We start from the raw sequence: 144,179 nt of genomic DNA, 5'->3' as shown, positions 1-144,179 counted from the left end.
TTTAGATAGTGGCCTTTTTGGATACTCTTTTTATTTAGAGAGTGGCCTTTTGGGATACTCTTTTTTTTAGATAGTGGCCTTTTTGGATACTCTTTTTATTTAGAGAGTGGCCTTTTTGAATACTCTTTTTTTAGATAGTGGCCTTTTGGATACTCTTTTTATTTAGAGAGTGGCCTATTGGGATACTCTTTTTTTTAGATAGTGGCCTTTTTGGATACTCTTTTTATTTAGAGAGTGGCCTTTTTGAATACCCTTTTTTTAGATAGTGGCCTTTTTGGATACTCTTTTTATTTAGAGAGTGGCCTTTTGGAATACTCTTTTTTTTAGATAGTGGCCTTTTTGGATACTCTTTTTATTTAGAGAGTGGCCTTTTTGAATACCCTTTTTTTAGATAGTGGCCTTTTTGGATACTCTTTTTATTTAGAGAGTGGCCTTTTGGGATACTCTTTTTTTTAGATAGTGGCCATCTTGGATACTCTTTTTTAAATAGCGGTCTCAGCTGATACTTGTCATTTTTTATCATATTCGAGTTCGCATAATCGTGATTTCTTCCAGGAGATCGAAATAATTAATATTATAGTACCTACAGGCCTGAGAAACCTGAGATTCCTCGGTCTTACCAGACTTTTTTATTAAGGCCTGTGTTCGATTACCAGTTGAGAACGTTATGTTCCATGTTTCGCTTGAATGTTAATAGTTGCTTTGTTACGTCAAATGAGCGGTCCGACGAGTGTCACCAGATCTGGCGCCCGAAATCTGCCAACGGCGATATTTAATATTCATAACTAATCATATTTTCATTCAAAAGCTTCGAAAGCTCGGATGATTTAGTGTCGGGCGGAAGCTTTAGCGTCGCTCGCGCCCCGCCCCGGAGTTTGGCGCGTAAAGAGAAGAAAGAAAAGAAAAAACTCCGAAATGGGCGGCGGCGGGGATTATTAATCATAACTTTACCGCAGATAGGCGTTGAGGAAACAGACGTCTTCATTTCTTGATGCCACATTTCGTCTTAGCTCGGATTTAATGACTCGTAATACTACATGCAGATATCCTCCCAGAGCATTGATGTATATAAATATATGTTACATGTTTAATGTTGATATAACCTACTTAAGAAAAAGATTCTTTATTTATAATTATCTAATCTTTTATTTAATACCAAGATTAACATGGTTTAGTTATTAGAGTTGACTGAGCGTAGCTAGTAAGTCCTGTTTTACCTCAACGATTTGGCATTTCATACGTCCGTAATTTGTTTTGTTTAGTTTCGGTTCAGAATCAAGATACTGCCCTGGTTGGACACTCTTTTATTTAGTTAGTGGTCTTGTTGTATACTATTTTTTTCAAATAGTGGCATTATTGGATACTCATTTTTTAAACAGTGGCCTTGTTGGTTAGTTTTTTTTAGATAATGACCTTTTTGGATACTCTATTTTTTTTAAATAGGGGCCTTGTTGGATACTCGTTTTTTATCACGCTCGAGTTTGCATAATCGTGATTATTCCTGAAAGATCAGAATAATTAATATTACGGTACCTAGTGGCCTGAAAAATGTTGAAAAAAAGAATTGTCTTTGAAATTCTGAAATTTCTTTGGACACATTGAATAAAACGTCATTTGAAAATTAAACAATGTTAGGTAAATGCTTTATTTCAAACGAGTAGTAACTATTTTCACCATTTTCGCTTAATTATAATAGTTTTTTTTTTTTAATTCTCACGTTCCCTATAACATTTTTATTTATATATCTCCCTTTCAAGCCATCTTTGAACGCTTACTATGGTTTATAATTAAATAGGTATGTACTTTTGCGGAAATGTTGGTTTTTTTTATTTATTTATTTCACGCCTATTAAGGCTTTTACATACATATATATATAAAAAAATATTTACGAAATTATACATGAAAATAGTGCAGGAAACGACTATTTAAAACAGTTGCAGAAAAATAAATATAAAGTCAAAATATCACTGAACTTGATCTACACAACTTGCAGGCAAAAAACATAAAAAAATCCAAAACATTTTTTTCTGTTTCAGTTGACAAAATTATTATGTGTTAGTCAAATCAAATTAAATAGCTTTATTAAAATATTTCACTACTTGATGAAAAAAACTTCAATAAGGTATGCTTATATATTGAAATTGATGTACTAAATATATCAACAACATCGGAGTATTTGTTTCCTAGCTGTTGAATCCGTCGCATAGGAGTGTGATATTGGGACGTTAAAATAGAATTGCTACAATAATATGGTAGGTACTGTCTTGTAACCGACCTGCTTGGAGTATGAAAAGAGATTACATATAATAAATCAGGGGTATCAAACATTGAATTAATAATTTAATACAAACAGGTTAAATCGGAAATAATTCTGCGATCAGATAATTTTATTAAATTTAATGAACAAAGTACGTTATCGTAATTTAGTTTTTCTTGATTTGTTAAATTTTTAGGTTTTTTTATTTGTTAAATAAGAGAAAATTATGGTCATCTATTTTTGATGTGAATTTTGTTTTGTCAGTTCACAGAACAACTTGATAATTATTGAATAGGTTGTTCATTATTGTGAGAGGATGTTTCTTTTAACTACCGTGGGGGACCACGAACGGTAGTAGGAAGATAGTGTCTCTATATATATATACTCAAAAGTTACACCATCTGAAGGTACCTACCTAGTTACAAAATAGCTTCATTTCATTATTTTTTAGGTACTTTCTTACCTACTTGCTTAAAGCTTTTCAAGTGTTTAAATTTACTTATAATATCTTATCTGTTTTATTTTTATGTAATATGCCAAGGTTCACAGAGAATGTGTAAAATATATTTTCTACGAACCGTGGTAATACACCAAAAGTTTTATTTTTAAATCTTGAATAGATAAGTACCTACCCGAAAAATGTTTTTTTTTTCGTTAAGTCCCTGCTACTTTTACTTGGTGAAATCAAAATTTTGCCGCCACAATAATCCACTTGTATCACTTTTTATTGTTTTCTGGTTTAGCCAAAAATAAGACGACATTTTTTTAAAATTGTATATACGAAACTAATTTTCTAAAGTAAAGTTTTAAAATTTCAACCTGAAAAAAGGGATATTTTTTATAAACCAGAAAGACCGAACAAAATTTATGGGTGCAAAAAAAAGAATTAAATAGCCAAAAATCATTTTAAAATAAGCCAGACGCGGAATTCCTAAGAAATTAACGAGGGGAAAATGTGGGGATTCTACAATATGACGGAAATAATACCGATTAAAAGAGCATTTCCTGATTATCAAACAATTTCGAAAATAATAAATAATAATATTTGGATGATTTATATAGCGCCGTTTTTGTGCAAAATCGCCTCAAGGGCGCTGTACAAATACATAATACACTTCTACAATGATCTACTAACTATATATGGAGATAATATACAGTACCATACTGACCTGGTAGGTCACTTGAGATTAACACTTATGTTTATTAACGAAATTTAGATACAGGATTTAGTACATAATTGGAAAATTTGATAAAATTAGACTTTGTCTCAGGGATGATATATTTAATTTAAAGGCTGTCATAGCTTAAAAAGGTAAGTTTTTAGTTTAGACCTGAATTCAGTTGGACTTAGTTCCTTCGGCCCAGATGCTCCGAAAGCGCGATCAACAAACTTAGTATTTGGCTTGCTCTTAGTTTCCATCAGTCTGCCTACAGCTGCCGATCATTTTATTTTTATTTTTTAAGCATGAACGAAAGAAAATTCGGAAATGGCTAAAAAATAAAATAAATAAACGCTAATCTCAATAGAACTTCGTTTCATTTTTAGGGGTAAAGGAACTTGTAGAGAATCTGAACATCTATTGTGGGTATTTTACAATAACCCAGCCACGGCAACCTTGCCTCAGATGCCGTACGGACCAAAATTCAAATTGCTGGGAGCGCGGACGCCGTATTTTATTGTTTAAAAATGAATTCATATAACTACCGCAAGGTACTATTAATTATTTATGATTTCGTAAAATCTAAAAAATGTTGCTTTATAATTTCTTAAAACAACGTTTGCTGGTTGCAAACACAAGTACAGATGTTAAATGTCAACTTCAAAAAGTCGACGGAAATCTCAATAACGTGATATTAAAAAAAGGCTATGCGGAATTTTATATAAATAAAAGCAAGATAATCGGAGAACGGTAATATTTTTCTAGCGAGCCAAAAGCTGAAAAACGGATTTATTATTAAAATAACTATAATATTACAAAAAAAATTAACTCTTTCGAAATCTTGATTTTAAAATGAATTCAATTGAATCACACCAAGATACTAAACCAACCATTAAAACAGAAGCCTTTGTAAATTATAGACATCCTCTGTGGTCGAGGGGTAAGGCTCTCGACTACGAATCCGAAAGTCGCTGGTTGCGTATAACTGTGGCACGTTTCAGAGAGGAAGATACTTTCAGTATCGCTCTGGTGTAAGACCACCATTCAGATTTGTAACGTTGCTTAAAATGGTTTCAGCAGTATTTGGTGACCAGATCTGAATAGCCAGGTACTCCACCCACCTTTCTCTTCCCCATCTCCTCCCCCTCCCCAATACCAAAACCACCGCCTTACAACATACCCCAATCGGGGATGAAGTAGTCACACATGTTCCAAATAGTTGGAAGCAGTTGGGACTCTGGTAAAATGCAGTAAAGGAGGAAAGCAATGATTGGACAACAAATGTTAGTCTTTTTTTTATCTTCACAATTAATTATTTTTTCTTATGCCGTAGTTGACTGAACTCTCAGGAAATGTGATTCGGAAATGTGACTGTAAACAATTCATAGCCCGGCCCCCTCAGGTTGCCACTACGCCACTGGTGAAATAATAAACAATGCTCACAACAATTACGTATTGCGGCAACAACTTGAACATAATTGTTTCGGAATGAAATGGCGGATTTTTTTATTATCCCATAAGCAATAATAATATAATTTATTGTGATCATTAAGTGGATTATTGTTTGCACTTAGCGTGCAATTATCCAAGCAACTATGTAAACATTAAAAAAAAAAACTGTTTTACTAACAATTTTAAGCGAAATTAATCGTTATGATGCTAATCATGGAAAAACTTATTGTGAAACATGGAAGTGCACAAATTAATGCTAATACGAAAAAAATAACATTAAAAAAACACCTGTCCTAATGTAATGCTGTTTAGGCACCTTACTTTTTTTATTTTCAATTTTGGAAGCGGGGATGGGTACCGCCGCCCCGGGAACCATTTATTGGATTACCAACACCCCTGCCATAAGTCACCTTAAGTGATTCGCTACGTTTACGTGACGTAGCAGGAGTGCCCAGTTTCATGGGGTGAGGTTTTTCTAGGTCTTGGTGGCGGTTGCCTTTGCCCACCTACTCCTGGCGGGCCAAATCGGGAGAAACAGGTTGAGGTAGACCTTTTGACCTCTCCAGTCGGGCTTTCTCGATCCATCGCCTTGTACCGCATTGCTAGGGATTTCTATCCACACCTCATATTTTTTTAAAGAAGAATATGACTAGTTGACGCCGAAAAGGCAAAAGAGCTTAAGCGACAATTTAGTCAAAAATGAGTTCATCGTACAGTTTTATTAGCATTTTTGTCTAATCAAAACTGTATGTTTAACTTTTTTATACTTAATTTTCGCTTACGCCCTTTTGCCTTTCCGACAGAGATAATATGTTGTTTTTTGCATTAAGGCGAAGCTTAATGCCAAATCACTATTATGATTAATCTTTATAACGAATTGGTGAACATTATGAGTACCAAAAAATATGCTTTAGATAAATTGAAGTTTTCCTATCGTTTCTCTTGAGGAGAATATAAATAAAATAATAAATTACTCAATAAAAAATATAAATGTAAGCTACTAAAATTTTTTTTTCAATATAAATGTCTGAACGCATAAAGGAAACAACTTTAAAAAAATCGGTATTATAGCTAAGATTATCTGTGAGAATTTCACTTGATTAACTTTGTTGCTTTCTTATAAAATTTTTTACAAAATAAATAAAAACCAGTTTTGTGCTTGAAATCGAACGTTTCTAGACTCAGTTTGTCAAGAGATTTTAATGCCTATAACCTACGATATAATGTATACCAAGAATATACACATTTTTGGCTTGTAGCTTCCTAGATGTAAGTGTAAATAGATTATATTGTCAAACAATGATTTTAAAGTATCAATTCTTCACTTGCAAGTTTGTTAACTAGTTCTCATTTTTGAAATTTTACTAATAATTTAGTATCATTTTCATAAGAGATTAAATTACCTTAAATTTTCCGTTGGAAAATAACGCAATAAAACAATATGTGTACACATATCAGGTAAATATATACAATATTTACTAAATAATCTCATTATAAAAAATATATATGTACATTATTGTCAAAACACTGATACATAATTTTATAAAGTCCATACAATACAAAAACACATAGGTATTTATCACCTCTGAACACAATTGTCAATTCTGTATTAATCTGTACTTTATTTATCAATGTTATCGATTATTTTGTAATCATCCAACTATATTATAAACTTATAAACTACCCTTCCCATTTTTTCTACCTTACAACTCCTTCTTTTTATTACTACTATCTGGCTGTTATTTACTTTACCGGTTTTGTTTTATATTAAGTGCTAAATTATAATATGAACTAAACTTGTCAATTTGACTGGCCTAAAACAGGATCCATTCCTAGTTGGCTAGTCAAAGTTTCCGCATGTTTTATTAAATGATTTTTATGTGAAATAAATTTATTATTATTATTATTATTATTTAATGTTATGGTATATAAAACTACTTTTTAAGTTTTAATTTACATACGAGCATTTATAAAGAACCAATCATAACTTGGCTGGTGTATACACACGTGTAAGCAAGCAGTAGAAAGCACGTGCCCTGATTCGAGTTGGGTGTTTTTTTTTCTGGATTGGTTCGTTAGTAAGCAAATGTATTTGCAGAAACTTCAAAACTTCATTAAAACTGTTCGAGCCGTCTGAAGCTAGAAAGTTTGCAATTCAGCTGAATCTAATAAGCCATTTCGAAAGGATTAAATTCAATGAAGTCACCAAAATCAAATCACCAGAGCCGGACCGACAAGAAAGTATAAGGATTGTTCATATTCGTTTATCATTTCAGACAGATTGGCAATATTTAAATCTGATATCAAGTATACAAATGTATATGTTATTTAAATCCTACCAATAGGGAAATCTTGTATATTGACGCTATTCTTGATAAGTAATAGAATAAGGAAGACTCATAGAAGTATTTTCGAGTATATGAATTTAATTTCGCAAATAATTATATTATTATTCTTCCTCAACTCCTTCCCCTTCCCACTACCTTCACCCTCACAACATACCTCAATTGGGGATGCCATAGTCTCACTGGCTACAGAAGGTTGGGAGCAGTTGGGATTATTGTTCGGTAATCACATAAAAACAAATTATCTTAGTATACTTATTGGCTACCATGTAGATATACCCAATTTGTAGAAATGTTCATGTAACAATATTGTTCTCTTATTATATAATCTTGTGTTATATTTATTATTTTGTAAAATTATTAACCTCAACACAACCTTGTTCTAGTGAATAATTAATTCTCTATTGAATTAGATAGTTAAGTTAAAAAAGAAAACATTTTAAAGTAATTAATTTATGGAACATTATGTTTTTCTTCTGATAATCTGTCATATGTATGTATTTCAAATAAAATAAAAATTTAAAGAAACAATTCTGATAGATCTGATAAAAAAATTATTTTAAAAAAAAAATTCCAACTTATACAGTTTTTTTATTCCAGAAAAAAGTATTTTAACTATAATGGTTATGCATAAAATATTTACACTAGAATGTTGATGAATACAAATATTTTAACTAGAATGGTTATGAGCAAAACTATTTTAACTAGAATGGTTATGCATAAAAATATTTTAACAAGAACGGTTATGCATTAAAATATTTTTAATAGAATGGTTATGAATAAAAATAAATACCTGCGTTAAAATAATACATAGCTATTAAACACTTTGTCAATAATAATCCTAGAGAAGCATATAGGGGAGTAAACTTCTTCAAGAAGGGTTTCAAACCGAATACAACACTATGCAAAGACGCTGATGGATCAATTATATCAGATAAGGAACAAATAAAAACAGTGTGGAAAAACTACTTCTATAAACTTCTCAACCCTAATAGCGACCTGAGAAGTCACCCTACCAACATCCCCACTGAATCAAGTAATGAAGAATCAGCGAATCCACCAACAATGCAAGAAATAAATGCTGCACTAAAGAAACTTAAAAACAACAAATCACCTGGGAAAGACAACCTCCCGGCAGAGTTGTTCAAATATGGAAATGAGCATCTGAGAAATCTGCTACTCAATTTAATAACTAAAATATGGACACTGGAAAAAATCCCAGAGGAATGGCAAATAAGCATAATATGCCCAATTCACAAGAAAGGTGATAAATTAAAATGCGAAAATCATAGAGGCATATCACTCCTATGCACAGCATATAAAATCTACACCATGATACTGAAACAAAGAATTGATAAATATGCAGAAAACCTACTGGGAGAGTATCAGGCAGGCTTCCGCACCGGTAGATCCACAACAGACCAACTGTTCACCGTCAGACAGATCTTGGCAAAGTGCTGGGAATTTGACATAGACATACACCAACTATTCATTGATTTCAAGCAAGCATATGATAGCATAGATCGGGAGTGTCTATATGACATACTACTACAATTCCAGATTCCACCTAAATTGGTTAGGCTCATAAAAGCCACAATGTCAGACTCAAGATGTCAGGTCAAAATAGACGGAGAATTGTCGGAAGAATTTACAGTATCACAGGGACTTAAACAGGGGGACAGTCTGGCTCCCACTCTCTTCAACATTGTGCTCGAACATGTAATACGAAAAACACTAATAGACACTGGCTCCAATATTTGTTTCAAGAGCAGTCAAGTTGTCGGATATGCGGATGACATCAACATTGTCGGAAGATCAATTTCAGCCATTAAGGAGGTCTTCGACCCTTTAGAAATAGCGGCGCGGGAAGTAGGACTGCGAGTTAATGTTGACAAAACAAAAATGATGGTACAGAGCAGGAACCCTTCGCACAGAAGAAGAAGTAGTGCACTATTTAAAGACAACTACTCATACGAAGTGGTCGATCAATTCACCTACCTGGGCTCCAGCCTGACAGAGAACAATGAGGATCCAGCAGAAATCAGAAGAAGAATCACAGCAGCCAACAAAACATACTTCTCTTTGGTGCCAGTGTTTAAGTCACGTAGTGTCCACAGAAAAACCAAAATAACCATATATAAGACCATTGTAAGAACTGTATTGGCATATGGATGTGAGGCGCTGACACTGACAGTAAAGATGGCTGAAATGCTGGATACTTTTGAAAGAAAGGTGCTGAGAAGAATATGTGGACCGGTGAAAGAGGACGAACAGTGGCGTATCCGGCACAATAGAGAATTGTACGATATATATAAGGCCCCTAGCATCTCTGCACACATGAGACTCCTCAGGCTGAGATGGGCTGGTCATGTACAGAGAATGCCGGATACACGCGTCCCAAAAAGAATTCTGACTGGTCACCCAGGTGGAAAGAGAAAAGTGGGAAGACCCAGACTGAGGTGGGAAGATGAGGTAAGAGGGGATGCAGCACAGCTTCTCCAGGTGACAAACTGGAAGTCAGCCGCTGAGGACAGGAGGAGTTGGAGGCGACTGTTGCAGGAGGCCAAAGCTCGATATGGGCTGTAGCGCCATCGAAGAAGAAGAGAAGAAGATTAAACACTTTGATTGTTTTGTTTATGACAGTTTTTTTGTTTATGTTTTCAGAAGGTATCTTTTTTGTTATTTAATTCTTAATATAAAATATAAACATGTACACTCATGTAGGTTCATATATGTGTATGACATTAAATTATATAACAACATTACATGTAACATTTAACAAATACACATTTTACTCCAATTTAAACCATAATTAAAAACGTTCCTTTTAAACAAATGTCACTACACCTGAAACAATTTTCTTAAATGTGAAACCGCTCAAGAGTCCGTTGGAGCCAGTGTGACTATGGCATCTGCAATTGAGGTACGTCATGAAGCTGAAAGTTGTGGGAAGGTACCGAGGAGGAGGAAAAGTACCTAGCTATTCTGATCTGGTCACCAAACACGGCGAAAGCCATTTCAAGCAAAGTTTCATTTCTGAATGGTGGTCTTACACCAGGGCGATACTGAGAGTAAAAGCTAATGGATTGCTTGCCATATTGTGTGGGTATGTATGTTAAATTAAAGTTATCAGCCAAGCAATGCCATTAATTTATTTAATACTCGAACTGCTGTTGACTAACAACAAATTAATGATTATTTGTTTTCGAGCTGCCCCTGTCTTTTCACCCGCAAAATACGAAATAATATGCCAAAAATAGTGCGACGCGATTTACGTCGTTTGGTTGAAGTACCCTCACTGCATAGCGAAGTGATTTTTGTCGGTTTCGCGGTGTTAATGAGGTGCCCCTATTGATAAACCTAACATTTACCATATTATACATACCTATGAAAACCTCCCATTACTTTATTTAATAATAATAATAATATTTGGCTAATTTATGTAGCGCCGTTTTCGAAAAAAAATATCACCTCAAGAGCTCTGTACAAATATTTTTATTAAATTATTTTTTTTATTATTCTTTTATTTCATTATTTTAATATTACATTTAGTTACAGAAATAACTTATTGCCCATCTCACTAGGTGTGAAACGCCTGTGTTGAGATGGGCAAAATTTAATAAATAATATTAAAAGCCAAAATGTATTTAATTTTATCTTTTTTAATTAATACTAGAACTATTGACTTAAAACTAGTGACTTACATCTAGGACTTATATCTAATGACTTACGACTAAGGCCTAAGGGATAAAAAATTGCATATAATAAAATTACAAAATACAGTGCCCAGTAGTCCGGCTCCAGGTTGAAAATTGTATTTGATATCAATTTAAATGAATAATTTAATCATTTCTATTAATGTACTACGCAACTCAAAATATTTTTTTTTCTTTATGTATGGGAGATTTTTGTGATTTGTTTTGAAAATCTAGGAAAACTCAGGAATAAAACCTATATACTGCCGTGCTAAATAAAAACACAGAGTTCTCCTTGAGTCTCAGGGAAGATACTGTGTTTTTAGTTACCGCGGCAGTATAGCAGAGACGTGCAGTTCAATATGGCTGAAAAGCTGTGCCCACCAAGAAACAAGAACCATAAAAAATGAACGCCTTTTTTTTATTCTATAAATAGGTAAAAAAAAACTAATAAATAAATTACATTACAGGTACCTACCTACGTTATCTGAATTCTTATCACAATATTTACAATTTTTAAGCTTAACTTAAATTCAAGACAAATTTGTGTTCCGTGAACTAATTTTATGCAGATCTAACGGACAGTACAGATATCTTAAATTATTAAGTTTGACGATATATAATAGTAGCGTCGCCTCCTGAAAACTCATGAGAATTCTTGACAAATCAGTTCCAATATTTTAAATTAAATATTTTTTATATAATAGGTAAGTATTATCGCTTGTTTGAATTCTTCAGACATCAGTTGTAATTTTCAAATAAGACACAAATTTAAAGCAAATTTGAGTTCTTTGAACCAGAGTTACAGCACGGACACTTACAACCTAGTTACTGGAATGAAATATACAGTCAAATTTATTGAAGTCACCACATTATTGAGCGAATACTTTTTAATACAAGTATAGGTATGTTCAAAGGTATTAGGAACTAACACGAAATTTTTTGCCTCAACACAGGCTAGCCTAGTGAGGCGGTATTTGAGAAACCTCAACTGTACTTTTATTTTCTTCTTACCTTCACAATATTATGTTTGTATTAATAGTTCTTCATTTTTGTAAATTTTATAACCTTAAATATAAAAGTTACAAATCAATGTAATTATTATAAATTATTTATTATCAATTACATAGAAACCGCACAGAAAACGATCTTAAAGGTAATACTAAAAAACAAAAACTGACTGATATAGACCAAATATTCAACAGCTATGTCGTACTAGATATACGCCAATTATATGTTAAAACACTACTAAACTACATGTTTGACAAAAAAAATTTCAAATTACACAAAATAACACTAACAGACCAGTTAGACAAGCGTACAAAGAAAACTTAAAAACTCCGACAGTAAATTCAAGCTTTGGTCAAAGACACTACCAATACCATACTATAAAAGCTTTCAACAGTGTAAAACTTGAAATTAAAATTGAGGAAAATAAAAATAAATTCACACACAAAATCACAAAATGGATTAAAGAACAAAAAAGACAATATTACCAAAATGTCATAGCATAAATTAAAAATAAAACCTACACGTAACACACAAAACCAATATAAACACACATCACTCTCAAACACACAAGATTATTTTCAATGTTATTATTTTTTAATTTTAAATATATTATTATGTATTATGTATTTTTAAATTTAAATGTATTATTTTCTCTTTAAATGTATTATGTAGATTATATTTTCATATTATAAAATGAAGGCCTCAGCACGGGCAAGCCATCCAGTGAGGCCTATATTACTGGAAAACTTATAATGTAAAAAATATTGTACCAAATAAATAAATAAATAATAAATATACGCCTTAATATGTATTTATAGTTGTAATGTGTAAACTTTCCTAAATAAAGATATTATTATTATTATTATTATTTATTACTGTCGACATAATATTTTTTAACAGTAAAATGTGGATTTCGTGATATTACATGGAGTGAATAGTAGAAAAGATACAATTGTGGTAAAGTGAGACGTACGTAAAGAACGAAGAAAGAGGTGTGAGGGCGATGTATGACTTCTAAATGAATGTTTGAAGAAGTCTAAGACGCCCGAGGAAGCGATGGCAGGACCAAGTGTAACAAATACTAATTAAAATACAATAATAGTGTGTTCACTTTTAAAATGCACACTAGAACATTTTATCCAAACCAATAAATCCGAGAGAAACGCCGGGTACCCGTCAGGTGGTTGTAAATTCTTAAAATTGCGGACAGGCATGGCGGCAATCCATGAATTATGCTTTCCTAGTTAAATCTACATTTCAGATAGGCAGTGCCTTATTGTGTGATAAATCATTTAGACACGTGGTGAATGACTTAGCATTGTTTTCATTTTTCGCTGAAAAAATATACCAAAAAAGTGTGTTTTCCGTAGTGGTCGCTAACTAGCTGGTAGCCACCGTGAATTAAGTGGATTACAATCGAAGGAGGCGGTGGATTGAGTGTGGCCATTCCTCGGCCGCATTATGCAAATATGTCGGACGTGAGTGAACGGCGTTTTGTCATATTCAAATTCACGGAAGATAACACGAGAGATATGGTCAATAATTATTATTGCGGTCCGCCCGCCCCGTAAGCAAACACGGGAGCGTCCCACTCTGCTATTGATCGTTATCTCGCCCGAATTTAGGCTCACCGCACACCAATATCTCGAACTTAGATTTGTTTAAACTTTTTAATATTTTTCAATAAAACACTGATACCTTGTACACATTCATTGGTTTTTCTAGTCCATTGTAAACATCATATAATTTAATGAGAATATGCCAACCGGTTTCGCACGACCATGCCTGAGAATGCACGGCTAATCAATTTAGAATCTCTTCAAATTATTGATAATCCGGTTTAAAATGGGACTGCATGCCGTCTCCTGATAAACTTAGTAAATTCCTAATCGAAATGTCTCGATAATATATAATGACGAAATGCGAAAATTTTAGGATTTTTATGAACAGGGGTTTCGTCATCATGACAATACATTGGTATTTTTCTAAAAGTTTATCAGAAAATCTATCAATTTATTCGTTAAGGGCCTGCAATCCCGTTTTTAACCGGATTACGAATAATTTTAATGGATTCTCAAATAATTTGCATTATTTATTAGTATTCTTTTTCTGCTTTTAATAAATCAGATATACACTTATTTCTCCATTTATGCGAAAAATTCTCATTCGCGATTAGAATTATTTCACGGAAAAATAAACCATTTGACATCCACACATAATGGAAAACTGTGAAAATCCAAATAAAAACCAAAAATTTCATTCTAAAGGATGCACGTTTTAATATGAAATTTAAAATAGAATATATTTTGAGATAAAAAAGATTGTCTTAAAATTTAAAAAAATAAATGGTTAGACTGAGGATTGAACCGTCCAACCCAGGAACTGGAGTGGATAACTTTACTAACCTAAAACATAAGTGAATATAGTATTTAAATATGTATAAACATTATTGTTTATGTATTATTAAATACAATATATATGTATGTATGTAGGAAACATGGAGATCCACAATTGATAAAATAATAAATAATTAATCTATTTAAAAGACCAAGCCTTCAAACTTAATAATAATTCAGTTAGATTTACAAGAAACGTGTAATAATTGTAATGTGTACTGACGTGGTGTGTTATTTAATAAGAGATAAAAGCTACATTTAAGTTCCATGAGAAGAAGCAAGAAGCAAGAAGCAACGTATCATTGCGGTGGTATTCTCGCCTCGCCTGACGGGTGACCGATGTGGAAAACGCAGTCACTTTTAACGAGTGCACCCGGCCTAGGCAATTCCTTCTAATTTAGACTGTTGTTCTCCATTAATATACCAGTATAAGTAAACATTTTATTTTTAATAAGCTATAATTTTCAATGAAATCATAAGATACACGGAATAATACGTATGGGAGCTTATCGCTGTACGTTTTATATTTTTGATGCACGTCCTCTTTTTAAAACCAGTTTCGACGCAGCGTTCCAGAACATTGCTGCTTCCAAGCGAATCCACCATCCCATGCTTGGCTGACTCTAGTTAGTTACTAATTCAAAAATGTTAAAATATTATTTTTATTACATTTTTTGACATGTTTTGAACGGATGTGGAGAAACGAGAGACCAGCTAGAAGGAAAAGTTGAACCGTTGCACCTTTATCGCGTTCTTGCCTCGGTTCTAAGTAGCGTGGGTAAGCGTATTTACAGGGAAAGGGTTGGATAAAAACACTTGCGAAAAACAACATTCGGATAAACACTACGCGAGATTATAATCTATGAATATATGCAACGAGCATGAAAGTGTGATATCAATCTCAAATATAGCAATTTTTATTATGCATAACCAGAGGTGGTCGATTGTCTGATGTATATAGCACGCGCATTTGGACTCGACTCGATCACTTTTTTTTCACGATTTTTACTTACTAAACAGGTATCTTCAATATAGTTTCTTTCCCGAAAAAATAATGATAATATAAGCGTGACGTTAAAACACAGCGTAAAATTCTTTCTTATTCCTTAAACACGGCTCTTCTTTCCACCGTTGTTTTATTTTCATCAACCGGCTTATTTAGTGTTATGAATATGTCTCTGGGGAAGCGTGGCGTTCTTTACGGGAAAATTCACGAGGTCGTGTTTAAATGAAAATTTTGCGTACAATTCGGTGGAAGAGCATTTCGCTTTGATTTAAACTAGAGAGCAGAAGTTTCCGTCATGACCTGCTATAATACTGTTATATCAGGAAACACCTGACGCTCGCTGTATTCGCCCCTGCCCCACCCCTCCTCACCACACCCCTCCCACCGCCCACAACCGTTGTCAGAATTGAAGCGCAGAGTTTCAGCATTTGGCTCAATGACGCCTTGACAATAAACCCGACTTATAGTTTTTAACTTATAGTTATCCAATTAATTTTGATTTATGTTATAAATAAATACACATTTTTATATTTTTGTGCTGATAATTCCATTTACTCGGGCAGTATCATATTTGAAACACACATTCCCATCTGACGCCTAATTTTCTAAAATTGCAATCCGTCTGAATAGGGGGATGTAACAAATGGATTACAATTTTCCATTCAGAATTGAGAGTTTTTTAACGGATTCCAGAACAGAGGTGGCCGCCTAAAAATAGATTTAAAGAAATACCTAAAACAACACGACGTAATAAAATGATAAATTTCACAGTAAGAATGTGAAAATTATATAATAAGATAAAATAGAAAATATTCCAAGACAACAAAATATTATAAGACATTAGATCATCACACACAAATTCAATGGTAAAATAATTAGTCTGAGAATAGTAAAATAATGTATGTTTAAAAAAAAAAACCTTCTTCAGGCTGATGACAAAACAGCCATAATATTTCCGTTCTGTTGAAGATAGGTGAGTATGATTGCTATCCCGATGCAGATTGGTCGACCATATCAATGCATTCGATCTTAACGATGATCGATGACGTATCCTCAGATGTACAAATATTGATCAACGTAAAATTAAAAAAACATTTTAGATTTAGGTGATTTAAGTGTTTGTCATCTCTGTGATTTTGTGATCTCTTTTTTTCTATTCTACTGACCTCGAGATAGATTTTGGTAAATCATTTACCATCCTTAATTTTAAATATTAGGTTCACAATGCAACTACGCGTAGGTGGCACGACACTCACTTACACAAACAAGCCGGTGTATTTAGGAGGATGATTGTTGCATTCCCGTAATCCTAAAAATATACTCGGCTGACACGTTATTAACATCAGGCTCCTAATCCTAAACACTTTAATCCGCCCCGCTTTCCGCAAATAAGGACACCAACCAATCAATCAACCAGTACCTAGAAGAGAATTAATCGTCAAAATACTCGTTGAATCCTATCTCCTTTCTTATGCAACATATTTCTCCTTGGTAGAATGGTTTGTATAAACACTAATTTCTTCATCAAATTTCCCTTTGATAAATAATTATTACACATCAATGTGGATGCAGAAGATTGTACAAACAAATTTTGGCTACAATCAGTCAATAAATGTAATAGTAGCACATGGCCGCAAAACCGTCCCCGGCTGGTATAGTCGGTAGGTAGGTACCGGCTAGCTGCAGTACTGTAGGTGGTTTGTTTTACCTTCGCCCCAACAGCTTCGCGCTTGGCCGGTCCCGCGCGGTCACTCGCTCATAATAATGTTTAATTCATCCCGCGCCGATGTAAGAGCGGACCTGCTTTGTTTCGGCGCGGGGTTCACCCTAAACCCGCATTACATGGGACAATAAATCGCGCTGGAACCTGTACGGAGAATTTCGCAAGGAATTGTCGAAACTTTCTGATCCGAACTCTGTAATTTTAGCAGCAATTAGGCTGAAAAATAATACAAATTTTATAAATTTATGAGAGGGTTTAGCAAACTTTTAATATAAAATTAACGATGGGTGATGTGAAAGGAATTTAAAAAACTATAAATAATTAAGTTACAGATACGGATTTAGGACCAGAAATACAAAACATTGAGACAGATTGTCAACAAGAAAACACAAATGGTAATTCAGCAGAAATTCTCAAATTGTGAGGGTATCTAATAATCATTTTTAATCATAGAATCAAACTAACAAACAATTAAAAAATCAACTTTGACCTGCACATACATATAGCTTTCGGCGACGTCTAGTCCTTGGTTGGGAATATGTTGCGAAACCTTGCGTGAACCAACAAAATGTTTTCGTGGTTATTGCTACAATATAGATAAAAGGAGTATTTATATTTTTAGAAACTATGACGAATATGAATAATTTAGTAGGTACTATATATAGGATTTGTCAAAGCGTACACGGAGTATTTTAACCCAGCGATTCCTGGGCATATTTGGATATAAAATGTAGAAGTCATTTTATTGACCGATAGTATATTTTTTTCAATTATAAACAAAATTTATATTTTTTATCACACGTCGCCACTTACATAGGATCACGTGGATATGATATGATCGCGACGCAACGGATCACGTGGTACACGATCTTTCTCATCTTCACGGTGCGGCTGGAATATCTTGTATCTCATAGGCTTAACACAATGAAATATGTAGATATTTTCTGTTTTTTTTTCCTTAAATCATAGGACAGCAAAATGAGATATGCAATAATTACTCCAAATATGTCCAGGAATCACTGATTAAAATCTTTAGGTTATATGCTGACACACCTGTATAGTAGGTATATTTGCACCTTCTTACCGAGTGGAAGATTTTCTTAAATTTTTTCTCCAAACTTTTGCTTAAATTAGTTCTTTTTGGTGACTGATCTGGTCAGTACTTACTTCCCGAACATGATCTTTCACTTCTCCTTTCGCTCCCCCATTCTCTATAACATCACAATATTCCCCAAATGGCAGTCATAGTTCTACTACAATTCTTAACTTTAACTCGAAGCAGGACGACTTAGTGAAAATAATTTAATAAAACTGTGTGTCATTCAATAATTTCCAATAAACTTGATAAATTGTTTTTTTTTTTTTTTTTTTTTAATAAATTTAAAATAAATCAAATTTAATAATGTTATAATAATTATTAAGTTCTGCAAGTATTTCTGTTATTTTTACAGTTTTTAATGTGACAGCTGTTTCGGCTTTTGAGGCCATTATCAAACTGTGGATATGTCCACACGGCGACGACTTATTTATATGATTTTATTTATCCCCACCCATTTAAATTTCTAATTTCTATCAATCAAATACTTGCAGAACTTAATAATTATTATAACATTATTAAATTTGATTTATTTTAAATTTATTTAAAAAATTAAATGGAGTTCTACGAATTAAACACCAAAACAATAAATAAATTGATAAAATTGTGTGTCATTCAATGATTCCTTGTTAAGTTGTTCATATTAGAATCTACACCATTATACTGACCCATGTTTTACCTAGAGGTTTGGGTGCAGGGTTCGCCCTTAAAGTTAACCCAATGTGCGCTTTATGTGGACTCACACCGACAATTATTAATCTACGGGAACCCTGTAATCTGTAACCGACACGCCGATTTTACTAAAGGGGGATTTAGGCTGTCATAAAATAGCAGGTAATTGCGAGCTAGAATGGTTACAGTTATTTGTGGTCGAAATAAGGAAATCAACTGTTAAAGTATATGTATATATCTTAATTTATTTATTATTTTTTGGCACATTTTCAGATTATTAACGCGATGCAGATATAAGATTATTAACATGATACAGATTTAAGATTATTAACATGATACATTAATAATAGAGTCACGTGGGGTAACCGTGCGCAATTTTTACATTGGGATTTTTGTATTAAAAAGCCTTAGGTACTTTACTCAATTTTTTTGTTTATTAATATGATCGATTATTAAGGCATCTCAAACAACCATAAAAACCTCATATGGTTCAAAAATCAAACAGTTATATAAAAAAGTTTACATGCATGTCGAATGCGTACACTTACCCCGTGTGCGGGGTAAGTATACGCATACCGTAGGGTAAGTGTTCGCACCGCAAAGAGTTACCCCCCATTGCAATTATCAAACTTAAATTGCCCCTTATCGTAGTCTGTGCAGTTCTCATGCCACCATGCTTTACACACAATACATTCTATCCAATCTTCTGTTGGTGGATCTCGATATTTCTCCTTGCATTGTGGGCAAAAATAGTCCTTAGAAGCCTGTTTTGTGCGCTCTTTATTTATTTATTTATTGGATGATTTGTATAGCGCCGCTTTTGTGAGATATCACCTCAGGGGCGCTTATATATTTATGCACGCTGGAATCTCCCGCCTTACGCTTTGTGGTGTGAATTTCTTGAAAAGAGGTGGTCGTCTGATTTCCATGGTTTTAAATATTGGTTTTCGGACAATTTTTGCATCTGCATCTGCCTAATTCTGCTGAAGTTTCTTTTTATAGGGACTTAAGATAATTTTTTCAGACTTGCAAGTATTTTTCAGTTTGCGTAAAACCGCCGAACTTGAACAACGTTAAACCCAATAGCTCTCGCAATACTTGTGGGAGTAGTCTGTCTTAAAGCTAAAACAGGGTTATGTTTTAGAAATCCATACACCCAATCCTTGCCAGCCGTTTTTATAATGTTTTCAAATCTGTTCTCGATCTTGTTGATTTCAGCATACTCGTAAACAATTTTTCTCATTATCTGCATAGTCAGGCCGTAGAACATTTCGTCAGTTTTTTTACAATAATCTACGATTTCGGCCTGAAAATAAATGAATAATTATTAGATCAATAGTTTCACAAAAAAATGATATCTGCACGATAAATTGAGTATCTATTTATCTCAAAATCTACTTCTTTATCTGGTGTAAATGTGGGACGATATCTCCCCATTGAAGTTGCTATTAATTTTAGTTTTAGGCGTTTACGCAGAGTGGCTTCACTGATCCCAACAATATCTGCACCAGCCCGCTGACTCTTCCCCTCTTTCATAAGCCTTTTTGCAGTTTTTTTTTGCTATTTAGTGCAAACTGACCTCTCCTGGTGCTTTCTCACGTACACACGTGGCATATTTCACTGGAAAAAAATAACGAGAGTTGAAATATTATTCTATTAAATCAATTTCTATCGGGGTAAGTGTTCGCACTCGTCCAACTGCGAACGCTTACCCCAGCACACTTACCCCATCACACCAAAATTCAATAATCTTTAAAAATCAGATTAGTGGTTATCTTTATTAGAATTATCACTTTGCACCCGTCTAACTAACAATATTTCACTAAAAATTATCGTAGACCACGTCGCTCTAACACAGCTGGTTACACAATAGCACACATCGGTAACAGAGATGAAAAATTTAAGAAAAGCACGAAAAAAAGTAATTTACCTACCAGTTTTTATTGACAAATCAGCATCCACTGTACACATGTCCTGCTTCAGCGCGATCCAGAAGGCTACTGAATTAAGGAACGCGCGGGCGCTTAACAGGCACAATCTTGTCGGAAACATCACTGCGAACACTTACACTCCGCGTACGGTTACCCCACGTGACTCTACTATTAACATGATATAGTTATAAGATTAATAAAATGATGCAGTAATGAGATTATTAACATGATACAGTTATAAGATTATTAACATGATACAATAATAAGATCATTAACATGATACGCTTATAAGATTATAAACATGATATAGTTTAACGCTGTGAAGAGCGTAAATATTAGTAATCCACCTTAAAATATTGGCAAGATGTAGAGTTTACGATTTGTTTTCTATTATGAAGAGATGATACTAATAATTAGAAATAATAAGAAACAAAACAATATTATATACACAAGCTTTTTACATCATCATATTAATTATTGATATAAAAAGAGAATACACAGTAAATATAGTAAACGATAACCATTCTCGTTCACATTAAAATTCGGCTTTGTTTCTGTAATGTCATAATCATATTTATTTGTGACACAAAGCTGTATCTCGTTCATACAGCCGTTGAATATACGAGTATGCAGTTGGTCATATAAGCATACTAATGTTCATTTGCGTTTATCTCAAATTAATGTTTTTTAAGATTGGCCCCTGTGATTTTAAACCCCCGCATTTATGTAAGCTGTAGGTGTATATATAATATGTAAGCTTCTAATAACGAGAAACTATAACAAAATTAAACCAAATTCATCATATTTTTAAGTAAATGAAGAACATTTCCTAACTTCGAAAATCCATGCAAAAATTTTCAATCTTATTTTTAGTGTTTTTTTTACATTAACATGAGTATGTCAAACAATGACTTTGACTTCGCAAATTTTCGTTGAATTCTTACGATGCACCTTTTTATGTGAACCGCACAAGAGTTCCAACTGCTCCTAACCTTCTGGATGATGACGTGAGACGATGGCATCCCAAATTGGGGTATGTTGTGAGGCTGAAGGAGGTAGTGGGGAGGGGAAGGAGATGGGACAGATGAAGGTGGGGAAGTACCTGGTTATTCAGATCACCAAAAACGGCGAAAACCGTTTATTTATTTTATTTATTTTATTTATTTTATTTATTTTATTTATTTTATTTATTTTATTTATTTTATTTATTTTATTGATTTTATTTATTTTATTTATTTTATTTATTTTATTTATTTTATTTATTTTATTTATTTTATTTATTTTATTTATTTTATTTATTTTATTTATTTTATTTATTTTATTTATTTTATTTATTTTATTTATTTTATTTATTTTATTTATTTTATTTATTTTATTTATTTTATTTATTTTATTTATTTAAAAATTAATAAAATACTTCGTTTTAACCACTTTTATTGTTTAATTACCAACATGTTTCATGAGCAACGCTCACTTCTTCAGGGTTTTTTATTTTATTTTATTTATTTTATTTATTTTATTTATTTTATTTATTTTATTTATTTTATTTATTTTATTTATTTTATTTATTTTATTTATTTTATTTATTTTATTTATTTTATTCCTTTAGATTTACACACAGTACAATATGATACAAGAAATAATTAAAATATTTTTAGTGATTATAGATTATTGTACCTTATCAGGTCGAAATTATGAATGGTGTTTGTACACCAGGGTGATACTAAGAGTATTTCATTTAACATTATTTATTAAAAGCATACATAGATATTAAATTTGAAATGTAGATTTCAAAAAATAATTTTAAAAAGGAATCTTCATTATTTGCAAATATTCTAGAGTTCAAAATGAAATTTGGGTATTATAATTCAACTATCCAAAAATCTGACGCTTTGCTACCGATGTTACCCACTTACACAAATGTTCAATTAAGCCCGCGTTCCCACTCTAATCTTGATAAGAGATTGTATTCAATTGAAATGTTATAAGCCTTTAGAGTAAACATACATTTGAGTTAAATTGTAGATATCATGTGCCGTAATCGTGTTAATCATTGCCCCGTAATACAACTTAATGAATAAATCGCTTCGAATTAAGTTTTTTTGAAAATCATCCTCTCCATGATAACGAATTTCATATTAGTTTGACTTACACGGTGTTCAGTGTGGTACCCCGAAACTTCAAAATATATATACATTTTTTTTAAGCTGATCTTTATTGACTGAAAATTTTACTTTTTTTTTTTAAGCTGATCTTTATTGACTGAAAATTTTACATTTTTTTTAGACAATGTATAGATAGTCCCACGAAGCTGCCACATGGATGCTTGTCTGCAGGTTCTATCTCAATATACAACTTTAATACAATATAAGTCTCCCGTTATATACAATAAATAACAGACTCTTACATACAATCGTAGAACTCACTAAAGCGTCCCAAGTATACTAACACTTTGAATGACAATACGATAACGTACATTCAAAAGTACATTACAATATAGCACACAGATAACACACATTCAAAAGTAAGACATATACTAAACATACATTGAAAGTGAATAACATCGTACTGTAGCACAATGCAATAGAATTAAAATTCTAGTTAACTTAGTGAAAAATGTTATTTTAATTTTTTTTCTGGAAATAGAAAGCTTGTTAGTGAAAAAAAATACACACATTTATATTAGAATTAAAATTTTCAAATAATGTCTTTCCTTTTCTTCTTTGTTTGCTCTATTTTTTATAGATTTATTTATTTATTTATTATTATTACATTTATTACATACAAGATATACAAATATAAAAGGAAGCTTTGACTGTCCAACTAGGAAGTTTCCCGTTTTAGGACAGTCAAATTGGCAGGTTGCGTGTACATAATTCCAGGTAGGTACATGTAAAATATAAAATAAAATTAAAATATAACATATAAATGTAAGAAAGAAAAATAGAAAGAAAATATTTTTTTAGGAAAATACAATTTAGCAGTAATAAACAATAAAATCCAGATAGGTACATGTAAAATATAAAATAAAAATATAAAATATCAATGTAAGAAAGAAAAATAAAAAAATATTTTTTAGGTAAATACAAAATACAAAATCGAAGAAATCAACTCAGACTACGTTTTTTAATAATTTTTCGGAATCTGTCAGATATGCAGATTTTTCATTTATAAGCCACATCTTTACAGTTTTCATGCTTAAACTCTTATTTTCTGAAAAAACATATTTATTTTTGAGCTTATTAAATATCACTGGTACACAGTACTCCAGCGTTCGGCTTCCATACTTATTTGTTATTTTAGGTATTTTCGGCCCTTTTTTTCTGTAAGACGTGTGCTGTGACTATGTACCAGTGGTTTTTTAGTACTTTAAGTACTATCGCCCCAGTTATCTTTAATGGTAAGGAACCAAAATAAACCTTTTATAGGGAGCAGGCCCTCAGCACAATATAAGAGTTGCACATTGTGTCTTTGTCTATATATATTAGGTGATACATTTTTTTTAATGATAGAGGTTTGCAAATTTTGTACATACTAAATATATGTCATGCTTGTATTTCCCCAGCTTCTAATTCCATATCTAAGAACAGATTCTACTAATGAGAAATATACTAGTTTGAGTGTGCTATGAGGCAAGACAAATTTTAATTTATAGAAACTGTTTGCTAGAGCTCTTAGCTGGTTACATATTTTAGTAACTTGCTTATCCCATTTAAATGTGTTATCTACTTTTAATCCCAGATAAGTATACTCGTTGACAAAATCAATTTTCTCACATTGGCAGTTAGATATTATTTTTCTATGGATGCATTCAAAGTTATGTGCGGTTAGTTTGGGAATATTCCACATTTTCAAACTTGGTGATCTGATATACATGCATTTTGTTTCTGATATACATGCATTTTGTTTATTTATTTTTATTAAATTGAATGTTGTATATGTTTGTCCCTATAGACTCCAAAACTGTTTAATCAATTTCCCATTTCAAAGTTTTTTCTTATTATTTTCAGGAGTGTTTAGAAATTGGTTTGAGTGGGAGAAGTCGGGGACGCTCGAGGAAGACTTAACGCTTTATATCTGCACTGAAATGAGATACGGAGTCGAATAACAGTCAGTATTTTTACTATTAATTGTGACAATTTTGTAAACAATAGTAAATGGTGAAAGTCGGGGGCGCCCAAGGAATACATGGCACTATCAACTGAAACAAAAAGTAAACGTATTCAATTGTTTAGAATAATGTTATTTCCACCTTATATAGAATCAGTTTTTTTTTTGTTCGTAAAACATTTTTTTCCATTTCATAGTTATCCAGTAATGTTGTCCTCACTGGGTGGCTTACCCGTGCTGAGGCCTTCATTTTATAATATAAAAAAATAATATGCATAATATATTTAAAGAGAAATATATATATATATTCTTGTGTGTTTGTGAGTTCTGTGTGTTTTATATTGGTTTTGTGTGTTACGTGTAAGTTTTATTATTATTAAATATTGTCTTTTTGTTCTTTAATCCATTTTGTAATTTTGTGTCTGAATTTATGTTTGTTTTCCTCAATTTTAGTTTCAAGTGTTAGACTGTTGAATGCTTTCATAGTATGGTATTGATAGTGTCTCTGTCCAAAGCTTGTATTTATTGTCGGAGTTTTTATGTTTTCTTTGTACGCTTGTCTAACTGGTCTGTTAGTGATATTTTGTTTATGTTGAAATTGTTTTTTGGTCAAAAATGTAGTTAGTAGTGTTTTAATGTACCTACACTTGAGTTCACAATCTCAAAACTTTACTCCAAACCATTCAAAATTGTGAGTAGCGACATATAAAAATTGCATTGAAATTTTCAAACAACAATTCTAGTTTACAAAAAAAGTTGTCTTATACTTATTGTGCTCGTAGTTTTATAATAATACACGCTTACTTAGGTACTAACATATGTAGGTAGTTCCGTACTAGTACCTAGCGGTCGTTCCATGTAGCCATTGGAAGCACTGCATAAAAAAAATCCTTTTTTTTGCTTAAGGCGACAGAAGACTAATAACGGGGATTTGCTCGACGCTCACATTATAATTATTTCTGATGAACGTATTACTAAAATCTCAAATGTTTTTAGATGGATCCCTACGGATGTAAGTTATTTATATTTATGATTAATAAAAACAGCACCTTGCCATTAAAATATTTGATGTAAAACGGTTAGATAATTAACGGTAAGCACCAGATTTTAATTTTCACTGAAATATTTGAGATTTTAGTAATACGTTCATGAGACATAAATACAATAAACCCAAACGAAAAGATCCATTTCCTAGGGCAAAGTCTACCATTGGTCCGTCCATGTCGCTGGGCCGCGAGCCGAATATTAATCGCTTTTGTCGTTAAGATTCCCATTTTGTTTTAAAGATTTGATAGGGCAAATTCAAACGCAGGTCTTTCCAACAAACCAGGACTGAGCGTCTCATATTTTTGTGCACGGCTGCTTCACTTATGTCGTTAAGACTCTGGCTTTATTCTAGAGTATTGTCTCGTCTTATGGCTCCGTTTCGACCGTTCAAAAATAAGAAGAACATTACTTAATGGTTTGAAAGGTAGACATGAAAATATTATTGATAGGAGCGCGCTGATGATAAAAACGATTGTAATTAATATATTTAAAAATAACGTATACTCCAATGAAAGTAAGTTATATGTCGGTATAAATCGGAATGCGGGGTCTTAATATGTACGTCCAAAATTTCTGGTTTCAAGACGAAATTACGCAGGCGTGAATTGTATGCGCCAATATCTCTGTCAGAATTACATAACGGCAGAATTACGCATGGACGAAATTAAAAACGGAGACAATTATACCTTCTGGAATTACACACATTAAAAAACCCCCTTTTTAACAGGATTAAATTTTTACAGTCTTATAATTTATTATATTCTTACACGCCCGTTCAACGTTGGCGTGATAAAGCCGGCCTCGAGCCTGGTTTAGGACAGTTTTAACCAAACAAACGCCATGGTAACAAGTCGAGTTTTCCACTGTTTCGATCTTACGCACCAGCTAATATTAACACAAGGTTTTAGTAAAGCTGTAAGTATTTTACTAAATATTGAATTTCTCATTTAAAACAAAACGTGTTAAGTTTTGTTAAACCTGCAAAAATTATAATTTTGGAATTGAAAATTAAAAATTATGACAAATATTTCAGTAAATATAATTTTTTTATTGAAATAATGTTAATAAAGTTCAAGCTATTCAATAATTATGCAAACGGAAAGCTAAAAGGATGTCACGTGCTACTGGCATTTGAAATTGGATCTTTCGCATGCGTTGCCACCGTGTTTACCAATGTGTGTTTGTCACCGTTGTCACCATTCCCCGATTATTTCTCTATTTGACATATGATTACAAATATGATGTAAGATAGAGCAAAGAATGAAGCTGAAATTCGTTGCTTCGTAATCTAGCTTTAATCAAAATATAAATTTTGTTCCTAAATTGTTTTCCGTTTTTCCTCATTTTTTGTTTGGGGTGTAAGGACGGGTTGTTTTAGAGAATTTGAACAATTCTTCAAATTTCAATGTTAATTTTCAATTTCTGTTATTATTTAAGTTCTGTGAATTAACTGGCCTATAATGATATAATAACAGTACTTGAATAGGACATTCACAGAACCCGAAAATAAACGTTGAAATTTGATAATTGATCAAATTCTATGAAACAACCCATCCTACCTTATTAAATGCTTTTATTGTCTGACATTTACGGTGTCTTTGCTCTGCCTGACGATGAGGTTTTTAACGTTTTTTTGTTGAAATATGGTTTAATTGTCAAAATTTACTTTAATGGTGTTTATTATTTGGCGTATCTAGTAAGTTAAATGTGCCGAATATTTGGTTTACTTCTCAATAAGATTATGTCTTCAGTGCTTGCCTAGCTCAGACTTCACCGACCGCCTCTGTTTACACGTATTACATTCCGGCGTTCACGTGGCGGGTTGTTGTCAGCCCAGTGGGCACGAATCGTTTGAATTTTTGTTTTGTCATGTCCGCGGAAGATAAATATTGAAGTTGAGCGGCGGATTCCGAAGATAGGCATCGCTGGGCGCCTCTTCCGCTCGCGGTTCTCATGTCGCGGCACGAGAGGTCTGCCAGCGGCCTCGACGCTTCCTGTGCCGTGCGGACCGAGGCATCGGGCACTACACTTACAGCGCTGGACTGCAACGCAGCACCGCACAGAGGAGCATCCGAAGAAAAGCAATGGTCAAAATCGAAAACATAAAGCTTTGATAAAAATAAAAACAATTTATTTTGCAGCCCGATAACCAATACATTGGCACTCTAGTACACCAATATCACCCATCCCATCTGAGAAATCTATTCCGCTGTTCAATTGTAATCTATATTTAATTTTTGACTTTAGTATATACTTGCTCCTGATGAGGTGAACATTTTTCATGAAACATGTTTAGGTTATATATATTAAAGTGATGTAAACAAAGTTATTTGTGTTTTATTCTAATAAATAATGACATCACAAAGTGATAAGCTTTCAGAAGAAATTTTCTTCGAAATATTAACAATTTCAATCTATTCTCATGTTGGAGATGGTGAGTAATATCACTACAGTTTTAATTTAAGTGTATAATATAATCGGATAGTAATGTTATAGGACATACATAAAATACGAAAGGAATGCAGATAGAAATGTAACAGTTAATTATTGTAAATTAAGTTCGAGTATAAAAGCACGTTGGTAACAATATATCGATTAATTGTATTATGAAAGTAAATGTAAGATTTTTAAAGATTATGTCTTTTTTATTTTATTCAAGTTTGTAGATAATAAATTAGTGTACGATTTTAAACCGAGAAAATAATAATGAATTTGAGCCGTAGTTGTTCTCATCACCGGGATGGATCCCTTTGATTTTAATCCAATGGGTGGATTTAAACAATATATATTTATTGAAATTTAGATTTGGAGAGTGGCATTTTGTTTGTTTAATTTTGTAACCGAAGGAATGTTAACTTCTCAAAATTTTAAGTAAAATTTTTTTTAGAATGATTTTAATTATTATTTTTTGGATAGTAATACTTAACTGTAAGAGCGATCGCACTAATCCGTAATAACACCATTTTAAATTGTTGTTTTGTCAATTATGTTCCGCAAGTTGTAGAAGATGTGGATAAGCTTAAGCAATCAATCCACAGTAGGTAAGTTTAATGTGGTCCTTCTCGTCATCAGCTAGTAAACTAAAATGATTAGCGTCAGGTATTTTCAGTGTTTTATTTTTTTAATCTTCGGAGACGGAGATTACAAAAATCTTTTCATATAAGAACTTATTTTTGATTTATGGAAAATAAAAACTATAATTCACGAAATCCCCAGAAACTGAGCATTTCGTGCTCGTTAAGGCGTGCTTAAAGTATTTCAAGTGTGATTTTTATTTTAAATGTAAAGCCGCCACAATAATGAGGAAATTGTTTCTCAATTAAACATAATCGCCTGAAACCTAAAAATTAATTTTGTCCAATTATTGGGATAAATACTCCTCTGTGCGCCGCTTCCCGCTGTCACTCACGATTGAGGAGCGTCGAAGATGACAAGAAGAATGTTTTGAATAAGTGCGAAAGGTCACAATATCAATAAGGGGATGGGTGACATCTGCAGCCTTAGTTGTAGGAGGGACGCCGCATTATTTTAGATGGCTTATAAGATTCTGAACGGTTTCTTGGCAATACCAGACAGTCTGGCTGAAACAGGATTCTAGAATGTCCTGGATAATTGCTCGCAAGGCCGCCAACACAAGTTTCCGATTCTTCTCAGGTGCAAAACTAAATTACCAATGCTGATGCCACTGGGAAGACTTACTTGGGTAATGAACTGCCTCACAGGAAATAAGATATTTTACACATGTCTTCAACAAATGCTTGAATATTATTTAACTCTATATGTAATATATGTAATCCTAAGTATATATTTATTATGCAAATATATTTTTCGGTTACATTCTTTATAGTTTTTGCTATATATTGATTTCCATACTGTAATTGAAAAATAAATAAATTGTATGAATATATAAACTATAATGAATAATACTTTTACCGACAATTAATACAATTGGATATGTAGAATCATTAATGGCAAAACCACCTCAAAAGCGATCTATGCATTTTGTGGTTCTTTAGAAAGTTATTAAAATGTCTTCAGGAATGTTTGGAACTCGCTTCGTATTATGTGATGGGTCATGTGTATGTACAATTACCTTTTAAAAATATATATATTACTCTCTTCTATATTTATATTTATATTTTTTTCTCTCTCTTATGATAAGAGACCTAAAAGCTTAAAGGCTTACTTTCCGACCTTACTCTTGCAGCCACCTATTCTCATTTAGCTAAGTTTTATCGCTTTGATTTACTTCACAACCTTTTCCAGGGATGATGTAATTGACTTCGGTTCGTACATAAAAATGTTAATCACATTCTTTTATGTATAAATAATAATAATAATAACTTCAAAATTTTATATTTTACCGAAATGCAATTCGATACATAAGTTCCAGAATTGAGTTTAATATGAGAAAGTTCAGACTAAACAATTATCAGTTCCAAAATAGCACTAATGCACTGAGCAAAGACGTAAATGACGGGCATTAGCTGTAGATTCCATAAAATATATTTTTAGAATAAAATTTGTTTTTCTAATTGCAAGCTAATCCACCAAAAAATAAAATAGTAGTGAGAATTTAAACTTTTACCAAAATCGGCATTGCCAACTGTCTAAGATGTAACAGTCTAGAATAGAACTAATGTATCAAACTCTAGAATGAAACTAATGAACCTAAGTAAGAACTGGAAAAAATAATGTCTTACTGAATTGTCATGAACAATTTTTGTTGTTATTTTACATACGTAGTCTGTTAAGAAATTAATTTATGTATTTTATATTCGGTCTTATCGGTATACTTAATTATGACTCCATTATAAAATAAAGAAATAGCAACAATAAAGAAATATAAACTCCATAAAATAATGTTTTTTCTTAAATGAGTGATTTTTTGTGTAATTTTGTTATAAATTAGAGGTAAAGTCACAAGGAGTAAATCCATAATTGATTTTAATTTTGGTAGGTTACCACTAGAGTCAATACACGAAGAAAAATTAGAAATGCTAATTTATTAAAAATCTCTTCAAATTATTCGTAGTCTGCTTAAGAAACGGGATTGCAGGCCTCAACGAATGAATTGATGGGTTTCCTGATAAACTTTTAGTAAAATTCAAATGTATTATCACGGTATCTAAACAAGTGTTCATAAAAATCATAATATTTTCGCATTTCGTCATTCAATATTATAAAGGCAAGTGCGTGCATGAACAAGTATTCCGATATATTTAGTAAAAGTTTATCAGGAAACGGCATGCAATCTTGTTTTCAACCTGATTACCAATAATTTTAAGAGATTCTAAATGAATTAACGACAACACTCATTATTCTCTGTGTACACGTGTGTAAACTGATAAAATGTAAACTATATTAGTAAATTACTAAAAATTTATTAGTAAAGGGCTTGCAATCCGGTTTTAACCGGAATACCAGTAATTTTAAGAGATTCTAAACAAATTAGCGATAGTCATTTTCTTCGGTGTACACGTGTGCAAACTGATAAAATGTAAACTATCGTTTTCCCAAAAATTTTCGTGTGACGCAATGTAGAAAATTACCAATTGACCTAAAACAAAATACCATCATGAAGCAATCAGCGAATTGGACACAACTCCCAGTTTCTTAGTGATTATTTTTATTATAGTAAGGACCTACCTACATACATAATTCCATAAAAAGCCTTAAAGACCTATCTCTGAGTGAGCAATTAAGTGTATTTATGGTAATATAAACGCCCTTGAAGTAATATTTCACAATAACTGGTCTATATAAATTAGTCTTGTGATTGAATGTTATTATGAAAACTGCTTCTGATCCCGGAAGTGATAATTTTTCATGGTAGGTACCGATGAAAGTTATGGGAACAAATGAACACCTACCGGTAATAGTTAATGTAGGCTCAAAATACTTTTTGAAATAAAACAATAAATTTGTATAAATTACAATGTGTATGTAACATTGATTTGTTGCTTACCGGTTTCGCTTATGCATAAGCTTCATCAGTTGAGTGTATAATCTCATATGTCAAACTTATACTGCCCCAATCAACCAAGTAGTTATGTAGGTAAGTACATAGTACATAATTACAGTGCATAATAATCTCTTCAAATTAGAGGTAAATCAGTTAAAAAGCGATTGCAAGTCTTACGAATGAATTAACAGGTTTCCAGGTAAAATTTTAGTAAATTACGAATATATTATAAAGATGTTTGAACACGTATTCATGAAACTCCGAATATTACACGTTTGGCTTGATAATATATCATAATTATTCATTATAATGATTTTCATGAACACGTGTTCCAGCATCGTGATTTATCTTTAATTATTGTCTGTTTTAACCGGATTACCAATATTTTAAAGAGATTCCTAATAAATTAGTAATACTATTTTTTTCCGTGCTCGCATTTATCACCTTGCTGATTATGGTGTTTTTGTCAAAAAACCAACACGTAAACCTGCGTAAAAATAAACAGCGGTCATCGACTTTTGTTTGGTTTTGCAAAGAAACACGGTTCTCTTTTAAAATCATAGACAATACGTGTAATATGGGAGATATCTATGATTAATTACCAAATATGTACTTTACATATTATTGTCTAAGCTTCTCATAACAACAAAGCGAGCTTAAAGCAACAACTGATATACCGACCCTGAGCTAAGGCTGAGCGTGGAGTAGGTATCACTTAACCTACCTAGCTAAATAGTAACGCAGCATGAACCCTGCCTGTCAATCTAATACCAGGGCAAACGGTGCCATTTAGCTTTATTGTTCGCTAATTTATTTAAATGGCGTAAACGCTAACAAGACGTGCGCGCTGAGCGGGTCCGAGCGTCTCAAGTCTCAAGCACCAGAGACAGGGGACAGGAGACCGTCCAACGGGAACGGAGAATGTCGGATACAAGCAGCAGGAATCACCCGTCGGATAGTAGTTAGAAAATGCGACCGACCTTTCACGCGATTATGAGTCGACATCGTCCAACTGAGGCCGGCATTAATTTGCCACATCATGCACAGTACCTACGTTCTGTTGGCGGTTCGTCTTTTTTTAATTGTTCCGGACGTCGCGCTTTGGAGCCGAAGGAATTTACGCAGACTATTTATTAGGGTACCTGCTGTGACGTTACGTTTTGACTTATGACCTTTGATGTCTTGTATATGACGGGGTGCGTTCAAAACGTTATATAAAAAGCAAGATAGCCTATATGTAATTACACCAAACTATATTCAATGTAATTTTCTATACATAATTAAATTTGTTATTCTGCAAACTATGAAATTAACCCCTGGAGACTATTTGTCAAACCGAGGCGGACTCATAAAAGTCGTGCTATCTCATATTGTATTTCACTGAGATATATGATTTAAGAGGAAACTACAAGCCAAAAATGTGTATATTCTTGTACACCTTAAATTGTAGGTAAAAGGCATTAAAATCGCTTGACAAACGGAGTCTAGAAACGTTCGATTTCAAGCACAAAACTGGTTCTTATTTACTTTGTAAATAATTTTATAAGAAAGCAAAAAAGTTAATCAAATGAAACTGTCACAGATAATCTTAGCTATAATACTGTATTTTTTTCTTTACGCGCTAATACATTTCTATTGAAAAAAAAAATTATTTGTTTACATTTATATTTTTTATTGAGTAATTTAATTTATTTGTATTCTACTCAAGCGAAACGTTAGGAAAACCTTCAATTTATCTAAAAAAATATTTTTTGTTATTCACAATGTACACCAATTCGTTATAAAGATTAATCAAAATAGTGATTTAGCATTAAGCTTCGCCTTAAACAGCGGAAGAAAGAAAGAAATTTTGTGAAACAACATTAGCATTTGATATATATTTTTCAAGAAATTTTATTATGTAAAACGAAAAAAAAACTTAAATGAATAACTTTTACAAAAATATTTGTATAATTATATTTTTTAATTCATTTAAAAGTGATAATAACAGTTTTTACGATAAAAACTATCGGTATTTTTAATTTTAATTTTGACAAAAAGTGATTTAACATTAGTCACATTTTATATATCTAGTATCTTTAAAAACAATTATTATTTAGAAAATAATGAAAATATCATGGTAGTAAAATGATGACTAAACCTATTCTTTTGTCTGAAGGTAGTCAGGTAGGTACCCATTTCAAAAAGTTAAAACGGGATTAAAGGTCGCGACCCTCCACTTAGGTCCAGTGCGTCAATCAATGATCAATGAAAGGTGAATACAAATCCGCGCCCCAAATTATACTGGCTAGTAGTGTGACCATATTAGCGCAAGCATTAGGCACCCGGCACCTGTGCGTTGCGCACCACTGGACTAATTTACTACTTCACAGATCACTTGGCATCGTCATTATTATTTCACGTTGATTTTTCTCGCATCATGGCCTGTCATGATTCAGGTACAAATGTACGTTTGTACCTTCCTGCATAAATATTTAACATTTTTTTCTGTACCATTAACCTAGGTACATATTCGAGCTTTTGCTATTGACGATTTTTTTGCAAAATTGTTGATGCTTTGAGCGATTACATTTTTTAAAATCTTTAAGTATTAAATTTAAAAAAAATGGGGTAAGCTGAATCTCCACACCACAGTTACTTTTTGCCTGTAAACGTCTTTGGTTCGTCACTGGATCTATATTTTGTTTTTCTGCTAAGCTTAATTTTTAGAAAACTTCAAGATCTACACGACGAAATACGAATAATTCGCTTAACCCTTTCAGTTGCGGAGTTGTAACCGATTATTTGGTCGAGAGTCAGAGTGAATTTCGAGGCTCTTATCTGACCCCCATCCCTGCTCGATGAGGTACGAAAAATAGTATATTATTAGAATATACAACCTACTTGGCGCCACAACCACTAGGCCACGAGATAAATTTAAACATTTGGCGACAACGAACTCTGGCAGGATCTTAACATAGGAGCCTTTTTAAAAATATGTTCACGTTAAAAAAACGTAATTATAATTTCGAGAGCTGGTTGGTTGGTTTTTCTGGCCATGGCTACGATATTTCAATTTTTTTCTTGGAATGATGATCAAATAAAATTCTATATAAATATTTTAAAATAAATAAGTTTAAAGTTTTTTTTTCAAGTAAAGTTTTTATGCATAACTAGCGCAGACCCGATACCCAGTCGAGATCGAGATCAGTTAAAATTTTGAAAAAAAAAAAGTTAAATATATATCATAAAAGATATTTTATCGCATTTCTGAATTCTTCACTCAATCATTTCCATTTTTTTTTTAATACACTTGAACCAGAGTTCCGTAGGACGCACGGTTTTTTATGATACATAATTTACTTCTACTTTATTACAGTGCAGAATTAAAATAATATTTGTTTACATTATATGTGGTAGGTAAGCTAACAATATATACATTCACACATTTAAACAAAATAAATGATTGCAAGAATTTTGTATTTTACTGGTCAGTGGCAGAGGTGACATCGCGTCTGCTACTCTTGTACCTACCCAGACGTTGCGAATCATGAGTTTAATTCATCGGTTACTATGCCCTCCATCGCGACACAATCACCATTTTACGTATTTTTCATATGTACCTAATATTTTTGTTGCATAATTTTACTTATATTTTTCTAAAAGGTTATTTTTTTGTATGCTTAGAAGATTATTATATTCTTAGAAGATTATTATATTCATAAAAGATTATTATATTCTTAGAAGATTATTATTAGACGTTAACTTTCCGAAGAAATACAGCAGATTCGGTAATGTTATTTAAAATTACACACAATTTAATCGATAGTCCTGATCTTCTTCAACGCCTATTATTCCATGTTCCCAATCGCAACAGCAGACAATCGCTTAATTTTAATCTCCCTCATTGTAAGACTAATTCCAAACAAAAATCATTTATCTACAGATCCACACATTCATTCAACTTAAATTATTACCATATTGACATTTTCAACTCGACTTTACGCGACATAAAACAAAAACTCAATAATCAACAAAACTCAAACTAGAAGTTCAATTCCTATATATTCCCGTCCTTTGCCTCTTAATCCTTATCCTATATTTCCCCTCCTCCCCCCACCCTCCTTTATTTTAATATTCTCTAACTAAACAAGAAATTAATTTAAGAGAACATCTCTATGACATTGTACACCTTACCATTAACTATTCATCAGTGGAAAGTTCATAATTGGCATAATTAACTATATTATTATTGTATAATTAAAGATTTTCTGTCAACTTTTCCTAAAATGTATAAATACATAAATAAATATTCATAAAAGATTATTATATTCATAGAAGATTATTGTTTAATTAGAAATTTATTTTATTCATAGAAGATTATTATATTCGTAGAAGATTATTATATTCATAGAAGATTATTTTAGAAACTAAAAAATGTATTAATTTTTTTATTGGAATAATTTTTGAAGCTTATACCAATCAATGTAATGTATCGTTGAAGAAGAAGATAATTATATCCATTGCCTAAATGGTTAGAGACGTTGTCCCTGTAAGACAGATATCCTGGGTTCGATTACTAGTTCAGACTGTTACTTTTTTATTTTTCTGTGTCTTGTTCTTTTTTATGTTTCGTTTAGATTTATTAGTATTATGTTCTTCTTCAACGATAAAAGATGCGTAACTATGAGATACTTATTTGTCAACACTAACTTGAGTATTACATGAATATACCACGCCATACCCAATCCATATTCCCTTTCTGTGCTTATTTGCAAATTGTCAAATTATAATATTTTTGTCCATACTTAAAATGTTACATCTATTTTTAACAATATCAAATCAAAATCTTAAATTATGTGAGCTTGCAGGTTTGATGGTTTCACTAATAAATAGCTTTGCTGCATTTCGAAGTAAACATTATCTTCTGTTCGAGCACCTACGCCCAGAATGTTTACATTAATAATGTATATTTAGCATAATTGTCCATAATTTACGACGTAACATGCAAAAATAACATGTTTTGCAAGTAGGTACTGAAGGTAGGTAGGTACTGCAGGTAGGTACTGGTAGGTTATGTAGGTACTGAAGATAGGTAGGTTTGTCAATTCAAATGATCAAATCAATTGCTAGTTCACTACGATGCAGAAAGTTTTCTTTGCATGAGGGTTCCAGCTGCCCGAAACCAAATATACCATGGCATTCAAGTTGAAGTTTGTTTTGGGTTTGAATGAAGTGGGAAGGTGAACGATATTATCAAGAAATTATACCTATTATAACTTTGGAGGCGATTTTGTTGAGAAGAGAGACCAACTTTACCAACCGACGCGGCCAAAGTTAGTTCTGCAGAAGTGTAAATACATTAATTTAAAATAATATTTTATTTTTCTCCTTTCGGGTTGGTAGTTGGTACCTAATCAGCAAGATGCGTAAAATGCAAATGTCACCAGGTAAGTAGGTATCGGCTGAATTAAAACCTAAGAAAATGTTTAGTAATAAAGTGTCGAATTGTAATATTGAATCGTTAATCGTTATTAACAACTCTCGAATAAAATATTTGAAAAAGAAAAATCAAAAAAAGATTCAGTCACATCTAGGAATTGAACTAAGGACATCAGCTTAGCCGGGATAGGGTCGAATTAGCTATGCGATAAAGCAAACCCAAAGAGGTTTTGGGTTTAATCCGTAGATGCGACCGAATCTTTTTCTGATTTTTCTGTTTCACGTCTTTCCTTTGAAGGTCGTTAATATTGTAATTAATTTTAAAACAAAAAAGTTGTTATCATTAAGCCAGTCTTTAAGGCGGTGAGTCACTTGTTAAATGGACCTAACTACTAAATATGTTACCTTAGTACTTATGTGTACTGTGTAGATATTTTCATTGTTAGTTTAAGTGTGATTGGTAAAAAGTAAGAAAATGTGAATTCAATGTCAATTTGAACAATTAATCAAATATCAAAGTAATTTTTTATGTTCTGTGAAAATTCTATAAAAGTGTTGTTATTTTTTCGGTACGCAAAACAACTGGTCAATAATGATATTTAATTTGAAAAATATTTAACAAAGTTTGTAATTTTATAAATTAATATTTTGGTATAAAACGAAAAAAGTGAAATGACTTAATTTTTCATAATGCCTTTGTCCAATTAAATATATGGTAATCACTTTTTACACCATAAAAACCAACGGTAAGTGAATCTAAAAACTATTATATTAAAACACAAATAACTTTGTTTACATCTCCTTAATATATATAACCTCTACATTTTTCATGAACAAAGTTCACCTCATTGTTTTAATATAATTAATAATGTCATCACAAAGTGATAAGCTTTCAGAAGAAATTTTCTTAGAAAAATTAAAAACTATATTTTTGTTTGCTTTCAAAATTTAAATAATAATAATAATATCTTTATTTAGAAAAGTTTACACATTACAACTATAAATACATATTATGGTTTACATTTATTTGTAACTTTTATTTTTAAGGTTATAAAATTAACAGCAAAATACAAACATAATATTATGAAGGTAAAAAGAAAATAAAAGTGCAGTTAGTTGAGGTTTCTCAAATACCGCCTCACTAGGCTAGCCTGTGTTAATATTTTGTACACGTTCATTTATAATAGTAAAATATAAAATAATCTTTTTTCTGCTTTTAAGAACATTATTTTATTTTTGAATTTCTTCACAAACAGCGAAATTATTTGAAATCGTACTTAACGCGATAATATTTTCCTACATTCGGATGGTTCTCATATAAGATGTACATAGCAAAATGTCAGAGGTTTTAGGATTTAAGTAGTATTATTACCGCAAAATAGTCCCAACTGTTGGGGACAATGACATCCCAATTGGAGTAGGTCCGTTGTGCGACTGAAGGGATTCTGAATCCTGAAGGGAGTCTTAAGTCTGAAGGGAGTCGGAAGACTGAAAGGAGTCTGAAGAAGGAAGCCTGAAGGAAGTCTGAAGAAAGTCTGAAGTCTGAAGGGAGTCTGAAGTCTGAATGGAGTCTGAAGTCTGAAGCCCGAAGGGAATCTGAATACTGAATCCTGAAGGGAGTCTTAGGTCTGAAGGGAGTCGGAAGACTGAAAGGAGTCTGAAGTCTGAATCCTGAAGGGAGTCTAAAGTCTGAAGGAATTCGAGATAGCGAAGCGGAAAGTATGCTAGCACCCTTCTATTCTGAAGTGGTCACTAAACACAATGTAAAACCATTACAAGCAATGTTTCGATTATAAATATTAGTTTTCACCAGGGTGACACTAAAATTACCTACCTACTAACACTTTACTGAAATATGCTTTTTCACGAGTCCTTAGGCGTCTTATTACAATAAACAAAAAGTGAGTTTTAATAACATCACTTTGAATCAGATCGATAAAAAAATACCATCCACTCTATACGTAACTTGAGACATATCAACTCGAACATTTCGTCGAATCTAGTCGGGTGAGGTTCCGCAGCCGGCAGCGAGCGGAAGCGATTGCAAGCAAGTGGAATCGAACCGGAATCCATCTCGGCCGGCGTGACTGCTGCGGAAGCGCGGGAGGCGGGGATGACGGGGGTGGCGGGGCCGGTGGGAGAGCGGTGGGCGGTGGGCGGGGCGGGGGCGGGGCTGAGGAATCCAGGGGTTGAGAACTGGGGGATGTTCATACCTTGTATATCGCCGAACAGCATATATAATATAAATAGATAAACATATACAAAACTATTATTTAAGTATATAAAAAAATTTCATGTAAAAAAATAAGTAAAAAAACTAAATATGTGATCAATATATTTACAATGGAATTTAATTATTTTTCTCATGTAATAAAAATTAAACGGTTTTGTTTGTTCATACTACATAAAGAAATGGGTGATAACTACGACGATTTTTTTTTCTGCATAAAGCATTTTGTACAGTTCTTTGTATTAAAAAACGAATTTCATACTAACTGTATTTACATTCTGGATCATGATTTTAACAGTTTTAATTCTAGTACCTATCTATAAAAAATGGCATCTTCTAGCGTGGACTAATTTGGACAGCAGCCGCCTTGAAAAAAAACACGTAAGCAATATTTTTAAATCAGCATGCCCTTTTTGCTTACTTAATCAGTTAAAAATCTTTAAAGCACAGTCATCCCTTTTTTTTCATAAATTCCTCAACTCATCCCCAAAATTTGACAAATTTGTTTACCCAATGGGGGCAACAGTATGACAGCTTAACTGCATAATACGAAAGGAAAATGTATGGGTTTGCATAAACAAGCCGGTAAATGTTGCTTCCCTGTAATCCCGTCATGCAATGTCATAATGTAAGGTTCGACCCTGAGCCAAACGGCGCCTAGCGCTAGTAAATACCTCAAGGGCGCTGTTTTAGGTCAAAGTAAAATCAGCGCCTTGGCTCCTTGGCAGGTCGGCGCCCGGAGCGGACAGCTCCAATTTCGTCTGCACTAACCCGGTCCTGCATGCTGAAGGCGTGCCGTTGCCGTAGTAATCAAAAGCGCCAAATGGTTTAAGGAAGTCGGGCAAACGCTCAACATGTCAATACGAAAGGAGAGAAAATGTAATGAAATTGTAATTTATTATAATTAATTTTAACGGTATATTTCATAATAATAGACAAACTTATATAGGTACAACAGTTTAACAACTTTGAATGCATTTCTTTAAAAGTAAAAAGCATATAACTTCAACCATGGACATAGATGAAAATCTTGTTCGGGCACTGACTTGAAAGTGTATTTTTCTCATATTATTTGTTATTGCTTTAATTATTTGTCTGTACAGTACTTTTACCATCAAATCTTTTTTTCTCATTTCGTGTTAAATGTGAAATATAATTCTTGAACCATAGTACATACTAGCGCAGTGCTTGAAGAAGAATTCGTGAAGAAAGTTCAAAGATATGCTATGAACACCTCAGTAAACGAGGTACTGATTTAAAGGCAACTCATTTCTAATTTAGAAAATTTAAATTAAAATAATAAGCTGTTAAAACATAATATTAAAGGAAGCTATGTTTTCGCTTGTCTGAATTCTTGAGACAATCAGTACCTACCAATTCTGAAAATGACATAAATTAAATACAAGTTCATTGAGCCTTAGTTACAAACACTCACAGACAGACCCATAACCGAATGTGTGGTGTCAACAAATAAATTACATAAGACATGTTTTCGCTCAAGAGCCAAATGTTCTGCTCACATCCAACAAGATAATGGTGACGCAGAAAACGATTTTTCTAACACATTTTTTCTCGCACTAGAAAGAGATACCTTCATGTCGTGTTACTTCTTCGCCAAAAATCTACTTCTCTCTCTTGTCGTACCTGGCAGGGAAGGAAGGGAGATAGCACCATAGGTACCGTAGGAAGGGGAATCGACAAAAAATACAGAATACTCGACGTCGATTTCTTCGATTTATAAAACATATTCCAATTGGGAATACGAATCTCAATAGATTTTTCCTCAGGGTCCATTGTATTCAAATTGATTTCGGTATATACACATTCGTTGTGGTTTGAGAAGATTTGGGATTAAAATATTACAGGAAAATTTTATTTAGTATTAAATAATACTAGCAGTTAAAAACCCGCTCCGCGGGTTTTTTTCTGCTAGGCCCTGCGGGCGGCACTTGATTGGGCTTCGCCCAGTTTATGTGATACTAACAACAGTTACATTTAATAGGTAGATATTAGGTCATTCACAGAGAGAGGGTGAGTATATATTGTTAAAACACGGAACAGGAAGGCGTTTAGGCATAATAATAATGACAGTTGTTCGGGTAAAACTTTACCTTTCCCGAATAATTGCCTAAATGGCTAAAGGTAAATTAATATAGGTAAATATTCGGAATCGCTGGACACGGAAAATAGGAAAATATTTTTAAATAATACCTTCTGATTTACCTTAATTACTATAAAAGGAATCGAACAGCATTTGGGAAAATTTTAATTTTAGCTTTTTAATTTTTAATTACGTAAAATGAAAATTCGCTTTCGCTGTATGGGATGACAGCCTGAATAATTTCTGTTGATAACATTTTCTTTTGTCGGTATTCCTGAAATGAGCGGCTAGAGACAATTGAAAAACGTAAATTAAAAAAATATAATGTAATACAATATTCCGGCAAAATAGTGCCTACTTAGCACAAATGATTTATTTGACTATTATTTTATTTAACCTCACCTATAATAACCTAACCTAACCTATAATAATCCAGCCTAACCTATAATAATCCAACCTAACCTAAAATAATCCAACCTAACCTATAATAATCTAACCTGACCTAAGCTTACCTCACCTATAATAATCCAACCTAACCTAACCTATATCCTAACCTAACCTATAATAATCCAATCTAGCCTAACCTAACCTAACCTAACCGAACCAATCCTAACCTAACCTATCCTAACCTAACCTAACCTATACAAATCCAACCTAACCTATAATAACCCAACCTAACCTAACCCATAATAACCCAAACTAACGTTACCTAACCTAACATAACCTGACTTATCCTAACCCATAATAATCCAACTTAATCTAACCTTACCTATAAACTAACTTGATAAATAATATAATAATAACATAGAATTTATATAGCGCAGTTTTGTGTTGTTTCACTTCAAGTGCGCTTAACTATAATAAACTTAAAAATAAAATTTCCTATTGTGTTCCTTTAAAAAAAAATTAATTACATAAAATGAAATAAAGAATAAACGGTTTACACAAAAAGAACTATACTAATCCAACCTAATCTAACCTAATCTAGCATAACCCAACCTAACCTATCCTAACCTATAATAACCTTTTTTTAAATATTTCCTTACTTGTAAAAGAAACCAAAATACCAAAATAATATTTGCATAGAGTAAATTATGGTAAAAATTCTAGACACTCATATCAGGAATACCAAAAAAAGAAAATGTCATCAATAGAAATTATTCCGGCTGTCATCCAATACAACGAAAGCAAATTTTAATTTTACGTGATTAAAAATTAAAATGCTAAAATTCAAAAATTCCCGAATGCATTCAGATTCTTTCTATATTAATTAAGGTAAATCCAAAGGTTTTACTTAAAAATATTTCGTATTATCCTTGTCCAGCGTTTCCGAATAATACCTTAATATATATTATATAAATATTTATACCTGGCAAAATGATTGTTTTATTATACATATAAGTACATGTCAGATAAGAGATTTGTTGGCTAATTTTACAATCAACGAAGCGTTTCTATCTTCCGATTGTCTTTCATGTTATTTTATTGGGTTGGCAGTGCCTATACTTTCGCGTATATCATATCGGTGTTCTGTCAAAATAATGCGAAATTATTATTTACGTAAATAATATTAAATATCAATATTTTTCAAAATCGTACATGCAAAGAGTTGTTGTTTATTGTCATTAAGTTGAATCAAATGTTTGTTTTAGAAACGATGACATTGCAAAGTTTAAATAAACTTCCAGAAGAAATCTTTTTATTTTGCATATTTAAATATTCGCGCCAGCCCCTTGGTTCGTTCTTTCACCGCCAGAGGAGCGCTCTGTCGGCTATCTTTGACGCGGTGGCCATGCGTATATATCGGCCATGTTGAATGAACGCGTGCTTTTTCGTCAAACGTCAAACGTAATCACGTAATTGTGGATAATTTTCACTGTAATTTAATTAATCCAATGGATCATGAACTTTCTAAAACATATTTTCTTCGATATTATCCAAAAATTGTATGAGCAGAAACGATATATTTGAATAAATATCGTATTACATGTGGCGATTCTATTTCAGTATGAAATCGTGTCTTAATCTTTAAAGTCTTATTTAAACACAATTTGAATTTGACCAATCACAGGGCCTACATCGTCCAGACGCTGGGACAATAATACTATTAGATATTTGATATTTTACGTGCAAGCATTTCATAATTTATGGAAACGAATAACGCTTGTAAATCTACCAGACAATAAAATTAAATACTGTGTGAATCAAATAATTAGGCAGATGTCTACCTACTACTTAACATATAGATATGTTTACTGGACAACTCAACGTGGTTACAAATCAACACACTTTTGAAAAATGATATAAAGTTATAAAAAATGATGAAGTAATAAGGTTTCGTTAGGTTAGCCCTTAACTGCATAGTGTAACACATCTGATATAATTAGCTTTTTTTATTTTTTTATTTATTTTGACATCTGTTGGTGGGTTTTGGTATTACAGTATTGTTTTTTCATTATTTCTGCATAATAATGTTGTCGAAAAATTACAATAGATGATACACAATAATTTGAAATTTTGATTTTAAACTTGACAGTTGGAGGTTACAGATTGTGTGCATTTTGATGTACAGTATTAAATCGAAATATAGTGTTTATTCGACGAGTTGGATCGTAATTATATTATTTCACAAATAATAAGGTATGTTTATGTGTTTTAAATATAAATTTAATGTGTATTATGTATTTTGACAGTCTAAATATGACAAAACGTTATTATATCATATATGTAACACTATGCACTGAGACCATATTTTGACATTTCTATTTAGTCATTACTAATTATAGCATAACGTTGTTTCAAAATGGCAAAGAGGGGTTTATCCGAAAAGGAGTTGGACGAAATAATTAATCGCTTATCTGACAGTGTCGATGGAATGGATTTTACGGATGATGACAGTATAGCTGATGAAAATTATTGCGCCGTAGAAAATTACGATTCAGATGATCAAAGTGAACCTGAAGATATCCGGTTGAGAATCATCTACCAAATAATGTTGACGGTGATAATCTACCTAATGTTTTATCTAGTGGCCAAACTGATATTAAAAAATTACATATATTTGGTTCATATTTATGGGATATTACAATGACAACGCCCGTTTCGTCTACTTCAAAAGTTGTGAAATCGTCAATTTTGTGGGGAAAAAAAACCTGCAGCTTGAAGACTCCGACATGGAATTTACAGGAAACAGGCAATTGCTCTCGGATTTGATGGAATTGGAAACCATATTTGATTTTTTTAATATTTTTTTACAGATGCTATTATCAATAAAATACTAGATCAGTCAAATCTCTACGCTCTGCAAAAAGATGTTTCAAGACCTGCAAATATTATTGCGACTAATTTGCATCTCTTGGGACAGTTAGGAGGAATAGAATCCCTGAATGTAAGCTACCAGATGAAAAAATAATGAAAAATGCTCCACGAGGTACAAGCTCGGAATTTAATGGGTCGTATCAAGGCGTTGAAATGTTGTTTGGAAGGATAACAAGGTGGTCACATATTACTATCGTCTTTTGCAGGGGAACTTCCAATGAAAACTGTTGAACGTTATGACAAAAAAAAAAAAAAAAACTAAGGTCACAGTTAAGTGCCCATTTGCTATAATAGAGTACAACAGACATATGGGAGGAGTTGACTTACTAGACAGTGTCATGGGAAGACATAAAATTGCGATGAGAAGCAATAGATGGTATATGAGAGGTGTTATACCACTTAGTTGATATGACTATAGTAAATTCTTGGTTTCTATATAGAAGAGTGCTCGATCTTTATGCACCGTTGACTCTAAGTTTACCAACAAACGAACTGGTCGGCCAAGTGGAAGTTTAGAGCCCGTTTTACAAAAGAAGAAAAAAGGCCCAAAATTAAATGTACCACCAAAAGACATAAGAAGAGATGAGGTATCTCATTGCCCAACATGGCACGAAAAGAGGCAGAGGTGTCGACTTCCTACCGGCAATGGTCTGACGTACTGCCACTGCCAAAAGTACAAAGTCCCCCTATGTTTTAATAAGAACAAAAACTGTTTTACGGCATTTCATTTAAATTAATACTTTCCCATGTTTTTATTTGTCTTCTTTTTTTTTAATAAATTAGTTCGCTTTATTCAATGATAATTATTTTTGTAACATTAGGTAAGAGCATTTTTTAAGACATGGATGCATAGTGTTTCACATATGATATAATAACGTTTTTCTCAAAATAAACAAAATTTATCGATAAATATTTTTCCCTATTTTTAATTGATAAAACGAAAGCAAAAATATATTTTTTTTTTAAATAAAAAAAGTCGTGCATTTAAGGGTTAAGTTTGTAGATTTTTTTTCAGATTATATGACTTTATATAACTTTTCAAATGTAAGTTGATTTGCCATTAGGTTAAGTTGTCATGGAACCCATAAATATGAACCAAATATATGTAATTTTTTATACGTATGGCGAGCTTTCGTCCACTAGAAATTTGTAGATTCCAGACGTGGCCACAACATAATGTATTGTCCAGCGGGTAGTAAAGGTCTGTTCCCGAATTTGACCGTGGGAAGAGCGGTCCACTACCTGAACACGATGGACGTAAATTTAGTCGTATTTTTCGAAATCTACAATGAGTTTGCAAAGTTTTCAGCAATGCATAAGATTTTTTTTTTTTTTTTAATGAAAGTCAAACATTCCCAGGTTACGAATAACCTGACAATATTTAAAAATCTCCTACTACCACCACAGTAAGCTGAAAATGCTGCTTGTGTTGTGATGGAGGACTTAGCCAGCCGAGGAATTGAACACACTACTCCTGGGTGGGACCCAAACGCGATGAAAACTCGGCCACCGACCGGTCAAGACTTTTAATGACGTAATTTGTAAAGGAACTAGTAAATATCTACTTAAATGATTTTCCCAAAATATATTGATTCAATTATGACTTGAAAGCAATATTTTTAAATTTCAATTTATCTTTTGAAATAAATCTCTTTTTTATTTAAAATGTAATTTTTAATAATTTTTTTTTTTAGTTCCTAAGACTTTTTCAATTCAATATTTTGGGAAAAGGATTTAGGTACATATATACTAGCTCCTTTACATAAGAGTGAAAAACCAAGGGTAGAGTCAGATAATTATTATATAGGTTATGCAATACAAACCTACCTACTAGTATCGTTCATTTGTCACTAATATCCTTTTTGTACACAAATAATTGCTGATTTATTAAAAATCGCTTCGAATTTTTGTTAATCTGGTTAAAACCGGGACTGCACGCCGCTTCCTGATAAATTTTTAGTAAATTTGTAATATTAATAATAATAATATCTTTATTTAATAAAGTTTTACACATTACAACTATAAATACATATTATGGTGTACATTGATTTGTAACTTTTATTTTTAAGGTTATAAAATTAACAGAAAAATACAAACATAATATGATGAAGGTAAAAAGAAAATAAAAGTGCAGTTAGTTGAGGTTTCTCAAATACCGCCTCACTAGGCTAGCCTCTGTTGGGGCAGAATATTTCAAGTTAGTTCCTAATACGTTTAAACATACCTATACTTGTATTAAGATGTATTTGCTCAATAATGTGGTGACTTCAATAACTACGAATTTGGGTGAATGCACCGGTGAAGGCCCTATTCTTATTTTTGATCCAAGTTTTTACATTATCTTTGATTTTTTTTTGTGAATCACATTGTTTTAATAATATCGAAACACGTGTTCATGCACCTGCGTTTGTCTTAATAATATGATTTTTATGACATTGGTATTTTACTAAAACTTTATAAGGAAGCCTATCTATTCGTTCGTAAAGGGCCTGCAATTCGGTTTTTAACTGGATTACGAATAAATTGAATAAATTCTTAATATATAAGCAATACAGCAGTAAGTTTTTTTTCCGCGTATCTTCTACAAGTAGGTAGTTACTAAACTATTTTAAATTAGCAAGCAAAAACTTCTAAAAGATGCGTAGTACGATTTATAATTATGTTTGTAGGTATAACGTATGAAGGAAGGACTAAGATAAATTTATTTGTACTGCTTTTTGTAGACTAAATAATAATTAAGATCAAGCGGTGGCTGAAACGTGTGTGCGTAGGAGGCTGCGTCTATCCAGCGTTGCCGAACATAGGGAGGGCAGAGGGTGGGGGGATTAGGGGGTTCAATCCATCTGGGGAGGGGGGGGAGGAATTATGGGGTTCCATCTACCGGGAAGGGGACTCGTGTATCGAGCGACGCCACAAAGAAAATGTACCACCAATCTTAAATAATGTTGCTATTCAAATCGAGTGCGTACAAATATAATGTTTTTGATATTCTATAAAGTTTACGACTGATCAAAATAATTAAAATTAAAATTAAAATCATAGAAAGTTAACAAACATAATATTAACATTACAACTATTAAACGTGTTAACTAACTCACCAAAGAAATACAAGCTGAAAAAATGATGAAATGTTAGAGAATAAACTGACTTCTGAAATACTTAACTTTACCTCAAACCAATTTGGTAGGGTGGTGTACTATTATCTGCACTTGACAAAAAAGCCTTTTAAAAAATATATTGTCACATACATTTTTTTCTTAAATTTTTTGTAATAAATAGTGTGCAAATATACCTATCTGTTTTCCTGCACACTTATGTTCTTGATAGTACCTGTTCTCGAAATTATTTAATGTACACAATTCATGATAGCACCTACTAACTCCCTTCCTAAATACTACTTATTCTCAATTAGGGAGGTACTAATTAACATCCCCAAACCAAGTATTTTCTATTTGCACTCTTATACAAAATTATATTATGTACAATATTGATAGCAAAACAGAGAAACAACTAAAATAAAATTGAAATATCCAAAAAATTGTAAAAAAAAATAATTTGCACGCGTAATGGAATTTCAATCTAATATAAAAAAATCACAAAACTTTAGTGGAAGGAAAGTGAAGTCGAAAAGAACATTATTACCAACTCCCTGCAGGGATTGTAAGTTTTCTACAAAAAATATATCCTGCTTATTTATTCCTCAATAAAAATTTTTTTCAATATTAAATGAAAAAAATACACTTTGTAAAACACCACTTTTATTATTAATTAATATTAACAGCCTTTTAATAAAAGTGGTGTTTTACAAAGTGTATTTTTTTCATTTAATATATAATGTCAAATCACAAAGTGTTTGCTTCCTTCGATAAAAAAATATGAAAATGTTTGGCCTTCTACCTAATTTTTTTCAACATTCATCAGAAAACAAAAATTAAATCATTTAAATTTTTAAATAACTTAATGAGTAAAACCTCAAATTGTAATATTCAATCATTGAAGAAAATAATAACTATTCTCAAAAGATAAATGTGGAACAGAAAAACCATTAGACTGCATCCAGGAAGTGAACCCACGACGTAAGCCTTGCTGAGTTGAGGTCCTTTGGGGTTGTATTCCTAGATGCGACCAAATCTTTTTCTGTTTCACGTTTTTCGTTTGAGTCGTCAATATTGTCTTTAATGATTAAAAAATAAAATAAATTATCTACTGATCTCAGCCAAATGATACAGTTTATAGTATCTGCACTCCCAAAGGGTGTGCTCTGTACATTATGTTGTGCTCGATATGTTGTAAATATTCAATGTTTTAAGAGTAAGTATTTACAGAAATGTGTTGAAAATTTGTACGCAACTTTTCGTTCTTGCAAGTATCAATTTTTAGTTAAAACTTTTTAAATAAAATGAATAATTTTCTTTTCCGTATATCACTAAAAAGTAATTTCTGCTAACACACGAAATGTTACAATATACTAGCGCAAAACATGAAAAATACGGGTATTATAATTCCAATTTTGAAAAAGAAAATTAAAATAATTCTTTGAAAAAATATTACATTAAAGGTAGGTACTTTATTACCTGTCTGAATTTATTCAAACAAACAGTTCTACATTTTTAAATGAAACTTTAATTCAAAGCAAATCCGAGTTATAGAGTTCATTGAACCGGGGTTATACACCGCTCCTAGGGTCATCATATCATAACCAGACCTAAAAAAGCTGAGTCAACAATCAGACTTACGAAACTTCAATTGAAATATCGGGACTAAACTTTTAGATTTATATATTTATACATATACACACAACATTTTAGATTTTCGTTGTCAAAATCTGGTATAATCGTGATTTATTTATTGATTATTATCTCCTTCTTTAGCCAGTGAAAACCATTATTTAGAAACGCGCTAGCGTAAAATGAGAAAACGCAATACGGCATAATAACCCAAAAATAAATAGCGATAATAATTTATTGTGTTGATTTTTCCTATAGGGCAATATTTAAATATGGTAAGTAAGTGGGTAGTTAAACTGTAGTAAAATTGATGGCTAATATTATGTTTCTCCAATTGGCCATTATTATTGTTGAAAATTCTGCATGACTATATTAATTTATTGATAATGCAGTTAATTTATTCTTGCTAATCATTATGATAAAGGTGTCCAGTGTTTTTAATTCATGCGTCTAGTCATAACAATATTAAAGTTTCCCATTATAAATAAGATAAATACCACCCGACCTTTCGATAGGTGACAAGATAACTACAGCCGGGGCTATAGGTTGATGTTTATTATGTTTTCAAGTTCCTACGGCTGAGAGCTCCGTTGCTCTCTCTCTTTCTCTCTGTTCGTTCTGCTCCATGCCTCGTGAAATAACAGAGAGGGACGTTTAGGGACTAACAACGCTACGCCTTTATACGTGATTTGTTTATTTGCTAATACTTTGATCGGGACCCACTTACCTACTCTAATCATGATAAATAATATGAATTACTACTGTTAGACGACATGATAATATTGATAAAAAATACTATGCATAATATTGACAAAACCTATTACAATAATAATAATCTATATATTCAGCCACGACAGAGTTAGTTTTGTACAATCATTGTTCAAGGTATTTAAAAGCGCGTTGTGTTCCGAAACTAATTGTTATGTTGAAAAAAGTGACTTTATTTTTATTTGAACGCTTGTGATACGAGTTTTGTTTGTAATAATACAGAAAGATTTTTATTCTTTTTATGTTTGTGTGATGCACATTCGGTATATTGTAACGAAGTCAGTGTTATGATGTGTTCAGTTTGTACTTTTTTTAAAAAAATTAAAAACTAAATTTAAAATATTTACTTTTTTAGCCTAGGTATTTCGTTAGGTATAAGAATTTTCCTTCATAAATGATCATGCATTCTACGCATTTTTCTTCGGTTCCTGTGTCTTTTCATGTGTCCCCGACTTCTTTCAGCCAACTGTTTTCTTGGTCTGCTTTGAACCAAATTCCATTAGTATAGTTTTAATTGTTTTTTTAAAATATTATTTGCTCATTCAAGGCTTAAATACCCAATACAAAACTGTGTTTACTAAATTCCAATGAAATGGACATCTGTGATGTCAGGTGAGTGTAAGTGATAGCGCTTGGCTATTGGGCTAAATTGAACATTTATTTGCATTCAAATTTGTATTGAAGACGCTTCAAATTTTCTTTTTTACGATTTGGTAAAAATCATAGGTGAACAGTAGGGTAGTAGTATGTAAAAACTATTGTTATTTTTTTCATTAATAATAAGAACTAGTTGAAGAACTAGCTGAAGTCAGAATTTTCCTATTATTTTAAATCTATTTTTCTTAAATTTGAATGAAAAGACACTCTTCTTGCCTGTTCTCCTTTTTTATCTTGTATATTATCGAGGATTTTGACTCACTTAATTTTTCATTCATTTCATTTTGGACCTTATCTATTAAAAACGGGTGTAGTCAAAAATGACAAAACTTAATAATTACAATATTAAATTATTAAGTCTTGTCATTTTTTACTTTATCTGTTATTAAATTATTAATATATAGTCATTATTATGTATAATTTTCATTAAAGGGTAGGCTTATTCCAAATTAAATCTAACAAATATTTTTCAATTTACACTATCGAAAAAATGTTTTCCAATTTAGATGATCTAACAAATGTTTTCCAATTTACACCATTTAACAAATGTTTTCCAATTTACATGATCTAACAAACGTTTTCCAATTTACATGATCGAACAAAATGTTTTCCAATTTACCTACATGATCTAACAAATATTTTCCAATTTATATGACCTTACAAATATTTTCCAATTTATATGATTTAACAAATATTTTTCAATTTACACGATTGAATAAATATTTTCCAAGTTACGTGATCCAATAAGAACAAAATAAAATTTGTAATAATTAAGAAAGAAAAAAGTATATTTTTCATAACCATTTCAAATCACATTTAGAAGTTACAAAATTTTCTTTGCCAGTAATATCACACTTTGTTATTGCGTCTCGTGATATTTACCGACCAATTTGTGCTCGGGCGCCAGAATTCAGCGAAACCCTTCCAACCGAAGAAATCTGCTACACAAATTTAAAAGCTCTCAGCGAAATAAAACTCTCGTATTTATAATAATATTTAGATGATTTATACAGCGCCGTTTTTGAGATCAATTGTGCTAAGGAAGTTTGTTGTATAAACTAGTGGTCCATGCTTTTGTGGTTTATTAAATACGAGTCATAAAGAAGATCAAATAAAATGAGGGAGGAAAGATATATTCATATAATTTAACAGAGTGTTGTAGTTCAACATAATTGCTGGAATACCTTTTTTAAAATGGGTAATTAACAACACTTAAGTTGAATTTACATATATATAAGATCCTATATAAGTTGATATGTAGTGCGAAACCGGTTGTATTGTTGGGTGTGTTTAATGTAACCATTACAACTTTTTACAGGAACAATAATATATTTCTTTTTGAATTTTGCGTTGTTTCACAGAATTTTACAAATTTATCAAATTTCAAAGTTGATTTTCCAGTTCTGTGATGATTGTATTCTATTTTGTTATTATTTCAGTTTTTTTAAGCATCTGACAATGACATCTGTAGGTATTTGTATCGCCCCCGCATACCCAATTTCCACCGATTTATAACAGGTTTCACGTTAACTCTAGTAAAGTTCCAATAAACATATATGTTATTTTTGAAAATAATACCCATACATTTTTTATGCCGAAACGTGAATTATATGAAATTCCCACGATAGAAAAAAAACGCAAAGTAAGCTCCGAAAATTATTAAAAACACATTTTGTTATGTTATTTAAAATGTTATAGGCATGAAAAAAATTACAGTGTAACTTAAATACAACTAAAGCATTCTTCGAGAGATTTTTTCTGTATTTCAAAAGAGTCGTATTTTATTAAATATTTTCACAATTTTCTTTTAATTATTATCGTTTTTTTAAATGTTAGTGCGCTCCATCTAACGTTCGTATTTACATATCTCCCTATCAAACAATCTTTCGCTTACTATGGGGATATTTTTTGGATTTTGCCCGTGTTGTTAGTGATAAGTCAATGATAGTAAAAATATTTTAATATTCTAGAATTTTTTTGAGTTAACTGCACAAGTGGCATTTATGCCACGATTATTTTCTGTAGTTGTAGTGTGGTGTATGCAATAATAATACGTAATGCATCGAAGAGATTCGTACTTAATATATTTTAAAAACTGCGTTTTATAACATTATCATGCCTTGTTGTAGCGCACTCGTAGTCAATATTTAGAACAGTGATTCCTAAACTCTATAATAGTAACAATATCGCCCACCATTGGGCGATTTAAGTCGTTCATGGGGCGACCAAGACATAGCGAATTAAACGTGCTTTGGTGGGCGATTTTAATATGGGTTTGGGCGACAGAAATAGTTAGGTTTTGTACACTTTAATATATTTCAACACTTTTCATTCGAGATCCACGATTAATGGAATTTAATATTCCGTTTCTGAAAATCACGAAATGGTTAGGGGTACGCGGTGAAATGTATTTATATATATATATATATACAGGGGGCGTTTACAAGAAAAACATAAAATTGGGCAACCGGCACAAAGAGATTGCGAGCTCCTTAGAGCAACATAATTATTAGTATTACTTTAAGCAAAAGGCACAGGCGTACTTTTGCATGCATTGCGAATATAATAAGATACTTTTGACTCGACTTTGCATCGATGGAAACAACGGGAGAGAAAGTTTGAAAACACTAATTTGCTGCCGTATCGTATCGTCATCTATTTCGTATTTTTAAAAACACGCCTTAGATTTAGTATTTTAGTGTTTTAGAATATTATCTAGGTGTATTTTCGTTTAGTTTTCAAGTTTTAAAAAAAGGTTTCTATTTTTTTTTTCAAATAGTTAAAGTATCTGTTAAATGTATTATAAAATGTGGTATATATTATTCCGTATGAGATATACAATTATCTACATATTGCTCATAATTAGGTTTTTGAGATTTAAAATAAATAAATAAAAGAAAGACAAACATTTTCGAGTTACGAATAACCTGAAAATATTTGAAAAACTCCTACTACCGCCAGAGTAAGTGAGAAATATTGTTTGTGTTGTGCCTTGTGCTTAGCCAGCCGAATTGAATAGACTACGTCTGGGTGGGACCCAAATGCGATGTCAACTCAGCCACCGACCGATCTAAAACCAACCGACCTACAGACCTAAAAACTATATTAAAACGTTTGAATTTCTATAAAAGTTGTTTTTCTTTTTTACTTATTATTACGTAGAGTAACCCCCTTAAGTAAGCGCACTTAACTCCCGGACACCCTGTATATAAATATGTATATATATTTATAATAAACTACATTTTGTTTTTGAAGTGTTGATTTTTTTGGCAGTTAATTGTACATTCAAACATACCTACATAGCTTTCTTCTATTTAACTGGATATTCAAACATACCTATATAGCTATCTTCTATTTAACTGGATATTCAAACATACCTACATAGCTATCTTCTATTTAACTGGATATTCAAACATACCTACATAGCTATCTTTTATTCAACTGGATATTCAAACATACCTACATAGATATCTTCTATTTAACTGGATATCCAAACATACATACATAGCTATCTTTTATTTAACTGGATATTCAAACATACCTACATAGATATCTTCTATTTAACTGGATATCCAAACATACATACATAGCTATCTTTTATTTAACTGGATATTCAAACATACCTACATAGATATCTTCTATTTAACTGGATATCCAAACATACCTACATAGCTATCTTCTATTTAACTGGATATTCAAACATACCTACATAGCTATCTTCTATTTAACTGGATATTCGAAAACATACCTACATAGCTATCTTATATTTAACTGAATATTCAAACATACCTACATAGCTATCTTCTATTTAACTTGATATTCAAACAAACTTACATAGCTATCTTTTATTTAACGAAGAATTCTATTCCGCCTCAATATTACCTATCACAATTTAAAATGAATCGATCAAAAACCTTTTCTTTTAGCATCGCGACGTTGGGTCGCTTTTAAATATCAGCTTTATGAATGTGTGTCTATTTATTATCCACTTGACTAGGTGATTAGCATGAAAACAAAGTAAGAATCTTTTTTCCAATTAGCGAATACCAGTACCAATATAACGCGTGGTAATCCGACCCCTCTCGCCAGGGGATGTTAATTCACCAGCGCAGGAGAGAGCGAAAATTTAACGCCACGAGGATTCAGAAATAATTGAAGTACCTACATAATATTTTTATACTAGAACAAGAGCATTATTTTTGCTAAATAAATTCTATATAATATAATAGAGGGTATCCAGGGGTAAATTGCACAAACTTCGGGAGGTGATTATTCAATATTTTTATTATTTTCCATATATGGGAATTAGTAGGATTAAATATTTGGAAAAGTTTATCTTTGGATTTTTTTCTTCCACCATCGTGTACCATCTTTCGAAGAAAGCGCACTTTATCCCCGGACATTGAACTTAATAAAAATTGATATTTACAGAAAACTGTATAATTAAAAATAGTTTTTATTTGAACATCACTTTATTGAATATATAAACCAACCGATTTCGGTACAGCCTGAACTTTATCGGGTTTGCAAAAATATATAGGGGATAAACGGACAACGCCAGAGATAGGCAGGGATAGGCAGAAAACGCCAGAGACAAGCAGGGAGAGGGCGGAGAACGCCAGAGATAGGCAGAGAACGCCAGTGATAGGCAGGGAAAGGAAGAGAACGCCAGAGATAGGCAGGGAGAGGCGGAGAACGGCATAGATTTGCAGGGATAGACAGATAACGCCAGATATAGGCAAGGTTAGGCAGAGAACGCCAGAGATAGGCAGGGAGAGGCGGAGAACGCCAGAGATTTGCAGGGATAGACAGATAACGCCAGAGATAGGCAAGGTTAGGCAGAGAACGCCAGAGATAGGCAAGGTTCGGCAGAGAACGCCAGAGATAGGCAGGTAGAGGCGGAGAACGCCAGAGATTTGCAGGGATAGACAGATAACGCCAGAGATTGGCAGGGATAGGCAGAAAACGCCAGAGACAGGCAGGGAGAGGGCGGAGAACGCCAGAGATAGGCAGAGAACGCCAAAGATAGGCAGGGATAGGTAGAGAACGCCAAAGATAGGCAGATAACGCCAGTGATAGGCAGGGATAGGAAGAGAACGCCAGAGATAGGCAGGGAGAGGCGGAGAACGGCAGAGATTTGCAGGGATAGACAGATAACGCCAGATATAGGCAAGGTTAGGCAGAGAACGCCAGAAATAGGCAGGGAGAGGCGGAGAACGCCAGAGATTTGCAGGAATAGACAAATAACGCCAGAGATTGGCAAGGTTAGGCAGAGAAAGCCAGAGATAGGCAAGGTTAGGCAGAGAACGCCAGAGATAGGCAGGGAGAGGCGGAGAACGCCAGAGATAGGCAGGTAGAGGCGGAGAACGCCAGAGATTTGCAGGGATAGACAGATAGCGCCAGAGATTGGCAGGGATAAGCAGAAAACGCCAGAGACAGGCAGGAAGAGGGCGGAGAACGCCAGAGATAGGCAGAGAACGCCAAAGATAGGCAGGGATAGGTAGAGAACGCCAGAGATAGGCAGATAACGCCAGTGATAGGCAGGGATAGGAAGAGAACGCCAGAGATAGGCAGGGAGAGGCGGAGAACGGCAGAGATTTGCAGGGATAGACAGATAACGCCAGATATAGGCAAGGTTAGGCAGAGAACGCCAGAAATAGGCAGGGAGAGGCGGAGAACGCCAGAGATTTGCAGGGATAGACAGATAACGCCAGAGATTGGCAAGGTTAGGCAGAGAAAGCCAGAGATAGGCAAGGTTAGGCAGAGAACGCCAGAGATAGGCAGGGAGAGGCGGAGAACGCCAGAGATTTGCAGGGATAGACAGATAACGCCAGAGATAGGCAAGGTTAGGCAGAGAACGCCAGAGATGGGCAGGGATAAGCAGAGAAGACGGAATGCTAAAACTCGGTCTTGCCTCACACTCATAGTTTCATTCATGTTATTATGACTCTTGACATGGCCCGACTCAAGTTTCAGCTTCAATTTAATCGTGCCATGTTTTCCTCGGGTGTCCCCGACTTCTATTGATTTCCTTAATACTAATTTAAAAAGAGAATTATAGTTAACATTAACTGAACCCGGTAACAATGGCGTCGACTGACTAAATAATCCCAGCATCCTTCTTTGCCCTCCGCCATAGAACTGAAGAAGAATGAATATTTTGTAACCAAATATATTATTTTTTCCTTCTCTTTGAGCTTCTCGAAATTCACCGCTTTTCTAAATACCTCTACTTGAATTTTACTTACTTACATATTTTTTATTTAACTAACCCACTCCCCGACATCCGCTCGTGCTGAAACAGAAAAACTCATTGTCAATGATAATGCATTCTGTAAACTTTTAGTAGCAATCACGTACACACACGCGTACATATACATATTTATATGAAAATGAATGACATGACAGCAGTTAATGTACGAAATAAATGTCTGTCCTACGCAATCAGGATTTCGCTCACTTAGCGCGGTTGTTTCCAGTCCCTGAAAAGAAAGGTTCAATTCTAACTCAAACCAAAAAATACACCTTATTTAAAGTTTTAAAAATTCATACCAGTCAAGAGCCATATTTCACATAGAGGAAGTTTCAATCCTCAATCAACCCATTTCAAAATATATATACACATTAATAAAAATAGATGTACGAGTATTATGGATCAAATACAATTTTTTACGAATTGTATTTTACCATATTTATTGAAAGATTTAAATAAAAATCAAAAAAAGTTTTCCCAGGGCTTTAAAAGTAAGATCTTCCTTTCTGATACGTAATTTTTTCTAGATACGTAATTTACTACCTTAAATAAAACTCCTCGCTTATTATTTGGTTGATAGATATCTTCGCAGCGATTTGATTTAAAAATACATTCCAGCATTGTATGAATTACTTCCAAGGATAATTTAAGCTGACTATTGACGTAAATTGTTGTTTATTCGTTGGCTATCAATAAAACTTTTATCGATCTGCTTATGGGTCGGAATAAATTCGTTTTTTTGTAGATGAAGAAGTCATGAAACCAACTGGGAAGAATTGCATCTTTGATAAAAAAAATAGTTACTTTAGCGAGTATTACAGATTCAGAGAGTCGAAAAAAATATCTGATAGAGGAAGACCAGCAGAATGATATTCGCCATCGTTGACCTATGGCAATTGTGTCGGTTATCCAATAAATGGTTGCCGGGGAGGCAGTACCCATAACCTCCTCAAAAACTGAATCTCTTGCATTGGTGACTAAAGTGGTATCGTTTTTTATAACTCAGAAATGCAACAATGTTATTCATTAAGTTGAGCGGAATCACATTAATATGCGGTTCCAAATTTACATAAAATCATTAAATGCTGGGATTATACTTCATTCAAACTAACAACCGAATGAAAATCGCTATTAATTCAAACTACCTCAATGGAAAACCAAATTACTGTATTGTGGTTAGTATAGTGAAATATGTGACAAATATAAATCAACCTGCAAGTATTTTTATACCGCAGGTTAATTGGAACTGATGGCTAACCAGATAGTAGTATCAATTATACAAAACATTTACAGTAAATTTTGGAAGTACTTAAAATATGGTAAATGTACAGTAATGAGATAGGCTTAAATGAGGATAGGCTTAACAGAAACTTAAAAAAAAACTCTTTGTAATAGTTAGATAATAATGAAAAGTCAGTGTTTCAGTTCAAACATGGCATAAAATTATCCTTAAACTCGTATTAATTAGAACAATATATATAGCTAGTTAAATGCATGATTAAAATAGATGTTCCTCATTGTTATTTTAACTGATACAAAGTTTTTTTAACAATTTTTGCATGAAGGATGAAGAGCTTTTTTGGATATTTACCGAATATTCAACTAATCGTTATTAAGGACGGGTTGTTTCGGAGAATTTGAACAATTCATCAAATTTCAACGTTCATTTACGGGTTCTGTGAAAGTCCTACTCAAGTTCTGTTATTACATCATTATAGGCTAGTTGCTTGACAAAACTGAAATTAAAACAGAACTTGAAAAAATCTTACACAGAACTGGAAAATCAACGTTGAAATTTGATGAATTATTCAAATTCTCCGAAACAACCCGTCCTAACAATAATTTTGATTTTTTTCCCTTAACTAAGACAATAATTGCCATGGTCTGATCTGTCATAACCATTTAATCACAATGAGCGTTCCCATCCTACAATTTTAACCTTATAAAAATATGTTTTACACCATTGATAACCCTTATGCTATGTTAGCTAATGTTTTTAATATGCCTTTATTAAAATAAAAAGCTATAGGTAATAATTTAACATTTAAGCAGTGCATATTTTAACGAGGTCACTGCATAATATCTTTCTTCTTAATTTCTTTCACTAACTTTGCACTTATTATTTCTTTTGTTTTGTTTACTTAGATAAATTTTTTTTCACTTTTCTATACTGTACGAAAACTTTCATTAACTATGATGAATGTAAATGGCATTTTCTGAATGAATAAATTTCAGACAGTTAATGTTTTATCTGTACTTAAAAATAAGACATGTTCAACCCAATAAATCAACAAATATAGCAAAATTTTAAGTGTGACTACACATTTAATAAGTCTAAGTACAAAAAAAAACTTTTATCAATTGTATTCAAAGTTAAATCAAAATGCAAATATCCAGCTATCCCGAAACGAATGAAGTGAATATTTCGCCGATCGATGAAAAAAAATAAAACGATTATAACAATTGGAATAATGGCACGTAAAATAAAATGGAGTAAGAACCAGGATATGTCGCACAATGCTTCCTCTGAAAACGCTTGCATTTTTCCGGCAGTTCGGCCACACAGCATCCGCGTGTCGAGGGTGGCTTCTATTGGCGGGCGCCTGTGGGGTGGGGTTGATAGGGGTGAAGGGGAGGAGCTTCCTACCGACGCCGCGGCGCAGTCCGCGAGGGAGCGTCGGAACAAACGTTCGTCATCATTCTGCCTTCCCGGCGCCGTTACTCGACTCTAATTTGTGCTCAAAATTGGTTGATTAATTGTAATTAATCATTAATTGCAACGCAGTGACAGGCACATACATATTTACATTGACAGATGTTTTAAACTGTTTAAAATAATATTAATTAATGAAAATAATACGTCAACGAATATGTAATAATTAATTGGACAATGTAAATTTGCTACGTTATGTAAACATAAGGTGCACATTTAAAAAAAATATTTTGTACAAATTATTAAATTATTTTTGCAGCAACATCATTATTATTGAAATATATTTTTAAAATAATTATTAAAAATAACGAATAATCAAATATTTAACACAATTTCATCAAGACATATTAAATGATTACAAGAAAAAAAAGTGTGAACATTTTTAAGTGTTTATAAAAGACATAAAGAAACTGAGCGTGTTTACAGTGGTTTAGTGGTGTTAGTTGGTTTGTATCGCCTCGTGGCGGCGATAAGGAACAGTTTCGGGTGCCCCCCGCGCGATGGTGCCCCAGTGAAGCTCAGCGGCGTGGCTCCAGACATGCTGAAGGACCGGGAAGGGCTGCCCGAGCGCTCGCCCGCGCCCCCGGAGGGCTGCGCTGGCTGCGGGGGGCCCATTCTTGACAGGTACATGATGTTTAATTACTACTTACTTCCTGTCACTTGATTAATCAGCTTTAGATAAACAATGTAAAAAAAGCTTTTAAAAATATACGTCAATGTGAAAAACAGCCAAAATTTTTTTATTTTTATCAATATTTAAAAAAGTATTTATTTGATTCTAATCGTCACGTATCTTGCATTTTTATGTTTAGGATGAAGTGAAGATTGGTTTTAGACAATTGTTTTTTTTAGTACCTATCTGTGTGACTACCGGTTTCACCGAGCAGTATATTGAGATACAAATTATCACAAACCTTCTCATATGTTTAGCATACATACAGCTGATAATTTTATGTCATTGTTTATTTGGAACATTTAACAGAGTGATAACAAAAATAATAAACATTGATGCTAGGCAAATAAAAGTTATTGTGATAAGAAATGGTAAGTGATTTAAAATCTATAGAAACAAGATAGAACTTAATATCAGCTTTGAGATGATTAAATAATTTTGTATTAAATTAACATATTACTTTTATATATAAATTGCATTATTTGTCTCTATTCCATGATGTTCACATTAATCACATCTATTCCGTGCAGCTTCCATCCCGCTTCTTAAAGGGAATTGCTTGGAGGTTAGGGCGATTACTCAGACGATGAACTTGAAGTAAAATTAAATCTTTCTTCTTTAGAAAAACGTTGGAAAGACTTTGAACTCATCGGCAGTTTCAAAATTATTATAATATGATTAGTATGATGACTCACATATTCTTCTGCAATTCTCCCCTTTCAATATCCCTTCGACTCGTGTCGTGAACTCCATCCAAACATTGTCCTGTCTTGACTTCTTTATTTGTTATTATTCTATATTTTATCAATTTTTCTTGTATTAACTTCGTGTTATAAATAAATAAATAATACACAATAATAATTAGGTAGGTATATAAAGTGGGTAATTTTAAGTCCCGCAGTGAAGTTGATAGTCCTAGTACTAAGTTGCTAGTTTGTTATAAGTCTTACTTGTAAGTCACTAGTAATAAACCTAAGCTGTAAGGTATTAATTATAATTCTAAGTGATAAGTTATTGGTTGAGTAAATGAAGTTTTAAATCGCCCTTGACTTGATTCTCCCACGAAAATAGCGATGTACAAATAATAGATGTTTTACACACAACAATAACTCCAGTTACAGTGAATAAATCGTTTTGTTTTCTACCTGTATCACTTGTACAAAGTTTTAAACTGTAAACCGCTAAAGAGTCCCCACTGCTGCTAACCGTCTTGAGCCAGTGGGACTATGGCATCCCCAATCGGGGTATGTTGTGAGGCTAAAGGTGGTGGGGAGGGGAAGGAAAAAGGAATGTGGAATAGTACCTGGCTGTTCAAATCTGTTCACCAAACATCAATACTCTGGAAAGTGCCGCAAGTATACTATATATTATTATAAACTGTAAAATATGACTAAATAATCACATATAATTTACACGCGCATGCCGCGTTTTGAACCCGCGACCTCTGAAAGCCGATAATCGAATACGAAAATTCAATCCCTTAAAATTTCTTGATAACGTTGTAAAAAAACTAAACAAATCGTGAAAAGCAATCAAATTGTTCAACACCGCGCATTTAATGTTCGTCTAGGATAACTTGAAACCTGTAAATTTGACTGTCCTAAAACGGGAATCCTTCCTAGTTGGACAGTCAAAAGCATAAAATGTAATAAGTGTTATAAAAAATAAAAATAAAATTTAAAAATAAGTAATATTTTCAACTACTTATACTTCATACCTAACTTCATCAGGGTAGTATATTGTCAACATATCTGTTATTATTATTAGATATGATAATTAGTTGAGGTAATAATTTACAATCAAGATACTTAAATAGGATTATTAACAGTTGATAATATAATAATGATTATTACTACTTGGGATCGTAATTGATAATAATCTAGAAAATATAATTACTGTACAGATATGGTTGATAATATACATAGGTACCTGATTAAGCTTACTTAAGTTAAGCCCGTGAATTATTTAACATTTAGTGCAAATTTAAATGTAGGTGTAAACAAAATTTCATCGTTATAATATATTTATGATATGTCTTGTGTATTAATTTGTATAATATTAGTATTAATTTGTACTCTGATGATGCTTGAGCAAAGTGAAATCGATCGGTAAATAAACTAATTTAAAACTCGTGGTTTTACACAATGAAATATGTTTTTATTTAAAATAAAAATGTATTCAGTCCTTGCTATGAACGCGGTTAATTTTAACAAAAATTGTCACAGTGGAATGCAGGAACCTACCCTGATGTATGACAGGGAGGCGTAAAACGTCAGAGGAAGGATAAAAGTAGATTCCATGAGGCGTCTGTATGGTAAAATCATCTACGATAACAGACATAGGAATTAATAGACGAGAAGATAATGGCGAGGGGTAAAATCAACTGTTGAAGAACGAAGGGGGTTAAGCTGACTGTGATTCGTCAATAAATCAATCTGACAGTAAATAGGCATTTCGCATTATAATATCACAATTTAGTTCTTAAAAGTAAAATCTGCTTTTGAATGAATAGACATTTTTACATGGGAGCGCAAATTACTCGCTACGTTATGAACTAATTTGCGAAGTCCAAATTCGGCAAAGTAAATTTCTTCTGTTTGCAGAGTCGTAGTTAGTTTCAGAGTATTTAGTTAAGACACTTTTACAAATGTTTCATAATTTACTTACCTCAGTAAACAACGATGAGCACACTTGAGAATCGCTACATTGTGATGTGATAGAATATGTTTCTAAAACTGATCCATATAATACGGTGTGAATAAGCTTAAAATAAAGTAAAATAATGCTTACTTATTGAATGTAATACGACAATTGGGTTTATTCTCTTTTTCACATCTATTTTTACAAGTTTTCATATCACAAGTCAACATTTTGCCGTGTTATTTCGTAAAATGAACCGATGATGCCTCGACCATAGTTCGCACAAGAATGATGACGTCACGTTTTCAAATTTCACTTGAGGCCATACGCGAGCCCAGCCGGCTCCAATGGAACCGGTATGGGGAGTGGGGATAATACGCTTTTAATCACTTAGGGCAGGTCTACTAATATTCATATGTCTATGTCTACGATCGTGTAAAAAGTGAGTAGATTCGCAAAGAATGCAAGGCTGATGTAATTGTTGTGAGCAAGGGACGCTTAGATGGTGTGGGCATAAATATCAAATGAACGATGAAATGATTGTAAAGAGAATATATGATGCGAATGAATATGGTAGAAGAAGTTGGGGACCAAATACTCATGTCTCTCTGCCTGCCCCTGCGAGGATAATTATTTAGTGTTGAAAACAAAATATTATCGTTCTTTTGTCTTAATTTAGACCGTGTGATAATAGCATGTGCAAAGGATTTATTTGGCCAAAATCCTTTGTCACTTTCAAAGAAAACTGTTATAATCAATTTACATAAGACCTTTTGACTCATAGACCTCAGAAAGGCCAATGAAATTGAATATCTGTTTAAGAAAAAATGTCAGTAGTTGGAAATATTCCATATAAATTTTAGTGACCAAAGTGACCAAAACCAAGTCTGAATGTCTAATAAAAAACTTATGATGCCATAATATCCTTTTTAAATACATGATTTTTTTTCGGTAACGATTAAATGCATATATTGGAAGTGGAAATTAACCCACTTCCACACATGATATCTAGCTGAAACTCCGCAGATAGAGTCGATGTCGATAACAATGCATTCTACCAACAATTTTTTTAGCAATTACGTACACACACGGACCTACACGCAGTTTTCTGAAATCGGTAGAGATTATAGCGAGGTTGGTTGAGGTGTAGAAATCCAAAAAAAAGTTTTTTAATAATAAATGTATTAGGAAAGTCAAAAAACTTTGTTTTTCACAGATGGATTTTTATACTTTAAATCATTTAAACATGTAGTTGCCTTTTTATTTTAATTTACTTTACCAAATTTATGAATACCTGCTTTATTCTAAAGTTTATCCCAATTAACACTCTAAGGCGTTTTGGGGGTTTCAGAATATGATGACTTCAAAACGCAATATTTTAACTATCGTGTTACATATTTGCCAGTTCACAAAAAACACCTTACCAATATTTTATAAATGATTTTTATCTCCTTTCTTTCCGATTTTCATTTAGTCAATCAATAGTATATTGAGCGTCATACAAAGTAAAATACTGTTAATCTTGTGCAGTGTATACACAGAAAAATAAGGTAGGTAGTACCTCTATACCACCGTAATTCTTTGTGTGAAAGCGTCTATCGTTCGTCGATAAGCATAATTTATATTTTCTAATTAGCTTAATTTTTAGAGCACCTCAAGATCTACACGACAACTCGTGAATAACTAATGTAACTCTTTCCGTTGGGAGTTATTACTGATTATTGGGTCGCGCAGAGTGAATTCCGGGGCTCTTATCTGGCCTCATCCACGCTCGATGATGTAAGTTCAGTGACAAGTAACGGACAGTGGCCAATTTTTAGATTATATTCACAACTTTGCGCCACTACCCTTGGGCCATGACATATATTTTAATATTTGTCGGCAACAAAACTCTGGCGGACATTATTATGGGGTCTTTTTGAAAACTTTTTCATGTTAAAATGTACATAAGTAAAGTACGTAATGTGCGATATTGTTTCAGATTTTACCTCCTCGCGGCCGACAGGCAGTGGCACGCGCCCTGTCTACGCTGCTGCGAGTGCCGTCTACCGCTCGATACAGAGCTCACCTGTTTCGCCAGAGACAGGAATATATATTGTAAGGAGGACTACTACAGGTGAGATATAGGGAGTTTGGTACCACGCAGTAACTATACTATCGATATGCAATCAATCTACTACGATCATACAATCACTACACTCCGTAATAAATAATAATATACAAACCAACGTTCAAGCACTATACCTATAACAGTAATAAAATCTAAATATTGAAGACAATATTAGTGATTTCTAAACGAAAATCTGAAACAGAAAAATCAGAAAAGGAAACGGTCACATCTGGGACTCGAACCCAGGACCCTTGTCTTTCCGGGACAGTGCTCTACCAACTGAGCTAATGGGACCCTATTCCCCTCGGTCACTTTTAACTGTATCATACTTCGAATAAGAACTACTAACATTGTCTTCATTTTTTCACCGCACATTTTTATTGGCAACTATCTTTATGTATGATATAATATTTAAATATTACAATTTGAAGTTTTACTCAATAAAGTTATTCCGAAAAATAAATATTCATTCTAGACTTGCAGAAAAGTCAACAGATGTCGCACATTAAAAATAAAAAATAAGATAGGTTTATCTAAAAAGACGCTGTCTGGATGGCATTTAGTTCGGGTTGAATCTTGCGATCATACATAAAGGTAGTTGCCAATAAAAATGTGTGGTGAAAAAATGAAGATAATGTTAGTAGTTCTTATTCGAAGTATGATACAGTTAAAAGTGACCGAGAGGAATAGGGTCCCATTAGCTCAGTTGGTAGAGCACTGTACCGGAAAGACAAGGGTCCTGGGTTCGCGTCCCAGATGTGACCGTTTCCTTTTCTGATTTTTCTGTTTCAGATTTTTGTTTAGAAATCACTAATATTGTCTTCAATATTTAAATATTACAATTTGAGGTTTTACTCAATAAAGTTATTCCGAAAAATAAAAAAAAAGTAATAAAATCGCTGTCGTATTATCATTATAATATACATACACTATCACACTGTCATACAATCACTATACTAAACCATTGATATAAAATCACCGGCACAGCAATAGTAATATGGAGTATAACAAAAGCGTCAATTACTGAATACCAAGATTCGCCGTACATTTTATAATCACATTATCATGAACATAATATCGTGTCAGCCATAATTATTACAATTATTGAAATTAAGTTATTCATCCATCATACTTTTCTTGAAATTATAATTAAAACGAAACAATTCTTCAATCTTCATGCTTAATTCTTCATTCTTCAGTATTTATTTTTATTTATTCCATATATAAATATAAATTATAAAATTTTAAAAAAATGTTTAACTAATGTAATTAAAATCAATTCTTTAAATCAATTTTTATCCTTTTCTTCTATTGGTGATTTTTTTTATTTACCAGGTAGGTACCAATATTTTTTATGTTAACTTTTATCCTTTTCTTCTAATGGAGATTTATGTTATTTACCACGTACCAATAATTTTTTAATTGCTACACGAATACTATGCTGTTTAATTTAGTTTCTCTATTAATTTTTTCATATTATATTGTTAGCTTTAGTGTCAAGATGAATTAAATTGAATTGTGCACCCCAAGCACGTTGCTGGAGATAAAACTATTACAACTATTTACACATGTTTTCTGTAAAAGTCCTACGGGGTTAAGGTTAAACGCAACGCTCGTTGTATTCTACGTGTTCACAGATGGCGTTAATTAATTAATTTTGTTTAAATACGCTTTTGCAAGGTATTGCTTTACAGTATTAAGATAAATTATTTGTTTGCGCCCTCATATACGCAATATGAATATGAATAAATAGTTTTGTCCATATAAAAACTCAATTCTATCGAGAAAGGCATACAAATACAATATTGGATTGAATCATCGGTAAAATATTGTATTTTTGTGCCTTTCTCGAAAGAATTAAGTCTTTAAACGAACAAAACTATTGATTCATATTCATATTGCGTATATACGGGCGCAAACAAATGATTTGTCTTAATATTGTAAAGCAATACCTTGCAAAAGCGTATTTAAACAAAATTAATTAATTAACGCCATCTGTGAACACGTAGAATACAACGAGCGTTGCGTTTAACCTTAAATAAATAAAATACATTCATATTTATGGTGACTTTGCTCTGCGTAGAAGTTTTCTTTCAGAAGGTTAAAATAATTCTGTAAAGGACAGTATTATTTATTGAAAAGGACGGTCCAGAAAGGGAATGGAGTATGATAAAAAGATTACCGGCAGCGCTTACTTTAACGACGCATGAAGATTTTCAGTTTTCCATACGGGACGCTGACTTCTACCCCTCTCATTTTAATGTAACAAATATTACTTTTGAATGCCCAAATAGCCTAAAACAAAACAACAACAAAAATAAAAAAATTCCAAATCGGCTTCACTTATACAAATTTTGTTTTCCATTTCTTATGTTATATTTATATTAATAATATAATATAATATAATATAACATAACACCGAATATAACATCATCATGTTATATTCGGTGGCGGAAAAAATGTTTTCCTTTTCTGAATATTCATCTTCATCATGTTATATTCAAAATGAAAAAAAATGAATATAACATGATGATGAAAATTCAAAAATGAAAAAAAAATGTTTTCCATTTCTGAATATTCATCATCATCATGTTATATTCGGTGTCGGAAAAAATGCGCTTAGTGAGTTTTAATATGAAATGAATAAATTTTTTGCAAATTTTGTTTTATTTATTTGGGATATTCTTGTGTTATGGCGGACCACAGATGAAATTATTAAAATCCTCAATTAAAAAAAAAAACTGTATGACTCATCAGTATTTTGATTAACTTAATTCGTTTGTATCATTTGATCCTTGTTATTCATTTAATTTAATTGATTCGTTTGTTTAATTTGATTCATTTAAATCATTTCATTGTATTGCGTAACAGAAATCTCTAGTAAAGAGAATTATTAAAACCCAATTATTTCCTTGTTATTCTTCATATACGGTTACTATTTTAAAAAATAGAAATATTTAAATTAAATGAAAAATATAATTTCCTTTTATTGTTTCATATTTTTAAATATGTTACCACTGATTCTGTTGCGAACATAACAATAATAAATGTGTACTAATAGTCTTTTTCCACAAGGATACTTTGGGCAAAATAAATTATTATTGTTTCTGTTGCAATAACAGAGTAGGTAATATTTTGAATTCTTATCCATACCAATCATTCAAATCTTTCTCGATGAGTTTTCCATAACTTGTTGGGATTAAAATAAATTTATTGGAAAGTGTAAATATGTAAATATAATATCCACTCTTCGCGATATGAGATTAGATTTTTAGAGTATAATTTATTGAGGTTTGATTATGGTAGTATTTTTTAATACAGCGATTATATTATTATTTAAAATGCGTTGTAAATTTGTGAATGTCTCTTACAAATGTACATGTTATTTGTTATATTATCTGAATTAAATATTTTATTTATGCGATGTATTATAACATGCATATTAATTTTTTAACTCTGCTTATGACATGCCAAAAATTTCTAAATGCCGCGAGCGATTTGATATAATGATTTTACTTTTCTTCATTGCACTGTGCCTTTAGGTGACCGGATAAATCATAAAAATGATAAATTATGACATTTTTAAAAAGTTATATAAAGTCATGGAAAGTGATGAAACAAAAACTTTATTGACTGGGTTAAGTAGGTTAGGTTAGGTTTTTTTTTTTTCATCGTTTCTAATGACTTTATATCACTTTTTAAAGGTGTATTGAATTGTCACTGTATTGAGTTATCATGGAACCGTGCCTTTAATATCTATCTAATATGACTACCAACTACTTTCTAGGTACTAATAAACTTTAATTTAATTTCACTTGTAGATAATTTATTGTTAGTTTCCGTGTAGTTTTCACGAATGCCACACTTTACATAATGCAGTATTTATATGACATTTAATGTTTAATTTAGTGTAATAGTAATAAGAAAGTTTGAATATACAGTGTACGGAGAATTAGGTTCATATGGTTCTATAGTAAAATTTGCAACAAATGAAGTAGCCCGCAAACGAATAGTTTCATTATTGTTTCAATATATGTTAACTCTCTTTTAATGAAATCTTTTTTCTTGTATACCAAATGAAGAGCAAAAAAACAGACAATACGTCATGTGCGGTGACTTATTGTCTATTTTTTTAAATTAATGGCTCGTATTTTGACATTGAGAGCTGAAATAGTTCCGTTGCCTTAGAAATTACGGGCAGAAAAAATCAACGCTGTCATGTCAGCGATAACTATGAACCTATAAAGCTCCAGACAGAACTATTTGAAAACAGTTAAAGCCGCGAAGTGAGGGGGTAGATGTATGAAAAAAGCCAAAACTAGGTACTTACATTTGCATGCATTAACAACAAAAATATAAAATCATAATAATTCATTATGCAAAGCTTTGCGTACAAATCATTCAAAAGTTTGTCATACAAGATGGCTGCCAGACAACTTCACCTCACACTTCAACAACATTCACGCAAATGTGCGGTAATGCTCTGTCCAGAGCTTTTTGGGTCCATGGAGATCACCGAGTTTTTAGAGGTAAAAATATATTACTGAAAAATAATTTTTACCTCCGATGGACACATCTTATCAAATAATTAACAAATAAGCTTCTTAAAACATTACATATTTTCCTAAACATGAGAAACATGATATATGAAACTAAAGCAAATTAAAACAATATATTTTCACTTTATCAATCCATAATAGAATAAGGAATCATTGTTTGGGGAAAAGCAACAAATTCAACTATCGATCATATAGAAATCGTACAGACAACCATCCTAAAGGTAATACCTAAAATAACGTAGAATAACTGACACAAAACTTTTAAAATGTTTGACGTCCTACAAAAACGAAACTATACATAAAATTAAACTACATTTTTAATTTTTTTTTATGAACACAAACTTTATTTAATACACCAGTTAAACAAGCGTACAAATAAACATAAAATTTCCGACCGTAAATACATGATTTGGACAAAGACATCACAGATACCTTTCAATAAAAGCATTCAACAATCGATACAAAAATTAGAAAGGAGAAAAAATACCAGATTACAAAATTAAAATAACAAAAAAGACAACATTACGAATATTTTAAAACGTAAAAAAAACATGTATACATACATAATAATAATAAATAAATAATAAAAAAACACACTTCAATATATACGACCACACCCCATAATATATACTGATTTAAGAAAAAGATCATAGCCTATTGTATTTCATTTTATTTCAATTTACTTTTTTCATATTATCTTTTTATTGAATTTTATTAAAATTTAAAATAAAGGCCTCAGGACGGGCAAAGTACCCAGTGAGGCCCACATCGTCATACATTGTTTGAACAAAAAAAAAATATATTATAAATAAGGCATGCAAACATTTTTTTACGCACGAACCCACTGAATTGTATTCACAAAATTGTGAATTACCATCGACTTTATCTGCAGCTTTGTGATAGATTTTCAGATAACCTAATAAATTATCACTCATTTCGTTGAAATCATAATGTTACACAGAACAGTAGTGATTATTGAAACACTAGAAAATAACAAGTCGAAGAAAATTACAAAGATTTAATAATTTTTTCTTTTTCAATAAGAAAATGCCTCACATTGTTTCTCGTGCTATACTTAAAAAAATAATGATGCGGTCACAGCAATCACAATCGAGAAAGCACATTAATTACTAGTTCTCAAATAATATAAGGAGTAAGAATTCGACAAATTGCTTTTCTCTTTTATGTTTGCAATGAGGTATATATTCATATAGGTCAACAAACATCGATTCTGAACATATAAATGTAATTATACGCGTATATAATTATACGCGTATATGATTATATGTAGATTAATAAACCGTTTTTTTAATTAATAAAATACTATCCTTTCAAAACGGTCTATTTGGTTTAAATCACTGCATCTCTTCGTGGGTTTTAAATTTGGGTATTGCTTGAAAATGGTTTCTTATCAGAAATTTGTGAATCTAATAGGTGTTTTTTGCACACCCAATGTACTATGCATATCAAAATTTATTATTGGTTGATGAAAAACTCTGGATTTTAATATTACATACGGACATTTGCTATTAAAAATAAAAATACTGCTTATAAAAATAGAGGAATGTTTTTACTATTGTTTTTTCCATTACCGATTGATTATTCTTATAAGCTGTAAACCGCCACTTTATACGAAATTAAAAGACATATTTAATTACACAGATATATTATAAAGGTTATGGTGGCTTCAATTTTTTTTGGTTTCATATAAGAATAATTAATAAAAAAAAATTAAAAAATGGACAAATATTTTGAAAACATTTTTACGGTAAATGACTTTTTGGAATATATTAAAATTATTTGGAAGTGTATAGTAAGCTTTTAGATGAATATACAACGCGTGATGTTATCTCTTTCTAAAACTGATTAAAACATATCTTACCGTAATACAAAAGGAAATAGAACGACTATATGTCATAGTTTAGTACTGAGTTGACTCTGTTGATAAAAAAAGTAAGCTCTTGTGACGACACGAGCATTTTAGCAGACGATTACAAGTTTAGTTAGTATGTCATTATTAATAAAAACTAATGTTAAAAATGTACTGGAGTTCCTTCGTTTTGACTATGAGAATTACCTCGACGTACCCACATTACCTACAACCTGCAAGTAAAAACAGAGTTTTAATTAAGTTTCATCGTTTAAAAAAATCAATGGTGTTTCATGTTAGTAGTAATGAATAAAATTTAACCTAACAAGTGATGTTGAAGAGACGATAGCTGAATAACGTTACTACTAAACTAAACGTAATTAAATTATCGGGGAGGTGAGAAGCAACCAGCTGGGAGTGACAGGCCAAGTCTGTAAAGACCACATTATCCTTTAAAAACAAAAAGTTGAAAGTATTAAAACAAAATCCTACTGACTTAGTTAGGTATTGATTTTTGAAAACAAACACGTCAAATAGGTTTTGTGAATTTGTGAATCCGTGTAGCAAATGAATTATTTTGATAGGACAGAAAGCGGAAAAAAGCATTGATGCAAGGGCGACTGCAGGTAACATATCTAATATTTATTTAGAATTAACGTGGTACTGGTACACTATAGAAAAAAAGAAAAAAACATAAGATACAAAATAAAGGATTATATAAGTAACAAGACAAAAGAAAAAAACGTACATTTGTACATTAGTTTAAAGATATAGAAAGAAATAAAGAAGTAACTAAAACAACAACAAAAAAACTGTTATACAGTGCTCTCGTTAAAATATGTACTGCTAAAATGTTTAATTAATTCAGCTTTATATTTGAGCAAAAGCATATTAAAAACATCAGCTAACATAGCATAAGAGTTACTAACGGTGTGTAATCTATTTATAACAGAATGTAGCCTAAAGCTGTAGTATACAATACTTGATCGAATGGTAGGAACATGAAATTGACACAATATTAATATATCAGGGCTATCCAACTGATAATTTGCATTTTTTTAAATATAAGGTCAAAAAATGTTCGTTAGTCTTTAATAATCAAGTCGTTTCTAATACGTTTATGTAAAATAAAGCAAGGCAATACAAGATGTTCTATGAACTATAGGCATAGAATTGCAGTAGGTAAAAAGTACTTAAGAACGAGATAAATGCAAGGCAATATGCAAGATGATCTTTATGCCATTAATGTACAGAACTTGTTATTTGCTCAGGGAAGGAAATATTATAAATAATGACTTACATCTTAAAACTGTTCTTATTTTTTCATATTTCTTGAGTAAAAATTTTATCTCTAAATTAACTTTCAACAAAAACTGGGATATTATTGGGATAATGGTGGTATGAGCGACATTTTCTTTTCCCCAATTTCCACAGCGATTATTTTACTCAAGGAACTTTCCGATTTGCTTTGCACTCACAAGAACACTCGGTTGGGAAATAAAATGACAATTGAACAGATAATCTAGTGATCACAAATGACGACTGTGAAAATGATTTGTTAATAATTATAAAAGATGAATGTACGTCGCCCCTGTCCGCAGGATGTTCTGTGTGAAGCGGTGTGCGCGCTGCCAGGCGGGTATCTCGGCCAACGAGCTGGTGATGAAGGCGCGCGACCTCGTGTTCCACCTCAGCTGCTTCACGTGCTCGTCGTGCGGCGTGCCGCTGTCCAAGGGCGACACGTTCGGCATGCGCGACGCGGCCATCTACTGCCGCCCGCACTATGAGCTTATCTTCAGCGAGGCCTACTGCGAAGAGGAAATCGCAGCCATGTTTAGGTAATCAAATCAAATAAACTTCCCGTACCCAAGATGGCAACCAATGTTCCCAATTTCGTTAATCTAATAAGTACACGGTTGACATTATTGTCCTATGAAAACGGGTCGTTCTACTAATCCTACTTGTTGAGTTCAACAGCTCGGCTGTGGAACGATTTGCCTGCTTCTGTTTTTCCTCCCTCCTACAATTTGGATCCCTTCAAGACCCATGTTCACACGTTCCTGTTCTCAAAAGTAGCATGGTCTGGCACCTTTTTGGCTGGAAATAGTGCAACGCATACGTCGGTCTTCTGGTTGTGAGAGAGCATCGATCCAGCTCGTCAACGCTACGTCGCGTCGTCGGTCGATCGACGCGACGATACGCGTGGTACTATTTCCAATCTAAAAGTTCTTGAAACAGGCACACGGAAAATAATCAGTATTGGTTATTTATTAAGAATCGCTCTAATACTGGTAATCCGATTAATAACGGGATCGCAGCCCTCTAACGAATGCATTAACAGGTTTTAATAATTTGAAGAGATTCTTGATAAATTAGCAATACTCATTTTTCTCCTGGTAGGTAGGCACTATAAGTGGGGATAACTAATTTAATGAAGTAGGTAATACAAATAGTAAATAATATCTATATATTAACCTGAACTATTGATTGCGAAAAATCTACTACTTAGAATAGGTTTCCATCTCATACAGCAATGTCATGCGATCATGAGATTTAGAGAAAGACATTTTAGTAATAGTTAGTAATAAACCAAAACTAAAGAAAAATCACAACGAAGGATTCAATAAAAATGGTTGTTTCAGGTCCAGTGGGTCGCCTAATCAGTACTTCTCAGTGGGTCCGGTGCAGAAAGGTCGCCCAAGGAAGAGGAAAACGCAGGTCCAGTCACCCGACTCGCTGCAAGTTCAAGCTATGAGGATGTCCAACAACACGTTAGGTAAGTTACAAATATCATTTTACAATTATATTGGTTGTATGGTTTCTGTTGTTTTGAGTCAATTATAACAAAACATAACACAACTGCTAGATATTATTAGGGTGCGTTTAACTTTTAATTATTGGGGATTTAACAACCCAACCATAAGATGTGGCGTCCTATTATTACATTCGTTAAAAATTATCCCATAATTGGTAGTATTTCTACCCATGTAATATGTACTTAAATACGGTAAAAAAGTGTTAATACCATCACAAGACATAGAATTTTACGAAGGAGATAAAATTTTAATAGTGTGAAAATACATTTACCAAATTTTCAATAGTAATTATCATCAGTTAACATTTTTACCAACGAAAATATCGTAAGGTTTCGTTTACCATACGAGATTCGGAGATTTACTGCGAACCATTGCGAACAGTGGCTGAAGGAACATTTCGAATAATGGTGTCATTTTATCGTAAATTCATGTAAATACTACCACTTCATTGGCGTAATAACGAGTATAATAATAAGTGGTTCAATGGACTTACTAACTCAGTGTTCAATGTATTTCGTGTAAAGTTAACCAACTCGTTGTCAGTTGGTTCTGAACGTTTACATTGGTTGAGAAACATAGCTCGTTCACGTGTCTTATTATTAATTATGATTGTGTAATTCTGTTGTAATTCTGCGTTTGCAGATATTATTAGTATTTCATATTATTCCACGTCGGTACACATATTGTAAGCACTTCTGCCTTGTGCCATTAAATCACTACTCAGCTTTGAGTTAAATGTACACAGATAAACGTATATAAATTTTCTATTACCGAAGCAGGTTGTCGTAAAGATGAACCTCTGAAATAAAATGTATATAAGTATGTAATTAAGATAAATTGACCTTATATAAAATGAATTTTATTTATTGTTACATTAGCAGTATTATTTACAAAAAAATATTTGGTAATGTGAACCTCACTGGGTCCTTGCCAGTGCTGAGGCCAGCCTCAATTTCTGCATTGAAATTAGGTTTAACTAAACGAGCTTAAATGGCATATTGAAATAAATAAAGGCAGTAACAAAAAACTAAGTCAATATGTGAGTAATTTTTGATACGGTTGTGTAAAATATGTATATGTTTTTTTAATAATATTGCCTTTATTTATAAAATGTTGCTTTAATTTTTGTAATATTGCTTTAATTGTATTGTTAGAATTGTTTTATTTTTTTTAATATTTCCTTAATTTTTTTAATACTGCCTTAATATTAGTAATATTGCCATAATTGTTGTAATACTGCCTTAATAAATGTATTATTGCCTTATTTTTTGTAATACTGCCTTAATATTTGTAATATTGCTTTGATATTTGTAATATTGCCTTAATTTTTGTAATACTGCCTTAAATTTTATGATATTGCCTTAATTTTTGTAATACTGCCTTAAATTTTATGATATTGCCTTAATTTTGAATGTGATATATTTTAGTTCTTTTTTTGTGTCAACTGTAAGATTTTTTGAATGCTTTTATTGCCTGATGTTTTTATACAGTTTTGTCCCCTTTTATTATTTTTTTCTTACCTACTAATCACGGCCAACTATTGATGGGCAAGACAATTGTTTCGCATAAGCAATAATAGGCAATATATCTTGTTCCTTTACGAGTATCTTGTTCATTGAGACAATATTACGGCAATACCTTGACCGACAAGAACACTGAAGGGTAAAACGGTATTGTTCGGCAAATGACAATAAAAAGCAATTATATTATTTATCTGGCACATTGACGAGAGCCTTAAACCTCCGCATGCCGAATTTATACCGATTTATAACGTATTTCTCTTTAACATTTGAAGTTATTAAAAAACAAATGTTTTTTTTGAAGATTACGTCCATACATTTGTAAAGCCGAAACGGTAATTATACGAAATTCCCTCGGTAGAAAAAAAATGCAAAGTAAGCTCCGAAAATTATAAAAAACATGTTTTGCTTTGTTATTAAATAATATGTTTTAGGTATGAAATAATTCACAGTATATATTGTAATATTATTTCAAACAAGCCGTGCCGTCTCTAACATTATATATAAATAGATCCCTTTCAGAGCATCTTCAAACGTTTACTACGGGGCCTTGAAGTTATTTATTCGGTGAGTTTCTTCAGAGTTTTTCAAAGAAAAATTTTAGTAAGAATGAACCTCACACACGCCGTACTTTATAAAAAAACTGGCTTAGGACTCCTGAAAAGATTCGTAGTAACAAATTCTATCAACATGCCGACAACGAATGCCAATTTAAAAACACTTTGTATTAAATCTACGTACCTTTTAACGGATTTTTTTGTAAATGGTTAGGTCTAGAAAAAATTCCAATGCAGTCGAAAATTTTAACATTGTGCGATATTATTTTTTTACGTATTATTTGAATACGGCATGTTGCTACGCCATTACCAAAACTTGGGTTGGTATCATTTTCCGTCTCCTAAGTCGAGGAGTAATGGTGCTGCCAGACGCAAAGCTCACATCAAAAGTTAATGTACAGCGCATCATCTTTTCTACCGACACACGACGCTATCAAATATTTCTTCCTATGGTAGGAGAGGGGGTCAGTTGAATTCGAGAGCGGCCGAGGAACATAATTTCATCTGTCAAAGTGACAACTTTACTTACTGACAGCTTGAGCACGTTTTCGAAATGGATGATACTTGTCGCCTATTGCTGGATCTGTTGGACAGCTCATCCTCAGATGATGATGCCGCCAACTATATAATTATAAATGCTATTTATAAACTTTTTAGATTTTAAACAATCTGCGCGTAAATAGCGCATTTTCATATAACCTCTCCGTCGAATCAGGAAATTCGCAGTTCGCACGCCGATCGACGAAAGCGACATATAATAAATTATTGTAAAATAAGCTCAAGTCAAAGTCAAAGGGCGAAAATTTGTTTACTTCAAATTCAAATATTGATTATATTTATATTTTAAATATATGTTAAGTATGTTTGCCAAATAAAGTTTTTTTTATGTTTCTAAATTTACTAGCACACATGACGATATGAGCTAACATAATAAATAAGAAATGCATTATTAGGCTGCTTATGTCATGGCTGTCAAAGGGAACACGGAACTTAGTCGGTAGCTCCGCAATTAAAATGACCCCCTCTCCTTTTTACGGCGGAGAGGGGGACGCATAACTTTTCAAATATCGCGTCGGGAGCGGTTACGTAAAATAAATTCGGTTAGCGAAGTTCAGAACCACACTTATAGCGCGTTATCTTTTTACGTGTGTCGGGTCTGTATGGGATTGTATGGCGAGCGCTATTGTGCTTTATATTATCTGTTGATGTGAGCTTTGCGTGTGGATGCACCATAAGGCTCTCGGCTAAAAATCCGGAGGTCACAAGTTTAAATACACATCAAAATTAATTTGTGTTATTTCATAATTTATTGATTAAAATAATATATAGCGTATTTTGGGCAAGTTCCAGAGTGGAAGATACTCTTAGTATCACCCTGGTGTAAGACCACCATCCATGATTAAAACCCTCCCCAATTGTAAAAGCCATAGTGTCACTGGCTCCACACGGTTGGGAGCAAAAACAAAAACAATTATATTCTGCAAGCTTCGTCAAACTTCTCCCACATCGAATCTTTTTGACGTATATTTTCTAAGTATCTATTATATTTCTTTAATACGTCAGGAATCAAACCCTCAGCACAACTAGTGTATAGAAGACGATAACAATAACGTATCCAATTATAAGTAGTTGCCCCCAACAATACGTGCAGTATACTTGAGTTACAAGTATATCGATATGTAAAATATATACGTGCATACAAATATAATAATATATATGAGCGTATAAAACTACTGGTGAGGTGAGTATTACGATATGTTTGCACAAGAATATGTGTGATTGAATGCATGTATTGTAATGATTGCGTCCCTAAAAAGATATAAAGCAAATAAACAAATAATACTAGCATCCCTTGGATAATAATCCCCTCTCGCGATAGCACTCGATGAGACACAAAGAAAGCTGAGCGCTGAGAGTTTGTTTTGTGCTTTGCCCTGCGTTGTTTACATAACAAGATCAATATTTATTCCCCCGCGTGTGATGCTAAACTTGCCATAAATCATAATAATTATTTACTTGCTTTTTCTGGTTTATACTTTGCAATGTAATCATATATTAGGATTATCTCTTGTGTCTACATTAGGGAAGGAATCTGTTGGACACTTGCACTCCTACCGTCTTAAAAATTACATTCTTACACGTCCGTTCAACGTTGGTGTGATAATGCTGGCGTCCAGCTTGGTTTAAGACCGTTTTAACCAAACAAACACCATGGTAATAAGTAAAAAAATTCACTGCCCTTACGCGCTGCGTACATAACAAATACATCACGTTTTTTAAATAAGGCTGCTCACGTTTTTAAGTTTTCACTTTACAGTAATGATTTCTTATATTATATACTAACCCAGTTCCGTGAAATATCACGAGATATTATAATTGTAGGATTTGTGAAGCTAAAAGAATTTGCCTGAGGAATTGCCTTTCAAAACAAAAAATTTAACCTTCGAATGTTATGTAAACTTGAAAAATCACGATATCTATGCAATCATCTGTCAAACATTTTAACAAAAGAAATACACTTTTCAAATAAATATATGTATTTTTTTATTTTTTTATTTAACGGCAATATAAAGTAAAGTAAAAATGATACAATATTAAGTAAAAAAATATATAAAGTGATTTAGTTTGTTCTCAGTCCTCCTCACTAGGTATTCATGTTTAGTTTGTTGTAATTGTTTTGATCATGATTTCCTCTTCTTCTAATTTGTTGGTTCCCATAAAATATAAAATAAACTAAGCAAAAAGTATTTATGTTTGTTGTCTGTAGGTTGCGTTGGGGTTACTTCATAAATTTAATGATTTCCTCATCCTCATGTTTGGTTAGCCATAATTTGATATCTTTTTTAAACTTTTCTATCCCCATGGTGTTTTTAATTTTATAGCGTGGAAATAGTGGTTCTTCTGGCCGAAAGATTTATTTAATTTTGGAATGTTTAGTAGATTTGAGGATTTCGTTCTTGCAGTGAAGGTGTGTTGTTCAGCAAGGTGTTCATATTTTTCTTTAAAATTGAGTAGTGCATTTTTTGAGTACAGTTTTATAATGCTGATCACGTTAAATTTTTTTTAAATTTCTTTTGATGGAGTCCTTATGGGTACTTTCAGGATTATTTTTATTATTACTTTTTGTGTTTTAACGAGCTCCTTCATGTGAAAGTTTGAGGCAGATCCCCATCCAATAATCCCATATTCTAAGCCTGATTGGCAAAGAGCGTAGTAGACTTTATATAGATCATGTTTATTTAGTGTATTGCGTACGTTTCTAAAGTAGTACATGAGCTTTGTTTTTTTGTAATGCTATTTATGTGAGGGTCCCATTGAAGATTTTCATCGATTTCAACGCCGAGATATTTTATATTTCTGGAGTGTGTTATGGTGGGGCAGTGAAATGATTGCGTTAAGTTTTTTCCTTGACAATCATGTATTTTGAGAGCATAATCCTCAGCTGGTTGTCCTCTTGCCGTTATAGAAAATGTTAAATATTTCGTTTTGTTGACATTTAGTGTAAATGAGTTTTGTTTAAGCAATTTTTGCAGAAGTACAAGCCCATGTTCAGCTTCTTTGTAATTGGTTACCCAATCACTTTCATTAAATAAAATAACGGTGTCGTCGATACCCGGTATGTTTTAATGGTTTGTACCTTTTTGCCTTTACAAGTAAAAATATGATATTTAGGTACCTAGATACTTTATCGGTTGTTCGCACAACCAAATTTTATGAAAATATATTTCAAATATCTACAGAATTTTATATTCTTTTTTTTAGTACATACTCTATCGCTTGTCTGGATCGTTCCCAAAATCAATTCACATTTTGAATATCAAAACATATCCCAGTTCTATTAAAAAGTTCATTTAACCCGAGTTACACATTGACATGGAGATTCAGGGACAGACCACTGATATTAATATTTTTAATTTTCACTGTAAGAATGTGATTCCCTATTTGGATTGTTTTCAGTTTAAGGTTGGACACAGCATAGATTATTAAAAATTACTTTCAACTTCATTAAATACCATCCTGTTTTGTTTTAAAACTTATTGGTTGTGTTAGTAAATTTCATTCTAAAGTAAAAACCCTGTGATCATTTTGAACACTGTGCATGAATTATTCAAATAAAAATACAATAATATATTATGATATCTGTATTTTGTTCAACCCGCTGCTGTTGCAAAATCTGCTGTTGTAGAACAATGTTTTCGTCAAACAATAGAAACAATGGGGGAAAAGTGTACAATTGAAAATACTCTCAAAGCATTTCACATAATGTCAACTGCGTTCAGTGTTCAATATTCTACGTGTGTTTACGTTTGTTCTATTCATTTTCAGATAGCTCCATTATAAATTATGTAGGATTTATAAATTAAAATATTTTAAATAATAAAAGTGCCTACACATCGTGATTATTCAAGTATACACCTGATGCAAAGAAACGTGCCAAATGCCTTACACAGAATATCCGAATATTTAGGAAAAAGTTTTTTAATTTCACTGGAACGTTACATCACGTTATTTCACAAGTAATTTTTTCAAAATCGTCTTAATCTCATATTAATATATTTATGTAAGTACCTACTATATCTGTATTGACACGATAAAATTAAGGAAAAAAAGGCATTGCAAACATTTTTAATATTTTCTCCTTCTGTCTTTTTTCAGTTCTTTGCTGCGATTGTTTGTAAAAAAATGTATTTTTGTTATATTTTCTACATCTCCTTTATTTCGTATAATGTTTCACAAAGTTTGGAAATACTAGTAAGTTATTGAATGTTGCTCTTCCCGCACGGAGCATTCCTTCAAAAAAAGTAGGGTATTTATACTTTTTGTTGTTGTTGCTAAAAATAACCACAATGAATTTTTTGTAACAATTCCAAATGTGCCGTTGACTTTGAGGTTTAATAAGATCGTAGCCAGTTTGAACCGTTTAGGAATGTGCGGTTTTAGATCGTCTTTAAAATCGATGAATATTATTAAAATTACAATTTAAGTAATTAGTAATAGCAGTAATTTAGTAATAGTTTTTAGACCGATGGTCAGGATTAGAAAAATTAACTTTAAATCTTCCATAAATTTTAAAGTGTAATACATTTTTAACTTTGTGAAAATACACAAAACATAATTTTTTATATCTTTCACGGGTAACCGGATAAATCGTCACAATGATAATTCATCACATCTTTAAAAAGTTATATAAAGTCATGGAAAGTGATGAAACAAAAACTTTATTAACTGGGTTATGTAGGTTAGGTTAGGTTAGGTTATGTTAGAAAAAAAAATCATCGTTTCTAATGACTTTATATCACTTTTTAAAAGTGTGTTGAATTGTCACAGTGTTGAGTTATCACGGAACCCTTTCACGATGTACTTACTAGTTTAGCTTGGGAATCGTTCGTGTTTTTAATTCTGCATAGGTACAGAATATTTCAATAATGGTAATTTTTTATTTAGATTTTATTTTGAGTTTTGACGGCCTCCGTTATCGAGGGGTAAGGCTCTTGACTATCAAGCTGGAGGTCGCGGGTTCAAATCCCAGCGTGCACAGGTAAATTTTATTAGATTAATTTGTGTTGTTTCACGAATTACTCACTTCAAATAGTAAATAGTATATTTGCGAAACGTTCCATAATAAAAGATACTTTCAGTATCGCCCTGGTGTAAGACCACAATTCGGAATGGAAACGTTGCTTGTTGCTTTGGCCGTTTTTAGTGACCAGATCTGAATAGCCAGGTACATCCCCACTTAGCTCCTCACTACCTTCAGCCTCACAACATACCTCAATTGGGTATGCCATAGTCTCACTGCTCCAGATGGTTGGGAGCAGTTGGGACTCTTGATTTTTCATGATAATCAGTTTATTTTTTTTTTTTGCGTACTTATTAAATATAATTGGCAATTTTATTTACACTCTTATGAGCTTATCGAAGTTTCCAAAATACACTGCGTTTTAAAAAATATCGTATGGTTTGTTATTTTACAGGTTATTGGAGTGGTTGGCACCACTTGTCGTGTTTGTGTTTCTTGACACGGCGTCACGTGACGTATCTCGCCATCTGATGCGCTTTTGTCAACAACCCTATCCCCCTCTCCTTTGCGATGTTTCAATAGATATTCCTCGGCACAAATTGGCCCTTAATATTCTGCAAGATGTTCAATACAGAACATGATTTACTATCTATTCTTACTATCTATTCCAAATTATGAAAGGAGGTAAACCAATAATAACTAACTTCAAATATTATTATGGAATATACATATGATTATGATAGATGCTAGCTCTAAAGTATGGAAGATTTGCAAATACATTCAACGGACTCCGTGGTCGAGGGGTAAGTTTCTCGACTAAGAATCCGGAGGTTCGCGGTTTTAAATCCCGATTTACAGTTCACAATTACCTAACTCATTAAAAATAATATATAAATGGTATGGTTCTAGAGCGATAGACACTCTCAGTATCGCCCTAGTGAAAGACCACCGTTTAGAATTGAAGCATTGCTTGAAATGGCTTTAGTCATGTTTGGTGAACTAGATCTGAATAGCCTGGTACTTCCTGACCTTCCTCTTCCCTTTATCCTTCCCCTCCCCACTACCATCAACCTGACCTTAATTTTACCTCTCATTAAAAAGACCCTCTAAAAAGATGATGTCTGTGTAGAGCACTGAAAAAAAAATCAGAAATTATAATAGCTAAAATTACACAGCGTGGATGATAATCTGGCATGTAAATAGCACAGACCATCAGGGAATATTCAAAATCCCTATGAAAAAAAATTCATTGATCAATGAATTCACTCTGCAGGGAGAAAATAACTTAAGCCAGCCACCAAAATACATATGAACAGAAAAGACTCACCAGAGAATCCCACTTGCAATAAGTTTTGCTCCTTGATCTTCAATCAGTACAAAATATATTTGAGTTCGCACTAAGAGATTATAATGTCACCAGCTTTCAAGAGAGTAGAAATATTAATGAAGAATCAGCACATTGCAATAATACGCACTGCCATGATTTGTGATATTTTATTGTAAAAAAATATATAAACAGTTTAGTCTTCAATAGACCTCTTTTGACAAATGATACAAACTGTATGAATCCAACTGATCAATGCAAAAAGGTGTCGGTAATCAGTTATCACACCTGCAGAGCAAAATCCATCCAAAATTGACCAGAGATGTCGCTTTTGTCCATTATATATATTAAAAATTAATTAATTAATTTATGTTTATATTATAAAAATTAATTCCCACTAATTATAAATTAAATTTTAAATCGACTGCTTCTCCACAGCGAATAAATTAAACTTGGAAAATATATATTCAACTTTTTTGTTTACATATCCATGTATAAATATTTTTTGTTCTTTAGATGTATTTTTATGAAATTTTTAAATACTTACACTAAGTAATTTTAGAATATGTTTCCAAAAAGATGATGTCGGTGTAGAGATTGTAAAATAATGCAGAAATTACGGTGACCGGATAAATCATCAAAATGATAATTCATCACATCTTTAAAAAGTTATATAAAGTCATGGAAAGTGATGAAACAAAAGCTTTATTAAATGGGTTAAGTAATTAGGTTAGGTTAGGTTAAAAAAAAATTCATCGTTTCTAATAACTTTATATCACTTTTTAAAGTGTGTTGAATAGTCATTGTTTTGAGTTAGCATTGAACCGAAATTACAATTAAATAGCAAATAAATTACACTTGGAGAATATATATTTAATTTTTTGGTTTAGTTCTCATTATTTTTACATATATATGTAAAAGTAATTTTTGTTGTTTATATGTTTATATGGAATTTTAAAGAGCGTAGATAAAGTAATTTTAGAATATGTTTTGTTGTTTTAATGTTCGTGTAGCTTCTGTTAGTGAGGCTTATATTTTTAAGATTTATTCTAACTGTAGGTTTTTTTTCCATGGCAAGTTTTGTATTGGCTATTGCAGTCATTAAATATAATTTCCAAAACTTTATTTCTTTCCAGAAATCGTGCATCCAGCCGATCTGAATTCTTCCATGGAGTCTCTTTCGTACGACTCCTCAGTAGCCTCTCCAGGCAGCGCATCGGGCAGGCACTCCCAGCGGACCAAGCGCATGCGCACCAGCTTCAAGCACCACCAGCTCAGGACCATGAAGTCCTACTTCGCCATCAACCAGAACCCCGACGCTAAGGACTTGAAACAGCTGGCCCAGAAGACTGGACTCTCGAAGAGAGTGTTGCAGGTAATGAAAAAATAGACAAACGCTGAACTTCTTTAATTTTATGTGTTGTTCCATTGCAGGTGGTGATTAATTGACATCGGATTATATAAGTTGGCATTTATGTATGGTTCCGTCAACAAGACTCCCGCACAACGCAACGAGCCGCTCCCAACCAACAAGTAACTAAATAAATAATACTAGAACATTGAAGAGAAGGCACTGAGATACACACTGGACCCTAATTCATTCGCATTGTTTTGCCTTGTTACACAACTGCTTAATTATTTATTTGCTAGCTGGGAGCGGGCTCTGTGCGTTGTGTGGGCATCGTTTGGACGGAAAAAATTGGGCATACTCATAATTCATACCTATATTACATTATATCGTTTGTATAAAGAATAGTGTCTTTAGCGGGCAGACGGGCAGCGGGCGGGCGGGTGGCTTTTTTAAATACAAAATAAAGATTGATAAAATTTTGCACACTAAACTATGTAAAAACCATCTCACCCCCATTTCGCAGCTCTTAATGAATTGCACACAAAACTTTCAAAATGAGAGAAAAATATAATTATAACATTTTATCTGATTTCAATTAAGTACCTTCTGTGATTTTGGGAAACTTCGTGCAAAGCCCAAGCAAATCCAAAGACTTCAACAGCTATATAATATTTTCATATTTTTTATCTATTTTAAGCACACTCTTCACAAAATTAATGTAAACATTTATTTTCCATTTCAGCATTTTAGTGGACATTTAAGTCTAGCAATTAACTATCAAAAGGTTTTTTTTTTAGAAAAATGATATCTTCACAATTCCAAGTAACAAATTATTTAATTTTACTAAGGTTTGGTTTCAAAATGCCCGCGCTAAGTGGCGCCGCAACATGATGCGACAGGAGTCGGGCAGCGGTCAAGGGCCGGGCGGGCCGGGCGGGCCGGGGCAGAACGGCTCTGGTGGGCTGGGCGCGCCCGGACACCACCACGCGCACATCGCCGCTGCGCCCTTCTCCGACGTCTACCTGCAGCAGGACGAGACACACCACGAGTACTGCTAGATCACTAGACCACTTCACTTCATATAACCAAGACATATAGTCTATACTCATATGTTGAAATTTGTCTTCTGGCACTTCATTTTCCATTATTTTTCTGAAAGCTGTATGAAAAACGGAAACTTAATTAATGTGCACTCACAACGTCTAGCTGTGCGGCCTTTTTCCATGGGGAATTTGTATTTGATGCCAAAATACCGAACCAAACTGAATAATTATTGTTTTAATCAATTGTTCAAATGACAATTCAACGTACCTTTAAAATGTCATATAAAGTCATTAAAAGCGAAGAAACAGAAAATATGTTAAATAGGTTACGTAGTTTTTGTTCATCGCATTTAATGGATTTATATCATTTTTAAATGTGTGTTGAATTGACGTTGTGTTGAGTTATCATAGAACCGTAATTGTAACCAGTCGTGTTCTGGCGTCAATTACTGGAATATGACAAAAAATTTTACCCTCATTAAAAAAAAAAAACATACCTCTGATACTTAGGAATATAAACTGATTTTAGTGCTCTATATAGCCAATGAATTCACATATATTTTACCGTTAAGGATACATTTGCCGTTAAGGATATATATGCGAGTTCTGCTAGTCAACAGTGGCATATTATGGCGTGCGATCACTCAAGACATTTTGCAAACTAGGCATAATATGCCGAAAATAAAGCGTGTCCAATAAAATCTTGCCCTACCTACTGTGTTAACATAGTGAGAAAATAAATAAAACAACGTTAAAATGGCGTTTGTGGGTAGAATTTTTAATTTAAATACGACAAATGTTCTGACTCACAAATAATGGCCAAAACTAAATTCTTTAATGGACTATATGATTTTTAATATGAATTACAGATAAATAGATCAAAACAAATTCATTCAAGATATTTTCTATACCTTTCGATTAAGAGGAAGCTACAATCCAAAAATGTGTACATTCTTGGTAACGGGAGTCTAGAAACGTTCGATGCAAAAAACTGGTTTTTATTTATTTTGTAAATAATTTTATAAGAAAGCAAAAAAGTTAATCAAGTAAAACTATTACCGATAATCTTAGCTATAATACTGATTTTTTAAAGTTGTTTCCTTCATACATTTCTATTGAAAAAATTTTTTTTTAGTAGTTTGCATTTATATTTTTTATGGAGTATTTATTTTATTTTATTTGTATTCTACTCAAGCGAAGCGATAGGAAAATCTTCAATTTATCTAAACCATATTTTTCGGTATTCATAATGTACACCAATTCGTCATAAAGATTAATCAAAATAGTGATTAAAAAAAATAATTATTCATTTTGGTTGGGTATTTTGCCTAGTATTTTGTCTAAGTTTTGTACGAAAATGAACACAAAGCTGTTCCTCAAAAATTGTTCTGGTTTCTGTATTAGGTACCTACATATCTCCGTTCACCACACACACACATACAATCACCCACCACATATTTAAAAAAAATGTTGTTTTATCTTTACGTCAAATCATTCCCACCACGGAATGCGAAAATATCAGTATGTCAATATTTGTATGAAAACGTGTTCCGCAGTCCTCAAAAAGCATTAGCTTTTAACTGATAATTTGTTAGGAACTCTGTCAATTCATTCGTCAAAAGTTTGCAGTCCCGTTTTTAGAAGTAAAACTAATAATTTGACCAGATTTTGAATAGAGTAACAGCATTTTATTTCATCCAGTTTCTCCGTATACATTTCTACTTTTTCGTTACATAGGAATTGTAAAATAGTTTTCACTAGGTTAGGTCTTAATTTCATCTACTGGACCCTTCTGTTATATAATCATAGACATATGAATATTAGTAGACCTGCCCTAAGTGATTAAAAGCGTATTATCCCCACTCCCCATACCGGTTCCATTGGAGCCGGCTGTGCTCGCGTATGGCCTCAAGTGAAATTTGAAAACGTGACCTCATCATTCTTGTGCGAACTATGGTCGAGGCATCATCGGTTCATTTTACGAAATAACACGGCAAAATGTGGACTTGTACTATGAAAACTTGTAAAAATAGATGTGAAAAAGAGAATAAACCCAATTGTCGTATTACATTCCATATATAAGCATTATTTTACTTTATTTTAAGCATATTCACACCGTATAATATGAATCAGTTGTTACTATCACATCGAGAAACGTCTGGACGCGAAACACAAAGCTGGTTGGTTGCTGGGAAGTAAATTATGAACATTTATAAAAGTGTCTTAACTAAATACTTAAACGAAATATTCGACTCTGAAAATAGAACCGAATTTTTTTGCCGAATTTGGACTTCGCAAATTTGTTCATAACGTGGCGAGTAATTTGCGCTCCCATGTAAAAATGTATATACATTCAAAAGCAGATTTTACTTTTAAGAAGTAAATGGTGATATTATAATGCGAGATGCCTATTTACTGTCAGATTGATTTATTGACGAATCACAGTCAGCTTCACTCCCTTCGTTCTTCAACAGTTGATTTTACCCCTCGCCATTATTTTCTCGTCTATTAATTCCTATGTCTGTGTATATAATCCATTTTAACCTTGAGCGCTCGGAAATTTTTAAGTGTTTGTTTTGAAAATTTCCCGAAATTTTTTCAATATTTATATCTCATAATTTTAATATGGAGACATATAAACTGCTTAAAGTGCTAGAAAGCCAATGAATGCACCTACATTTGACCGTTTATCGCATATTTAAATTTACAATGCGCGAATTCTTCTTATCATTTACTTTAAAATTACCGATCGTTGTACTTACTTGGAGCAATATTAAATTATATAACTTCTGTGTGTTGTCTGTGGCCTATTAGATAAGCACTACTGTAAATTTAAATTTTAAAAGGAATTTATATAGTATGATTTGTAAGAAAAAATGTTTCAATAATTTCGGTTCATGGAATGTCAATAACAAATAAGTCGGAAGAGATTTGAGACATCTTTTGTCAGAGTGTGAAACGAAAATGTGGAACATTCCAACGCGATTACGAAATAATTCCAATAAATGTTTTAAAATATCTCTTCAAATTGCCCGCATTTTGCCCGGGAGTTTGTAAAATGGCCAAAATGTGACCAAATAAGATCCGGTAGCTAAAACACAAACGCATCTAAAATAATAGAAATGCAGCCTTCAAACTTCAAACCGCCAAAAATGCACTGTATCATTATTACCTATTTGCTCTTGTTCAATTTTTCGAAGGAAGACAATTATTATGGGTGATATTTCGTTAATTAAGTTCAAAATTTAACAAGGTGAATTATTTGACTTATGAAAATTATAGTTATTTACTTCTTAGGCCCATTGATGAGTCAATGACTTGGACCCTAAAAAAATCAATTCGAAAGTAAGGGGATTGTGAAATAGCAAATAGAGAGATGCTGCTTTTTCAAAATTGATAGAATACTTTCTATAATAATGTATTTCCTATAGTATATTTCCTTATTAGGCCTGCGCAGACTTTTTCACACAAAATTAAATTTGTATTTGAGGCCAAAATGAAAACGAAACTGAAAAGTTATTTTTATTCAAAAATTATAATAATGTACGGATATATGCAAATTTATTTATTTGATTTTTTAAATTGCGATATAAAGATAATAAAGAATCCAATTTTCAGTAATTTTAGAGTAACTCTTTTTCGTGTAATAATCCTGAATTATTAAAAAATATTTTTTCCCTTCCTACTGTGTACATAGAGAAAAATTACTATTGATTGTTTATTAAGAATCTCTTCAAAGTATTGGTAATTTCGATTAAAAACCGGAGTGCATGCCTTACGAACGAATTAACATGTTTCCTGGTAATTTTTTAGTAAATTGAGAATACATTATCATGATATCGGAATACGTGTTCGTGAAAATCAGAATATTTTTGCATTTCGTTATTGTATAGTATCAAGGCAAATGTGCGTGCATTTTCGCACAACAATTTGTATTCCAGACTAAATAAGTATTTTTATTTATTTCATATTTCATCATTTTTGTACAGTAAAATAAGCTAAATTATTTTTTTTAATAATCATCACAAATAATTTTCAAATTCGCCTAAAATCATGTGAAAATAAAATCTTTAATGGCCTATTTTAGTTTTATTATTTTTTTAATTTTAGTTGATTTTCAAATATTGTCAGGTTATTCGTAACCTGGGAATGTTTGACTTTCTTTTTAAAGAAAAAAATTAAAAATTAATTTAAAACGCAAGAAAATAATCTAGAACATATCCGCACTAAAAATTTGCTATAACGTTAGATGTAATAAATATTGTTTTATTTTTGTTGGGTATTTTGACCTCAAATCCAAATTTAAGTTTTGTATAAAAAAGGTCGCGCAACCGTTCCTCTTAATGATTTGAACTCTGCTGTCGATTTATTAGTAAATAAAAGAGAGTTTTGTATATAGTTCAGAGCTACAATTACATCTATCGACTATGTTAATTTAATACATAACATAGAGTTACGAATTTTCTATAACTTTCATGCACCTGTTACGATGAGGAAAATTGGTATGTAGGTTGTTAGTATTTGTATTTACATATTATGTGTAAGTAGGCAAGTGTAATAACTTATTTTTTAAGTGCTTACGCACCTGAAATGTCGGTGCACCTTTAATATAACTACACCTATAGATGACATTTTTTATGAGTATTTTTAATTTAAAAAAATATTTGTACATTGTAAATAATTGGTATTTTGATAATATAATGTTATATTTATTGATGATAGTAAGGAAGTGTTTTAAACGTGCTTCTCATTCTTCTCGATTCTGAATGTGGAATTCCATATAATTGCATATTGTACGATATTTACTAGATTTGATGTGTCGATTGAATGTATTATAATGAATTCATATTACTTCCTCGTAACTTGTTTTTCTGTGTTATCCGACGTCGCGGAAAAATAATAGAATGTTAATTTAAAAAATAAATAATTAAAACCCATGTGGCTTTTACATTTCCTTGACCATTGAATAATATAGCCCCAAAACCAAGAAAATACAATAATAAAAGGAGGTGGATACAAAATAACTTTAATATGAGTATATAATTTACTAATAGGACCAAATGAATATTTTTTGGTTCCACAATATCTATATTCTCTAAAAGAAGTGACATTTGAGATTGCACGGGTGAGTTTGTGATTTGATATAATATTAATATGAAATATTTTTGATTTGCAAGAACTTGATATGGTAGACATCTATACTGAAATCAGCAAAACATTTAAAAATGGTTTGTTTATTAAATATTGCCAATAAAGTTGTATCCTTGTAAGTATAGATGGCAGTAGTAAAAAGAGATTGACAAAAATAAGATTAAATAATTTGTAATATGAAAACTATCGCCATCTACACCAAATTTGATGAACTATGTGAGATTTATTTAAAAATTGTTGAGTTGTGAGTATAGATGGCAGTAATAAACAAAGATTTCAAGTAAATTAATACTTTGTATTTATTTATAATAATTTGTAATTATTTATTATAATAAGTACCACTATCTAAATTAAGCTTCTCAAACTAGGTGAGATTTTTTGATATTCTTTGCTTATTACTGACATCTTTACTCATAACTTAATAACTTTATTTGGCAATTTTTCATAAATACACAATTTTGAAATATGTTTGGCTAGTTGCAGTGTAGACTTCTCTACTGTATTAAGATCTTGCAAATCAATAATTGCAGTCGCAAACCTCAATCCAAAAAACAGGCGAGAATCTCTCTTTATCTTTATCAATGTTATTTTTCTGTTATGACAGAATCCATGTTCCGGCCAGGATTGTGCGTATTGTGAGGCCGTACTGGATCGTGACTATATCATGCAAGGTTAAAATTCCATTGTTCTACCTTTGTATCTATAATTTATTATCTTGATTAAATCAAGTGATTTTTTAAAATACCATACTGGGCTCATGCCCGTATTATGGCAGTCGTACATGATTTAAGAATAACAAAATAATATTTTGTAGAACACGTAATAAAACACAAGGGAAATGGACATGTTTTAGTAAAACAAAAATTTAAAAAATATGGATCAAACTAATAAATAAAAAACATTTTAAAGAGAACAGAAATAAATATATTAAAATACATTTGTTTTTCTTTAACTCTTTAGGTAAATCGTGTAACGTTGTCACATTTGAAATTAGCGATATAAAAAAAAAATAATTATGGAGTTACAACTTTTTTTAAACCAGTGTTAGGAACTCATGTATTCTTTGAAGAAAGCTCGTCCCCTATCAAATAGCCAATTTTGAACACCGATAGTAAAAAGGGATGTAGAATTATTCGACTTTATATCGGTGTTGCATTATATAATTTAGGAGCGATGAACCGGAATTGTCGTTGAGCGAATGTGGTTCTAGTTTTAGGGACCACGCATCCCAGGTTTGATGAAAAGCGGGTGTGAGATTGGTGTTGTGGAGACACCAGCAGTATATTTTTCAGAATGTAGCATTAGCTTGTCTTTTTTTAATAGGAGACGGTTGATGTAAGGTTCCCGTGAACACTTAGGCAATAGGCCCATTGTGCTATCTCCCATTTTACCTCATTCCTCTAACAGTAAATCCGGTCCCTTTTAAAAAGTTCACCAGGGTTGTCATTTGATATTTGGCTATGTCTTCTGGTTCTACAATGTGTCTTCCAAGGTATCTGAGCTTTGTTCCCAACAGAGCGGAATAATGGCACCAAAGGTGAATTGAAGTATCTTCATCCTCTTTACATATCCTGCATCTGTTGGCGTTTTCAACTCCCTACAACTGCATGTGTCTGAGATGGCAGTGTCCCGTTAGTAGTTCTACCAGTTCCCTCAGTGAGTTTCTGTCCATATTGAGTAGTTGTCTGGTTCACCTTGGGTCTGGTCCGTTTATGAGTACTTTGGATTGCTTCATTCCGGGTGCCCTTTCCCATTCCTCCCAGTTCCGGGATTTAACCCACCGTTCAATATGTATTTTGGTTTGGCAAGCTGCTACTCCTACGGCCGGCTTGGATCCCGCAAGTGGTGATTTCGCCCCTTTCCTTGCTAGTCAATCAGCCCACTCATTGCCCTCGATTCCTTTATGTCCTGGTACCCAGATTAGGTTTATTTTATTGATAGTAGCAAGTTCAAGAATGGTCTTACATTCCATCTCCAGTCTGGAGTCGCATCGGTTACTTATCAGTACCATTAGGGCTGCCTGACTATCAGAGCATATGCATATGTTCTTATTACTGTACCTGATACGCATGTTCTCCTGTACACCAGCTAAGATGGCCTCAATCTCAGCTTGAAATAAAGTGCAATGTGTTCCGAGAGGTATCCTTAGTTTCCTCTTGAAACCCTGTAAACAGATCTGTCTCCTGTTCCCTCTTTCATTTTGGACCCACCTGTGAAACAGATTAGTTCCTGTTTGTGGGTAGGGTCTGGAACTGTGTCCCATTCCTCCTTTGTGAGGTACGTCACTCTAAACTGCTGTCTAAAGAAGTATTCGGCGTGTTTGCCGTCCTGCCTCATTCCAGCTGTTGGATTAATCGCCCTCAGTCTTGTTCCGATCTCCGTGTGAATGTTTTTTGTTAATTCACCTCTCCATTGACCTTATCATTGTAATCTATAGGCTGCCGCCTTCGCCACTCCCTCTTTTTCTAAGTTTAGTGGGGGTAGATTCAGCAGCACTCCCGTGGCTAGTATAGGAGTGGTTTGCATGGCTCCTGTGATTCCTCTGCATACAAGTCTCTGTAATGTGGTTAAGTATGGCCATCACTGTTTTCAGAATTATTCTCCTCCACCAGACCAAGGCTGCATACATGATTGGTTTTACAACGGCTATGTGCAGCCATTGCATCATTTTAGGTTTGAGTCCCCACGTTCGCTTAGTTGCCCGCATTATTTTTATTTATTTATGTTTATAGCCCATGCCTTTCTGCCTATAGTTTCCACCAGGTTTTTCCAGCTCAGTTTGGCTTCTAGGATGACTTCGACGTGCTTAACCGTGTCTGAGGGATCTAACTCCTTTCCATAGAAGGTTGCATACCTCTAATTTCCTTAGGCCAGTAAAGATTACCAGTTCTGTCTTGTCTGGGTTGAGCGACAGCCTTCTTTCTCCACACCATTCTTCCACCAGTGTTGACAGTATAAGGCCTCTGGTTGTGTCTGCATCCCAACATCTTATTATGGTCATCCGCATACCCTTGTGTATATATGCCCCTGTTGTTGAGCTTTAGGATGAGGTCATCCACCACTAGGCCCCACAGCAAAGATGATAACGCACCTCCCTGTGGACACTTAAGTTTGTCTTAGTAAATAACTGGCTATCGATCTAGTGACTGATTTGTTTTATGGTCAGTATTTTCAGATTATTTTAAAACTTCACATATCATAGAAGACATCAGAAAATTAAATGATAGACAAAATTTTTATTAACAATCTTTATTAACATTTTTAATTTAACATTATTTTAATCACATACACACTAAAATACAAACAAATCAGTTTCGTGGTATACATACATAAGTAATGATAACATTTAAAAAAATTAATACATACTCTTATAACTAAAAGTTCAGTGAACAGTGGAGATCTCGAAAAAAATGTGTATTTCTAATTTTTCTTAATTAATATATTAAAACTAAAATTTCCTCTCCGATCATAATATTTATAAATGTACTTAAATACCTACCACTTAATAATAAACTACATATATTATTTTATGTAACATTTTTTTAAATTTCATAAAAGATTATTTGTCTAAAGAAGCGTCAGCATCTCAACATTTTCTTCAATCAGGTAGATTCTATAATACTGATAACATTGCGAATAGGAAAGTCCAAACAAACGCGACGATTTTACATTAATTTTGAAAAAGTAACCTTTACCGAACCATTAAAACGGCCACCATCTTGAAACTGAAACGGAACGTTTAGCAAATATACAGATATTGACAATATTAATTTATTATTGTTTTATCATTTTCTTGAATGTAGTATAAATTTAGGCATAATATGCCAATATGAGTTATCAAAATATTAAGTCGGTTATTGTAGTTTTCTGTTTGCTTAAAGATATCAATATTATTTATGTGCTACTAATGTAATCAGTGAGATATAGTTAGGATGCAGGCGAATTCTCCACTTAAAATATATATGTGTCCAGTTAACGTATATTGTCTTGTTAATTACTTTATGTATCTGTTTTTTCTCCATATACAAAATTAAAAAAAACATGTTTTATTAAGGTACATTTTTTATAGCGTTGTATAAGTTGTAATTCGCTTAACTTAGATTATTAGTGCAAGGTTGTTGAACGTAGTTGAGGCAGAATCCCCTGTTTCCAAAGTCATTCGGTGCTTCGACACTGTCAGTGTGAAAAGCAATGCGGAACGGTTTCACTGTACCTGGAACGAGAAAAGTAATCATAATTATTTTTAGAAATAAAAAATAAAAATAATTAACAATAATTATTTACGAACACCAGTGTCGTGCATTGCTTTTTAAATACATAAAGGCTAACTCATACTTCATAGTGGCTGATTTGAAACAGGTAAATATTTGATTTTGCTCTAATGTAGGTGTGTACATAAAATTTATTTTGGTATAATTATCGTAATTTTTTTTCGGAAGAAATCGATCTTTTTGACTCATGAATTTATTTTAACGTTTCGTCTATGAAACAAGAAAACGATCGTGGTTTCACTGAACTGGGATATATAATATATAATAGATATATAATATCCGTAGACATGGATACTTTAGCGGCCCGATCATATTCTTTGAATGGTCATTCCTTTCATGATGACGTAATTTTTCAGGTTTACCGAATTTCGAAGGGATATGAAATAAAAAAAGGAGGAGAAGACTAAGGAGAAAGTGGAGGGAAAAAAAGAGAAGAAGAAAAAGACGAAGGAGATGAAGAAAACCGTCAATGAAACTTACTGAAGACAGAAGAGGCCTGCAGCGACACCTCTGCCGAGAATGTGCCCCCGCAGATCCTGTCCGTGCAAGACGGCGCGCTAGCGGGAGGGCGACCCACGTTCGACGCGCACGGGATAATGACCCAGTCGGCGGGACAGCTGTTGGGCGTGTTGCTTGAGCCTACCATGGCGGGTACGGCCAGGTTGCTGTTACCAGACAGCGTGAAACTTCGGGAGCGATTTCCTGGTGCTTGTAAGGATAATGGTTAATGGTAAACACAACAGAGTGGATAATTTGGAAGAGATAGTTTAATTCAGGTGTATGAATCTCTCATTAGCATGGGTCTAAAAATATATAGAAATTGCGGGCATAAAAGTACACTTAAGCTAATAGTTCTGTGAACATTAGTAGCCTTTGCGTAATGTCGATTATTCTGATTTGACTGCTGGTGCTCCAGTGCAAACACGGCCACATCTTGAAAGGATTGACCGGACCCAGAACATGCAAGTAAATTTATAGACAATAAGGCAAAGTTTTTTTTTATATTAACTCCACACAGGAGGCCCTGAAGAAAATAATTTACCTCAGGGCCTATGTCATCTTTGGGGATGCTGTGTGCAGGGTCTTATTGTGGGGAGGAAGGAGTGAACATGGGTCTTGAAGAGTCCCATGTTGTAGGAGGGAGGAAACACAGAGGCCGGCAGTTCTTTCCACAGCCGAGCTGTTGAACTTAAGAACGAATCGTAGAAGCGACCCGTTCTCATGTGACAAATGTCAACTGTGTACAAATGTTGGGCGCGCGTTTGGCGTGTATCCCGACTACGCACCGGTGCCGAAGGGATCAATGACGCTAGTTCCTCAGAGCATCTTCCATTGTAATACCGATAGAACAAGGACATCATACCTACCTGACGCCTGTGCTCTAAATATTGCAGTCCGTTTGTTAAGATTGGGGAATCTATCAAACGGAAAGCCCGTTTCTGCACAGAGTCAAGGGTTTTTTTCAGGTATTTAGGGGCTCCGGACCAGAGATGGCTGCCAAATTCGACAGTAGGGCGCACTAAGTGGTCGAGTTGAAACAGAACTTCGCTAAACTGTTAAAAGTAAACTGATTCTGGGATCAGATTCCTCTTCTGGGCTCCTCTTGCCTCTGAAGACAAGTTTTTGAACCAGTAAATGTATGCAATGTGAAGTTGTGCAGTGTGAGTACCACATGGCAACATTCATTTTTCAAAATAAAATAATTTCATAATATCGTCATGATACTAATATTGGTTGTCTGCCCTGTGCGTTAGACCTGCTTGAAATCTTATCAACGAACACAAAAATCCTTTGAATTTAATTTTTTTTAAATTTGATCAAAATCAAATTTAATAATATAATTATTAAGGTCTGCAAGTATTTTTAAATTTTTCAATATTGGAACTGATTGTTTGCAGAATTCTGACAAGCGATTAAGTACCTACTATAATATAGTATTTTTAACAGAAGATTATGTCAATTTTCATTTGCAAAATTGGAACTGATTTCTCGAGAATTCATACGTGATTTTCACGTGTCTTCGCTAGGTAAGTATATATATTAAAAACATTAGGTTTCCAGTAGCCAGGAGTTTGATGTGACCTTTCTGCAATTTTATAACTAAATCAGGGTATCAATATTTCCTTTATATTTTTACACATTGCCCAGATTGCCCAGAAAAAAAAATCGTAAAACCTTTGACACCTGAAAATAAATTAAAATTGTGCACTATACCTTTGTGGATTTAAAAAAAAAAATACAAAAAGACAGTTACAGTTATTGGGTAATATATTTACTCACCGAAATTAATGGTGCTTGCTTGATTGTGCCAAAAACGTGGTTAATGTTATTTGCTCGAGGTGGTTTTAGTGGCATGTTATTTTTTTATAATTTGTGTTATTTGCTTCACTAACAAAGATAATCATGTGTTAGTAGCGATGCTTTGTGACTGGATTTTAGAACATGAGAAAAGCTGATATTTGTTTTATTATTAAAATTGTATACAGGCTAAAGTGTTTTGAATACGGGAAACGTAAAAGATCATGTTTGCCAGAAAAAATGACACGTTTTTATTTATGCAATCAATCGTACAAACATACTATTGTATCTATACATTTCATAAATAAAAACACGTGTTCCTTTTTATTCAATTTTTCCGGAATTAATGCATGTTTTCAGCTTTTGCTACCAAACCTGTGCGAGTCTGCAGTTGTTAGCCCCTCTAAGAAAGCGCACAGAAATTGGAAAAACTTTTACTTTGATCGATGAATCCTGACTGACCGCCGACCTCACCTGCCGAAATGGCCGTGTCGGGGCACGCAGTATACTGGATGCCGCAGAAGTTTCTCTCCACCCTGATGCAGATGCTGTAATCTTGGTTGGAGAGTTGAAGACCTCCGACCGGGTCGTAGTTGAAGGATTTTAGTTGGCCGGACACACCGGTGTAATATTGGAGACAACCCTCTTCAGCTGGAAATAAACAATATTTAAACGAGTCAGTATGTACCTTTATGATATTTTGAAATAAATTGTGGTTTCTGAGGTACTTTTACACCCTTAAAGGGTAAAAGCAAGAAACATTGTATAAATTTATCAAAAAATCAACCTGTATAAAATAAAAAGTTTTTTTAAGCTGCATGATTTTCCAATAAGAGGTATTATTTTGATATTCAATCGTAAAAGATCAATGGTTTCGTTGCTTGTGTGGAACGTAGCGCAGTCTTGTTGAAAATAAACGTTTTCCAGATCAATACCATCTGATTCCGGCCATAAAAAATCATTAATCATCTCTCGATAGCGCAATCCATTCACCGTAACTGTTGCTCCAGCCTCATTTTCGAAAAAATAAGGTCCAATGACTCCGCCGGACCATAAACCGCACCAAACAGTCACACGTTGAGGATAGAGAGGCTATTCAACAATAATTCTTGGGTTTTCCGAGCCCCAGATGCGACAATTTTGCTTGTTGACGAAGCCACCGAGGTGGAAATGGGCCTCATCACTCAAGATGATTTGCATTTGATTCACTCAAGTGAATTTTAATAATTTTAATGCATTGTTGAAGCGTGTATCGTTCCATTTTTATTAATGGCGTAGTTTCTACTTGTCAAATGTCAAAAAATGACAGCTTCAAAAGTAACATCTACCGAAATAGCGGGCTACTCAAAATAACACCTCTTATTGGAAAACCCTGTATAACACATCTATTTTCAATTTTCGACCTAGTTGCGCCATCTCTTGGGCCCGCTATTAGCCAATTTCAAAGATTTTTGGTTTCACTGAGGATTGAACATTGAATAAGTCAACACCGCTAGCACCTAAATCAAATCCTAATCGAATAGTACCGACATTAATTTCGTATATTAACTGCTGTAAATTTTTTAACACAATGTCATCTAATTTCTGAAAAATGCATGTGTATGAGTGCCGCCAATATTGATATAATGAATTAACATCGATAAGATCTCCCGAGTTTTTGCTCGATCAGATGATGGGAAGTTGGTTAATTTCCACTTCCAAGAATCCATTTAATTTATTTATCCATTCAATCAAGAAAGCAAAATCGAAATTCAAAAAGATGTATTACGTTGACAATATCACTACTCGATCACCCAACCAGACAGCACTTTGGATAATCAATGTAAGTTCTTATTGTGGAATAAGTATTATGAAAAGTTAGTTGACGATTCTAACGCAAACATTGCACGGTTTTGAAAGCACAATGTAGCATATTTGATCCAAGCAATTTGACGTAACATGCAGTATGACATTTAATTAGGTAATTACCAACGATTTTGGAGAATTTTCTTGCGATCTAAGACTTACGATTTTCATTACATGCGTCAAGTTAACCCCCTAAAACAAACAATTGTTAATTGCCTACTAAGTAAGATAGCGCACTACGTATGAAGCACGATAATAAAGAGTTATTTTTCACATCAAATGGGCGCTGCCTATTTGGGTTTTGTACCAGATCCTTTCAAACGAAAAGACCTGTTCTTCCAAATGAGGTTTTGAAAAACGCTTACCCCTGTATATGGTGCTGCACGGAATTTGTGTGACTTTAACTTTCCAGTTTCTCTGGAATGATACGCCACTGGTCACAAACGTCAGTGTTATTGGGTTCGTGGTTCCAATGCCAGCGTCAATGTACACTGAAACAAACGAAGTCAGTTTTTAACAGTTTTACCTCCCTTCTGTAGTTGTCCCAACAACAAATACAAGTCAACAAATCGATTAAAAAACAAATGAATAACAGTCATGAATTCGCCAATTTTCAAAAAGAGGTACCTTCAAATTTCACAACGCATTCAATTAACATTTAATTGTAATAAGCAATACGCAAATCCGCAAACCAAACACCAAAACAAAACATATTATATTTAATTCAAAGCATAAGTCAACATTGATAAAACAGTTAGTTGTCATTGTAGTAATTATCATGTCAGTAGGTAAATAGAATTGAAACATGGAGGATAAAGGATTAAGGACAGCAATTGGAAACATGGCCTTACTGTGGTTGCCTTGGTTGATGCCGCATATCGCTGGGATGGGGTTTCCTCCCGAGACGATGAACTGGTCGTTGTTGCAAATGTGGTTCACCGTTTCCGGACCACTTATTTGGAATTGGTCAAAATCCAACCTTCAAAAGCAAAATAATTGTTATTATAATATGTCTTATTACATAATTAATATATCTCGCAACGCAAATATATTAATGATAAACTAATGTTCAAAATAAAGGGTTTATTATGCGTAGCACAAAGGATGTCGTATTATTTTTAAGCAATAATAAAAAGTGACAGATCCCATACAAAGAAATGATATTCGGCGGCAGTTCACCAATTGATCTGACCCCCTCTCCTCAGTAAGGTTATAACGTAGTGCGCATAATCTGCAGACAAGTTTCACAAAACAATATTTCACTCACAGACCTGAGATTCATCTTATTTGGATGTCTTTCATTTAACCTTACTTACATATCTATTAAAGTATACAACAGCCTTCCACGTAACACTAAATAAATACAAATTATGCTCCTATTTAAATCATCACTAAAAACATAATTTTTAAACAAGCGATTTACATCATAAACGAATTCTTTACATGAATTAACTAATCTGTTTCTGCTTGTATATTTGAACACTGGACACACATTTCTTGTGAATTGGGTTATTTGTAAGAAGTAGGATGTAAGAATAAAATTATTTTTGTCATATACTCGTATATGCAATTACCATATTATTTAATTAATACCATTCCTCAAAATATTAATAAATCCAACTAGATTCACTGTTTAACCCATATTCTTAGGTTGTATAAATATGGCATGCGATCACTCGAAACGTTTTTGCAAACTAGGCATATTATGCCAATAATCGCTCCCATGAATGAAGTGTACTCTCTGTATACAAAATGTTACTTACATTTGATGTCGCAATTATAAAAAACATAATCAAGAATGTGGATACATAGCATTATTATTGTAATAAACCCAATAATTTATTATGTAATGATGCGATGCGACATGGAAATAAAAGCACACAATTATGTTACGTAACATCATACTTTGTAAAATGGGTACACAATTCATAATCGCTATAGTTCAGTGATACGCCGTAATTTTAATTCGATTTTCCAATACAAAAAGTTTTTGGTTTATGACTATATACACAAACATGTTTTCAATTTTTCCAGAGATTGCTCTAGCGAAATCAAAATACATTACTGTGTATGTTTATATATTGTCATTATAAAAATATTTTATAACATTAAAGTAATCTTAAACTTAAAACCTTTTATTCTGGGAAATCGATATACCGTACTGATTTTATTGATACCTACTGACGCCCCTGTTAAAGTGCACTCAACATTATGGAAAAAATACATTTTCTGTCCTATGATAACTCATTAACACGATCATTGATGCTACTCTTTGATAAAGGTAAACATTACTGCAAAAATACCGAAAGAGCATTCATATAATCACAAAATAATAACAATGTTTGTAGGTTAATGGATCTCTGGAAATATGACATGTTCATTAGTAGGAACTAGTAAATCTGTGAAATGATACCTACTACCACAGACCTGAGCCTACTACTAATATGCTGTAATGTTCATAATACGTCCAACTCACAGACATAGGAATTAATAGACGAGAAGATAAAGGCGAGGGGTAAAATCAACTGTTGAAGAACGAAGGGAGTGAAGATGACTGTGATTCGTCAATAAATCAATCTGACAGTAAATAGGCATCTCGCATTATAATATCACCATTTACTTCTTAAAAGTAAAATCTGCTTTGAATGAATAGACATTTTTACATGGGAGCGCAAATTACTCGCCACGTTATGAACAAATTTGCGAAGTCCAAATTCGGCAAAGTAAGGCAGCTTCTATATTCAGAGTCGTAGTTAGTTTCAGAGTATTTAGTTAAGACACTTTTATAAATGTTCATAATTTACTTCCCAGCAACCAACCAGCTTTGTGTTTCGCGTCCAGACGTTTCTCGATGTGATAGTAACAACTGATTCATATTATACGATGTGAATATGCTTAAAATAAAATAAAATAATGCTTATATATGGAATGTAATACGACAATTGGGTTTATTCTCTTTTTTCGCATCTATTTTTACCAGTTTTCATAGTACAAGTAAACATTTTGCCGTGTTATTTCGTAAAATGAACCGATGATGCCTCGACCATAGTTCGCACAAGAATGATGACGTCACGTTTTCAAATATCACTTGAGGCCGTACGCGAGCCCAGCCGGCTCAATGGAACCGGTATGGGGAGTGGGGATAATACGCTTTTAATCACTTAGGGCAGGTCTACTAATATTCATATGTCTATGGTCCAACTCCAATAATATATTGGCAATATCAACAATTCTGATCGCTAGAAGCGCTGGTGTAGCGTATTAATATTGACGTTGACATTCCTTTCAATGGCGGCAAATTGAATTTAGTAATTGGTGGCGGTGTTTTGAGATTCCTAATGTATATTTTGATCAATATTCATACAAAATGCATGAATATGTCAAAAAAGTAGGTTCTGTAATAATAATAAAAACAACAAAATCACCCCCAGTCGCTTTTCAGGATGCCAAAAGACCTTAACAGGTTAGTTATAATTGAGGGATTTGATTTGAATTAAGAATACATAATTAATGACATTAAATAATAAATACCCTGTAAAATTATTTATTCCGCATTAAAGCTTACATAAATAGAATCTATGATAAAAATTGTTAATTTTGTTATTACCTTTCTAAGCCATAGAAAACAGAGTTAAGAAAATATTTTTATTAATGTAAAATAGTGAATTTATTTCACATAAAATCCATTAAGGTGATAAAAGACACTCACATTTTGATTATTTCTGATGAACATATTACTAAAATCTCAAATGTTTCTAGAGGGATCACTACGGATAAAACTTATTTATATTTAAGATTAATAAAAAATGACCTCAGAATGAAAATATTTTATGTAAAACTGTTTAATAATTTTATAAAACGTATTTCAACTATAAAATCAGCGCTAAGCACCGGATTTGATTTTTTAGACGATGAATTAGTAACTTCCCGGAAGATCCTTCTAGAAGCATTTGAGATCTCAGTTATACATAAATAATTAAAATAAACCCCACGGATAGATCGATTTTCTAGGCCTGCTAGAGCAATTACCACTTTATTTTGGAGATTTGACAAGGTAAATTCAACTGCAGGTCTGTTCAACACACCAGGACTTACGTCGTTAAGATTCTGGCTTTATTTTAAGGTATTGTCTCCTCTTAAAATATGAAAGAATACCAAGGCGCACAACTCATGCCGCTAGAAGGTGCTAGTTTAGGATGTTGCTACCAGAATGTATGGGAAATGTCAGAAGTTGGAGGTATTATTAATATTATAGGGTATTTGCTACTATTTAACTAGTTGTGATTGATATGGTAGGTAATTTAAGTTAAGTGTTAAGTTCACGGCGCTGTTAGTCTGAGTTAAAAATTATTGCAATGAAAATAAGTTGATACTGGAAGAAACTGATATATATTATATTATGGAACATAATATAATGTACTAGCAGTTAAAAACCCGCTCCACGTGTTTTTTGCTGATAGGCCCTGCGGGCGGCACTTAGTTGGGCTTCGCCCAGTTTAAGTGATACTTACAACAGTTACATTTAATAGATAGATATTAGACCATTCACAGAGAGAGGGTGAGTAAATATTATAAATAGATTTTTACAATATATCGCCCCTGAGGTGATATCTCACAAAGCGGCGTTATACAAATTGTACAATAAATAAATAAATATAATGTTTACATTTTATTGCGAACAAATGCATTGATATACAACGGAAATAGATAAAATAATTTAATTTTATTAAACTTTATTTCCTTAAAACATAAATAACTTCGTTTACATCACTTTACGAAGTTCACCTCATCAGGATTAAGTATACTGCGAAGTTAAAAATTAAATATAGATTACAATTGGAAAGAAGAAGTGAAAGGAGGGGGGAGGGGTTAGAGCGGGCGGGGTTTATCAGAATTAGGAATTACAATATCGTTAGATGGGAAAGACCAGTTGAGTTGGAAAATATTTAAAAGCAGATATAATTAAAAAAAACTTTTTTTAATTATATCTGCTTTTATATTAACATGTTCTCTAATTTCTAAAAATATAAATTATTTATTCGCGATGCTTTATATCCTGTGTAAGTATTTTAAGTAGCTGCATCTTTAAATATTCGCGCCAGTCATTTGGTTCGTTTTTCTACCGCCAGAGAGGCAGAGTGCTCGAATTTTGCCTGCAGACCCCCTATTCGGGATTTACCCGAAACATACGATTTTTAATTCGACCAATCAGAGGGCCTAGATCGTCCAGACGCTAGCGTAATAATATTATCAGATATCAGTTTTATAATCCTTTTGAACGCTTAGGTACTACGGAGCCTTAAGTAACTACTCTGAACAGGGTGGACAACGGACATACTAGTGATCTATTAAAAAAAAATTACCTAATTTGGCAGACGTCGGGATGAGATTTGAGCACTGTCAGTTGGCAGGAGCCGGTGCCATCATATCGAGAGGGGTAGCCATTGTTGACAAAGTAGGTGCCGTTCTCCGCTGTAGAGCTGCCGCAACTGACGATGACTAGATATAAAGAAGAGTAAATCAAATAACTCATTTTATGACAGATAACTCTAAATCTTTAAATAATTAAAATATTTCAACCCGGCTTCCTCTAAGATGTGGGTGATTAGATAATGTTTAAAGAATTATATAACATTCGTTCAAAGTTCCATAGCTTATACACATTTTTCTTAGATTATCCGAAACCCCCAAAGTTTTGCGGTATGAATGTGGAACATGGTGCCTAAAAGAAGTTTGTTATTCTTACACATGCAGCAAACTCCGAAGCCGTTAGCGCAGGGCCCATCTGGCGCCCCCTGCCTGGCCCGGCAGTCCTGGCTGGCCAGGCAGGTACCGTTGTTGCCCGAGGCGCCCGTGCACGATTCCGCGGGGAAGTTCACCACAGTCAGAAGTGAGAGGACTGCAACAGGAAAAATCAAAAATACGGTTGTGACTCTGTCTGTAACTCCAGATCTTTTGAATTAAATTTGAGTCTCATTTTCAAAATTAGAAGTGTTTGTTTGGATTCAAACAAACTTACCTACAATATAATTGTACTAAAAATTTATTTGTAACAGGTCATTTGTACGTTTTAATATATTCATTTAACAATATTAAGTATAACGTATAAGGTATAAGTAGTAACAATATAATATACATATATATAACTAGTAATAATATTATGTATTGTAATTGAACATTTACATCTGTTGACAAACTGCTTAATTGTATTTTAACGGGATAGTAATTAAAAGAACAATTAATAAATAAATATTACTATGCAGGTGCAGCTTCATACCCATTGAGTGTACCAAGGCATCACACAGATGGATTTATCCTATTTAAATTATTTAACAATAATATTCATTGCCCGGAGTTGCCTAGGAAATTAATGTATCTGCCCGCTCCACACGCTCTTCTGTCATATTCAAAGTGAATTACATCAAAACAAGCTGTAAACAAAGTTATTGCTTGAACAGGCCATGTAGTAATAAATTGTTACAATAACAAGACGTAAAAAGTTGACATTTTCGAGCTAAATAAAGATAAACAATGCGTAAAGTAGTGTTTTTCTAACATTATATTATGTTATGAATTTAGTTTGTTTTATGAAGGCAGATATTATCTTCTTATTATGGGTGTGTTTTATGTACCAGGTCGATTTAGTTTGACCGCCATTTTAAGTTGGAAGACATTTGTCAGTTGGCATTTGACTAGTCACGGGGCAACTAAACCGAAACAGGTTGAGAACCGCTTGTTGCAAACTGGTTGGCAATCGAGCTTCTCTCACTGCGTTACTCAAGTTTTCACAAATTATCTAAGCTTGTTTAACCACAGAATGAAGAAAAACTCTTCATCTGTCATCTGTCACTATCACTGTGTTAAAAATTTCAGTATCAAGTGATGGTGAAGCCGCCTTTATTTTTTAATATTTTCTTGAATAATCAGGAAGCCCATAGTCATAAAATAAACAAATTTAATGTTTACCTGCTCGGACTCATGCCCATATCGTACTCTGAGAGCTCTTGGGGCATGAATAAATCGCAAATTTCTTGAAAACTGACATATCTATGTTATAACATATGAAATAACACCAGAAGTCTGCGACAATTTTATGAAAAATGTGTGCTTAAAAGAGTTTGTATTACACATCATAGAAACAATTAAAAAATATTAAGATGCTTTCTGGAATAAATTCTTATTATTATTATTATCTTTATTTTCCAACTTTATGTCCGGGTTAAATCTCCCCAGAGGAAAAACTAAACCCTTCCACACACTTTTCCACAAATTATCATGTAGTCAATTCACATTATGCAAGTGCATTATATAAGCAAAATAAATACAAAACAATACAAGAACAACACGTCAACTCACCAGAGATCAAATGGGAAAATAATTCACCGACTCCAGATATTTTCATATCAGAGGGTTCGGCTCGGTAGAACTCCTAACAGGGCCTTATAAATCCTACTGATCCCTCAACATAAATATTTAAAAAATCTTTCGTAATCCTACATGTATTTAAAATGACTAATTTTTGCTTTTTTACATATAATTTTTTTGATAGATCTAATACGCCTAAATTTTTAATGAGAGAGCTAAGTATAATGGCAGTAGCCGAAATAACAAATGTCATTATTATTGTAAACATGAAAGTAATTTCCACAATGTTAAGAATTTAATGTTATGTAAAAAGTAATGTCCCTGTAATATGGTTTTTTTTTTGTTTTTTTTTAATGTTATTTTCTGTTGTTTGTTAATTTCTTAATACAAGGAGTAAATCTATAATTGGTTGATATCTTATAAGTATGTGATTCACTTGATGGTTCCATTTCTTTCTAGGGTGTCCTTGACTTATTGATCTCTTCCACGTCATACATTATCCTTACACTTTTATCGTTCATTACATACGCCTCCTTTTACCACACACACTCCTTTTTTACCATACAATTCGTCTTACAACTAAAAGCCTACATTTTTATACAAAATAGTTTATACTATCTGTAAAAGGTAATAGTACACTTACAGCGTCCATTCCTGTCTGTCCTGGGGGGTGGCGGTGGTTTGAAGGACCGCGCCCGGTTGGAGGCGGACTTGGCCTGTGGGTCGGTGGCAGAGGGGCGATACCCGAAAAGGCTGTTCATGAAGCCCAAGCGGCTGCTGGCCCACGAGCCCAGGCCCTGCAGAGGGAATTTGGGAACGAACTCGGTGGCATTTTGTTCGGCTGCAATTATAAACAAACCGTATTAATTAAAGTAAATAAATTTTGCAGTTCATAATCTACGCCATTTTCAGTAACAGAAGTAAATTTGACATTAATATTTTTATATATATTATTCAGGTACCTATGTACCTACACTAGTATTTTATTTTGACCTCGCGTAATTTTGATTATTTCTATTTGCCAGTAGATTAAAAATGTACTATTCAACACGGCTACCATCTTGACAGGAATAACAAACAAATTTACAGACAGACGAAATGCAACTGGACTTCGCTAAGCCCAGTCAATAAGATAAGATTTACGATTCCAACGGCTAAAATTATTCCGAACAAGGGTTCCAACGGCTCCCCACTTTCCTGAGCCAAAGGGTGTTTTAAACCCCTAATCAAGAAATATTATGAGGTGGAAGGAAGCGAGGAAGGGAAGGAGATGGGAAGGGAAGAGGATGATTGGTACCTGGTTCCTGGATATTTAGAAGACCAAGGCTAAAGCCATTTTATGCAACGTTTTGATTCTGAATGGTGGTCGTTTACCAGGGCGATACTGAAAGTATCTACCAAACTGATTTTTTTAAATGTGTGTTACTCAAGAAGCACCTCTATAAATTTGCATAATTATTACTATTACTTTCCATATTTAAATCAAAATATTTTGTAAAAGTAATAGTTTAAGCCCTTTTTAAGGAGGACCGTTTTACATAGTCGTCACTAGGACTTGTTTAAGATACCAAACGGCGGAACAGATGTTCTAGCACAGCATAGCATAACAAGAGAAATGGTGCTGTCGAATGTAATTTCTAAAACGATAGCTGTACATAATTCCTTTTTATAACTTTAAAACTTATTTGTATACTAATCTTCCCAAATACATAAATGTAAATAGAATAATTAAGCGACCGTAAATAACAAAATTACCTTCTACGTGATTATGAACATTCGACCTCTGACCTAGTTTGTGAAATGTGACATGGAAAATAAATAATCGATACATCCTAGGTACGTAGGTACAGCTTAAATCATAATAACTCAATTATTGATGACGCAAACAAATATGTATAATCTATGCCTATGAACCTATTCTAGGTGGCTTAAATTTCTGTAATTCGTATGTAAATTATATTTTTTCATTAAAATTTCAATTATTTTTTTAAATACATCTATTATACGCGCGCACACATTTTTTATATAAAATCTATTTTTTTTAATTTTCGGCAGTTATTATATGAATTAAAAGTCGGTACTATCAAATTACGATTTGGCTTTGGTGTTTGCGGTGTTTGCGGTGTTTAATCCAGTCCCTGGAAAAAATGCACAGTCCTCAGCCAAAAAAAAGTTTACAGCAGTTTAGAGTTAGACCCAGGGGAGGAAGGATAAATCCTCAGTCAAACAAATAAATTGGCTACTAGCCAATTTATTTGTTACCAACAACTATGTCGAAACCTTATTTATACCAACAACTATGTCGAAAAATGAAAAAAAAAATTGTTTCAAAAATGTAAATAATAAAGTCACAATATTGTCTAAAATTGTAAACATTATTCTATATAAGTCTAAAATTTCCGGCTTACAAATAACCAAAAAATATTTTAGTACATTCCTCCTACCTACAAACATCGTTGTTGGTTGTACAATGATGGAGGACTTACTGGCAAAAAGGATTGAACCAGCAATGTCCAGGTGCGAATCCGAAGCTTTGGACTAGTCGCTCTATTGTTAACCGTTGACATTCTTAAATGTTAGTCAATTTTTGTTAACTGGAATTTAATTCTTTCGAATTTTAAATGTATTCAACTAAACGCAATATAAGACTGTAAAAGTGGAAGGGCGTGGAAATGATATTTTGTAAACACGGAATCGTTTCTCAAAGATCCATTAAAATTTAAAGGAATACCCCAAAATGTTGTAGAAAATTTGTAAGCCTTAATATCACCTGCACACACGGAACTGAAGATCGCCAAAAGGAGAAGATATAATCCTGACATCACTTAAACGGCAAAAAAATTAAAACTTAACTTTTAATTTCACTTCTCCGTCGACGAACCAAATAGTTCTGAGGAATTAACTTTTTTTGTAACGGTTTTATATGAGCAGTGAGAGGTAACGCTCGGGTTATTTGTGACAATAGAGGAACGAACTCTATGGAACCAAAACAACTGTAATAATGTGTTGTGCTCTAACATTACGGAATACTAGAAAATTCAAATAAAAAATTCTGCAGAAAATTTTTAGAATTATAATGTCTATTAAATATGAATATATTTAATTTTAAATAGTTATCAATTTTACGGAGTGAGACGGGTTGTTTCGGAGAATTTGAACAATTCATCAAAATTCAACGTTCATTTTCGGGTTTTGTGAAAGTCCTATTCAAGTTCTGTTATTATATCATTGTAGGCTAGTTTCTTGATAAAACTGAAATAAAAACAGAACTTGAAAAAATCTTTCACAGAACTTGAAAATAAACGTTGAAATTTGATGAATTGTTCAAGTTCTGTGAAATAGTGGACGGGTTGTTTCAGAGAATTTGAACAATTCATCAAATTACAAAGTTGATTTTCAAGTTCTGTGAAAGATTTTTTCAAGTTCTGTTTTTATTTAAGTTTTGTCAAGCAACTAGCCTACAATGATATAATAACAGAACTTGAATAAGTCTTTCGCAGAACCCGAAAATGAACGTTGAAATTTGATGAATTGTTCAAATTCTCCGAAACAACCCGTCCTAAGTCTCAAAGTACTAAGTACGTTGAACTAAAATTCAACTAATAACCAAAATATTTAGAGTGAAAAACAGAACTGAAGAAAAAACAGAAGAAAATTCAGTGAAAAAAATCCAAAAGAATCAAAAAGTGTTTATTTTTATTTTTAATCCAACGTTTTTATCTTCTTACATGGACCATCACAAGTGGGGTGTATTTAAAAAATGCTTCGTTCAAACTAAAACGAATACTCTTCCCATCAGGAGTCAAAAGGTTCCAACTTTTATTTTGATTTTCTTATTTTTCCAAAACAGTTAGGGAAATATGGTTCCTGAAGGCTATTGCTGACTTTAAACATGAAGAAAACCTAATTAAATTGCAATATACAATTCATTGACGGCCGGCATAGTCCAGTGGTAACGCATTGGACTGCCATTCCGAAGGTCGCGGGTTCGAACCCGGCGTGCGCAAATAAATTTTATTTGATTAATTTGTGTTATTTCACTATTAATTAATTAAAATAATATATAGTATATTTGCGGCACGTTCCAGAGTGGAAGATACTACCAGTATCGCCCTGGTGTAAGACCACCATTCAGAATTGAAACGTTGCTCCAAATGGGTTTAGCCGTGTTTAGTGACTAGATCTGAATAGCCAGGTACTTCCCCACCTTCCTCTTTCCCTTCCCCACTTACCTTCAGCCTCACAACATCCCCCAATTGGGGATGCCATAGTCTCACTGGCTCCAGACGGGAGCAGTTGGGACTCTTGTGAGGTATTCACTATAAAAATAAAAAATTTCAGTTATTAATATACCTACCAAATTATTTTATAATTTCGAAAAAATCGCGCGCGTGCAAAATAAAGCATATGAAAATAATGAAGCAATCGTATATCCGTAATCGCGTGGTCCCAAAGGGCGGATAAGTGCGTTGCTGCTACGATATCTTCAAATCTACCATAATTGGAATACGTTATAATCATCGAAGGATCACTTGTTTGAAACGAGCTACCCTCTGATACACAAAGTGTCAAGTTATGTCACATTTAAGACAAAAACAAATAAATTTCTCTCCACAAACACAATGTTTGATTTCCATATAAATATTTCCCTTTATCGTGTTCTCCCTTCTTAAAGACTTATTTATATTAAATCATTTTTGAAACCTGAAGCAATGTCCAATTGCATCAAAAACTAAAATACGCTTCTGTTATTTGGTCCCTATACCAGAAAAAATACATAGAATTCTTGGAACAAATTCAAAAAGGTATCTTTATATTAATATGCATGTTCTCTCCAAAACGCGCTACAAAAGTCTTCAATCTAGGAGGATTGGGGCCCATTCAGTAACAGCATTAAAAATAATTAACCATTTTACTGACAGCTCAAATCTCCTGTGATGCCATAAATTATTTGTACCGAACAACCATCGCCACGGTCGACGACACGACTTGCTCTATATTCCACATGGTAGAACGGACGTTCTTGCCCAGCATACCATGACAAGAGGTATGGTCAGAGGCGGATTTGCCCTTAGGCCTATGTAGGCCCGGGCCTAGGGCGGCCAGATATTAGGGGCGGCCAATCGTGACAAAAAAGTCACAGATGATAACAAGAAATTACTTCCTAAGTACCTAAATATTCTACGTACGAAACAGCGATATGCAAGAGCGTGTTCACACACAGCACACAGCGCACCCCCACGCTCCGCAGCCCCCCTCTTGCCACACCTATCATGCTCCGTTGCTCGCCCGCTCGCGTATTTGAAATCCCTACCGTGATTCAGTTGCGCTAGTGACTGAACCGCGTTAGGTATTGTTATGCATAATAGCGTGTTCACACACAGAGCTATAATATGCGTGGGATGGCGTATTTCAGCATATCGCTCGCCATACTTTCCAATTTGGAATGTACGGCGAGCGATACGCCGAATTTTTTTTTTTTTTTTTTTTATATTTACTCCACACAGGAGGCCCTGAAGAAAATAATTTCCCTCAGGGCCTATGTCATCTTTGGAGATGCTGTGTGGAGGGTCTTTTTGTGGAGAGGAAGGAGTGAACATGGGTCTTGAAGAGTCCCATGTTGTAGGAGGGAGGAAAAACAGAGGCCGGCAGTTCGTTGCACAGCTGAGCTGTTGAACTTAAGAACGAATCGTAGAAGCGACCCGTTCTCATGTGACAAGTGTCAACTGTGTACAAATGTTGGGCGCGCGTTTGGCGTGTATCCCGACTACGCACCGGTGCCGAAGGGATCAATGACGCTAGTTCCTCAGAGCATCTTCCATTGTAATACCGATAGAACAAGGACAGCATACCTACCTGACGCCTGTGCTCTAAAGATTGCAGTCCGTTTGTTAAGATTGGGAAATCTATCAAACGGACCGCCCGTTTCTGCACAGAGTCAAGGGTTTTTTTCAGGTATTTTGGGGCTCCAGACCAGAGATGGCTGCCAAATTCGACAGTAGGGCGCACTTGCGATTTGTACAGGGTCAGCAGTTGTGTACTATTAAAGTATCTGCGGGCCCTGTACAGTACGCCCAGCTTCTGAGAGGCCAACTTTACTCTGGCTTCGATGGAGCCCCCGTACCTGAGCTGGTCACTTATAGTTACACCAAGCATATCAATGGAAGGCCTGTTCGGAAGATTGCTTCCGTTGAAGGAGACTAGATTATCATTTGGATCCCTTTTAGACGTAATCAGACAGGATTGGGTCTTTGAAACATTAAATTCGACGAGATTATTTTTACCCCAGGAGGAAATACTCTCGAGATAACCGTCCATTCTGTGCTTCAAAGCCCTCCGAGCCGTTGGAGTTTGTATGCCCTTTGGGGGCTTATCCAACAAAAAGCTATCATGAACTGTACTGTCATCCGCGTAACAATGAATCGGTGCACATGTCAAAAGGTCATTGATGTGCAACAAAAACAAAGTCGGAGACAGAACCGATCCCTGTGGGACGCCAGCATTTATGGAGTGCGAGGAAGAGGTGAAACCGTCAGCAACCGCCTGAATCGACCTATCCCTTAAAAAGTCAGCAATCCACGTACACGGGGATGCGGGAAGTCCGTAAGAATGCAATTTGTTGACAAGTCCTCGGTGCCAGACCCGGTCAAAGGCCTTGGATATGTCTAGTGCGACCGTTTGGGTCTCACCGTGACGTTCCAGGCACCGCCCCCAAACATGCGTCACATACGCGAGAAGATCACCGCACGAGCGGTTCCGCCGGAATCCGTATTGACGGTCGTTGATAATTTTGTTCTTCTCGAGGTATGTGAGCAGTTTGTCGTTGATCACACGTTCCATCACTTTGGACAGAACTGATGTGATCGCTATGGGGCGGTAGTTGGCCGGGTTGGAGCGGTCACCTTTCTTGGGAATAGGGTGAATTACCGATTTTTTCCAACCAGAGGGCACAGTGCCACACTTCAGGGACATTTTGAAGAGCTTTGTCAAAACTGGAACTATTTCCGCAGCACACCTCTGCAGTACCAGGGCAGGTATTCCATCAGGTCCACTAGCTTTGTTAACATCGAGCCCCCGTATGACGTGGAGCACATCCCGATGCCGGATCCTCAGCTTTTTCATATAGAAGCCGCAGTGAGGAACCGACGGCGGAACAGCACCCCCGTCGTCGAGGGTCGAGTTTTCCGCAAAAAATTTCCCTAATAAGTTAGCCTTTTCGGTGGCGGTGTTTGCTAGTGAGCCGTCAGGTCTGGTAAGAGGTGGCAAACTGGGTTTGCAAAAATTTCGACCTATTGAGCCCGCAAGCGACCAGAATGCTCTGCTGCCATGCGGGCAGGCAGCCAGCTTTTTGCTGATCTGCAGGTCGTGTTCGAATTTTGACCTATTAATGATTCTCTTGCATTCCTTTGCCGATTTTTTGTATGCTGATCTGCTTTCGGGCGTTCGAGATGTGTTGTAGGCTGTAGAAATACGCCATCCCACGCATATTATAGCTCTGTGTGAACACGCTTAATCACATTACACAAGCTATGATAAATAAATAAATCAGAGATTATAAAATAATACAATAATAAGATGTTATTTATGCCAATTATGAACTTTCCACTGATGATAGTGAATAATAAAGTGTGACATTATAAAGTTATTTTCTTTAAAAAATAAAAATAACTCCAACTGCGGTGCAAGGCGATGGGTCAAGATAGTCCGGCTGGAAAGGTCAAAAGGCCTGCCTCACCCAGTCTCTCTCGATCCGGCCCGCCACGCAGACCTGGACAAATCTCACCCCATGAACCATGAATGATAATGGCAGGAAAATTAAAACGATTTTGACCCTAGGAACTGAAAAGTTTGGATACTCCTGGTCAATATGATGGGTAGGGCGGCTATATGGTCTGGGGCCTAGGGCGGCCAAGACTGCAAATCCGCCTCTGGGTATGGTGCTGCTAAATGAAGTTCCTGGGTCTCTTGTTATTTTCTACATCGGCCTTGAAGGTTTCAAGAGTAATTTTAGGCAAAAATATGTTATTTGTTAAATTTTTCATATATTTATTTAAAGTTATGTCATCTGTAATACACCTTCTTAAATATGTATATATTTTTTTCTGTTAAAAAAAATACTCGTACTGTTTTTTTTTTTTTTTTTTTTATATCATCACTACATGAAGTGAGCCTGGCGTTGTTGGGTAATGTGGAAATACACGGAGAAAATTGAGTACTGCTGATTTATTACAATCCTGTAAGAAACGGTATGGCACGCCATTTCCCAATAAAATATCAGTAAATTCAGAATATAACGGTACACGTGTTATTGCAGCTGCGCTTATCCTAATAAGTATAGAAAAATATTATAATTTTCATGAAGACGTGTTCCAACATCCTCTTCGCACATTCGTGTTTCACTGATAGTTGCTTAGGAAATCTGTGAGTTAATTCGTTAGCAATATTTATATGAGTAGGTTTTCTCAGTGTAATAATATTGTTTATAATTATTGAAAAAAAATATTTTTAATTAACTCGATTCACTTGATCGTGTCATGTCTTCTTCGGACTTTCCCTACTTCTTCTACCATTCCACGTCACATAATCCCATTGTACTCCATTCTTCGTCAATCCTCTCTTTATGTCCAAAGAATCTAAGCGTATCTTTATTAATCTTATCCTTTTGGATTATATCAGCCTTATATATGTGCCTCATTTTACCACAAAAAAAGAATCTTAGTGAAAATAATTTAAATTATTGTCTGCTCATCCAAAAAGATTTAGTTAGGAAAACAAAATGTACTTAAATTACAACAAATGTGACCAAATAAGGTTTTTCTAAAAATTACAACGCCGTCATACACAATTATTATATTGAAAACTATTTTAGTGAGACTCTAGGCGTACTTTTTGATTCTAAACTTCATTTCGACGCGCATATTGTGAATATTGTGAATTAAGCTTATTGCATGATAGGCTTTGTTATCAGAAACAGACGTGTAGTTCGAAATCCTGAAACGTATCTTCTCCTTTCATACACGCTTGAATATTGCTCCTCTATATGGACTCAATAGAACTCTCTGCAGTGTCTCAATTTCAGAATGAGCGCACCTAAACGGGGATACATAAATATGTTATTGAAATATAAGTCTCCACTCTCTCTAACCGGCGAACATACATTGATCTCATGATCCTGAATAAAGTCTGCAATAACGTTATCGACTGTCTGACATACTCAAACTAATAAATTTTAAAACACCAACCAGAACAACCAGGTTTAACTACTTATTCCACATTAGTCCGTCGCGCATAAATGCCGGTGTAAGGGATAAAATCAGAAGTATGTGTGAATTATTTAGTCAAAATTAAAACCTGAAGAATTCCGACATATTTTTTTATACAAGTACCTTTAGTAGAAAATTGAAAGTTGTTTTCCTATAAAAACAACAATTTTGACAAACTTCCTTAATACATTATGTTTCTTCTCACTTTTCTGTTTAATAACATTTTCGAATTAATTGACTTTACATGGCATTTATATAGCGCAGTTTAGTGTCATTTCTCTTCAAGTTTACACTCTATCCTCAAAAAAATCCATGTTTATGGATTTTGTGCACTTCCTCCTATTTTTCAATTAGCTATTGTTAGTGACACCCATTCATAGCATTAACGATATTTTCGCGAATTAAATACGTTAAATCTATTTTCAAAGACACCTTGTAGAGCAAGTGAGGGATAGAGTCACTGAAGACATAATTCAGCTACTCTTAGCTGTTAACATTGTTCACAGAGAATTTGCTGAGGCAGCTCTGATGACTGTGTGGGCCCCTGTGAACAGCATGACACACTCTACTGAAGAAACATGTGCCATTTTGAGTTTCAATCAATAATACAATAAACATGTTTCAAGTGATTTTGATAATTTAATTGTTCTTCCCCTCTTGCCGACTCCCATTCCTTGACGTTATCCTATTTAGCTATAAACGCTATGAAAACGCAAAATTAAAGCTATAAAAGCTATTTTATCAATGATTAAGGCTACCTTTCTTAAAAATTAAAGTAATGAAGTACCTACACCTGATAAAGTTATTGGGTATACTCCCCGCATCGTCAGTAATAAGAACACTTTTATTATTGTAGGCTACATTACTCACCATAAATAAACGCAGCTGCAGATTGAATTCTCCAGGTAATCTACTACGGGCATCTACCATTTAATACAATCGTGTAAAACGTCGTATACTAGCCATGTTAAACCAAATAGATATGTTAGAAACAAATTTTAAAAAACTCCAGGCTTTATTTCCGTCAAATATCAAACAAAATAAGGATGGAATTGATAACATTCCGAAGACTTGTTTTCTGAAAATTATTATCTTAACTAGAACACACATTCAAAGATTCAGAGAGGAGGAAGTTAAGTGTGTCCATATACTTGTGATTACATATGATTGTGACGTAAAAATATCAAAACGAAGAATCATCATGCCAACGATGACTGTGTTATATCTATTTATCTGTCTATGCATTTTTATTGTATTGTAGTCACTTGAAATGTTATTCTTCTGTATCTATTTTCTATATTGTGGCTTCCCGTCATATACGTGCTTTAGTGTGAAAAACAGCTTTGGCAGTTTAGCGGGCGCTTGTAATAGATAATAATTAAAAAAACAATAAAACAGTAAAAAATATATCTCAAGATTTAGTTAAATGCCAACATTTTATTTAGTGTTCTCGTATATCCTGAACGATCGCATTATATGTCTTGCAACTAGCAAGTTAAATATTTTTCAAGCCGAGCTTAAGAAAACTGAAATACCGGTCCTTAGACAATTGACATCTTCCGCATCTCTCAGCTGTGAACGTTAATGCACGGAACGGTTCGCGGTAACGTTTTAACGTGACGACATTATTTTCACTGCGTGAGTTTGTATGACATAAGTTCACATCTTTTGTGGGTATTACGCAAGTGCTATAAATTGTGACAATGACTTCACAATAACACTCAATTATTATTACAAAACTCTGAAAATGGTTGGTTTAGATCAGAATGCTCAAAAATGCTTTCAGTGCGTGACGAGCGATTGCCTTTCCGATGTTTTCTAGTGCAATTCGGATATTTTTTTGATGTTTTTTGTGAATACTAAGTACTAAGTCATTAGAGCCCGTGGGACTATGACACCCTCTACTTTCTATGATGTTAGGATGAAGGGAGTGAGAAGAGAAGAGGAACGTTTTTAAAGATTTTTTAAGATTTTTTATTACTTGGCGTTGCCCGAGCTTTACACAAAGTTTTAAGAAATCTTTTTACTGGGAGAACAATCCAGTTATAAGAACGCAGTTAATACTTAAATAGATACAACAATTACAAAAATCTACTCTGACCTAGGATACAATATTTGCAAACATTTAAAAAGAGATAAAAAAACAAAATTTAAAATTTTTGTGAAAGCTCACTCAAATGACAAATTGAACAAAAACAAATAAGATACAAATATAGGCACGAGAGACACACATAAAGACGCAAGTAATACATAATATAATGGGTGAAACATATTTTTTTAACAACAGCGGCACATTTCTTCTGAATCCATATAAATTATCGACAAAAATGTCTACTTACTGTAGTAAAGTGTCAGTTTTTAAAATTTAAAATAAATCGGTCGATATGGTGTTCAACACACTCTATCTTATTATACAGGGTTTTCCAATAAGAGGTGTTATTTTGATATTCAATCGTAAAAGATCAATGGTTTTGTTGCTTGTGTGGCACGTAGCGCCGTCTTGTTGAAAGTAAGCGTTATCCAGATCAATACCATCCAATTCCGGCCATAAAAATCATTAATCGATCCATTCACAGTAACTGTTGCTCCAGCCTCATTTTCGAAAAAGTAAGGTCCAATGACTCCGCCGGACCATAAACCGCACCCAACAGTCACACGTTGAGGATATAGAGGCTTTTCAACAATAACCCTTGGGTTTTCTGAGCCCCAGATGCGACAATTTTGCTTGTCGACGAAGCCACCGAGGTGGAAATGGGCCTCATCACTCAAGATGATTTGCATTTGATTCACTCAAGTGAATTTTAATAATTTCGTGTATCGTTCCATTTTTATTAATGGCGTAGTTTCTACTTGTCAAATGTCAAAAAATGACAGCTTCAAAAGTAACATCTACCGAAATAGCGGGCTATTCAAAATAACATCTCTTATTGGAAAACTCTGTATAGTCGACACATTTGTGTTAGAGGGCTAAAATAGGCTGCACGGAATAGAGTTATAAGAAAGCTATAATTACATACCTAAATCACAATAATCAATGATAATATTCTTCTGCGTTGGTCCTATATCATATTTTATTACATCTAAACTATTTACACCAGATATCTTATTGTGTTAGCTATCATATGTATTATTTTATTAAAAAAAGTTTCTTATCCAAAAGTATCATTAAATCGCTGACAGCCCCGAATTATTAAAGCCGAATTGCGATACGTGCTCAGCTATTCCAAGTAAAATTAATTTTGAAGGTAACAATAAACTCACTACTAATTACTCTTTTCAAATTATCAGGACTGAGTCATTTTGATACTCGCTTGTACCTAGATTACATGCAGTTAGCAATGTTTTCTCAGAAGTAGTTGATGTGTTCAACTGCGCGGAATGTAGTTACAAGAAGTCTATAATAACATACCTCATAAATAAATATTAATGTTAGCTTTTGTTATATTAGTGCCAAATTATTATAATTATATCACATGTTTGTAAAAGCCACTATGGGCGTGTAATATAAATAAAATTAAAAAAACTTACGAAGTTAACTTAATTTATCTTAATTATCAGAATGGCGAAAAATATTTGATCTTATTTTATTGTATAAAATTATTAATTCTATGTTTGACAGCCCTGACATTATAAGTTTGCTGTCACTACATGAACCTCCCAAACATACTAGTTGGAATATTTTATTTCACAACAATAACTTTGTATTCAATTCAGTTATCGAGAGGGTACATAGGCTGGGCAACGAGTTAATGGATGTCGCTGATATTTTTGTTCAAATTCTAGATTCGTACAAATCCAAATCAGTTCAGCAATTTTCGGATCATCTAAATAACGAGTAGGTAATCATAGTTTAAGTATATATGTACATAATATCTTTTATAATTTATATTGTATTACACGTATATAAATTTAAAGAGTTTCTTTTAAAGTTAATTGTGATAATAACTTAATTTAAGTCTACTGTATTTTATGCTTTATTATGTGTGTTTTACTGTGGTTTTAAATTTATGTTGTGATCTTTATGTAAAAGCCCAGTAAGGCATTGATAAATAAATAATATATTGCTAGATTTATACCTACATGTTAACAAGTCACTTTATATTATAAATATTAATATTCTGTTCTAATGAAATAATCTCTGTTATTATTAACAACTGTATCACTTGCAACCAGAGATGTGCAAAATGGGTACCCAAAACCATTTGAAATGCAAAATGGAAATGGGTCAAAACTTTTCCATTTGAAAATGCAAAATGCAAAATGGTTTTAGAAAAGCATTTCAAATGCAAAATGCAAAATACCTATTTTCAAAATGCATTGAAAATGCAAAATGGTTTCTCATGTGAAACAATTAAAGTAATTATAGAATTTTTAAACAATTTTGTCATTTAATAATGGACATCAATGTAGAACAAACATATTACATGATGGGATGGTAAATCCAAAAACACCACGACTACAGATTATGAAACCACAAAAAATTTGCGCGGGACTAATGTTGCCAACGTAAAAACATAGAAACTGCTATCTAACATTTAATATTACAGCGTCATGGCCCCATGTTCAGTATTTGAATCAGTATTTTTTGTAATGGTATCACTCAATTGCCAGGGCTCCTACCAGGGAGCAACTTGACAAATGTAAATTATCTCTCATAGCGAGGTTGAGGACCGACTGATATTTGGGGCTTATGAAAAAAAGATGAGTGGAGGTAGTAGGAAGAATGTTGCAAAAAAGCATTTAACATGGAAAATGCATTGAGAAAAGTATTTAAAATGCAAAATGCAAAATGGTTTTTAGAAAAGCATTTAAAATGCAAAATGGAAAATACCCATTTTGCATTTTGCATTTCCATTTGAAATGGATTTATTTGAAATAAAGCACATCTCTGCTTGCAACATAATTTTATGATGTACACATTACTTGTTATGTAATTTATTACTAATATTCTCCTGTGTACCACTATATGCTTATAATCCAATGTATCATTCTATTTTAAAAGCCATTTTATGGCGTTTAAATAAATTTAAAAAATATATCACGGGATCAGCACATAGTCAGCCTAAATCCCCGCATTCGTAAGCTATATTATGTGTTTCGAACGCTTAGAAATATTCTTACTCCTACAACACTTAAATCAGTATACTATGCTCTCTGCCAATCCCTATTAGCATACGCAATCATCATTTGGGGTGGCTGTGCTAAAACTATCCTCTGCAAAAAGCTCAAAAAATCGTAATATGTGCTATCAATAAGCGACCGACAAGATATTACTCAATCCGACTTTTTATCGAGTATAATGTCTTAACACATTTCTTGTACAAATACAATAAAAAAACACTCTTACAACACAATCATACCATCAGAAATATAACCAAACTACACTAAAATGTACCTAAACCCCATACTACATCAGCACAAAGACCTACATAGCTCCCAAAACCTTCAACCTTCTCCCTGATATCCTTAAAAAATAAACTCCGCTCCATACTTTCAAAACACAAATAACTCTATGGATCCTAACATCTGAAATACATTACAAATACAACACCCATACGTTCTACACTTTAACCCCCTAATCTCCGTCAACAAATCTTTCACATTTTGATTGATTTATTGTTTAATTCGACTTTAATTGACTTAATTCATCTAAAAAATAATACCTATCAATTTTGATTTAATAATAAATGATTATTTACCACACCAAATATTAACTGAATCGGAATGTATAATTTACTATTATGTATATTATGAAAATCTTGAACTTGTAAACTTCACCCGCCATAACACATCCATAGGAAGGCGGTCAAAATAACATTCAAAATGTATCGTCCAATGTAAATTTTCTTTGAAATTAAAAAAAAAATCATGATGTAGGCATCGACCTTCCTCTCGTTTTGAAAGTAAGGTGGGTAAAATTTCAACAATCTCAAAATAAATCTGTAGATTTATATAAAAAAAAACAAAGCCAAAACAGCGCACTCTTCTTTATATACATAGCTTAAGTCCTGACAATGCACGGGCTTTAGACAGAATTTTAGATGTCAGAAAGTCAGATGTAGACCTTAATTTTCCTCTAATTATGAACGCCATGAAATTTTCAAAAAAATCATCGTGTAGTATCAAAATGCTGATTTAAGGTAAGGAAAGTGGGACGGGAAGGTTTTCAAAATCAATGTAGACAGTGACCTTCCTCTCGTCTTGAATCAGGGAAGATGCTCTTATTTAGTCAGTTTGTGGGGAATGCGTTTTGCATGCCTTTAATAGTGCAACCAACTCCTTACAGTATGCCGACTGTAGCTACCATGTTGTTAGTGGTAATGTCAATTATTGCAATGAACGTGTATATAACTATAAATACCGTTGTCCTGTGCAGCGAAGTAATGGCGTTCTTTGTTTGCAGGGTAATGCAAGCACCGCAAGTAGATTTATATCTACATTCTACACCCATCATCATTTATTTCCCCTCGTACAATGATATTCAAGGGACACTCGTGGTAACGACATGTTTTCCATCTCTATGACTTTTACTTTCATTCTAATGGGTTTGAAACGACTTTGAAGTATTCGGTAAATAAACTTAGGACTGGCGAAAAGCGATGGGCGTAATCAAGGTGCATTTTGATATAATCGATTAAAGTTTAAACCTTCACGTCGAACCCTTCGCAATAACAAAATGTCTATATTATTCAACACCGTGAGGAAATAAATACGCAAACAATGAAGTATCATCCAATTTATTATTTTTTGGAAAACATGTAAACTAACTAACTAACCATCACGCCGTTTCCCCGCATGGGTAGGCAGAGAGGATGGACCGCCAAACAACTCGGTCTTGGCACACACTCCTTGAATCATTCACATTCATACAGTCTCGAATACTTTTCTATTAATCTGCCTCTTGACATGGCCCGACTCAAGAATCTGATTCACTCGATCGTGCCAGGTCTCCGTCGAGGGTCGCCGACTTCTCTTAATTACACTCTTTTCTTCGAACATAAAACGTAAACAATTATATCTCGTGACGTATATATGTATACCTCTTAAAGGTTATGTATACCTCTTAAGACGTAACCGGGCGCTGATTTTTCCATACAAATGTAGTCCCCATTTATCTTTCTGGATTTTAACCCTAGAGCAAATATTTTTTTAACATAAAATAGATATCGGCGACTTGCGTGTCGGTAAGTTTTTTTTTTTTTTTTATAAATTGCTTCTTATAGAAGTTATGACCTTCCAAAAATCAATAAAATTGCCTGATTTAAACGCAGTCAAAAGACGTTCAGTCTACAAACTAGACAATATATTTTGAAAAAATGCAAAACGGTCCGACATAGAATAGTTTCTTCTTATGTAGTTGGTAAAAAAAATTGAAAATCGGTTAACTTTTGGAGGAGAAAAATGAGGAATACAAAACCTTGATTTTGAAGATTTTATTTAGGTATTTGTAGCCCGAGCTGCATGTGTCCCTTTCGCTCAGTATTCGGGAGGTAAGGGTCGGGGAACAGGGTTTAGATAAATACGTATGTATTTGTGCGAAGTGATGTCACCTAGTCATAAATCGATATTCGATACTCTAGTGTTGTGTTGTCCCGAGTAATCGATGTTTTTTTTTTTATTTTTTCCGTTTGGTCACTTTTGTGTTTGTTTGGTGAAGTATTCCGATATTCTTACTTTAATTTCATATGTTTACGTAAAATAATATCTGTAAAAAAAAACATCCGTTACGGCCGGACCGACTCCGAGGTGATTTCGTTCCGTATTGCCAATATGGATACAAAACACTCAAATGGATAATTTTTTTAAAAATAACTTTTGGGTAACTAGCATAATATTATAATTCTTCAATAACCTATAATGTATATTGTTATTTTATTTATTTAACTTCTATTTCGACAAATAAATATACAGCAAAGTGATGTAGCGTAGTATATCGAATTGTGTCGGTGCACTAGAGTTGTCTTTTCCCGAGTTATTGATATATTTTATTAGTTTTTTTTTTGGTTTAGTGGCTTATTTCGAGTATACCATACTTGCCGATCTTACTAAAATTGGACCAAATTCAATTTGTATACGTCAAGTACTATAATAATTTTCAATTTTGGAGGTGGTTATGGGTACCGCCGCCCCGGGAACCATTTATTGGATAACCTCTGTCATAGGTCACCCCAAGTGGTTCGCTACTAATTTTTTTTTAAATATATATTTTTAAAAAGATGCCATTTGCGTGGTGATCTGTTATAAAAAAACACAGTAGGAAAAGTTGCGCCGTTTAGTCATGACATTTTCTATTATTTTCGAGTTACATGGATATTTAAATACTAGTTCATTTTTACTCATGATCCGATTTTCAGAACCCCGACATGTCTGGAGGTAGAGTGGAAAAAATGGAGGTTTCCTCCACACCATCCGATTTGCAGTGTGGTGATTGGCAAGGGTGTTATGGCTTTCATGTCATTCGTCATTTTCAAAATTTCAACGAATGGCATTGGCGTTGGCTCTATTAACAAAACACAATAATAAGATTCGTAAAACAAAATAGCGAACAAAAAATTGCAATATTATATCGAAAATTGGTCACTTGCGATGTTTATGTGGTAACAATTGGTCATTTTGGCCAAATAAACATCGCAAGGAAATTAAAACCTGTTGATTTCAGGAATTTTACTAAAATAAAAAATAAATATTTTATTTTAATACTTTTCCCTGTCTCAAACAAATTGAATTGTTTAGTTAAGTTTTGATAAACAAAAAAGATAACTATCTGTCCAAACAAGTATTTTATATTATTTTTAATTGATTAATTTAGCAAAACGACACAAATTAATTTAATAAAATTTACTCGCACACGCCGCGACCTGCGGATTCGTAGCCAAGAGCCTTACCCTTCAACCACGGAGGCAGTTCAAATGTACGCACCTACATATTTTAGTAGGTGTACCTATATGGGTAGTAAGATTTTTTTTAATTTTTAAAAGAAAGACAAACATTCCCGGGTTACGAATAACCTAACATTTGAAAAACTCCTACTACCACCACACTAAGCGGAAGATATTGCTTGTGTTGTGATGGAGAACTTAGCCAGCCGAGGAATCGAACATGGGACGCCCGGGTGAGACCCAAACGCGATGCCCACTCAGCCACTGACCGGTCAAGTAAGTAAGAGCAATACCTACAATAAATTATGAAATAATGTACCTTGGCCTCCTATTTTATAACGAAAATGTACCTATTTAGTTCCTTCAGTCTAAAACTGGTTTTTAGATTAGGCAGAATAGATTTTGAACAATTATTAAAAAATGTCATCTGAGGCTCATGTATCTCCGCTTTTATTTCTTGCGTGATATTTTGTGCGTGCAAAGACAATATGTATATAATAGCTTATTTAGGTGGCTAAGGATGGAACGTCCCGTCACAAGAAATTGATTGTTATTCTTGCACACACATGCAGATAGTCCTGTAGCGACTTGTGACTTGCGACTAGCCGCCGCGGCCGGCCGGCAAACATCGATGTAATAATATGATACCACAAAGCGAATTGGCAAAGGAATAATTATTTGGCGGGATTTCTCGGCGGAGTGCGCCACCAACGCGCATAAGAGCTTCGCATACTCACACATCTACAGCACGATGACTGACCGTAGCAGAGAGCGGAATAGCAATAATTGGGCTAAATACCTATTAAATAAGTTTCTGAATTACCGGGATTCCTCTTAAAGGTTCATACCTCGAATGGCAGTGCTGTAGTAACTCCGATGATACCAAAAGCATTTCGATCGGCCGCAAATATCAAAATTTTGACTGCTTCATATTTACACAATTTGGTATTTACCAAAAAAATCAAAAAGTTCATTCCTCAGCATGCTCTAATAATGTTAATATGGCGCATTTGTAATAGTGTAAAAAATAGTCGCCACAGAACGCCATACAGATCAAACATCGAAAATGATTTTTATTGAAGAATATATTTTGATAATAAAACAATTATTTTATTATTATTAAAAATTAAACATCATTTTGAATAGATCTAATGCCAATATTGGTGAGAATAGGTGCAAATATACCGCACAGAGTTTTGGCGGCTGGGCGGAAAGAGCCGACGAGTCACGAGGCTAACCGAATGAATCGTCGCTCCGTGCAAGAGCGTCGTCCCGACTTACCACGCTTGCTTCGCAAGACTTGATATTAACCCCTAGGCGCTCGAAAAGATGGAAGCGACGATCCCATTTTTGGTATCTTTGGGAGGGGGAGAATATGATTGTCAGTATTGATTGGGGAAATGGGAGAAAATTGCATTGATTTACGAAGAATGTAAAAATATATTTTCTTTATGTTCTAAAAAAAATATAAGTAGGCACTATCCGCTATCTGACCTAATTTTGAATGTGAACGTTTCACGTGATGCACATTACACGCCTACTAAAATTGGATTAATTAAATAGTAAAATCTTTAACGTGATTGCAGTTTTAAAATTACGCTAAACATATTATAAATAAAGATCACAGTGGAAGCTGGAATCAGAATGTTGCGGAAGCAAGTACTGTGCCGCCATGGTACTTGGTAGCAGGAAGTGTGTTGCATAAAGTTCATTGTGTTGAATAATAATTACGCCGTCATTGTTCGAGAGACAGCGACCTCTTCACATCACATTACATTCAGATATGAATTATCATTGCGCGCACGCATAACTTCTACTAATAGCTGCATCCCTACCATAGAAACCAGGAACCTACCTACGAGCATATTGCGGAAAATAACAAAAAAAAAACAATGGTATCAATATTTGAAAATTGTTTAGCATAGTAGTACCGTCAAATCTACTACTGCGGTAGACGTAAAAAAACGTTAAAAAAAACTATTGACGGCAGAACAATAATCTCTACCGAGGAGGACTGTGAAAACTGTGACATTATTTTTATTTCATCTTACTTAGACCATGTACAAATGTTGCCAAATATATTTTATTTTATTGGAACAAGTGTTAATTGGTAATTTGGAATTTACATGGCCATCCAGACAGTGGATCAGAATCGCTTTGTGAAACACCACCATGCGAAATTGAAACTTTGGTTGCTTGAAATAGTCTATAGATCTAATCTGTACCAGATCTGTGTGCATAGCCAAACTCCAGTTGCCATTTTTCTTTTTCCCCACTATTGCACTTTCGTTAAACATCAATTCAGTTTTGCTGTGCTTGGACTTGCTTTATCACAAGGAGCTGGAACTGAACAGTTCAGTTACTCATCTTATAATTTTGTATTGTTCTTCACCCCATCAAGGTGGTTGCTGCTGCTGCATAAACCATCTGCGCCTCCTCCATCGCCATGAGCGGGCCTGAGGATCAACTGCGGGGGAACGGAGCCCCTTCGCACTGCCTCTGGTGATCCGATGCTCATTTTTGTCCTTACGGTCTTCGGGTTCTTTACCCTTCAATCCCAATACATTCTTCGAGGGCATACCGGGAAGCTGGCTAAATGGCACGGGCGTCGAGTCTCGCTTACGGCTGGTCGGATCACTCGTTTATTCTCGGTAGGACTGCCAAACGATTGCAACTTAGCTGCTATGGTCAAGTCATAATCTCATCTTAATATTTCTCTTACAATTCCTATAACTTGTTTTGCTCTTTATATTAATAATATTTTTTTCAAGCAACATCCAATTATATAATTGGATGAGATGTAATCCAATTATATAACTAACATAGCGGGCGTCCTCCAATTTACCAGATCTAATTAGCCAGTACTTCTCAAACTTCATCTGCTTCATTATAGGTATTTAAATGCTACCCTACCGACCCCTCAAACGAACTATTTGCCAGTTATTTACTAAGAAAAGCTGTTGCTTCGTACGGAAAAATATACCCTGTTTGTGTCTTAGTTTTAGAATTGTCTTCACAAACTCAAGAAAACACCCACTTTTCATCAAACCTGAAATACGTGGTCACTAAATCTATAACTCTTCATTCAGTTACGACAACAACAATACGGGCTTGAGCCTAGTGAGGTATTTGTGAAAAATACAAAAATTGTAAAATTTTTAAAGAAACAAAATGGAAAGCAGCAAGAGATCAGCAGAAGGGGGTGACCAAGGAGGAACTTGAACCAAAATCATTCACTGGAGTCGTGGAGCAAGAGGAGCTCTGGGCTCTATGCATTAGCACACCTGTATAAAGTATAAGTAATTAATACCAGTCCCCACTGCTCTATCTGCTATAGCCATTGATGTAATTAGTCAATGGCAACAGCACAATATATTTGCGTGAAACACGATAAAAGAATAATATCCAGTACTAAAATATTCACTTTTGCTTTGTACATTTATATTTAAAATGTTGCGTGACAACATCGACAACGCCAATATTATTAGCTGACAGTTTGTCAGCGGATACTTTCTAAACCGTTTGGTGTGTCAATAAGTCTTGGGATGTTGAGTTCATGGATCGTTAAACTTTTGACGTACCTGCCCTAATCACTATATCTAGTACCTACCCACGTTTGTCTTCATGATAAATGCAATTTCTGTATGCGCGCATACTTCATTACAAACCGTACACGTTCTAGAACCCTAAGACTAATATATTAAGTCATCAATTTTATGGTTCAATAACACAACATATGCTTTGGAAGGGTTATTCACCAACCCTCTGAATAGAATTACTATTAACATAATTCAATTTATAAAATACTTGTTTGCTTAGGAAGACTTTTCGTTACCTTTTCGAGCATGTGTTCGAAAATATGCAAAAATAAAGAGCATCTCACTACAGCTTTAAAAAGATCTTACTAAAATATATTTTTTAATGTTTTTACAATCAATTAACACAATTTCTTTCCCGTTAGCCTTAAAACGTAGAATCGAATGAGTACAAAAATAAATAATAAAAAAATTGTTTAATCTTCAAATATGTTTTTTTTTCACGTGAATACCGCACAAGAGTCCCAATCGCTCCCAATCATCTGAAGCAAGTGAAACTGTGGTATTTCCAATTAGGGTGTGTTGTGATGCTGAAGGTTCTGCGAAGGGGAGGGAATGGGAAAGAGGAAGATGGGGGCGTACCTGGCTATTCAGATCTGATCACCAAACACGGCTAAAGCCATTTTAAGCAATGTTTTAATTCTGAATGGTACACTGAAAATAATGAGTTAGCTAAAGTGTTAAGCTAATTGAAGTTGTGTAACCATCGCCTAAGCTTCAGCTACTTTACTTAAAATACTTTATGTGCAGATACCGTCGTTGTTTAGTAAAATGTGCTTGAGCTATTACAACTAAACTTTAATAATAGCAAACTAAAAGCATACTTACCTAAACAAAATAATCGGTTTGGTTAATCAAGCTAAAGTAATTTACTAAACCTATTTCACTTTAGTAACTTAAGTTTATGTGTTACTTCCCAAAGTATTTAGCTCAATTTAACTAAACATCTAGTTTGGTTAAATGTTTTGTTCATATAGCAAAACTGAGGTTGGAATATCTAAATTTGGTATTTTTACATAATAATTAGTTGCTTTGCACAAACTTAGGCAAAGTGCAACAAAACTTTAGTTAAATCTCCCGAACTTTGGTAGATCTCTTTGTCGTCGCTAGTGGTCGACGCAGGTGTTCATTTACGACGCAGTTATCAGATCGACACAGTTCGCACCATACGTGAATTGACGTTCGTTGCGCGCGTTGCGAATTTATTTTTGAATTGAATTGAATTTATGTTAACCGCTGTTCCTAGTTCCTAGTGATAATGGCAGACAAAACCGTGGAGGATTATTTAATTTCTTGGAATCTGGAGGCTTACATAGAAACATTTAAAAGTGAGTTTTCTTTTTTCATTTTTTATTGATTTAGAATTTAGATCATGGAACTATGATATTATATATTATGATAATATCTATTCTATTTGATTTAGAAACTGGCACCTTCATTATTCCATGACTCAAGTACCTACGCAATAGATTTAGAAGATTTGTATTTATTACAACCAAGATTGTGTAAGGAGTCATGACACAAGTTACAGAGAGTGGTATATAAAAAAAAAATAATAATTGGATCACTTGTATAGCGCCGTTTTTGTGCAAAATCACCTCAAGGGCGCCTTTATTTCTTTGTTTGTTTTCGCCAGTATTATTTTGTATTGAACGAATGTTGTTTGAAACTGTAGTATTTTCTAAGTTACAGTTTTACCCTAGCCAGAAACTAGAACCAACCAAACTAGCTTTGAAATCGTACCGATGGATGGTCAATCATAGCAGGTTATATTTAATTTTAATAAATGTGTATTGCAAATTATTAATTCAGACATAACATTTTGAACATTGAATTCTGTTGTTTTTTTTTGGGGAGGGATATGTTTTTTTAAATACAGGGTGACCACCCATTGTTAATGTTTACATTTGAAATTTTCATATAAATGAAATAATTTCATTATTAAAACTATTTTATCTCCGCTTGATTCATGATACAGGGTGTTCGGTATCTGCTGTTGTATAAATATACATTTTTTTTAATGAATAATTTTCATTCCTTTTAAAAATAAATTTTTATTTTCTTGTTTTGAAAATTTTTGTATTTTCACGTCGTTTTTTTTCTTTATTTCAGACTCAAGCCATAGACTCGAAAAGACTCCTGATAATATCTCAAGATGATATTAAAGAATTGATTCCGACTGTAGGGCACCGGGCACTGCCTACAGCACACATTAATGCGCTCAAGGATGTTATTAATCCACCTGTCATAAGTGTAAGTTTTTAAAAGCAGTAATGATGACATATTGTATACCTAGGCCTTTTTTGGCTAACCATTTGGAAATAGTTGTACCGGACGCGATTTTGATACAAAATTAATAGTATTTAAAATAATAATTCCTGTAATTAATAAATAAATCGACTGCCGGGGGGGGGTCAAGCAATTCCAAAGGGATAAAAACAAAGCTTGACCCCTTCACCCTTTCTTTCCCCTTTGTGTACATACCCGCTTTTTGTTTCAGATTGAAGATATACCTTCAACTTCCAAACAAACAACGCCCATATATTATCAACACGATGACTTCCTTGTAAATGACATTTCCTTGTTGGAAAATAAAAACAAATCACAAAGAATAACGCAAGAAGCTTTTGAAGAGCAAATTTCGAATGAAAGTTAAATAATTTTAGTAAGTTTCAGATACCTAAGTAACTTAGGTTAATTGTTTTATACATTCCGATATATGTATTTTAGTAGTGGCAGCGTAGAATAGCCATCCTGTGACTGATATTATGATGATTATAGAAGTGGTTATTAGTTATGTAATCAATATGCAATTTAATTTTGTTTTCCAGGACTTACGCAATCATCTCCTATCAATCAATGAAGGGCAAGCACTTTTAATGCAGTTTGAGTCAAAGGGTCTGTTGGACAATTCTGCCAGACTGTGCAGTGCTATTATAAGTAAGGAATTGCAGGGTAATCCAGATAGATCCATTACAAGCAAGAGATTTTATGAATTTGCTTCACAAATCACATTTCATTTTCAAGTACGTACGTCTATGGACAAAGGACGTACGTCTATGGACAACTAAACATCTATCAATTTTGTTCCGCAATCATTTACTCCCTATTAAATATAAAACTACTTAAAATAACAAAATAACCGCGCTAATCTACTTCGGACCGTCCCCGTGACGTGTACAAGTATTCGCAAGGTGAGATTCCTCCTTTTTACTGAGAAAAGACTCATTTTAGTTTTTAAGTTCATTCCAAACCAACATTTACGGAAAGTGAAATTTTCATATTTTACGTGCTTTCAATTAGTGAAATAACACTCATAGGGGTGGTTTTTATCCCCCTTTTTTAATGCCTTACCATTGTTTAATCTCTTGTGTACTTAATAACGTTAAAAAACTCATAAAAATTGCTACCTGTCAAAATTCAGTGACCATAGACAACTTGGAGCTTTGCGCAGAAATTGTGCAAAATTGTGCAGACTGATCTTGTCTTTAATATATCTCCATAGATATTCATAATAGACGGGTAATTCTTTCACAAATTGCAAGAATTCATAGATGCCTATCATTTAAGACCAAAATCATCCATTGGCTAGTGTTATTTCAGTTAACCAATCACAAGACATTTATATCACAACAAAAGCGAATACGGATTATTGTAGCATTTGTTTCCCCAAAATAAATTTATAATTTCTATAATGTCCTCTGATGCGAAAAAACCTTCTCGCGATGAATACGGTCATCGTAAGAAAAAAAGAGTACTGGACATTACGCTTTCCCCTAATGCCAAAAAAACAGATCCAGAGATCATCACAGTTGACCCTCATTATGAAGATTCTGACTCGGATGATGAGGGATCCCGATGCTCAGATGAGCCTGACGTGTCTCCCAGTGCCTCTGGAGTAGAAGTCCTAAATGACGCCCAATCTCATCTGATGGCACTACAAGACGTCCTGGCAGAAAAAAGCTCAAAGGTATCAAAGGACCAGCAACTTCGAGTTTCAAGAAGCGTATCCGAAGTTCTCCGAGCCGTATCCCAATTGCTTCTGGAGCGCGAGGCTATGCGCGCTGATATGGCAACAGTTACTGCACAGCTTCACATCGCGAGAGAAGAAACAAGGAGCGAACGAGTAGAAAATAAGCACCTACAAGAAAAAATCCTTCAGCTGGAGTCTGACCTTGGTCCTGTCATGCATAGAGTCGCTATGGCAACGGAAGCCAGCCTTTCATTTGCAGACATTGCCCGAAATAGTTTTGCGGACGCTGTTCGGAATCGTCCTGAAAAAGCATCCAATCCCCCAATCACACGCACGAGGATTCAAGTGGGAAGCCCAAAGCCTTCGGTGTGCATTTTTCCCAAATTAAAGGCCAAAGATAGTGAACAAACAAAGCAGCTTATGAAGGACACTTTCCGACCATCAGATTTAGGTGTACGCGTGACGGGGATCCGGAAAATAAAAAATAATGGTGTGTTACTCCAGACGGCGACAAAAGAAGACTGTAAAAAAATTTTAAATGCCCCAGCTCTTGTCAATTCTTCAACCCTGAGTGCCCGACTGCCGACCAAAAGACTACCGAGAGTCATATTTTTTAATGTTCCCCGGGAGCTGACTGATGATGATTTCCTGCAGAGCGCTCTTACCGGCATCTCTGGGATAACTGACGTTGGGAGCACCATAGCGAGCTGCAGGCTCAGTCACCTAGCTGGTGCTCGCACAGGATCAACTTGCCACCGGGTCTACGAGGTGCCTGCTAACCTGCGACACATCCTAGTGGAACAGGGAAAGGTCTTTGTGGACTGGACAGTGTGCCGCGTACGTGATTTTATTGGCCTCACAGTATGTTCCAAGTGCCAAATGATCGGTCACTCTTTCAAGTTCTGTAAAGATCAAACAAGATGTGGTCACTGTGGCCAGGATGGTCACTCCCGCGAAAGTTGCCCAAATACTGCTGCGAAGGCAGTTTGCGCCACCTGCATCAGATTTGGAAAGCCCGCCACTCATCCTACCGGAGACAGGGAGAACTGCCCAGCATACCTAGCAGCGCTTTCGAGGGATTTCTCCACGATCAGCTATGGCGTCTAACTACATAGATGAAGACTATGATGTTGACTTTAAGAGAACTAATAGGTTAGACCAATGGACGGAAGAAATGGTAGAAAAAAACAGTGAAGTGGGAAGTTTTATATGTGTGCAAGTTAATATACGATCAATCTCTAAATATTGGGATGTTTTACATGCTAACCTCCAAAATTGTTGGAAAAATATAGATTTATTAATGTTATGTGAAACATCTATAAAAAGTGAACAAACTTGTCTTTTCGAAATTCCAGGTTATAATGGCATCAGTTACTGTCGCACATCCAAATCGGGAGGGGGTATAAGCTTATATATCCGGGATACTTTAATTTTTACACAAAATACATATGAAACAATGTTTTTCGAAAATATCTCATGCCTAATAACATTACCTAATAATACAACACTTAATGTTCTTGCTATTTATAGACCACCAAATCTTAGTAAACAATCTTTTATAAATGAGCTTTCTTCATTACTAACCAAACATTCGAACCGTAATGAAAATATGTTAATATTTGGTGATATAAATATTGATTTGCTAAATTATATTGACGCTATAACGATCAACTATGAAAACACTCTTTCAAATAATTATTTTACTAAATGTATCAGTGACGTTACGAGGGAAGCCATAGCTAAAGGTAAAGTGACACGTACGTGCCTGGATCATATATTTGTTAGGTATATTAATAAGCACAAAGACACGGACATGCTACGTGCTTGTGTATGTGACTTCATTATTGCTGATCACTTTACAACAGGTGTGAGCATTCCATATTATAAAATGAATAAACGTATTGTAAATGAAGTACGGCAGGTCTCAATTTTATCCCAAAAACGTATAGATTGCTCTATTAGAAATTATAACTGGAGTGCTTTACTACAGACAAACGATTGCACTAATTTATATAATCAAATAAAATCCAATTTTAACGAATTGTATGAAAATAGTAGATTAATTATAGATGTCAAACCTAAAGCTCGACCTTGGATAATAAAAGAATGGATGACCGAAGATATTTTATCACATATTAAAAAAAAAGATTTTTTATTTAAACGATGGAAAAATTCACCAACAAATACAATTTATGAAAAACAATATAAATCATTTCGTAATTATGTCACCAAATTAATAATCAAAAATAAAACGGCATTTTATAATGATAGATTTAAGCATCATTTTACAGACAGCAAAAAAACCTGGGATGAAATAAATAAAATTCTAGGACGTAACACAAAGAGTAACTGTGATGATGTTATATCTAGATATATGCTAAAAGATCAATCCGTGGAAATTGTGACAAACCAATTTGTAAACTATTTTTCAGACAGCATTTCTTCAATGGTACACAAATGTGATTTTAGGGCATCAAATATCGTCCCGCTAGAATTGCAACATAGCTTATATATACCACGAGCGTCACTCGCAGACATAGTGAGCATAGTGAAGCTCCTCAAAAATTCAAAGTCTCCTGGCATAGACAACATACGAATGTTTGACATAAAAAGACACATAGATATCCTAGGCCCTATATTAACACATCTAATTAACATAATTTTAACTCAGGCTGTAATACCGGATGAGCTGAAGTGTAGTATTGTCAGACCTATTTACAAAAGTGGAAAACATACCGATATAGGAAACTATAGACCGATTAGTATACTACCAGCTATAGAAAAGATTCTCGAAAAATACTTATCTTTAAAACTAACTAAATACTTGGACTTCTTTTCTATAATAGATCCCAATCAATATGGTTTCCAAAAAAAAAAAAGTACCGAAATGTTACTACAGGATTTTTCTAATTTTATAAATAATGAATTGAATAACAAAAGACATGTTTTGGTACTGTTCATAGACAATTCTAAGGCATTTGATACTATAGATACGACGAAATTGTTAAATATTTTGGAGGCAATAGGGGTAAGAGGAAATACACTCAAACTATTCAAAAACTTTTTAACCAACCGCCAAATCAAGGTAAAAATATCAGATAAATTTAGTGAAATAAAAAATGTCAAAACTGGAGTTCCACAGGGGTCAATTTTGGGACCAACATTTTATATTATCTTTGTATCTCTTATGACAAAAATTTTTTCGTTTGTTAAATATTATGTATACGCTGATGATACTGCACTTGTCATATCCCATGAAAATTTATCTATTGCAATGAAATTGTTGCAGCAAGACTTTATTTCTTTATTAAGGTGGTCACATGATTATGGTTTACTAATTAATTCTAAAAAAACAAAACTGATGCATATAAGATCACCACATGCCAAGTATGGCGAGGCACCTCTAATCATATCTCACTCTTTTGACTGCATTCACAACAATATCACACAGCCCTGTGCGTGTACAAATATCGAACTGGTTAACCACTATGTCTATCTAGGAGTTACAGTAGATTGTAACATGAAGTGGGATGTACACATTTCAAAACTGTGTAAGCGCCTTCGGTCTATTGTAGGAAGACTGTATAAAATAAAATATTTTGTGCCTTTAAAAACTATGAAATTGATTTATCTGTCTCTTGCAGAATCTACCGTAAGATATGGGATAACTTCATGGGGTCAATCGTGCAAAACCAACATAAAACATGTACAAATGATTCAAAATGCCATGGTAAAGTTGTTAGTAAGCAAAACCGTTTATAACCAGAGGAGAGACATTAGTATTATGTATAAATCAATAAATGTATTACCGATTCGTGCCCTTATGTGGCAAAAAATTGTATTACAGCATATATCTGACAGTCCGTATAAAACAATGGTGGATCATGTACACAATACACGTTTCATACAAAATAAAGGAATGAAAGTACCTGTGTTTCAAAACAAATATGGTCAAAGAACTCTTGAATACACAATACCTTTAATTTTTAACAAATTGCCATATGAATTAAAAGAAAATTACTCCATTAGTAAATTCTCTTTAATATTAAAATCATGGCTACTAAGGAGTAACCTCATGTATTAAGACTGTTTTTTTTCCCCACAACACTGTTTCTGTATTTTCAAATTTAAGGTATTACACAATTTTTATTTATATTTTTTTTGGTTTTTTTGTAGAAATGTATGTATTACTACGCTAAAGCGTTGATGATTATTTTAATTTTATGTACTATACTATTATTATAGGTGCAACTAATCTCCTGCTGACAAGCTACTTGCAGTAGCTTAGCGGGTATAAATAATATTGTATGTAATCTTTATACAAATAAAAAAAAAAAAAAAAAAAAAAAAAGTCTTTAATAAAGAAAGCGCAGCTGTATATTTCACCCCATATGTGTGTTTTGGGCCTACCCAAAAAATTGCTGCTAAAGGTAAATTACTAGACACATACAGGCAGCGCCGAAAAGAATTTTCCAAATCAGGACACAAACATCTTTTACTATATTTAAAAAAAAATTATAATAAAAAATGTTAATATAAATGTGTGTATGATCAAACGTGTTTTGTTTTTTGAGGCTTTGCTGGTAGCTGGAAACAATATTTTGAGAGACGATTCTTAACAAAATAACTTTTATATGAATGAGGTTTTTAATAAGTACTTTCTAGTCTTACAAAACATAATATTTATTTATTTAGGTTTCATCTCTCAAAAGGGTTGTAATAAACTACCCGCAACTCAAAGTATTTAACCCATGATTCTGAATTATGGGTATAATCCTTCGAGTTGATGGTGGTTACATTTACACCCTGTATTGTTTTCAGCTAAACTGCAAAGCTGCACTTCCTATTTAATATAGATAATCTAACCAAAAAGCTAAGCTACAGTACCTAAAGCCAGAAGTATAGAGCTAAAACACCTATATCGGTAGGGCTATTCCAACCGAAGTTTAGTTAATCAACCTAACCATTTTGTAATATTAACTAAATAATAAGGTTACTACATCTAAACAGTTAAGTTTTTCTAACCGAACACTAAAAAATGGTTTAGGTATATAATTTTTAGTTTAGGTAACACAACTAAACACAAAGCTGTCTCAACCGATTAGTTTAGCTAGAATACCTGAATCGTTAAGCTGTCATAAATACAGTTTAGGTAACACAACTAAACACAGAAAGTTAGAGAGCTGTCTCAACCGATTAGCTTAGCTAGAATATCTGAATCGTTAAGCTGTCATAAATACAGTTTAGGTAACACAACTAAACACAGAAAGCTGTCTCAACCGATTAGTTTAGCTAGAATATCTGAATCGTTAAGCTGTCATAAATAAACTGCTGTTTAGCAAACAGTAGCTAAAAGTTCGGCAGTCACCACAGCAACTAAACTGTTTAGTAGATAATTACTGAAAATTTGGTAAATCGTACCTAAACATTTCTTTCAGTGTAGTCTTACACCAAGGCGTTACTGAGAGTATTTTCCACTCTGGGGAACAAAATAATAATGTACTGTGATGTGGGAAAATGTTTTATAATTTTATAATATATACCTAACATAAATGTGAGATAAGAATTATTTGTATGCACATATATTTATCTCATTGAATTATGTAGTTAATAAATAAGTAAGAGTTGAAATAAATTTTTCTTCATGATATCCTTTTTGAAGATCGATGTAAGATCACATTTATTGCAGGATTGTGAGTATTTCTCATGAAGTCTAAAGAGCATCAAATGATCTCACATTGCTGATACGTAATATTGGTTCTTATATGATGGTTAATCAGAGAAAACTAGAATCACACACATTTTTGGACGCCCAACTGTTCACAGAACTACTAGATAATAGTAGATCTTATGATGCTATGACCCTAATTAAGTACCTCTGCGCTAGTTCCATAAAAAAGCAGCAGATAATTTTGAAAATATTTAAATAAATTCATTAAAAATTTAAACGTTCGTTTGTTCAAAATCTTAATTGTCTGAAACTTCTTCACCGATTGCTTTGAAAGTTTAGTACAACGTTACATTCGAATACGTGTGTGTTTTTATATACCTACATTATATTTAAACATTGTTGGACCAACACTTTTTTTAAATAGCGGCGTATTGTTATATTGTTACCCTATTATTTTATATTTTTGTATGTTTTTTATTTAATTATAAAATAACATTTTTATATTTAGTATAAACCTTTTTAACTTATTTATATCACATTAAGGACAAATATTAGTATTTAGGCATAATCCACGAAAAGCAACAAAGCTTTTAGCTTATTTAACATCTGTCGGTAATTCATTAAACATCTTAAATCCTTTAAAATAGAGATTATTTTGGGTTCCCAACAAATTTGTTTTGGAAGTTTAAAATCTCCACAGTTTCTCGTGGGGTAGCCATGTATTCCGAAATTAAAATAAACATTCTTAAACATGTATTTTGGGAGCATCTTATTTTTAAACTTAAATATAAATATTAGGATATTGTAAATTATTCGCTATCTAACACTTAACATTCCTAGTTTTTTTCTGCATAATAATTATCCTACCTACTACAATTCAATACTGCTCACATACCTCTATTTTGAATTATTTGCAATTTCTTTATCTGTGTTTATTCAATTTTTTTATCTGCACAGACGGACTGAGCCACAGAACGCGTTACGGGGTAGAGCTAGTTAATCAATCTATCTATATATAAATATCTGCACAGACGGACTGAGCCACAGAACGCGTTACGGGGTAGAGCTAGTTAACCAATCTATCTATATATAAATATCTGCACAGACGGACTGAGCCACAGAACGCGTTACGGGGTAGAGCTAGTTAATCAATCTATCTATATATAAATATCTGCACAGACGGACTGAGCCACAGAACGCGTTACGGGGTAGAGCTAGTTAATCAATCTATCTATATATAAATATCTGCACAGACGGACTGAGCCACAGAACGCGTTACGGGGTAGAGCTAGTTAATCAATCTATCTATATATAAATATCTGCACAGACGGACTGAGCCACAGAACGCGTTACGGGGTAGAGCTAGTTAATCAATCTATCTATATATAAATATCTGCACAGACGGACTGAGCCACAGAACGCGTTACGGGGTAGAGCTAGTTAATCAATCTATCTATATATAAATAAAAATGTAAATGTTCGTTTGTTCAAAATCTTAAATCTCCAAAAATTCTTTACCGATTGCTTTTAAATTTTGACACATGTTGCATTCGAATTTGCGTGTGTTTTTATATAACTATATTATAAACATGTCACCTGTGAGATGTATAAACGTTTTATTTTTTTAAACAGCTTAATCTGTTGATAAACAAGCTTTCTTGAAAAAAAACTTAAAAATTGAAACGTTGGACTAAAAAGCAACACAAGCTATTATTTTTCTATCTACACATATGGACTGAGCAACAGCAACGCGTGGCGGAGTTCAGCTAGTTAATTAATATTCATAACTGTCAATGCAAACCTTAACCTTAATACGTTCGAACGGATCGGAGTTCAGTTCATTTTCATTCATTCGATCATTAAGTCCCTTTCTGTGTTTATGTGTAAACATGGATATCCATCAGTGATCATCGACATGGAGTGATGTAATAAAACAAGTTATATCGATTATTTGTAGTTGCAAGTAATCGTGCTTACTGTCAATTTTTTTTTCATCAAGTTAAAATAAATATTCACATTTCACTTTCTTTACTTGCTTTTATGAAAACTTGTTCCGACATATTGGTATTTTACTAAAAGTTTATCAGGACACCTATTAATTCATTCGTTAAGGGCCCGCAATGCCATTTATATCCGGATTACTAATAATTTTAAGACATTTTTAATAGATTAGCAATACTCATCTCCGTGTTTCCGATTTTCAATATGTTTGTTTCTAAGCATATTTTTGGTGTGGGTATTTGAGTTATTCTATATTATTTGTAAGACGTTTAAATTCGTGATGTTTATGTTTCCCCGTATTTCTAATAGATGCTTTAGATTGAAGTACCGTATTATCCGTTTTAAACATATTAATACATTTATTGATTTATAACGTAATAGTAACCTTCATCGCACTGAGAGAATCCTCGACTAGCGTTATGAAATGGATGAATATTTAATTAATTTAATGAACATTGATTTTACATTTAACGCTCAATTCAAAACCTTAAATATATGTGACATTAGTCTGTGTATTGTACTTAATTTATTAAATTATTTACTAATTACTGTGATACTTTGCCTCCGCGGACAGACAACACCGTGATAAAAATAATAAGGCCACATATTTAGATGGCCTAAATCAATTCTAAAGAAAATAGAAATAGCAACTCAAAGAAGGAGAAATATTTTTGTATAACCTAATTCAATATTTTTTTAAACTTAAATATATTGACGATTGAACCTTCTTTCCCAGGAACTGGAGTCATTAAATCCACCGACCTAGCCAAATGCCAATCGGTTATTACCGATAATAACTGATGTAGAGTCACGTGGGGTAACCGTACGCGGAGTGTAAGTGTTCGCAGTGATGTTTCCGACAAGATTGTGCCTGTTAAGCGCCCGCGCGTTCCTTAATTCAGTAGCCTTCTGGATCGCGCCGAAGCAGGACATGTGTACAGTGGATGCTGATTTGTCAATAAAAACTGGTAGGTAAATTACTTTTTTTCGTGCTGTTCTTAAATTTTTCATCTCTGTTACCGATGTGTGCTATTGTCTAACCAGCTGTGTCAGAGCGACGTGGTCTATGATAATTTTTAGTGAAATATTGTAAGTTAGACGGGTGCAAAGTGATAATTCTAATAAAGATAACCACTAATCTGATTTTTAAAGTTTATTGAATTTTGGTGTGATGGGGTAAGTGTGCTGGGGTAAAAATTCGCAGTTGAAAGAGTGCGAACACTTACCCCGATAGATAAAATTGATTTTATAGCATAATATTTCAACTCTCGTTATTTTTTTACAGTGAAATATGCCACGTGAATACGTGAGAAAGCACCCGAAGAGGTCAGTTTGCACTCAAGAGCAAAAAAAAACTGCAAAAAGGCTTATGAAATAGGGGAAGAGTCAGCGGACTGCTGCAGATATTGTTGGGATCAGTGAAGCCACTCTGCTTAAACGCCTAAAACTAAAATTACTAACAACTTCAATGGGGAGATATCGTCCGACATTTACACCAGATAAAGAGGTAGATTTTTAGATAAATAGAAACTCAATTTATCGTGCAGATATCATTTTTTTGTGAAACTATTGATCTTATAATTATTCATTTATTTTCAGGCCGAAATCGTTGATTATTGTAAAAAAACTGACGAAATGTTCTACGGCCTGACTATGCATATAATGAGAAAAATTGTTTACGAGTATGCTGAAATCAACAAGATCGAGAACTGATTTGACAACATTACAAAAACGGCTGGCAAGGATTGGGTGTATGGATTTCTAAAACGTAACCCTGTTTTATCTTTAAGACAGACTACTCCCACAAGTATTGCGAGAGCTATTGGGTTTAACGTTGTTCAAGTTCGGCGGTTATACGCAAACTGAAAAATGCATGCAAGTCTGAAATAATTATCTCAAGTCCCTATAAAAAGAAACTTCAGCAGAAACAGACAGATGCAGATGCAAAAATCGTCCGAAAACCAATATTTAAAACCATGGAAATCGGACGACCACCTCTTTTCAAGAAAGTGACACCACAAAGAATCACCACAAAGCGTAAGGCGGGAGATTCCAGCGATCATAACTGTTTAAGCGCCCCTGAGGTGATATCTCCCAAAAGCGGCGCTATACAAATCATCCAATAAATAAATAAATAAAGAGCGCACAAAAACAGGCTTCTAAGGACTATTTTTGCCCACAATGCAAGGAGAAATATCTAGATCCACCAACAGAAGATTGGATAGAATGTATTGTGTGTAAAGCATGGTGGCATGAGAACTGCACACACTACGATAAGGGGCAATTTAAGTTTGATAATTGCAATGGGGGCTAACTCTTTGCGGTGCGAACACTTACCCTACGGTATGCGTATACTTACCCCGCACACGGGGTAAGTGTACGCAATCGACATGCATGTAAACTTTTTTATATAACTGTTTGATTTATGAACCATATGAGGTTTTTATAGTTGTTTGTGATGCCTTAATAATCGATCATATTAATAAACAAAAAAAATGAGAAAAATACCTAAAGCTTTTTAATACAAAAATCCCACTGCAAAAATTGCGCACAGTTACCCCACGTGACTCTAATGCCATCCGATTTCAGAGAAATGCGTAATGTCCACGTGGGTATACATGATTGTGACCGACAGAATGCATTATTATTGACAACAAGACCATCTGCCGAGCTTAAACTCGATCGGGTGTCGGGAAGTGGGATAATTTCTTCTTCCAAAATTTGCATTCATTCGTTACCGAAAACAGAGGTGAAATTGGAGGCGGAGTCCCATTTTCAAATGCTCACTGACGATTTAGTACCTAATGGAAGTGGTAACAATAAATTGTTCATAACAAAATAGGTCTCCGAGGGTTGAAGGGTGTGTGTGGTGACAAGGTAATGAACATATTTTTTTTCCCAAAGGACCTTGCTCCTTTTGTACAGTAACTATTTATTTACAGAACCACGCTGGTCGCTGATGGCTCGCCTGTCGGCCTAATCAGTATTCATGTTAATTAATTAATTACTGGGTGTGGTTTACATTTGCGACGATTACAAATTGTACATTCATTAATTAATAATGAAACGATCAGGTATGATGAAATTATTTTTGAATCATACCTTTTTTTAACATCTTGGCAGACCTTGTGTGGTAAAACCGACTCCTGCGTAGCAAGCGTGGCAAGACGGGCGACGCTCTTTCCTGTCAACCTCGTGACAAAAACTCCTTGCGGTATATTTCTAAATGATGATGAATTTTTAATTGGTAATTTATTTTCTTGCCTTTATTTTCGTTTTCACTTCCTTCACTAAAAATCAATTCTTATGTTTCACATCTGCTAAATTCTGATAAAAATGAGTATGGCTGTTTTTTAAAATCCTATTAAAAACGTGATAGCATTCCATTTCATAACAAACTATTAGTTGATTCGTAATATATCGGAAAACGTGTTCATGCAGCTACGCTTATTCTGTTTTATGATATAATGAGGAAATACGAAAATATTAGTTTTTATAAACACGTGTTTCGACACGCACACATTTGTGTTTTACTGATAATTTGTTAGGAAATCTATCAAATCATTCGTTAACGGCTTGCAGTCCCGTTTTTAACAGGAATACGAATAATTTTACTAAAAATAGAAAAATTAAAATTATATCAATAAGTTTTCTCCTTGTGACGGTTTTTTTTCATTTTCTCTTAATGTTGAGCAACATTGATTATGTCACAAAAAATTACTATATTGTACCAACATTGTTCTACAAATTTATGAGTGTTCCAAATTCTTAAAAAAAACAAAATACCTAATCAGTCTTGTATGACCCTTTAGACAAATTAAAATATTG

General features: G+C 33.4%; 2 protein-coding genes across 2 annotated transcripts; one reads left to right on the top strand and one right to left on the bottom strand.

The window, feature by feature from the left end:
- Nucleotides 1-59,812: 59,812 nt before the first annotated feature.
- On the top strand, nt 59,813-86,053 carry LOC149412495 (LIM/homeobox protein Lhx9-like). Its single transcript, XM_089645718.1, has 7 exons — nt 59,813-60,003; nt 60,481-60,678; nt 65,349-65,483; nt 73,508-73,738; nt 74,555-74,682; nt 84,781-85,019; nt 85,844-86,053. Exons 1-7 carry the CDS (start codon nt 59,813-59,815, stop codon nt 86,051-86,053), a joined length of 1,332 nt encoding a protein of 443 aa, XP_089501844.1.
- Nucleotides 86,054-95,280: 9,227 nt separating this feature from the next.
- LOC149412494 (uncharacterized) lies at nt 95,281-127,628 on the bottom strand. The gene is made up of 9 exons (XM_089645717.1): nt 127,535-127,628; nt 107,612-107,809; nt 105,350-105,502; nt 104,967-105,102; nt 100,455-100,582; nt 99,969-100,094; nt 98,233-98,409; nt 95,941-96,162; nt 95,281-95,402 (listed from the first exon to the last, which is right to left on the bottom strand). The coding sequence occupies exons 1-9, from the start codon at nt 127,626-127,628 to the stop codon at nt 95,281-95,283; spliced, it is 1,356 nt and encodes a 451-aa protein (XP_089501843.1).
- Between the last annotated feature and the right edge of the window lie 16,551 nt (nt 127,629-144,179).

The sequence above is a fragment of the Hesperophylax consimilis genome, chromosome 23 (genome assembly GCF_061612785.1).
Source record: "Hesperophylax consimilis isolate HC1 chromosome 23, BYU_Hcon_1.0, whole genome shotgun sequence".
Taxonomy (NCBI): domain Eukaryota; kingdom Metazoa; phylum Arthropoda; class Insecta; order Trichoptera; family Limnephilidae; genus Hesperophylax; species Hesperophylax consimilis.
This window is presented reverse-complemented; position numbering and strand designations above follow the sequence as displayed.

Coding starts and splice junctions, on each gene's coding strand:
- LOC149412494 (XM_089645717.1), bottom strand. CDS start 127,628: ATGAGCATCGGATCACCAGAGGCAGTGCGAAGGGGCTCCGTTCCCCCG. Junction 100,095..100,454: donor CATCAACCAAGGCAACCACA/GTAAGGCCATGT, acceptor CGTTTGTTTCAG/TGTACATTGACGCTGGCATT. Junction 95,403..95,940: donor GCAGGCCTCTTCTGTCTTCA/GTAAGTTTCATT, acceptor TTCTCGTTCCAG/GTACAGTGAAACCGTTCCGC.
- LOC149412495 (XM_089645718.1), top strand. CDS start 59,813: ATGGCACGTAAAATAAAATGGAGTAAGAACCAGGATATGTCGCACAAT. Junction 60,004..60,480: donor CCTACCGACGCCGCGGCGCA/GTCCGCGAGGGA, acceptor GCGTGTTTACAG/TGGTTTAGTGGTGTTAGTTG. Junction 60,679..65,348: donor GGGGGGCCCATTCTTGACAG/GTACATGATGTT, acceptor ATATTGTTTCAG/ATTTTACCTCCTCGCGGCCG.